This window comes from Rousettus aegyptiacus, unplaced genomic scaffold (assembly GCF_014176215.1).
Source record: "Rousettus aegyptiacus isolate mRouAeg1 unplaced genomic scaffold, mRouAeg1.p scaffold_m13_p_2, whole genome shotgun sequence".
Taxonomy (NCBI): domain Eukaryota; kingdom Metazoa; phylum Chordata; class Mammalia; order Chiroptera; family Pteropodidae; genus Rousettus; species Rousettus aegyptiacus.
In genome coordinates this window covers 35,028,642-35,168,040 of record NW_023416295.1, presented here as the reverse complement: position 1 = coordinate 35,168,040, position 139,399 = coordinate 35,028,642, and the positions used below count along the sequence as shown (strand labels likewise).

Sequence of the window (139,399 nt, the reverse complement as noted above, 5' to 3'; positions counted from 1 at the left end):
TTGAGCTTTGGCAGGGGATTCCTAAATCCTTATTAATGAGAATAGTCAAGATTTGTTGGGCCTCATGAAATAGAAAGGAATTGAAAATGAAAATGGAATAAAAATCCTCAAAGTACATGAAAATGCAAAATGACACTAATCTCCCGGCCTTGACATTCACAATTACAAAGCACCGCTTAAATTACAAGACCCAACTGGCTATTCCTCCTTCCAGGAATAATTGTGACTGAAAATTAAGATTTCTTTCACAGTCTTGTATATTTTTTTCCGCAAGTCAAAAAACACAACTTCCCTGTCAATGTAATCTTATTTAAGAAAGCCGTGCAAGTTTTAAATGAGCTTACAAAAAATAGATGCCCTAAAAACCATTTTCTAGTTCATCTTCAAAGTTTTAAAGTTTATAAATAAGTTATCTAAATTGTTTTTAAAAATCCCAGCCATAATAAAATGTATATTCTAATTTAAAATTGATAAGTATTTATGCTTGGCAAATAAAAGAGGTTTTATTATTTTATTTTTAAGTTTCTTTTTCACTTACCGGTCAGGCATCCTAAATTTCCTCTGTTTTAGCTGATGTGCTCACCAGGACAAACACAGAATAAAAAATGCTCACCACTACACTATTCTAAATAAAAGTAATGGGGTTATCATCAACTGCTACAGGAAGAGGTCCGATCCAGGACAGGCTTCTGCTGGGTGTGAAACTTTTGGCCTAACATAGGAGCTATAAAGCCATGTTGCCATTCAAAAGCCTTTCTCGATGTTACAGGCATATTTCAAGAATTGTGTGACACTTCTATAACCTATGATTGAACTCTTGAGAAATTTAAGTTCAGATACCTAATTTAAATTACAGACATCTAATTGAAAAATAAGTATCCTCCCCAGTTTTCATTTTGTTTGAATAGTTCAAATAGATTTGACCATGCAAATCAAGTAGATTTCTCCTGAATGCTGACTCTGATTTGTCTGTCTCTATGTCTGTCCCCGTCTTTTTCTCTCGTACACACACATACACAAACACAAAGATACACTCAATAGTCTACAGTTTCTAATTGGAAAATTAAATGCAGAATCCAGAAAATTTCAAAAGAAATATACGCCTAAGGCAAACCCATAGAGACAGAAAGCATGCTAGTAGTTTTCAGGGAGTGGAGCGAGGAATGGAAGAATGAGTAGTGACCACTTAATGGGTATAGGGGATACAGGGTCTCCTTTTGGGGATGATGAAAATGTTCTGGAACTAGATAGTGTCAGTAGTTGCACAACACTGTGAGTGTACTAAAAGGAACTGAAATGTACGCTTTAAAATGGTTAAAGTAGTGAATTTTATATTACGTGACATTTACCTCAACTTTAAAATATATTCCTATCTGGAAAGTTTGCCATTTTTGGTAATAGTGTTCACTGGGATAAATGTAGGCCAAATGTGGTTTTAGAGCTCTTAATCAAAAAGAAAGGATTTAGAAAGAAGAAAAGACATCTTGCCCAACACACTCACTGGAAACTAAAAAGGCATGAAACTAAGTTAACTGTTTAGTTTTCTCCATGTACATCCAGAAATACATATATGTTCCATTTGATAAATGTTTCAGCATCTCAACTTTTGCCATAGGTAGTTTCTTTTGCTGTCTAATCTCTCTCATGTTACGACATAAGGTCCATTCTCTTATATATTGTCTTCAGTAACATACAAGACAGATGCATAGCATCACCACAACATTCCCTTCACATTCGCAAGACCTTGCTTGGCCTTGCCCAGGTTATGTAAACAGGAATAGATTTCTCAGGCATTCAGTCATTTTAATTGGTTTTCTTGGAACCCTTTTCAACTACACAGTTTGCTTGCAAACCCCTCACAGAAGACAGCACAGAGAGCCTCACCCACCTAAACAAAAAGCCTGAGTTACACGCTCTTATATCCTCGGTCTTCTGCCTCAGCCATTCCATACTACACACCTGTTTCTAAACAGCACCTTGAAGCTGATTTCCATTAGGCTGGCCATACGTTTATGAATGAAATTTGCATTCTGGGCTCTTGGCAAATATTTCTGAGTTCCTTAATATTCTCTTTGGGACATAGTCCATGCAAGGGTTCCTGTTTTCCAGCTCCCTCCCTCCCAGGCTCATAGTGGTGTAATCATTTTACCTATTCTTCTTTATCGTTTGTTCATTTTTTTTTCTTCCAGTAAATACTATTTCCATACTGCTGATGTGTTCCTTTCAAGTCTCATAAAATCCCTAATTATAATAGCATGTCAATTAGGAGAGCAGCATAGTAAAAGATAATGGTGTCACACAGCCACAAAATTCTGATTAAATGATATCCTTCGCCTTTGATCCTTGAATTTTTGGTCACACAGACCAGAAGTGCAATAAGGAAGACCTTAGTACAATAAAGACCCTTAACAGGTAACCTGGACACAGCCCTCTCTCTAATGCAATTAGAAAATATTGACTAGAGTGATTATTACAACATTTAAGAAAAGTTAAAAAAATAATAAGGCGGCCCCTCCCACGGATATCTGTCAGGAATGCCTTACTGTATTGTTATCTGTATTGAGCCACATATATAACAAAGGCACCATATATTTGGAGCTCTGGACAAGTGGCAGATCTTAAGCAAGGTACTTATTAGGCGTGATCTCATTTCATCTTCACAACACCTCTATGAAGTAATGCTGTTATTATTCCCATTGTACACAAAAAGAAACTGAGACCTGGAGAGGTTAAATAATTCACCCAGTGTCACTCAGCTGGAGAGCGGTAGAGCTATGATTCAAGCCTAGATTTGTCTGACTGCAAAGCCCTTGCTCTTTCTGCTTTGTTATCTGCCTCTCACCACCTCATAAGCTTGGGGCAACACAGGTGCTACAAATATACATAAACGTTTTGGGTTTTTTTTTTTTTTTCCCCTGTTGGCACCCTTAGAGAAGACTTGGGTACCAGCGTGGGGCTTAGAACTAAGTGTCGATGGTGGAGGCCAATGTAAAGCTGGGGAGGTGAGTGTGAAATGGGAGCAACTATTATCACTTTAGGGGGAGGGGGTGGGAACCACCACCTAATACCGGGAACAGTTGGGGCGACTTACATGTTGTGTCTGTTATCGGCCCAATTCCAGCTGATAGGACAGCACACTGTCAGAGCACTGTATGGCTATAATATGGATAAAATAACATCAAATAGGTTGGTAAGAGCTCAATTTAAAATTTTTAGGTATGAAAAGGGGAGACTAGGTCAAAATAAAATATTTGGGTTTTTTTTGTTTTTTATTTTAGACTACCGAATTTTATAATCAGTATTAAAAGTTGGGGCTTTATAAAAAAATTTTGTTATCTTAAAAATATTCTAAAAGAATTTCTTAGTACTGTAAAGGGAAATAAGATCATTTTAAAATGAGGCATAATCAGTGTAGATTTTATATGATTAAGTTTATTTTAAGCTATTTATAAAGCAATATTGATACGGATTTGTTATTAGGTATAGAAGACTGGGGAAATGGTTCCAGAAGAAATGTATTTTTGAGAATAACTTCATATTTAGAAACTGTTCTACCTAGTAGAGTAATAATTAATATTTGCATAGGTCTCTTTAGTCTAAAATGTGCTTTGATGTTTTCTTATTTACTGCTCTAATAACTATGCAAGGTTTTTGATCGTGAACATCATACATCAAATAAATCCCAGAAGTCCACTGCCTTTTCTCACTTTTGAGTAATAGAGTTTGGTGATGAAGAATATTATGGGCTTGGAGAGGGGACTTGGTTAAGGAGAAATTACAGAGCTGAAGACAGAGGCGAATGAAAGATCAGGTAGAGAGTGAGCAGCATGCTACACTGGAAACAAGCTCGGATTAGAAATCAGAAGACACAGTTTCATCTTTGCTAATAGGCAGCTTTGTATCCTCGGGCAACCTCCTTTAACTCTAGCTAAGGTCTATTTCCTCATTTGTAAATGAAGGTTTTAGTTGATCTCTGAGATCAAATTTATCAAAATTATCTGTGATTCAATAACAGTAATAAGCTTTAATGGTTTTTATTTTCCAATCAATAATTTTCTACATGATAAGCATGAATTACTAACATACTTTTATAATGAGCATGTATTACATATCCAGAAACAAACAAAAGAAAAATAATTAAACTTTCTGTAGTTTTAATTTCTTCAACCACAAAGCTTTCTTCTATCAGTTCATGCCACTTCAACCTTTGAACTGATCCATAAAATACTAATTAAAGTGATTAAACTTTTAAAAATCTGAGTTGCAATAGTAGTTTTGAAAGAAATATCAATAAATCTTTCTACCATGTATATGAGTATCATTTTATTTAAGAGAAAAATGGGTAATCATTTTCTATCTTTGCTTTTGCACTTGAATTGATTCCATTATTATACCTCTGTAGAATTTTGAGGTATTCAATAAAGTAACATATCCTTGTTTATTTTCAGACTGCTTTATTTATCTACTGGATCCAAATAGTCATAAACTGGAAAATAATATCAAGTAAGAGACCTTGGTTTTACAACTATTTTGGTTCTTCTGTATTCAAATTACTTTTTGAATTGTTTAGTCCATCTATTATCTAAAATATAATAATGGGTATTTGAAGTTTTGCCTTCTGAAGAAAATTGGAAGGTTGATTTTCAATATATACCTATAGAGATGCCAAAAATATATAAAATATGCTGCTAGAACTGACTGGCAAAAATATTTTCAAGGCTACCAATCATAAAGAGTATGTCCTTGAACTTTTAGGTTTCATTTGATATGTGAAGTCCACTTTAGGCTGGCTTCATCTCAAGGATTGTTTTCTTAGGTTTACCTGACACTCCATCAACACTGCCTGTGGGTGTCCCCTTTCCCATCCCCACCCTTTCCTACTGATAGACAGTAATGGTCAATTACTGTGCTGCGGCAAGCTCAACATCCCATTTTTTGTGGTCACGAAGTGTGTACTTTTTGTATAATCTACTTTGTGTTCTCCTCAGCATTAAGATGACCCATCCTTTGAAAAAACAATAATGCTTCCCTAGGAAGTCACATTAGAAAGCATTAATGTTTTGACTAATTTAAAACTGCAAATGAAAAACACCTAGACTACAATTATCAGTTTATGAAGAAAAGGGGTATCATTAAATGAGTTTAATTGTTTCTTCTTAGTACCAATTACTTTACACATGCCTAATTTGTTTTTCCTTTGCTTGTACAATCTATTGCCCTTTAAGGTAAATGTAGACTTATGTAGAATGATGACTGTGTGTCAGCTCTTTATAAGGTGGGCCATCTAAGCTAAAGTCGAACACTAAGGATAAAATGGTTTAGGAAAAGTTCATTATTGTGTCAGAGGTGTCTCTTTTGTCTACTAAAAAAAAAAAAAAAGTCTCACTTTCTAAGCAGTTGACCAACTCAAATAAACTGTAATCTCAACAAATTATGTGGATTCATCTGCTTATTGTGAGCTTAAACTGAGCTGGTGATTAAATATTTAGGAACTAATTCCTTATTAAATCTCATGAATTACTTTAAATTGGTATTTATCTTTATTTGATTGTGCTATCTGGCCCCAGGGAAAATCTGGCATAGTCTCTCTTCCAAACTGTTAACATGTTTTAGAGTAAAAGTATGTGACAACTCTTCTGATTTCTCCTGTTCACATAGTTCAGAGATTGGCTCATCAATACCATTTGTTCCAGATTGCTTTGCAAACCATAGTAGTGTATAAAAGCCCCATGGTATAATTGTCCCAGAAGTACTCAAATCCTGACTTTTGGTCAAATTAACTAGCAATTGTCTTTATGTGGAAAAAGATCAAAATGATTTCCAGTTGTTTCAACACTTCCAGTTTAAAATACTTTCAGTTATCTGCCAAATATGTCTGTAGAAAGACAATTCAGTTTACCAACTAAATCTAAAAGTCCAGCCCTACATATAAACTGTTGGATCAATCAACAGAGGAATGGGTAACCATTTCTGGGGTGTTTATAAGGATTACTGCTCAAAATATCTCTCAGATAACTTTCCCTTTATATATATCCAGGTTGACTGAGTGTAAATATTGTTGAACTTATCTTTAAATAACTACCACCGCCTCAAGGGAAAGGAAGCCTCTCTACTGGAATTCATTTGTTTTGAAATTAAAAGGGGGAAGAAGATCCTTCAGATATTTAGTCTGGATTCTCTGAACTTAAATTTTATTTGCTGGATTTTCTGTTAAGAAGTTATACACTATTTTTACAAACTAAATGCCAGGTAGAATTAACCCAATGGTCCATAAATCCAAGATTCAGACTCTGACTTAGAGACAAAAGGATAATTTATAAAAGATGACAATGTTTTGCCTTTTTGTCTTTAAGGAAATGGTATAAGGGATGTGCTACTCAACACTAGGCAAACCTGAGTTCAATCAAGACTCTCCTTATTAACTATGTGATGAGGTAACAACTCTGAATCTCAGCTTTCTTTTAGGTAAAATGGAGATAGTAATGTCTCTACGTAGTCAGTGTAGGGCCATAGATATAGTACCTGATACATGGTGAATCTCGAATGTTAGTTACTTCATCAAAATTTAGGGCAGACACCTTAGAAACCAATTAGAGAGCTATCTCTTTACTGATCTTATTTCCTGAATCTGTGTTTAGATTTTGTAATACAAATCCATTATCACTCCATCTGATAAAAGATATTGCATTTATTTACATTCTGTACTTTATTTGCTTTAAAGATTCTTTTTTTTTCAAATTTTCAGAAAAGAACCCTACTTAAAGTGCCCAGAAATTGTTAAGTTGATGCTCACTTGATCTCCATCCATTGTAATTTCATTATGTTCAACCATTCCGCCTTGAAATCTTCATGTTTATAAATTAAAGTCCTAATTTAGGGGTGAGTAATCTTTGAAAAATTATGGGCCAGTCTTCCTTCTGATATTTGAAGGTGGGTAGTACTGAGTGGCCAAACCTTCTGGATAATTTCACAAACAGGAAGTGAGGTGGAAAATACATACAGACCACCTGCTCTAAATGCAGATGTAAAAAGGGAGGGGTTAAACATTAGCCACTGATCTGAATAACTTCGGCTGGTCTACCCAAACTATGGACAGATATGCCTCTCTTGATTAACATTGTGTTTCTGGTGCCTACCATAGTGCTTATCATACAGTAGTTGCTTAAAAAATGTTTGTTGACAGACTACATGAATGAACAAATGGGTGCCACTAAGAATCAACCCATGTGTACTCTTTGGTAATGTACAATATGTTACAGATGCCTAGTTATATCAGTTAGGAATGCTTTAAGTTGAAAGTCAGAATACTTACCCAATAGTGGCTAAAACAAATGAGGTGTATTTCCCTCAACAGTTTGGAAGATGACCACTGCAGGTGTGTTGGCTGAGTGGCCTATGATGCCAGGTTTAAAGTCTCTGAGAGTCTCTTGGACTTTTCTGAATTGCAAGATTGCTGCAGGAGTCCCAGGCATTGCGTCCTTCCATAACCATATTCAAAGACAGAAGTAGCTAGTGGTACAGAGGAGAGGGCGTCTCCTTGTACCTTCTCTCGCTAAGGAGGAAAATATTCCCCAGAAGACTCGTAAGGAACTTCCTATTACACTTCATTAGGCAAAACTGGATCACGCTTGATCCTAGGTCAAAAACTAGAAACAAATTCCCTGAGATCACAGGATCTCCAACTAACATTTAAATAGGGATTCTTTTAGTAAGGAAGAAAGGATAGGATGAAAATGGCTTTTGCTACTTTCTGTTACCTTATTGTGATAACAGAATCACCTGGAGGGCTTGTTCAAATTCAGTGTTTTGTTGATATTTCTCAGCTATGATTAGACATAGAATTGGTGCTTTTAGTAACCACTGTTGGAGTTAAACGTAGAACAAAGGAATGTTGTTAAATTAAAATGAGATGTATAATTCTAGGAAGAGGACTAACAATCTTTCTACTTTTTCTTGCATCGGTACCTGTGATTTCTGAAGAAGTGTATTTGATTGGCTTTTTGTGTTCATAAAGGGAATAAAATCTATTGCAACTAATAGAAATAAATTAAGATATGGACTGATTTTGAAAACTCTTTTATTGTAAACATAAGAATATCTTGAGTTTGTGTTTTTCCTACTAATCGATGTCCACAAGAACAAAATCATGAATCAAAAAATGAAAAATTCGAACATCTTTGTAGTGCCATAGAAACTATATATACTATATCTAGTATATGGTATCACAGAAGCCCTAAAAGTGGAATCCAACCTTTTGGAATTAATTTACTTAAACTACTTGTTTATAATAACACAAGCTTGGTCTCAAAATACTGGTTTCACTTTAAACCAAGAAGTACATGGTTTTAGGAAGTAATAATTCATGCAGTAGCTATGATTTAATAGAGTTTTATTGCTTTGTTTTATTGCATTCTCCATACTGTTATTATTAGTACAAGTGATATTGCATAGTTTCCCAACATACTGTTTTAGGTGATAGACATTAAACATCAACAATACTAAAAATTGTCTAAGATGTCTCCTCCAAAAAAGAAAGCACTTGTTTCCATTAATTTTGAAGTCATATTAAATATTATAATTAAGATAAAAGAATAATTTGTCCATTCCTCACTATAACTGAGCCTCCACGTGTATCTATGTTTACATTTAGAGACAGACATATATCAGAGTAAATGCGGCCATCAAACCAAAACACTCATCTCTACCTTTTAAAAAATAGACAGTACATTAAAATTAAAGGTGATTTACTTTGAAATGTTATGTACTATAAAAGGCAACCACTAAAAATACCTTCGGTTATTTATAAGTAAGTTTTCCATACTTTTTAGAGTATGTGCCAGGCAAAAAGAGGTGGTAATGTAATGTCATCATCAAACAATAACTTGTTTTACCATTCTAGTAAATATTAAAGCATTTATTCAGATATAAAAGTGAAGTTTACAGGATGTAGGATTTTCCTGGTAAGTTGGAACAATTCCACAGAATGCAGGATGGGTGGTGCCCTTACAGTTTCCTAGTTAAGTAGGTTATACACAATTTGAAGATTTTTAAATTTGACTTTTTTTCCCTTTTATCTGTTTACTCTTTCATTTTTTTTAGAACTTATTTTCCACACTACAGTTTATTGAGTGTTAGATCCTTATAAGGATGTAAGAAAACATCATTTCAGAATCTCTGTTTATTTCTATCAACTTGTCAACTGAGCATTAAAATCCCTGGCTGGAAGTGGGTTGTTTAGTTGGCCAGTGGGTTTATTTATTTATTTTTGGTTGCTAATTTTTTCTTTATATATTTTTTTAAGTAAGACACAATCCCAAGGGACAGGCCCCATTGCTCATAAACATTTAAAAATAGAATTTAAGGACTGTAATTGTTATAGGTTGAATCATGTACCCCCTAAATTCATAAGTTGAAACTCCAGTACCTCAGAATGTTACCTGAGTTAGAATAGGGTCATTGCTGATATAATCGGTTAAGATAAGGTCATACTGAAGTAGGGTGGGCCCCGGGTGGGCCCCTAATTCAATATGACTAATATTCTTATTTAAAAAAGGTAAATTTGGACACAGACACAAACACAAGAATGCCTCATGGAGATGAAGGCAGAGATCCACAAGCCAAGGAATGCCAAAGATTGCTAACAAACCACTGGAAGCTAAGAGAGAGGGATGAAACAGAATCTCCCTCGCAGCCCTCAGAAAGAACCAACTCTGTTGACACTTCAATTTTGGACTTCTAGCCTTCAGAACTGAGACAATAAATTTCTGTTTTTCTAAGCTACTCAGTTTGTGGTACTTTGTTACAGTAGGTAGCAAAATAATATAATAGGAAATTGAGTTTCTTTCATCAGAAAAACATATCATACAAATTCTCCCAAGAATCGATATGCTTCAAGAACAAACATAAAGTGATCGTGACTGCGAAGCAAACCACTCATCTAATTTCTACCACTCTCCTTACAGGAAATATTTTATAATAAAAATTCTTTGGAAACTGATTAAATCTTGGTTATTAGTTATGTATGCTTAATACTAATGCCACATATGGCAGAAACAGCATTATGTCACATTGAAATAAGTATATGAAAATAGGAAAAAATTAAGAAAAATCTCCAATAATTGAAATAAATTTTAGTATTTTAACTGGAGAGCGAGCCTTTTCATATGCAAAAACTACATTGAATCCCTTATATATGAGACGAAGAAGGCATGATTTATCTTAAATAATTTTTTTAAATAGGAGTGATTGAAGATTAATTATTCTAAGGATTTTTCTTTCTCTCTTTATAAAGTCAATAAGGGCAAATTTCACAGTTACCTGTCTGCTCTCTGTGTTTGAGATTTGGATATGATATAGAAGAAACGTGTGGTTATTTGGCAGGGACTAGAGGTCCCAAAGCAGTGATATTTTAAAATCTAGAGCCAAAGACAAGTAAGATCTGAGGCTATCTCAAGAAAAGGAAAGGCTCTCTAGGGAAATTAACCCTCCCTGGAAAGGGGTAGTCCTTATCAGGGACAGTGAATGAGAGACAGCAAGACAGAGAGCAAGAGAGCAAGAGCCAGAGCCAGAGTGGATGTCAGCACCATCCGAGGAAAAGAGAACTACAATAAAGGATGTAAGAATTATTTGGTTTTGCCACACTTATTTGAATAATCCTTTAAAGCCATCCAATTCTTTTTTTTTCTTTTCATTTAATTCTCAGCAAGTACTCTGGTATTTATTAACATAGTATCACAGATTACATGTTGCTGGATAGAAAGAGTATTACAGAATATTCTTTTCCCTAGAAAGCAATATGCCTCTCTGAAAATTGAAACAGTGGTATAAACCAATATCCCTTGAGTTCAGCAAATACGATCTAGTTAAAATAATTTTTAAAATAATAGCTAACACAAAGCACTATGTGCTTGACACTCCTCTATGTACTTTACATAGACTAATTTATTTAATTCTTACATTAACCCCATGAAATCAGCATGATTGTTATGCCTGTTTTATAGACAAGGAAATTGAGATTTAGATCTCTGGGTTTCTAGATCTGAGAGCTAAGAAACTAAACCCTTGACCAGTAATAATTCCCTAATGTACTCTACCTTCTTATACCTGGCTTGAAATAGCCTCGCCAATCATATTACTATACAAGGTAATATTTGCACTACCTTGGTGACTCTGTACACAGCTCAGTTTTCTCTTGAAAATGAAGATAGTAGTAAAGAATTGCAAAAAAAAAAAAATCAATCCTCTCAGATCAACTATGGGTGAGTGATTTTCCAAGTTGTCATCTACCTAGCATCCTTAGAATATAGATAGTATGAAATAGCTTTGATATGTAGCACATACAGATTAAGTGAAATCTTGCACTCATACCATCACAATACTGGTTTAGAAGTACAGTTGACCCTTGGACAATGCAGGTTTGAACTGCGTGGGTCCACTTATATATGGATTTTTTTCAATAAATACTGTAAATGTATTTTCTCTTCCTTATGATTTTCTTAACATTTCTCTAGCCTACTTCATTTGTAAGAATATGGCGTATAATACATATAACATACAAAACATGTGTTAAGTGATTGTTTATATTATTGGTAAAGCTTCTAGTCAAAGACAAGCTATTGGTAGTTAAGTCTTTGGGAAGTCAAAAGTTATACATGGATTTTCAACTGTGCCAGGCTTTGACACTTCTAACCTCTACGTTTTCCAAGGGTCAACTGTAGTACTGTATACCCAGGATGTAAGTTTTATAAGGATTGCAAGTAATTAAACCTTACCCCACAGTGCTAGAAGAGACTTTATGCATTCCTTGGAACCACGGTAATTTCTCAAAACGTATGACTAAAAGTTAAATTTGAGGTGTCTGCTTTTCTTTTATAATTTCCAAATCTTTAATAGATAAACTAAAAATAAACAGTAATAAAATATAGGTGCAGAACAATTTCCTACAATCGATTTTTATCTTTGACCAACAAGATTCATTTAAATTTTGTTACTCTGGTCAAAATAAGATCTTTTAAGAGCTAAGACTATGGAATTTGGCTTCAAGTACTGTTATATTATCAATGTTAAAAAAACAAACATAATCGAAATAGAGAGCAATGAAATAAGAGGTAAATTGAGGGAAAACATGAGGCATGACTTACAAATTTCTGTATAAAGAGTAGTTTTTATCCCATAAACCCCGAGGCTACCAAAAGGCCGGGAGAAGAGAGAAGAGCACCTGGGGCTCACCTCGAGGTGAGGAGAAAAGTGGTTGCCTTCAGGGGTTCTGAGCAGACTCATGGTCTGGTGCATCTTTGCCGCCTGCCAACTCTCATTTATGCAGCTCCTTCTACGTGGCAGGCACCCTCCAAAGTGCAGAAATACAGATGTGAGCAGAACAGATAAGATCCCTACCCCATGAGGCTTACATTTACTGTGACACACTCATGGTTGGGGTGTTAACCTCTTACATTACTGGAGAAGACAAGATGTAGAGGAGTGGACCTTCTCTGAGACTCTCTTGCACCTAACAGACAAGAAAGACATTGAAAGCTACTGAAATATCCTGATTTTCTCCCTGCTTTGGACGCTCAGTAGGTAAGACTACAATATGGACCATAATCAGTAGTCTATAAAAATAACAATTATAGAAATAATTGGAATTTTCAAATTGCAACAGTTCGGGCACATGGAAAATTGTTAAAATGAATGTATAATTAATAATAATTTTTAAAACTGTTAAAAATCGGCTTCATTATTTAAGATTTATTGTATGACATAAAGTTATGTGACACTATAAAAAGCATTTATCTTTTCCTCTTAAAAAAAAAATACCTAGATATAGCCTAAAGAAAGAAAACGCTTAGAGAATTTAATGTAGGATGAGGGGCTATTTCAGGCAAGCACCCCATTTCTTATATCCATGCAGATTCTTTATAAACAAACAAAAACATGAAGTCACGAGAGTTCCTTCACCTGAGGAGAACCATTTTATCACACATAGATTCCAGTGGTAGCTGGCTGACCCTTATCTTCAAAATGAATAATGTTGAGAACTGAAGAAATAAACAATGGGGATTGTTCTCCTTTCTGAGCTCAAAGGACACACTCTCTGAGGAGCAAAGGTAAAGAGGAGGAATTTAGTTTGCTTAGTGAAAACAAAAGAAATTGTCCAGTGGATTTTATTTCTAACTAGAATAAGTGAGCTATGTCTAGATAGGCAAAGTATAGACAAAATTTGTTAATTGGATAGATAATTTCATTAGAAGAAATTCGATATTGAGAAAAAGAAATGTGGTTGCATAATTTTCTGTCAAACATGAAAAGTACTCAAATATACTATAAATTTTTGGTTAGAGAATATGAATAAATGTCAACTATTCCTATCATTGGTAGTAGTGCAATTTTTTTTCTTTCCACATCCTCTTAATATTATCTTCCTGCCTAAATGCATCCTCAATCATCTACTTACAGCCTAGCACAAACTGAGGGGAAAAGATTTTCATTACTATTATATAAAGTAAAAATTTTAATTAACCTTCCTAACAAACATAGAAAGGGGAAATCAGTAGTGATTCATCTGAATGGGAGTGAAGGAAATCATCTCTGCTTAGATAGATGTTTCTTTAGACAAAGTGAAGATGCTGTTCATCCCCAAAATGAGGTAGGGAGCAAGGAAGAGATAAGCAAAAGCCCAGGAGATAGAAGAGAGGCAGCTTGTATTTCATCAGGCTGCGCTTCCTGGTACAGCTTCCACTATTTTATTTGAATTATTCTAAATTTTCAACATGACACACCTACATTAAAATATAAGTCCAAAACACATCCCAGAGACATGTTAACCATACAATCATCTCTTAATTATCTCTGCTAACAGGAAATGGTGGTAAAGATAACCCAAATATCTTTGATTTTTTAGACACCACTTTGCTTTGAATTTAATGTATTTTTATTGAGATATAATTAAAATACAACATTATATTAGTTTCAGGTATAAAACAGAATGATTTCATATTGGTATATATTGTGAAATGATTACCACAATAAGTCTAGTAACCATCCATCATTATACATAGTTACAGCATTTTGGTTCTTGTCATGAGAACTATTAAGATCTACTCTCTTAGCAACTTTCAAATAAGCAATACAGTATTATTAACTATAGACACCATGCTGTATATTTCATCCCCATGACTTACTTTATAGTTAGATATTTGTACCTTTTGACCCCCTTCACCCATTTCACCCACCCTGCACCTCATGCCTCTGGCATCCAACAGCCTGTTTCAAATATCTATTTTAAAACCATTTAATTGGGCTATGGATATAATATAGTATTAACATATAATATGAAAAGTTGATGAGCAATAAGATTTACTACCTTGGGACTATTGTTGGTAGCTATTTCTCCCATTCTATCAAGAAGTTTATCTCCAGTGTGGATGGAAACTGAAGGGATATAATTTATCCCTAGGAATAAATTAGGATCCAAAGGAATATGAAAGTTGAAAAGTATCCATTTCTAAGGTCTCTTCAACATTTAGGAATCTGTGTCTGGAAGACAAGGAACTTAACATGCAATCACTGGATTATCTATCACACAGAAAAGGAAAAAGGAGTTTTCTAAGAACCTTTGATCTTCAAAGTCAGAAATAAACCTAAAATAAATTTATGAGAGGAAGTGAACCTGGGGAGCATACCATGTAGCAAGAATCAACTGGCTTAGAACCAACTGGCTCAAGAGCAGAGGAACATTTATTATTTCAATGAAAATAAAAAAAAAATTAAAGAGAGGTGATAGCGTATTTGGTTTGTTAATAATTTAACCTTTGAAAACTTCCAAAAGGGCACTTCTACACATGCACATCAAAAAGTCATAACCCCACCCAAATATCCATGCACACTAGTATTTTTAGTGTATGATATACAAGCAGCCTAAGCAAGTCTAGTTCTAAAACATACTTAGGTATATTTCATGACAAATCCTCAGGCTGGAACCAGGGTAAAACCCAAGAGGCTATTGACCCTTCTGGAAAACCCATGTGGGCAGCTGCAGGATGATTAGGTGAACATAAAATGGTATGGGCTTCAGTAGGCAGAACAAGGTATTATTCATCTCTGGAAACCCAGCACCTATTACAGTGCTTGGTACATAGTTATTGCTTGATAAATGTTGATTAGTTAATAAATGTGCACTTTATAGGTTTATAACCATAGGTCGCTACCTGCATTGGGAATAAGTCACAGATTGAAATTCAAATTATGTTGGTAACTTGTTCTGTGAACTTTTATGATTCAGTTCTTGTCCATTTGGTCATCTGGGAACAAGGATGCCTATTGGGATGTTTAATGTACATAATGTGTGCTGAAGTCCTCATATTAAAGTGCCAAATTACTATTATTTTTAACTAAATAACTCATTCTTTATATTTACCAGAGTGCCTTTCATCTAAATACTTAAAAGCACTTCCAATCATAGCAAACTCCTCATACTTTCTAAACCTTAACATATTTTAAAGACTAAAAATATATTTATAGCTCTCATTTGTAATATTCATTTTTACCTAATCCCAGATGGTTTCACTGAAATAAAAAATATATATATATTTAAAGCCTTTCTCTGGTCTCTTACCTTTTTCAAAATGAATGAAATATTTTCATTAAAAGGGTTACTAGGTAGCCCTTGACTCTTCTGATCCTCAGTTCTTCTAGCAGCTGAGAAACCAGGATGGGGTGGGTCACCCAGAGGACACACTCAAGGACCCCTCCCACCTATGTTGCTCAAACCCAGGCCAGTCTTGGCTACTGGTACTTCAGCCATTCCCAAATATTCTTCTGAGGACCATTTGCTACTACGGTACACAGGACCAGTTTCACAATCAGCACAAACCGACCTGTCTTCACTGCTGAAAAGTAGAAATAGGCTAAGAGAAAACCAAAGAAACCAAGGAGCCAATAATAGATTAAAGAAACGCTTATGTCTAACAAGGCCCTTTACATGGAAAAGTCTTAGTATTGTTTTCCCAGGTCTATATTTAACATAAAACAATGATCATTTGGAAATTGAAACATATTTAAAGCATATAACATGAGAATTTTGGTTGGAAAAGGAAATATCGGAAGGGAGTTTTGTTGAAATTTTAAAAGAACTAAATTTAGATCTTTATTTAATAAGTTGTAAAAAAATAAAAAATTGTATAATTGACAAAATTAAAAATCAACCTCTCTTTTCTTTCTTTCACTCTTACACATCAAAATAAATCTTCCCAAAGTATAAATTATTACAAAATACAGACCATTTGTAAATTTTTATTTACAAATAAAATACGTATTTTGTTATCTTGCACATTATCCTTAAAATGCACTTTGTTGAATTCAAATATTTTTATTTCGTTACACTTTTAGGAAAGAAAAAAAAAGATAGACGCTTCATCCCTTTTAATGACTGCTTCTTTCTTCCTGGCTTTCCGAAGGAGGAAAACATAAAGGATAAAACTTACCAAGATCAAATGTAAAAATGTCCTGCACTTTCTCAAAATCCTCTATGGATACCACACTTTTTTACAGTTCTATTTAAGGCTATGATTTGATTTATATGTCTAATTCTATGAAATATTCATACATTCTTAATAATACCTATTGTCATAAAAAATAACTAATTTCCTTTTTTATCTTTTTTTTGTTTTTTGCTTTTTTGGAGGGAAATTCTCCCCAAAAGAATAAATAATTTAGCATTTTGCAATTTTTAACTCCGCACATAATTATATTTTAAATGCTGCTTGAGTAACTTATATTTATTAAAGTTTATTTTATGTTTGTTCTGTTTTTCTTTATTAATTTTTAACTATGAAAATAAAAACATCCTAATCCTATCTCATAATGATAAATTATTATTTATTAAAAAATAAAACTATCAGTAGCCAATGATTCATTGTGCCCTTCACAAACCTGATTATTATATATATTCTAAAAATAAATACAATAATGAACTCCTTGCTTCTGCATAAGTATGGGAATCATAATTATAGGATTATAAATCTTAAGGTCAAAACAATAGGTCAGAACTCTGATCCTAATTAGACCAAGATGAAGCCTCTATTGAAAAAACAAAACTAAATAACAATAACAAAAATCCTATCCAGTGCAGGAGAATGCATTTAGACCAACTGTTAATTAGATTCAAATATGTTTGCTTAGCTGGGCAAATTCATTAAAAGACGGTAATGAAAGCCAGATTTTCTTGTAAAACTCAGAGTTCTCAAAATTTAATTCAAGGGTGAGGATGATCAATTTAGTGTAAAAACACTGGCTAGTTGGTGTTATAGGAAGACTGATTTTTATCCTCTGAAACAATTTCTTAATAGATAATTTTGAATTTCCCCAATTTGTACAATATCAGAGTTCTAGAATTATGTAAAAGTAATAACTGTGGATACTTTGTGCCAGGGAATCAAGACTAAAAAATCTGTTATATGTCTCGGTTTTCCCAAGCAAATTAAATAGTCTTGATAAATTATTTTTGTGTGGGTTAAATACATAAGAAAAATAAGCTGATGCATAATGGCCTCTAACATAGCTATTAGTTTTAATATTCTGAATAATTCAAAACAGAGGTAACAGATTAAACATATAACCATAAATTCCTTGTGCACAGTACAGCTCCAAAACAATATGTGAAATTATTTTCAAAAAATAAAATTATGTTTCTAAATGGATACTTGCTGGAAAGATGACCAATTTCACTGTGGTAACAGGACTCTAAAACAAATTGAACAAGAAAATAGCAATGCATTTCATCATTTTAATTAGTATTTATTTTAAATACTTAACCCCCAGAAGGCGTGTAGATTTTAAGAAGGGAGAGAGGATGGGAGGGAAGAATGTATTGGTTCTATTGTTCCTTCAGAGCTTTAGGAGCTGCTCTGTTTATGCCTAAAACACATTAGTCTTGGGATCTGTAAGGATTCATGACTCTCAATAGTATCCTAGGGTCAAAACTAATTTATTTTACTTTTAAACCATTTTATTTTTTGAAGATTACCTGTATTTGCCTGTATCTGTTATATACTGAATTTCATTTAGGAAACACTGCACAACCTGAGAGCAACAGTCTGTCCCACACAAACAAACACATTATTCTCCAACCTCCCTGACTCCCAAACTTAACTACCATACACATGCTATTTTTAACAAAACAAGGAATCACAGCTTGTTTCTTTCAAAATTTCTACGCAAACAAAACAAATAGTTCATGTTCTGGAGTGAAGCTGGCAAACCTCTTGACAGAACAGCCAGTGGCAAGGAGAGTCTTCTGCCCTTGTGATAGGAGCAGTGACTCTTCTGTCCATCCCTGGCTGATAGGTATCAGGAGGCCAGGCAGAACCAGTCAAGAGAGTGGGGTCTCAAATGTGTGTGTGTGTGCATGCATGCATCTCTCTCCCTCCACCACATCTCTCTCTCTCTCTCCCTCTCTCTCTCTGTTTCCTGGCTTTAGTAATTTGGTTCATAAAGTAAAACATATTTCCGTATAAATGAGGGAGAACCTACTTATTAATTCCACTTTGATACCTACAAAGTTTAGCCAAATATATCCAAGTCTTAGTCTTTCCTAGTCAATTGCAACCATTACTTTTCTGTTTTATTTCAACTCAATCAGATGCTAATCTTTTATACACTATCACATATTTAGTTAGTTATCTAGTTATCTAGTTAGTTAGTTAGTTAGTTAGTTAGTTAGTTAGTTAGTTTAGTGGGGGGCATTTCCATCATCATTGCCTCCTTTGCAAAAGGCCCACACTTTTAAGTGCAGGCTTCTTTTCTTTTTTTCTTTGTCTTTTTTAAATAGACTTTACTTTTCAGAGCACAATCAGGTTCACAGCACAATCAAGCAGAAGGTACAGAGATTTTCCATATATTATGTTTTTCTATCTGCATAGTGTCCCTCATTATCAACATCTCCTGCCAGCACTGTATATTTGTTACAATAGATGGACCTACATTAGCACGTCATTATCATCTAAGGTCTATAGTTTATATTAGGTTCAGTCTTGGTTTCGTACATTCTATGAGTTTGGACAAATGTATAATGACAATTTAATTCTCATAACTGCACAAGTTATTTTGCACTAGAGGGAAATTTTAAAAAATATATTTTTAAAGAACTAATTCTTAAAGTCAAGCTAATCATAATCAAGTTCCTTCAACTCTTGGTAGATTCATAAAAGTTCACATTGGTGTTGCCAATAATCTGTTTTTTAATACCTCAACTTTTTTGACAAGAGTTAACTGGCAGGCTTAGCATTTGGCAATTTTTTTTTCTGTGTTGGTTAATTTTGTTTATTTTTGTTTTTAAGAAGCAATAGGAACACACGAATTTAAATAATATTTTACTAAATTAATCATTTGTTTGATTGCACTAATTGACCTTTTTGATAATGATGGTGTTATCGAATACAGTTAAAGTGCCCAAATTGAAAATTAAATTTGTCCAGGCATATGGAAATTCCAAAAATGTAAGGTGCATTTATGCGTTTCCTACATATAGCAAAATATGCATATCTCCAGTAATATACCTTCATAAGACAACAAAGTGATACCATGGGACATTATTAAGTAACCTGAAAACAGAGTGTACTATTAAATGCTTTGAATACATGGACCATACAGAATAATATGTTATTAAACAATGTGTAACAAGGTGTAACTCTTGACAATCATAATTCTTTTTTAGGTTTTGGAACTTGTTCTGACATCTACCAGCTCTTATAAGGATCAGGAGAGAAGCCAGGCTAAGACTATGACAGGCTGCTGCCTGGCCAGGCAGATTGTCCAGTGGCTTGAGTTTCATTTACCTTCAGAGCTTCATTTACCTTTGACTGATCTTTTCTAGGTATACCACATATGCCCTCCAGGTACCCCCATATAACTTCCTCCACAACCCACCAGCCTCCCACCCCTCAGCAAAACATACTTCAGGAACTATGGGACAGATTCACTTTCATGTACAAATAGCTGACGAAGCTTCATTCACACACTATCTTTTCTTTGGGGATGGGGAACATTTCCATCATCATTGCCTCCTTTGTGAAAAATCCACATTTAAGTTCAAGCTTCTTTTCTTTCTTTTCTTTCTTTTTTTTTTTAATAGACTTTACTTTTTAGAGCAGTTTTAGGTTGACAGAAAAATTATCATTCCTGAATTGTTTGAATTTTAGTTAAAGAAAAAATAAGCAAAGAATAAAATATTTAATTTTCTAATTTCAGGATCCTGGCAAGTGAAGAAAGCATTTTAGCAGGATGGCAGTACAGGGAGGGATCCTCCAGCAAAAGGGATGGGGAAAGCTTAGTAAACTTGAATCGTTCTCAGAAATGTGATAAGCACAAGTCATATGTACTTAGAGGTCACATGAAACATTTCCACATAAAATGTGACTACAAGTAGGTTTCTTATATCAAGTAGCTGAATAGGAGACCAACCTACAGCTTTATAAATTAAAACATAATTATCTATAAGCCTCACTTCATCTTAAGTCACTCCCAAATTACTGTGATCTATAGAAAAATATTTGGTTGTCCGCTGCACGGAGATGTTGATCTGTTGACTATTTCACCCTATCGGCCCTGATGCAGACTATGCCTTGGCACATAGACAACAGAGAAGAATTCTATTTTTTTCATTCTACTATTAATAGAATGAAAATACAGTCATGTGCTGCATAACAACGTTTTGGTCAACAACAGACCACATATGCAATGACAGTCCCATAATATTATAATGGAGCCGAAAAATTCCTATTTTCTAGATACGTTGCAGCTGTCATAATGTCTTGGTACAATGTGTTACGTGTTTGTGGTGATGCTGGTGTAAACAAACCTACTGTACTGCCAGTCATATAAATGTATAGCACATACAATTATATACAGTACATAATACTTGATAATGATAATAAACAATTACATTACTGGTATACATATTTACCATACCACACTTTTTATCCTTATTTTAAAGTGTACTCTTTCTATTTATAAAAAAAGTTTGCTGTGAAATAGTGTGTTGTGTCATACTGACAGCAGCCTCATACATCTTGTGTTGATTTGCATTTGTTGATTGTATCATTTTCTCTTGTGCTTGATTTAGTGTCATGTTGTTTTATACAATAACATATTGTACAGGTTTGCAGCCCAGGAGCAATAGGCTGTACCGTATAGACTACATACATAGTGGGGTGTAGCACTGAGGTTTGTGTAAGTGTTCTCTACAATGTTTTCACAAAGATGAAACTGCCTAATGACGCATTACTCAGAATGTATTCCCATTATTAAGCAGCACATGACTGCAGTAACTTTATACTAGGCCAAGCAAGGAACATGACATGAGACAAAGGGCAGGAAAATATGTGAGAATAATAATAAAGCAATACTGAGCATCATTTATTTGCCCTGGGTGTCATTTTTTCCTCATATGGAAAAGGACAAAGTTCAACTAGATGACTTCCAAAGTCCTCTCCAATACTAATATTTTTTGAAATCTGTGATTTCCACCAATCTATAAAATTCTATAAAAAGGGGCTGCTGAATTGAGTTTTTGAGCAAAAGTATGCCCAACTAATCACAACATCTATAGAAAAGGGAAATGACCAACAATAATAGTAACAGCAAAGAGATTTCATCTCATTACTCTGAAATATTCACACTACCTTTCCATTAACAGTCCTGACTATTATAGTGCTGACATTTGTCTTTCAGCCTAATCGGGTTATCGCCTGGACAATATACAACTGAGCCAAAGGAATAGTAATTGTTTCAGTTATCCATATCATATTCTAACAGTTCCTTTTATTACACTATAGCTACCTGGTTTGGAGTTCTGGCAGTATAGAGGAAAACTTTCTTTTATTTAATGCACAGAAATAATCTGTTAAGACAGAGAACAGCTCTACCAATTTGGGGCCAACGAACTTCTTGGATGATGTAGACATGGCTTTCTAGAAGGCTTCAGGAATCTTCTAATTTTCTTGTAATAATATATCACCTGTATACCTAGCACTTCAAAGTGATTCCACGTGCCATGTTATCTTTGTTTTTCCTAAAGTTGTACTATTTATGTTCACATGTCATCCATATTAAAACATTGCATGATATTCTAATTAAAGTAATAATAGAAAGCTAATTAAAGTTACTTAATAGGAACTTAAAATAGATAATTTCTGATTTTTTAATGGGTTACTTAATAGGAACTTTAATAGATAATTTCTGATTTTTTAATGGGTTGCCCAGTATCCATGTGAATAAAACAGATGCTCTGCTAAAGAAATTAACTTTCAATTTGCTTATGCTTAATTCACTTGAGGTTAGAACAGTTATAAAACAACCCAGGGTAGTTTCCTCAAAGATAAAACTATCAAATGTGGCTTTCTACTTAAAGATAGCATTGTGGTTTGACAGAAATAATGGACATTAGAAAAACACACAGGAGAAACTGGCAGAAAGACTGACAAAAATCTGGTTGGCAATGCAAAAACAATGCATTGGAAAAACAGAATAAACTTGATTAAAAAAAAAAAAAAAACCTGGAAACCGTTCTAAACTAATGAACAAAAAGGCAGCTAATTTATTTCACAATCTCCTAATATTTCATGACTGTGCCATTGGAGTTGCTGATTCATTCCGATGACTGCCTCTGCCTTTGCCCTCAGTTTGTTAGTTTTAAAAATGTGTGCAGACTATCCAGTTAGGGTTGATACTGAAAACAGGAAGACCACACTTCCCACTGCAAGCTGCTTTAGCCTGCCATTCGCATGCTAATGGGTAAATAAAACATGAACATATGAAGCCTGAAAGAAAAAATTAAGAAAAATTAAAATATAACAGTTTCCTGGATAATTAAGACAACAGAGAAAGAAAAAGAAGGGGACGGACATGGGGGGAGGGAGTAAATACAAACTGGTCAGGTTGAAAAGACGTGTATGTCAGCAGTAAGAAGTGATGTAGGAGAGAGGCATGTTCTAATCAGTATTAGGTGAGTAGAGAATAGCCTCCATCTTCCTGTTCATTTTGCCTGTGTATTCACATACTGGTAACTGAAAATGTGAGACCGATGTTCTCTTCCAGAGCATCACTTACAAATCACGGTTCATTCATTACACTCATAATACTCTAATATAATCTAAAATATCAGGATAGCATAGCCTCATCAAATTAAAATGTCTCAGCTCCCTCAGAAGGGCATCGAGCACTGTCATTATGGCAACAGTGCTGAAGCTGGGGCTGGGGTTTGGCCCCCACTCAGAGGATGTAATTAATTTAAGACTGAAGTAATTCACTGTGATCATGTGCCCAAGGTGTCTGGATGTTAAGATTATTTTGAAAACTCTCAAACTTGCTATTTTAAAACTCCCAATCAATTTCTACCTTCTAGGTTGAAGATCTACAATTTGTTTGCGTCCATTAGGTACCACTCCCAAGAGTTTTATTTAGATGGCAAGAATTTTATTTCAAGTTCTTCCTTACAACTTCAAACCTTCATACGGTATCAATTCTGGGGAAAATATTATCCACATGCCTAAACAAAAAGAAAAGATGACTTGACTTTTTTTTTTTTTTTTTTTTTGTGGAGGGAATCATGATCTGAAAATCTAATTTAAAATCAATTAATCACAAATGTATTAGAAATCAAATGAATTACCTCTATGTCAAATATGGTTCTCTGCTACTGAAAGATATACTTATTATAATAACATATATACCCCCCTTCCTTGCCCCTTCCAAAAAAATTTTTCAGAAGACTAAGAAATTCAAAGAAATAATATATCTCCTACAGTGGGAAATCAGTATGATTAATTTTGTTGCTAAATGAAAAACTGAGAGGATAGTTAAATAAAAGGTGACAAATGTCAGCAGGGCAGGCAAGACTACAAGGAACTCTCAAAAATACCCAGAAGGGAAATGAGTTTCTTGTGAGCAAATGAGGGGTTGCATAATTTTTATTTAAAGATTAATGGAAAGGACAATTGCAGAAGGCTAGAGGATATAAGTCACTTCAGTTATACTTGGATTATCTAGAACATTTTACTTTTAATTATGAGATTCCTTCTCAATGAATCTGAGTTACATTGTGACTAAGAATAACTTTCTAAAAACTTGACATACAGCATCAATTTGTTAAAACCATTTCTACCTTTCTTATTTGAGGAAGGAAAGCCAACTATCTATAATTAGAATCCTTATATTTGTTTTTGTACCTCTGTTTACCCCTGGGGAATGAGGAAAAAGAGCTCAAACTAACATTGATTGAATTGAAAGAGCTCAAACTAACATTGAAAGAACTAACATTGATTGAGCACCTACTAAGACCCAAGTACTTTATAAACACTGTCCCACACGTACCATAGTGACCTTCCGAAGGAAACATTATAAATTCTGTTTCATAGATCAAGAAATTATGGCTCAAGGTTAATTCACTGGCCCACGATTACAGTATTTCTTTCTCATACTTGAGTAAAGAATAGACCCCTTTTATAAGAAACACCAAGAATGTGACATCAAGTCCCTCATTTAAAATACATTGTTCTAAGATATGTCATGAAAGCATCTTTTGGTTATAAATTACCATTGTGTGTGTAGAAAGAAAACTTTTATTCATGTAAAAGTAAACAATAATTTTAAATTTCATCATTTAACTGAACACATACATACACATACACATACACACACAAACATTCCTCAAAAAACAAAAACCTGAGAATAAGGTCTTCAGACCCCCCCAGGTGTCCACAGACTCTTGAGACACATTACTCACTCTTTTACTATACTCTCACCATTTCAGGCGCCAATATAAGGATTGAACAGCGCTCTATATCATAAGTAGAATGTTAAATTGTTGGAACTTATCTTTAAGCTTACAGTCTGCAACCAGATATGAAAATCCATATTCTAATTTGCATAATATTACAACATATAGTTGCATCTTTGTAAAGCTTTGCCAAAATGGGTTAGTTTCAAAAGATCAAAATTATGGCACCCTCATGCTGTATAAGGCCATTATTTTTGGACCTGATTTCCTTCAGGGTGTGTCCTGCTCTCATGAGCATGTTCAACTGGTTTGAACAGCCTGAGACTCTTGCTGGCAAGTCAATCTGTCTTTTCTGTCTCTCCCCATCCCAGGTCTGCCTTGATCTGGGCTCAGTTTAAACAAATCAGTTACAAATGGCTCTATATATCTTACCTTTCAAGAGCAACTCACATATATTCAACTCGTATTATACAATCTTAAGTCTAAGAATAAATGGACTCTTTCAAGCAGGAATTTTATTTATCCTAGAAATTGTGTCAACTACTTCAATAACGATGTGATCTGGCAGTCTTCCAGGACTCCAATATGATCACTCTTTGCACTGCTAGGGATAGATATCACAGCCAAAAGCAAAAGATCTACAAGTACAGATGGAAAATACTTTGTGTAAATCGAGCACCAGATCATAAGCAATGCATTCTTAGGAATTCAAACTTAATCTTGAATTTCTTTTGTAGAAATAATTAATAATTTTTTAAAGATCTAGAATACAGAGAGGTTAAATCCCATTAAACATTACAAAGAGAGAATTATTTTTGATTGGAAATCCAGTCCCTTTTCCATTTGGGATTTCATCTGCTCCTCTTTTAGACAACATAATTAAGTGAAATGGATTCAAGGACCTGATCTATTAGTGGATATTTGAATTAAAGAGAAACTAGATGATCTAACCTAGAGAACTAACATTTTCAATGAGCACTCACTGCCTTGTCAGGGACTATGCTAGACAGATGTTTTACCCATTTGTCTCACTCAATACTCAGTAGCCCTGAGACTTGTCTTAAAACTGTGCATAGCAACCACGTTGTTTTCAGATTAAAGATTTAGTTGTAGTTCAGAGAGCGGCCTAACTACTGTGAAAGGACTCAGTGACCCCACTCCCCCAGTCTTCTAGACTGACCTGCTTCTAGTATTGCTGCTAATAGTCAGGACCAGTGCTGTGGGAGAAAGGATTCAGCATGGATTTTATGTAACTATAAGAGTGAAAATACATGATAAAAATGCATGCGTTAACTAAAGAAAAGAGGCAAGAGGAAGTCTCAATTGCATTTTCCCAGCAGGAAAGAGCTATTCATGCAACTAGAGATGTGAAGTTTTTATAGCAAAATGGTTCACAGTTCCCCAACAGTGTCTTCAGTTGCTTTCTCTGCATAACCGAAGGACTGACCTTCTGATTTAGGAGGGCTTTTCCTTTTAAAATGTCTAAACATACCAGTTCAAACACATGGTGTCAGCAAAAAATGAAATCCAAGCAGAACATTTTTTTCTCTCACTAATGAGAACTAAGCCAGCTATTCTCATGTGCCCAAGTTGGCAGGGAAACTGGAAGCAACCAGAGTGTGGGAGAGAAAGAGAGGTGTCAAGGTTTGCACACTCCTGCAGATGCTGTAGTTGATTTATAAGTTACACTAACTCACATGTTAGTACTGGAACCCTCACTAAACGATTAAAACTGAAAAAAGTTTGGGTTATGCATGATTCTTTGACCTCTATCTAGGGAAAAGAATGAATATTGCATCAGTCCTAGATGACATTTCATCTCTTGTTGTAAACCCTGGAAATTTACCAAAAAACGAACAAAAATGTATGGTTAATAGGTTTCTTTCTCCCCTTTCCTTGTTCCCTCATTTCTTCCTTCCTTCCCTTCTTTCTAACAGCGATTGAAACAATAAATTTGTTTTCTAATATCCATGTGCTGACTATTAAGTTAGTAAAGAAATATCAAACAGACAAAACGTTGTGTTTACCCCCCCCCCCCCCAATACTAAACTCCAGCCAGTAATTGAGTTGTTTTCAGTTCAGGAACTGTTTGTTTTTCACCACTGTGAGTCTACAGCCCTTTAGGACTGAAGCTGATATCTGAGACTCTTCACTGGAGGTGTTAGATAGTGAAAGTCTCAAGCTTGCTGAAGGCTGAAGTACGCAAGGCCTTACATTTCCCCTAGTTGCTTTCTACTAGACAGAGCTCCACTTCCTTCAATTCTTTTCTAATGTGCCACTTTGCTGTTTTGCAAGTGTTGACTAAAAATGTCAAGATTGTTTCCTATCTCTAATCCCAAAATATCCATGACCTTGATCAGAATATACATGATTTCTAAAAGAGAAATGGCAGGATTGATGGCAAATTTTTTTATATATAGTCTTTCCTTCCCAGGGAAGAATAGCTATTTTGAAAGAACAACTCAACAAAAAAATGTTATGCTTTATTGGAAATCGGATAATTAAATTTTGAATGTCTCAGTTAAATCAACCAATTGACAAGTAAGTTCACAACTTCTAGGCAAAATTAGAAATTGGATTCCCACCATCCCTTCCCTCTTTTCACATATGAGCCAACTGTAAAATGAGAAATTTACAAATGCTGATCCCCCGAAGCAAAATCTCAAGTATAGTTTAACTTTTATCAGAAAAGGCAGGCAAATCTGATGTGAGAAAGATGAGGCTGCTCATCTTTCAGTGAGAAACAAAATAAGAATCAAATCAAGAGTTGGGCCTAAAAAAGATTTGGAAGTGTGCATGTTTTGTGGACTTATTTCCCTAGTGTTTCTGTAGCAGAGACACTTGCAGCAGCCCCTCTCTGCTGCCCCGCTCCTGCGGGGTATGCACCAGTTTCCTGCAAACCACTCAGTCCTTTCTGAAGCTACTCTCAAGAAGGCGCCATGTAAGAAGTTTTCGATGTCACTTATTGGGTCAGTTTGAGTAAATTTGTTAATTTCATGAAGTGCGTTTTGAAGATCAGTCTTATCTTTAATTATGGAGTAAAAGGTTTTTCCTTCATTAAAAGAACTTTAGGCCTCATTACATGGGTTTTGGACTGTGGTGGGGGGAATAGGCAGAGAATTCCCTAGACTACTCTCAAGATTGATTTTGATAATTAGGTTTAGATCCAGGATCAGTGATGGCAGTGAGCCTGTGTAAACATGTCCTATACAATCAATGTTTGAGAGACTTTCGCATGTTTGTGACACTTGTACTGTGCATGCTCCATTCCCTGGAAGAGCAAAAACAAACATTGCAAATTGCTTTTTCTTAAACATAATAATAAAAAAGCATTTTGCCAAAATGCTCTCACAGCCATCAGCCTCACAACAGCCTGTGTGGGATGGACAGAGCTGGCCTTATTTCCCTATTCTTCTGATTGGGAAATCAATGCCTAGAGACATTGAGGACTGTGGTCAAGGTCAAAGAACCCAAATAGCCTCAAAATCTTTTCCTTTGCACCAATGGGTCCCAAACATGACACCAGAATTAGATACCTAGATCCCACCGCTAAGAGGTCTAGAGTAGGCCTGGGAACCTGCATTTTTGTAGAGGGTTCCCTAGTGATTCTAGTGCTCATACAGATTCACCCTAATAAAGTAACAATAAGCAGGCAAGTAAGACAGTAAATGCTGACATAGCAGGCCGTCTCCTGTAATAACCCCTTAATCAGCAATATGCTCAATCAGATGGGGTCCTCAATGACACAAAACTAGAAGGCATAGAATGGAGATATAAAGAAAGCAGAGAATGCAGACTTGGGGAAAGAGCAGAAAACTGAAGATTAATTCCAAATTTGGAATCTAAGTGCTGTCTATATAAAACATTGATTTAGATTCCCCCAGCACACGTAATAGAGGAGTCCAGAGTTTCTGCCAACCATGTTGATTCCTCACTAGGGTAGAGCAAGGGTACAACAGCACTCCTTTGCTTTATTTCCAAGCTTTGGGTAATTTTCTTAACAAGGGATATCAGCAAGGAGCAAGGACTCAAGGGAAGAGGCAACAGTGGCAAGGAGTTCCTATGTCAGGTGTTTTTGAAGGAAACACCATAATTAACATTTGCAGTGGTGACAAGTCACGGTGGGTACTTCAGGAATAAAGACACCAAAGGCTTGTGTGGATTACATACTAGAAACACTGCATCTATTAAAAGGTTTTGGTTGATTAAATACCCTCATTGTGTGTCTGATGCCACATAAATTTTACTGCCTATTAATTAGTTAGTTAGGCTTCTGTTCCTTTCTGGAAGTTGAAAGTATTTTTCTTTCACAGCTCTTCAGTTTCTGAAATTCTTAAAAATCAATTTTTTGTCTTTTAAGTCACGTGAATTACATAGACAAAGCAGAATTCCAACAATGTCTGTTTAAAAAGTGACCCTGTAACTTTATTCTCCTAGAACAAAAGTATCTTATTTTTAAAAAGTTGTGTTTTTCAGTAATCGAAATGAAATGAATGTTTATTTTTTAGGATTTTTGTTTTCTTCTGCTACTATCTGACACAGGGAATGGATTAGATGATCTTTATATTAATGTAGTCCCAGAATTCTATATTAACTAGATTTCCCAAATTGTCATATTACACATTTCCGGGACAGATCATTAAAATTATACATTGAGGCAAATTTTAGCAACTCATCTCTTAAATCTCCTGTCAACATATGTAAAATATAAAATACATGCTAAGAATATTAACCATACTCTGCCAACTAAATTATAGGCACCTTAAGAGCTGAGGTCTTGTTATATTATGTAAATATAAATCACAGGGCTTAGCATATAGCAGCTGCTTAACAAATATTTTTTGATTGAATGAATGACTCTTGTTAAATATCCAGAGATACAGATTGAGATTATAAAAATTAGCAAAATGATTGTATTGGTCTTCCAAAAAATTGAAAACCACTCTATGAGACTATTGAGAAAATAGCCATTTAAAAAATTATCTTTTCCAATTTGAGAATAGTTTACATTTTAAAATATGAAAAAAAAAAGACAGAAGAATCTTTTGCTATTAATCGACATATCACAGGTAAAGCAACAACTCATATGTTATTAACATGATTAGAAGTCTACAGTGTTCTTCTCCAAGATGTTTCTTCGGCATCTTTCAGAGCATCTAAATTATTTTTTGCTACAGTCATATCTTATTTCCTTCTGGTCATTATCTGCAACTATCACAAAATGATGAAGCTGTTGATCTGTTTTGTTGGGTTTCTGTTGCCAAAAAAAGGTACTAAATAATTAATTTCTAACCCTTTGGGTCAAGTTTTTAGAAAACACTTAATGCTCCTCTTTCATTTCATTTTTTTATGCTTCTCCTTTTAAAGATATCTAAGTTCTGTTTCAATGTGTGTTCAAATGTTTGTCTTTTGGAGAGCCCTTTCAAGAGTAAAAGTAGATAATGAAAGAGTTCTTTGTCTGAGATAAAACTATAAAACTGTTGGAATTCTAACTGTAGTTAAATAAAATTACAAAATTTCATGTTAAAACTGACTTCCAAAAAAATAATTTCCTTTTGTTTGAAAAAGGACTGTCAGAGTTCATACTGGTGGGCAAATGCAGTGTAATTACAATCTACCCCCTTTTTTTTTTTACTTTTGCATGGGGACTTAGGACAGAAAAGTGAAAAAAAAAATCATTTTGGCATCTACAACAAAGTCCCTTATTCATACAATCAATAAATGCTAATTCCATCTTTTCAGACACTGTTCTGGGTATTGGTGACAATTAGTGAACTAGATACACAAGTTCCTAGCCCTGAAGACTTACAGCCTAATAGCTAAGACAGACAATAAACAAGTAAGCATATAAGACAAGAATATAATTATAAATTGTGGTGAAAAACATGAAAAAAATAAACAGGGATCATAATAATTAGTAGTGGAAGAGGGACTTTAGAGAGGTTCATCAAGAAAATCCTCTCTAAACAACCGTATTGATTAGAACTCTTTATATTATAAATAACAACAAAAAAAAATTGGCTTAAGCAATAAAGAGAATTTATTGACTTATCTGGAAACAGGCCTAATTTCCTGAAGGCTTCGGTCTAGCAGCTCCAACTTGTTTCAGAAGATTTTCTTCGGTCCTCCTCCCATCTCTGCTTTTCTCACGGATGAAGTCATCCACAGGTTCCACACAGTCACTACTCTTCACTCCTCACCACCCCCGCATACACACAAATACACTTCCATTCGTGAACATAACCACTATCCACTAACCACTATGTAGGGAAAGAAAAAGGTCTCTTCTGAAAGTTCTTAATAAGTAAAAAGGGACTTTTCTTTCTCAGAAACCTTGATAAATGTCTCCTCACATCTCCTTGGTTCTGATTGGATTACAGTCTCATCCATGGCCAGAGTAATGGAATATGTTTATTGGCTCATGCCAATCAGAACCACACCTGGAGCTGGGCATGGAGTTCATTCCACCTAAACCACAAGCTGAAAAGGGAGTAAAGAGTAGAACTCCTGAGGAAAAGTGGGTCCTGAGGAAAAGTGGGATGTTTTTACCAAAAGAAGGATGGATAAATGTAAGGTGCACAACAACAGATGCGTCTATAAGGAGATGACATTTAAGCTGAAAGCTGAAGAAGCCAACCATGTGATAAGCCAGTGAGGCAGGGTTCCATGCACCAGAAATAGCAAGTGAAAATATTCAAAGCAGAGAAGAGCTTGGCATTTTCAAGAGACAAAAAAGTATAAGTATTTATAAAACAGATCATTACTAAACTGTGTTAACTTAATCAAGAACTCTTTCTAACCATAAAAGATAAAACTGAGTGAAAACATGTCAGTTCTAGGGTAACCTGTATACCTTGGATCTGCTTTCCCATATTCAAATATTTTTCCTGTTCTTGGTTCATATGAGCTATTTTAGTAACATAAGGTCATAATATGGTATAAAAGGTCACATGTGGTATAAGTAAAAAATCCTATATAATTCCATATTGATAGTTATTCTGGCAAGATTAGGGAATGTCTGAGTGAAATCTAAAATTCTTATTTTAGATGTGTATCATTGTTTCATCAACATTAGAAAGTATTTATATGGCAATCTGAGTTTTAACCATGTTTCCAGTTAGTTGTTTTTGCATGCTGCAGCTACTGCATGATTAAAGAATTTTACTAATGTGCACTGAAATTCCTCTTGTCAGATAGACTTCCTTGTATGTTATGTGAAGGAAATTCATTCTAAATAGACTCCAGGGCTCACTGGAGAGCAAGGCAGACCCATGCCCAGAGCCTTGAAAGCTTACTGAGTGTCAGGCACCAACGCTGTGGAAATCTGACATGGAAAGTGTGTTCCTCGAGTGGTGAAGGACTGGGAGAGGTCTAGAGGGCCTGAGAGCTTTGCCCGAGTGGACTTAGCACCGCCTCCAGGAGATGGCAGATATGGAGTTCAACTGGACTCATTGCTGCTTCCTCTATGTTGTTGTTTTTTTTTTTAAGATGGTATTGTCACAAATCGCAAAGTGAACACAATTTTTTTTTAGTATATGTGCTGCCAAAATAGCACATAATGAACAAAATTTTTAAGGCAGGAGGTCGTTACATAAGAATTCATTATATATTTCCTCTGATGTGTACATTTGAAATGTTACATAATAGAAAATTAAAACAATTAAAAGGTAACGAATGCCTCTTGAAGAGGAGGAGACAGAGTTAATTGGCCATTGTTTTCACTTGGAAATAATATAAAACCTAAAGAAAATATATAGCCATGACCCAGACTTGCCCTCTTTTAACCATCTGTCCCTTGGACTCTCTTGCTCTCTTTCTCTTTATCTATCCAGAAAGATGAATAAATTTTTTTCTCAAACATTTAAGGACAGGTTGCATATTTCAAGGTTCTTTACCTATAAATGCTAGTTTACATATGGTTTAAAAAAGATATTCTTCCATATACATACAGTGCACATAAACTACAATAAATTTAATCTTGCTATAAAAACTTTATTGTCTATTAAAAATCTTATCAATTTACACAATTATATCTATGAAAGTATTTTCTTTGCTATCCAGAACATGATCCAGTAAGATACTTGTACTTGTTTTTCATGTCTCTAGATATTGCCAGATAATTGTCAAAATCATGAGTCAGCCACTGTGCTTGGACCATCTCCATTCCATGAGCCCTTGTGTCCGCAACCAGGCCCTGCCAGCATGGGTGAAGGAGGCAAGTTCCTCAGGCCACCTGCTCCACTGTTCCAGGCTTTGTCCTTAGAGCTGTAGTTCAGGATCCCTAAAGACAGAAAGTACGTCAGCAAGAAAGTCTTTCCTCTAAGAAGGACAATTTCTATCAAAGAAATGTTTCTGCACAGTTAGAGAAAAATTAATTAGTCCACATGCTACTACATCCGTTGAAGAGGATGGCTTCCATTCATAAAATTCCAACTCATAACCAGGCATATTTATTCTTTCCATGTGCATTTGTTCTTCTCATAGCTGAGTGTTCTCTTCTGGTGCTATGTTTGGGTGTTGTTTAGGAAATCTCAAAAGTTAGAGTTTACAGGAAGGAAGGAGTCCTCTTCAGCCCTTACTGAGTGCCTGCTTTAGCTTCTCGGAGGTGACCAGGGGATGGGAAGGAAACAGACCTTGGCTTTGTTCATCTGCTAACTTGGAGTTATGTAGGCAGAGCAGGGGGGCAGAAGGGAGGCTGCTGGGTCTTATTCACTCACCTGGATAAATGAAAAGAGACTAGTTCTCAATGGCCGTGTTCACGGGTTGAAGACCTTCCCTTCCTCTCTCATCCAACAGGAGGTTAAAAGAGCTCAGTGTGTGACGTGCAAGTGTATGAGTATGTACACAGTAACCCTGGCTACCTGACCATAGGATTCTGTGTACTAAAGGTGGAATGAGGGTGGTAAAACAATGTCTTTTGTCTCCTTTCCTGTCTCTCAGCAGGAGGCCAATGAGAAGGAAGAATAGTCTAGGAAGCAAAAGAAGACTTGGACAAGCAGTTTGTATTCATATTCATGTGGTGCTCAGATCCCTTTCTACAACTAGAGTGTGAACTGAATTCCAGGCTTGATATATAAAATTTTCTCCTGACCTGACTCTCCCCACCTTTTCTCCACTCTCTCACCCCAACACCAGGACAGCCCAGCTCTAAAATAGGTCAGGGACAGGACATTTTTCCTGAAAACTGGCTTTTTGCATTTTAGAGGTCTCCAGTATCATTGAACCCAGAGCTGTGTACACACTGGGTGCAGTATGTTGTGTAGGCAATATTGCTGTGTTGGATCCTGGGCTGGCTAAGGACACAGACTAAGATTAGGATAAACTCATTTAAGAATCTGTCATGTCAGTAGTGTTAACCTGTCTGAGAAGCAAACTTTAAACATGACAAATAGGTCTCCCTCTGAAGTGGGAACCCTAGGGAAGGAAAGCCTCTCCTGGGTCTCTTCAAGGCACCCAATTTGATGACACATTGCTAGGCTAAAGTATTGTCCTGCTATCAATGATGGAAATGTTCATGACGCAGACTCTTTGCTTGGGGAAATATGAAGCAGAGAGTGAAAAAATGGTTTGGACTTTAGTAAATATGGCAGAAGAAAGAAGAAGAAAAAGAGAAGCCGATAGAGCTGGTTGGAAGGAATGAGAATGTTCCCATTATCGCCAGCCACGTTCCTCCACACACACAACCTGATCCAGGCCCCACCTCCTTGAGGCATTGTGAACATACTGATGTCATCCTGGAGGAAATGTACAAGACTCTTGTCTTTGAGCACAATGTTTACAGGAATACTGTCATGCATGGCATGGCCCTATCCCCTCTGGGGAAGGCAACTTTAATGAGTTCTTTCCAGTCATGCTTAATGACAACATGCAGGACGTGCACATAATTTCATCATCAGGACTGAGGCACTGCCTTGTGATTTTCAAGCTCTCAGTGAATCCCTGGTAGATCTCTGGAGACACCTGCAGTTCATGCAGGACAGGTGAGTGGTTGCTCCTAGGGTACAATGGTTCTACGGGTTGTTTTGGAACCCAGTTCAATGCTTTGAAGCCAAAGTAGAGATACCGAGCCGGATCTTCATATTTATGCACATCCATGTCATCTGATCAAAGCCATAGACTTCCAAAGGGACTGTCTGCAAGCAAAGATAACAAAGGAATGGAGTGGCAAAGGAGGCAAAGGAGACTTGTCAGGCCCCATGAAAGGTAAAGTAAAAAGGAGCCCCTTGAATCACTGGATGTATTATCATTAAACTACAGTCCTGGGGTGAGAAGGTGGGGCAGTGTGGATTATCTTGTCTCCATCCCAGTCTCATCTCCCTACCCAAGCTCCCAATTCATGGGCCTACAACAGCAACCTTTACCTTTACCTTTTACAGAGAGAGCCAGTCTTAGAGAGGAAGCAAAGCCTACCACAGACTGGCAAGAATTAATTCCAACTCTTAATAACATAGCAAAATATATTGCACATCCCTCATTTTATTTCTCATACTTTGAAGTTTAGAAGGGTTGAGTTACCCCATAAGTGAAAAATTTAGTGCTACAGAAACTCGGCTGTGACTGCCAGTCTGGGGAACTTTGTCATAAACCCATAGACCAAGGACACCTAACCAAGGGCTAAGTGACCAGTCTGGAGACACATACAAAGTCATCCTTGGTCCCCTGATTTTTTCTTATCTTTAGAAACACAAAGGAGATAAAGCAATCAAACAGAACTGAAAAACACAATAAGGAGGAAGCCCCTAACCTTACTCTGCTTCTAGCACTGTTTCTCCTTTGCAGGATTCCTCCCATAAAAGAAAGCTGGAAGGCCAAAACTCCTTAGCTGAATATTGGTGAGAAAGATGAGCTTTTTCTCTTTTAAAGTTTTCAAATACTTTGTACTCACACGTGGAGCTCATAGTGCTCAATTTTAAGGGTTGTTATTCATTTATATAGAGTTGTGTTCCAGGAGGTGATATTGAAATATAATACAATGGGAATGGGGTGCCCTGGAGTTATAAGATCCCAAGCCCTACATCCCACACTTAATACAAGGCCAATCGAAATGCACGAATGGACTGGTAGTTTGGGGGTGGAGTAGCTCTGGTCTACACATTTTTGGTACTTCATGTTTTAATACTATAACTTGTCATAAATGTACTGGGCAGAAAGTAGCATGTTAGTGTTTAAATTTAGCTTTCTCATAAGTTTATCAGCCATTTGTATTTTTTAAAAAACTTTACTGTTCAAAACTAATCAAAAACAGACTCACAAATATAGTGGACAATTTGGTGATGGAAAGAGGAGTGGGGGTTTGGGGGGCTGGAAGAATGGGGTGAAGAGTTAAATAAGTACAAATCAGTAGTTGATAGTTGGTTATGGGGATGGGGAGCACAGCAGAGGGAACGCAGTTAGCAAAAATATGGCTAGGTGGAGGGCCAGGGGAGGGAGGGAGCAATTGGGGGGTTTGTTTTATGAACTATATAAATGTCTAACCAATGTACTGTATACTTGAAACTAATTTAAATAAATAATTTTTTTAATTTCCCGTTCATTACCTTTAGCTTATTTTTCTTCAGGATTCCTTTCCTTCCCTCGAAAACAGAAAGGAAGAAAGGAAAGTAACGAAAAGTTGGAAAGAAAGAAAACAACGGAAAAGAAAAAAGGAAGGAAGAGGAAAGGAAAGAAGTCTTTTTGAAAGGGGAAAGGAATTCCGGAAAGGTAAAGGAAAATTAAATTCCCTTCCCTTGAGCAAGTACCCTTCCCTCCAATCCCCTTCCCCACCGCTCACCCCTCCCCCGCCTCCCCTTCCCTTCCCTCCCCCCTTCCCTCCCCTCCCCTCCCCTCCCCTCCCCTCCCCTCCCCTTCCCTTCCCTTCCTTTCTCTTCCCTTCCCTTCCCTTCCCTCCTTCCTTCCTTCCTTTCACTGTTGATTGGCAGGAATTTTAGAATTTTACTTTGTCTCTTTTATGTTTCGAATATGTTTCCCAGTGTCATTTGCAGTTTGACTTCATTTCTGGAGTCTTTTACCATATAGAAATTTTACATTTTAAGTCTGCCAAACATTATCTTTTTGGCAGTGTTAAAAATTCCAATGCCTTTAAACACCAAATAACACAAATAGGCAAAGTTTAGGAGAAGACTGGGTGAACTAGAAATGATTGTTTTTGTTTTTGTTTTTGTTTATAGCAACCAGGCATTACTTATTTAAACAAAAGAGAAAAAAACCTAGGTTAGCTGGTTTCCATGAGCTCCCAGAGCTCAGGCCACAGTGCCACAGTCCTTGATAGAAGGGTATGCAGAGTCAAGCAGAGAATGGGGAATCTTTGAAAGCCTACTGAAGCTCTGAAAGGAACCTCTCATGGCTGAGTGGAAGATGATGTGACTTGCCTAGGCTGGGACTGGCCATTTCTCCATGTCCACTTTGGTGAAGAAGTACTTTTTGTTCATTCTACTTTGATTCTTGTTATATCAACATGAAGGCAGCATTCAGTATCTGAAAAATTACACTGGTCTGTTTATGGTGATTAAGAGTATATACCTTTATTTTCCCTCTTTTATATACATTCTTTTACCCTTTGCCTAGCTAATTTGTACTCCTTCCAGTCTTGTCTTAAGACTTCCTTTAACTTTTCCCTGACCTCTCCCTGTCCACCCCATCTGATCTGATGTTCCTCATATGTGCGCAAGTGTAGCAAACTACACTTTCCATGCCATAGTATATATCACTTCAGAAGAGAATTGTTTGCCTGTCTGCGTCTCTAACTATATCATATGCTACTTGAGGCAAAGATAGCTGCCTGTCTTGTTCACAATTATATTCCCAGCAACTAACCTAATACAAAGTGGAAGCTAACATTTATATGTGGCACGAATGAATAATGTGCATATGACTCTGCAGGAAGTACTGTATCTGTCTCATATTTTCATTTTGCAAAAGAATTTATAAGGCATGCTGGATTAAATGTGTTCTTCCACACTGGGCCAAAAAATGCTTTCTGTTTGGGCAGTGAGACAGACTGTGTCTCCAACAGAAATATGGAGAACTATAAAAACAAACATGTGGTCACTTGATTTTATTCCCCTGTTAGCTAGGAAGAACTCAAATTTCATTCCAGAGATTTATCCATGTTACTTCAATGTTCATTTTTTCTTTTTTAATTTGAAAGAGAATCAAAATACTAACATGGAACGAACACAAACTGTTAAACAACATCAAGGAGCAGGGTCAGGAAGGAAGAGATGGAAATAGAAAAAAGACAGTGAAAATAAACCAACTCAAAGGGCATTTCAAAACATTCTGATACAACAGGGAGTTAACTGACTCTGGTTCTCATGATGTAAAACATTTGACAAAGTTTGTTGATCTTCAAGAGAAAAAAGTAAAAGCAACTTCTAGATTTGAATGTAGACTTTTTCTTAGATATCAAATAGAAACCTAAATGCTATATTTCTCTTCCCTCAGCAGGGATCTCAGCAGGGGTAGGAGGAGGAAATCCTGAAATTTAGTTGTTATGAATAGGATTACGCCATATAGGCTAAACATAACTACTAGAAAACAGTGGAAAGATTGGATGAACAGATCAACTTCAGAAGAAAAAGAAAAACTTTACATGTTAATTTTAATGATTCTTTAAAATATTTTCAAAACTCTTAGAAAGGAAACACAGTCTTTCTTTATTCAAGTTAAGCAGTTACTACGCACTGCCGGGGTTATCTGTATATCAAACCCCTTTCCATGCACACACACCAGCTACAACCATAGCCCTCCCACAGGAAAAATGCATCTCAGGGACCATCTGACGCCCCTTTCCTGAAACAGTTAACTGAATCAGGGCCAACTACTTCCCCCACTATACCAATCTAATATATTCTTTCAATTTGAAGCAACAGACACTGAGTTAATTTGGCTTTAATTCGTCCCTCTTTATACCTAGAATTTATGTTGCTTTAACCAGTAACTTAAACATGATTCCATTGCAATATAGCAAAGAGAAAAAGAGAGGGGAGAGAAAAGGAGAAAGGTGAGGGAAGAGAAATATACAGAGGATTTCCACAGAGTTAAGATAAATATATACGTTAATCCTGGATAAGTTCTCAAACAAAATGATTCAATATATTTTGACCTATTGAAAGTCAAGTATTATTACTGGGGTCAAATACTTATAGATTCTGAAAATACACACTGCAAAGCATTACTGGTTTTGAAATTTCCAAAATGGTTTCACAGCTTCAATTAAAAAAATTTGTAACAAATCAATCAGTTATTATAAAATTACCCATGAATTTTGAATTTAAGTATGACTCTGGATATAAATAAATAAATAAATGACTTCCTTTGGAAAATATGGACTAAAACTGAAGGCAACAAAGCCATTTACAAGAGTATTTAGCCTTTTTAGAAAAATAAAACTCCATCAATAGGTAATAATATGGTAGACAAATGAATTTTAGGTACGCCAACATAATTAATTACAAAAATTATACTCATTTACTCAACAGACAGTTTTTTTTGAAATGTATGATATGCCAGGCTCTCTACTAGGCAGTGGGAATATCACAGGGAACAAAATAGACATAAATCCCTGCCACATGGAGCTTACATTCCAGGGATGAAAGATAAACAAAATTAATAAAATATGCAGCATAATCTGTTATATGGTGATAAAAGTAACGTAAAAAAGTGAAATAAAGAAGGAGATGGTCAGGAATTTCCTCGATGAAAAATTTGCCTTTAAGTAAAGGTCTGAATGCGCCCTTAAATTTATCCATGTAGTCTAAACTTTTAAATTGAAGTGATAAATTGAATTGATACTTATTTCATGAAAACAAAACAAGAAGGGGAACTCTTCCTCGGTAAGAGTACATTTTCGATCCCCAGAGTGAGCAGCCCTTCAAGGTGGTGCCACTGAGCCTTTGTCCACCTGGCAAATGCCATTCAAGTTCTCTAATGTCTTCTCGGACTCCTGAACCCTCTCAGAATTAATTGTCCCTCCTTGTCTAATGTCTCCTCACTATGTACAGACTGCTGTGATATACTCCCAGGCTTCCTTCGCTAATAAATTATAGTCACCTTGAGGTCTTTTTGGCTCTATTTCCCCCACATGCAACACAAGAATTTATTCATTACAGGCACTCATTAATTTCTTTTTAACTGAACAGGTTTGTGCACATGCCCAATACTTAACAGTAAATACAATATTAAAACACATATTTCAATATCGACTAGATTATTGCTGAACCAGAAAATAAGGTATTCCTGCCTATAAATCCTTCAAGGGACTCTCATGGCCAACAGGAAAAAAAAAAATGTTCAGAGATCGTAAGCAGGCCTTCAAAGCCTGCAGCGGCTGGGCCTTGCCCACTTTCTCATCCTCCTCTCCACCACCACTGCTTACCTCTCCTATTCCAGTTATGCAAACATGCTTATCATGCTTTAAAGCCATATCTCTGGGCTACTGCAGAGGCTGTTTTCTTTGCCTGAAGTTTTTGTTCTCCTCCTCTGTTCGGTAGTTCCTACTCATATTAAGAATCTGTTCGGCTTTGTTTCCTCTAAAAAGCCTTCCCTGGTTTCCTCAGGTAGAGTTAGTCTCTCTTTTCTCTGAGCTCCTATACTGCCTTTTCTATTCCTCAGCTACAATATTTATATCACATTATGGTATAACTGTTTCCACGTCTGGTTTCTCCACTTGACTGAGACTTCTTTGAGATCAGAGACAATTTTATTCTTCTTTGTACCCTCAGTGGATAGCAACAGAATATGAGGCAAGTCTCCAGCGTATTTGTTCTTATATGCCATTCTGTATATTGACTGGTGGCTCATGTTCTTGAAGCATACGAATTTAAACCAAGCACATCATTTTTCCAAGGAGTCAGGATCGCTGAAATCCTTGGTGGTAGAACACATATGTAGCATGTGCGATTTCATATGGCATTAAAGATTTAAAATACATTCAACATTAGCAATATGAATAATTAAATGGACGACCTTAAGCAAGTGGTTTTAACTGGGGACATTCAGCAATGTCTGGACCATTTTTTGTTGTCATAATTTTAGGGGTGGAACTTCTACTGACACTTAGTGAGCAGAGGCCAGGGATGCTGTTAAACATCCTGCAAAGCGCAGAACCAACCCCTAAAACTGAGAATGATCCAGCCCCAAATATCAACAGTGCCGAGGTTGAGAAACTCTGACCTAACTCTTCTACCTCAAAAAACTATATATATTTTTTACAAGTTACTCTAAGTAAAAGTTATGATGGGCTCTTATGTAGATATGACTACTTTCCTGGTCAGCTTCTAAGAATGCACAACTTCTAAAAATAATCATAAAACATTGTACTCTGAACTGAGGGAACTTTTGTCCCAGAGAAAAGGGAAGGGCTAGGTTTTCGTGTTCTACATTTGATCAGTAGCAATTTGAACTCTGCTAAAACAATTAAATGATAATAATCATCATATTCAATCTCAGAAACATTTGGATGAATTATTAATAACATTAATTAAAGCATTATTGCTGATAAATGGATGATAGTTTTGGAAAGAATCTTTTTACTTACGAACAAGATTACCGACCTTTGTAACATTTTAGCAATGCTTACTAGAGCCATTTGAAAATAAGGAAATACATCAAAGTAGAACCAGGAATGTGAAAGTACTCTAAGTGATGACACCTAAGATTAACTAGTCACCCAGACCCTAGAAATATGTCAAGAATCTGATAAAAGTAGCAATAGTCCTATCTTAGCTACCTTAGTCCAATGACACACCAGCAATGTAATACAAAAGCAAATTTCTACCTCTATCCCCAGCTTATTACTGACCATATTTTGATTGTCCAGAGGTGATTTTCCCTTAGATTTCCCTTTGGCATATAAAATCTAACATTTCAAAAATTAAGCTCGTCCTTTTTCTCCATAATAAAATAGGTACTTTTAAAAAATTATTTCCAATGGTATCGCCCAATTTCTAAGCACCTGGGGCTCACAATCCTGTTATCTTATATTTCAATGTCTGTATTGAGCCTCAACATCCCACTACCCCCTTGATTTGTATCACGCAATGTCTTATGGATTTGGTCCTTTGCCCAATTTACTCCCTTTTGTCTCTGCTTGTCAAGCCACTACCTTAATGCGGGTCCTTGTCATTTATGCTTACATTTCTGTAACAAGCTTGGATGGCCTCCTATCTGTAGTGCCTCCCTGATCTACTTTGTTTCATATATTGTAATAACGACAACTACAGCAATACTGACAATTCTGGACTACTATATCTTGGGGGTTTATGGCTCAAGATTTGGGGTCAGACTGCCTGGGTTTCAAGCTCTTAAGTATATTAAGTCATTTAAACTTTATAACAAATTGATGAATTAGCTACTATAATTATTCCCATTTTACAAATGAGAAAACTGAAGTATGGAGAATGAAAATCACTTGCCCAAGGTCAAACATCTCATAAGCACTGAGCCAGGATTTGGTCCCAGTGTCAATGACTCCGCAGTCTGAGCCCTAACCACTGGCCACCCTCCAGCCTGCTACTACCCAGGACTTGGTGGGTCCTATTTCCATACCATAAGCATCCTCTCCGTGAACCTGGATCCTATCAACCCAACTCATTTTTTCTTTATCACTCTTGCATATAAGGGGCTAGTCAACTTCATTTTACTTTGTATTTGGCAGTGGATCGTTTTAGAATTGTCCTTAAGTAGCTCCATTGGTTTATATTTTGTCTCTTCACATAAATTTAAGGGTTTTTTAAAAAGAATGTTGCTATTTTTCTACATTTTCCCAAAGTATCTAGTATAATACCCTTGAGCATTAAGTGCTTTAAGACTAATCTAACTACTTACATGAAAACTCTTTAAAAATAAAAAAATAAAAAAACCATAATGAATTTAAGTGAATACCTAATTCTAAGTATTTTTATCAATATAAAAATCAAGTTGGAGATTTCCTAACAGGTCATCAAAGCAAACTAGATTTGAAAATCTTGAAAATAATAAAATCTTAAAGATTCACTTGTTAATGACAAATACAAGGACTGAAAAACCAAAGACTTTATTTTTCCAGTTAGTATAACTGGCCTAGTAATTCCAGAATACTGCCTACCTTGAGGCATAAAATCTTCCAAAGAGTCCTAGGGAGAACAGAGATCAATATCTTGTTCTACCCAGTACCACTATCGCCACTATGGCTCCCACTCAGAAATTGTTCATTGGAATAATACCTGCAACAAGTCATTATTACAGGTCTTTGGCTTGGCTTTTCCATATTCAGAAAAAGGAAAGAGACAACAGGCTTAATTTACCAATTCACGTAAGCTCAGAATTGTTCATTGCAGTTCACTGTCTGTCTTGTGTACCCAGAACAGATTTGGCTCATGGGCACTCAATTTGTTGAATTAATAAATAGGTTCAGGAATGTTCATTCTACGTAACAGTAATAACAACGATAATATCTATCATATATTGGATTGACAATATATAGCATAGTAGTTAAGACCCACCTTCTAGAGTCAGGCTGCCTGAATCCCCGTACCAGTTGTTTGTCCTTGGGAAAGTTACTTACCTTTTCAGACTCTCGGTTTCTTCACCTGTAAAGTAGGCCTAATAAGGATACTTACCTTTCACAGGACTTTTGAAAGGATTCAAGTAGAAAATGAATGTTTACAATTAGTATTCACTTATGTATATTAAATAGTATAAACACTGTGGCTATTTTTGAGTGCCTACTCTATGTTAGGCATTACACCAGGGTTTCTCAATCTTGGCCCAATTGACATTTGGGTCAGATAATTTTTTGTTTGGGGGGGGCTGACCTGTGCATTGTAGGATATTTAACTCAGCCCTGCCCTCTACCCACCAATACCAGAAGCACCTCCCCAGTGGTGGCAACCATGATCAGCTCTGGTTGAGAGCCACTTTTTCACGGTTTTTTTTTTTTTTTTTTTTGATTCCTCAAAATACTCTGACAAGGTAGGATGCCAATAGTATTATCTACATTTTACAGGTAAGGAAATGGAAGCTCAGCGATGTTACCAACTTGCCTGGGGTGACTCAGGCTGCCCAGGTTCAGCTGACTCCATGGTCTTAATTATTCATTACATCTCCCTAATGTAGGTGAAGCTTGTCTTCATGCTCCATTCTTGGCTTTTCACTCACAAAGGCGCTACCTATAGGTAGAGGTCACAGGAGAACCTTCAGAGGATAACAGTAAAACCAAACCTCACTAATACAGAGTCATGAGATGATCTCAGGAATCCTCATCTCATGCTCATAACCCTTGAGCCACAGTATTTCTATGCAGAGTAACAGAGCTTTGGTAGAGTGGATAAATAAGCAGAAATGGCATTATTCTAAAAATACACTCAAGAATATGAACCGAAAACATATAAGACCCCATCTTTAATTTCTCCCTCTCCCTCAGTTTATGTGTCAGGGAGTAACAGAGTATACTATTACTTTCTGAGAAATAGAGATGCTTTTCCACTTAGCCTCTTTTTGGGTCCACAAACTCCACCTTATCCCTTGGCCCTCACTAGAGACCATGCCCAAAATGCTTTAAGGACCTCCCTGTACTACTCTTTGGTTCAATTAGCATCCTGCTGCCAGATGACTCTTCAGCAGTAATTAACTCCATAGTTACTACCCCACTGGAAAAGTACTAATCTTCATATTTTGAAGAATCGAGTTAAAATTTCACTAACTGACATTCAAGACACTTGAAATGCTCCCTCTACCCACTGTTGTACTGTCTCTCTACTTCTCCCTGTCCCCCTACCACACTCCTCACTATCCTACCAATTGGCTGAGGGGAAACCTTGCTTCCCTCTGCTCATTTTGTGGCTTCTATATTTGGCAATGTTTTCCCTTCTCTGTGCCTCCCTCTCAAAATCCTAACCACTCTTCCAGGTCCAGCTCTAGCTGAAGCCCTGCCACAAAGCATCCTCTGACTTAATGCAGCTTCATCAAGACCTTTCTATTTACAGATTTTCACAGCCCTGACAGTCTATCTTATATCACTTAACACCTTAATTTAACTCTCTGGTATCCGCTGAAATTTAGTGTTTGCCTAAACGGATTACAATTCTGTTGCATGCTGGTACCACATCTCACATTAATGGGCTGTGCTCAAAGAAGGTCCTCAAAGAGTCCTTAAAAATTGACTCTATGGAAGTCTCCTGCTGCTGTGGAGGCAATACTTCACAGAAATGGGCTCCCTGATCTTATCTTTACATCTGGGGCTCCACCCTATATGAAGTCACCTCATATGGTTCACTGTTACTTGGAGACACCATCGCAAGTATACCTGCTTTTTGCCAACTCATTTTGATCCTGAGCCCTCTGTTAGCCCTTAGCTCTCGACTCCTAGTCTCCTTTTCTTATCAGCACACCTTGATTTACTTCTGCATCATGGTCTTTGATACTAACTTCCTTGGGAGTAAACTCAAATCACTAGGCTGGAGTTAGCTCTTTATGGCCTCTTTACTGGTGTCTCTGGAAATGGAAATTATGACATCATCTAAGCCAATGGTGTTCAAACATGACTGAGGATAAGATCACTTGAGTGCTTATAAAACATTCTGATTCCTGGGCCCTGCTCCAGACCTGCTGCATATCCAGCATATGGGCCTAGCAAGCATCCCAGGTGATTTTTATGATCAGATGAGTCAAAGAAACACAGATCTAAGCTACTGGGTAATAGTTTGACAGCTGATCTAATGAGGTATTCAGGCTCTATTGCTAACCAGAAATTAGGCACCCTGGAAAAAGAAATAACTGATTTCAGGGGCTTAGCAGGGACTTATTAATTATTCCACTTTTCTAACTACTAACATAAGGAAGTATGTTCTACTAAATAGAACACTAACATAGAAATTATGTGACCTTGAATAAGTCATTGAAGAATGCTGAGCTTCAATCTCTCTTTTATAGAAAAAGGGAGGGTTGTGCCAAATCAGCAGCAGTTCTCGTGCATGGAAACACATTAGAATCATTTCAGGAGTTTTTAGAATATACCATCCCAAGGATATTAATTTAATTCATCCTATTAAATTATGTTGCATATCTGAGGTTAAAATAAAGTGAACTGGGTGATTTTTAAGATGCTTCCAGCTCTGAAATAACTGACTTAATAACTCTACCATTATTTAACTCTTGTGACATCTCCCAACATATATGGCATATGTAAATCATATATACTCTTTTATATTCCACTTTTTAAGTAACATCTTTGTTAGGTATTTGATGTTCATGTATGAAAGAGACTTAATAACTTAAAAATGTTCTTATGAGTTATTATGTAAAAATATTCAGAAGTATAATAAAATCTTCTAAAATCTGTAGGATCAGATATGAATAGCAATAATTCAGTTGCTAACTATATCAAAGATAGGAATATACCTATCCATTTCTTCAGTATTTCAAGTAATATTTATTGTTGAGTGTTTGCTAAATAACATCCCTTGTATTAGTTATTGATGATACCACAATACATGAGAAACAGTCCAAGCCCATGTGGAAAGATATGCATTGTGTATTACAAATGTAGTTAGGATCACAATGGCATACAGAGAGCTACAAAAATGCATAAAGGGGATTTAACCTACTCTGTGCAAAAAAGCTTATAGGGTGAAGAGACAGTTAAGTTGAAACCTGATCAATTAATTGGAATTAAGTGTATGTATGGGGGCAGGGTGAATAGCATATAGAAAGGAACTGAAGTGGAAAGAGCTTGGAGTATATTAGGAACAGATAGAAGACCAGAGGCTGGAACAGGTAAGTGAAAGGAAAGTGGCGTAAGTGGAAGGCCATGTAAGAGAGTTTAGAGTTTATCATAAATAAAATTTATTCTAAAATACCCAAGTGTCCAAGTTTGGAATTTATTCTAAGAACACTGAATATTTTAAGCAGGGTGCCGAAATAATCTGATTTATATATTTTGAAGTCCCCACGGTGCTTGGGGTGCAGAGATGCCTGGGTGGGTTCAGAGAAAACAGGCTATCACAGAATTTGGGGGAAATATGGACTAAAGTGGTATGAGCAGAGGTGGAGAAACATAAATAGATTCAAAATATCCATCTGAAGAGACTCAAATGGGCTTGATTAATGGGATGTGGGAAGATGGGCTGTGGGAGGTCAGGGAACTTAATGAGTCAAGGTTTCAGTAAGACCTGAGTAACCAGGTGGATGGCCATACCATTTACTGATAAGACACCCTGAAGGGGGAGGAGCAGCTTCAGTGGGAAACATGAGTTCAGCCTGGGACACAGTGAGTGTGAAACACCTGTGAGTCAATCAAGTGGAGGTCATGATTAAAATGCGTCTGGAACTCAAGAGACAGAACTGGACTAAAGTTACAAGTTGAGAGCTGTCAGCATATATATGGTAATGGAAGTCACCAGAGGTGGGTGAAATCATCTACTATGCATCAGGGTCTTGTGGCAGGTGCTAGGGCAATACATTCACTGTGCTCAAGTGGCTCACAGTCCAACAAATGCAGCTGGGTCTGACCAAAGCCTGTCATGAAAACTACCCTGAATATCCCCATTACTAATCATAGTAGTATATCCTTCTCTGTTCTACTCTCTGGACTCCCAATTCAACCTAAAACTAGAAATTCATCTAAAAGTAGATTAGCCTATACTTTAAGAAAGTAGGTTTCAACAGAGACTATCTCTAAAGCCATGAAGAGGTTTCACTTAAATCTTAAAAATAAAATTTACAAGTTGAAATATATTTATGTTAATATCACATCTTTTAAAAATCATTGAACATGAAAACCAGTGCGCAAAGTGAAAATTCTGTGCTTGGTCATTCTCACGGTAATGTGAACTTTACAGTTTACAGAGCTATGATCACAAAGCCCAAGGTCTGTTAGGCCCATGCCACATGTAAATAAGTCCACAGTCTAAGGGGTTCTTGGACATGGTCTGCTTTTAAAATGTACTTTGTATTTTAAAAGAGCACTGCACCCAATGGCTAAGCTTTCTGTTTGAAAGTTCACTGATACCAGAAATAATTACCAATAAACCTTTCTGAGACATTTCTGAGATTTGACCCTTCTCCAATTGTCCTTTTTCCTTCCTCCTTTCCTTTCTCTTTCTTCCCCTTTTTCTCTCCCTCTCTTCATTCCCTTAAACCTCCCTCTCTCCATTCCTTTTGTTTTTTCTTTTTTCATTTTTTTCTTCTTTCTACAGATAGTTTCTGCCTCATCGCTTTTATGGAATGAGAGCAGGCATACATATGACATCTACACACCACATGCAGCAACAATGTTAATGGCTTCTCTATGCAAGGCACTGTGACAGAACCACAGCATTAATATCAGAAAAGAAAGAGACTCATCGACCACCATATCCAATTCACCCATTCTAGAAATCAAGAAAAGGAAACTTTCCTGATGTTCCACTGATGTTCTTGAGAATCATCTTAAGTTATTTTGGCCATCATGTTGGACTCTACATAGTAATAAGAGACACTCTTTTGCATTATTCTATTAAGACAGTAGGTCTAGAACTGCATAACCAATACAGTCAGCCACTAGGCACATGTGCCAATTGAACTCTTGAAATGTGCCAAGTCTTAATTGAGATGTCCCTACATAATGGATTTTGAAGAAAGTTTTAAAAAGTAATGTAAAATATCTCATTTATGTTGATTATATGATAAAATTATGTTTCAATATATTGAGTTAAATAAAATATATTATTAAAATTAATTTTACCTTGTTTCTGTTTACTTTTTTAACGTGGCTACTAGAAAATTTTATATTGCATTTTTTATCACATTTGCTACTTATGTTTAACTCTATTGAACAGAGAGTTGTTCCAGTATAATAGTGCCTACCTCATATAAAGTTGTTTGTTGGTTGTCTAACATTTCAGGCCTTTCTAATTTAAGTTCCTAAGTTCACTCAACATTAATAAATAAAAACATTCTTTCACATATTAAAAAAAAAAAAGTGAATTACATGTCCTAGAGAGTCCACGTAGAAAATTTACTGGTCACAGTTCAGTAAGGCCAAGGAATTTAATGATTTATCCAAGGTCACATAGCTTATTAGTACAGAGATGATACCAGGACCAAGTACTATTTGCTCACTGACCTTTTAATCATTGAACAGTTCAATGAGCAAAACTGTGAAATGGTTTTCAATGGCTGCAAAATGAATTTCAGTTGAATTCAACAAATATTTGAATGCCTCATAGGTGCTCGTCAAAGTGCTAAGAAGTAGTGATTAGAGGGCTTAAGTTTTCACTTTAATGTCCAAGGAACTTCCATTCAATTCTAATGAAAAACAAAATTACTTTCGTCATGTTTTTCTTACATTCATAACTTAAATATGACTATATATGGGGTAGTTTTCTTAATTTTCAAATTCTAAATTTAAAATATTTGATCAATGTAAAAAAAGTTGTTAAAAATTCCCTAAAATGCAAATATATGTTAATAAAAGAAACAGTAATTTTGACTTTAAGGAATATACATTAAAACGATTACCAATTTTTCCCCAAAATAATCATATTTTTTGGTTATAATTAAGTCAAAGCTGAAAATTAATGATTTTATATTCTCTGCTGAAAGAGACAGACTTTAACCCCTATTGATATCATTTTATATGGCTTATTAAGACTCATCTGTTACTAAATAGTAAATTTTAGTTTTTTCACTATAGGCAACTCTTATAAATATCTTTGGTGAATTTAGAGTAATAGCACTTTATCCAGAATAATTCTTGGATATATACACTTATAAGTGTATTAAAGGAATTACTTCAATTACTTGCTTTAAACCTCTGGACACTGTTGCTTAATTCCCTTTTTCTATTAACATCTTGGCTTTATCTACTTGTCATTTAGGTCACCAACAAGGAAACCTAACCTTGTAACCTTGGAATAAATTCTACTTTGCTATGATCTTCCAGTTTGGTGATGGGTTCAATCTGTCAAAATTTTAGCTAAATATTTGCATCTATATTCATAAGTTTTAGGGGGCTACTTTTATCAGGTTTTGTTATTTAAACCATGATATCTTCATAAATTAAGAGTTTTCCATAATTTTTTTAACGACTCTATCTCATTCAAATGCAGAAATTGTCCATTCTTTGTAGGTTAGAAAGAAATCAGTAATAAAAATCATGCAGGCCCGGTGCCTTTTTAAATAGTATTTCTTCAACAGTCTTTTCTATTTCTTTTATATTTACTAGTCTTTTTCTGTTTATTTCCTTTTATTGGGACACTTTCGTTCTTTTATACTTTGCCAGAAGTAGTTTTCTCCAGATTTTTAAATTTATTGCCACTGAACTACAAATATTTTCTTAAAAGCTTTTCTTTTGATATCTTTCACATCTATGTTCATGTATCCTTTCTCAGTCCTAAATTTGTATCTTTTGATTTTTTCCCTTTCTTTAATCAAGCTTACTATCTTTTCCAAGAATCCAGTTTTTTAATTTTATTTACTTTTTTATTAATCTTTAAAAATCTGTTTCAGAATTTCAAATTTTATCTTCATTAAATCTCTGTTCCTACTCACTTTTAGTTTGTTTTGCTTCTCTCATTGTTAGTCTCTTAATACCATTTCAGTGTTCTTATTTTAAAAATAAATAATGTTTTAAATACCTAGGTGGGAGATGGAAAACAGGACAGATTTTTCCTTTGTAGTCTTCCATATCATTTCACTTCTTGCCAAAATATAATCTTGCCTCTGTAGTTTGACAGGAAAGGAAAAAACAGTAAGGTATATATGTTATTTGTGATTTATTATGTGAAGTCTCACAGAAATTGTGTTGTGAAGGAAGAGAAAAATCTTTACATCCCACAACAATTCAACAATGACCTGACCATTATAAAATTTGTGTCCACTCAAACATCTCTCTCTTCTTGCCCCCATGAACACTAGCATTTATACTCAGTCAGTTTATCCTCAGCCATGAAGGGCTAGTCTCGGGCTAATGGGATGTTGGAAACATCCCTGCAAATATATGAAATGAAAATGAATTGCAAAGTAATATTAATAATGTTGCAAAGCTGCAAAGTGATGTTTCATGGATCACTGGAGAAGCCTTTGACTAAAGACAAAAGACTCATTTACAATAGGTGATTCAAGAGAGAATGCTTTAAATGCCAAAATAGTAAACTTGGCCTTTTTTGATCATTTAAAATTGGCCTTTTTTGATCATTTCAAGTAAATCAAAAATGAAATGAAAGATATCAAATCAGGTTCTCATATTGTTTTTTTCCTCATGCCTCAAAACCAACACTATTCATTCTTTCTTCATCCTAACAATTGTGGCATGGTTATCATATAACCTAAATTTTGTTAAATATAATGTAAATTTTTTCACAACTGTTAGTTTCATTTTTTAAAAATAATATGATTCAAAGCTATGTTCTTTACATATTTACTATAAATTGCTTTTGAGTAGTTTCTCTGGAGTAGATAAGTTAGAGCTCATTATAATAGTTCCCTAAGTGTTTTATCGTATTTTAAGTAGAAAAATTAACACTACACATTACCTTTTCAATTAGTTCATTTGGTAATAAGAATAGATTATAACAACTGATCTTAAAAGTAAAGATTACAAATAAATCTTTTTCTTTTCCAACATCATACCTAAGACCTTTCAATGTGTTGTAACTTAATTTTATAAGAAAACAATAATTCTAAAGAATAATAGAAATATACGGCAAAATTATCTTTCTCTCTGCACTAAGAAAAAGCCCTGAAATCTTGATACATTCACATGACCCCTTTGCTACTGGGTACAGAAACACGCGAATTCAACTGCATTTCAGTTGTACAACAAAAATGACAAATACATTTGCACATATGTGGACTATTCAATTCCATCTGTCTTTTTTCAACTTATTGTTTCATTCAACTACATTAATTATAGCAACACTAAATTTTTAAAAGAAAGCTGTGAATTCCTCTTAAAATGTAGTTTACATTTTTCTAGAAGTCATATTGCTATTCCAAATCTATTTGACTGTACCTAAAAACATTTTGGTTGATTATTTAAAAACACATCCTAACAATATGTTTTAGAGGATCCAGGTTCTTGCTGGATTTTTTTTTTTTTTTTTAATATGTGCCTTCTTTCCCCCATCAACCTTTTTTCCAAATCCCCAGAGATGAGAGTTTAACATTCTGGTTGGTTAGAAAGTAAAGCCATTCACCTGCACATTTGGCAAATACTTAATAGTGACCCATGTGCTTGACCAAGCAGTCACAGTCTCTGCCCTCTGGAGGTAAGCTAACCAAGTAATCATACAAATAAATGCATAGTTACCAACTGTTATGAATGAGGAAAAAAAGGGAGATTTTAAATCAGAAGATCAGGAAAACTTCCCTGTATCTAACACTAAACCAAAACCTAAAGAAAGAATGGGAATTAAGCTGAAAAGAATGAAAGTATCCTGGGCTAGAATGTGTGAAGGCCTTGAGGTACTATGCAGCTTGGTTTGTTATAGGAAATAGACCAGCTAAACAAGAATATAAAGAAGGAAATGAGTGGTGAAAATAAGTCTACAACCATAGGGACGACTTTGTAGGTCATTTAAATGATGTGTTTTGAGCAAACAACAACAATAATGTTAGTTAGCAACAGCAACCATTTTCCAGTTATCATGTTAAATGCTTTAAAGGAACTATTTCCTTCTACCCTCACACAACTCTGAGATAGGACTTAACCTTCATTTCGCAGTTGAGAAAACTGAAGTTCCAAATGGTTTGGTGGTTTGGCCAAATTCACTCAGCTAGTAAGAGGCATAGGATATAATTTCAGAGCCCATTATCATATTTATATATAAATTAACAATAATTTATATAATAAATTAATAATTATATAATAAATTAATATATAAACATATAGAATATGTTAACTAGGATGCATGTAAGACATTTATGTCAAGATATAAAATGAGCATTTAGATATATAGGTCTGAATCTCAGAGGAGAGGTGAGGTCAGGATCAATTTGAGCTTTTGGTATTTAGACGGATTAAAAGTCACGAGAGTAAATTAGGTTGCCCAAAACCTGCGTGAAGCTTGAGAAAAGAAGAAGGCCTGTACTAAGCCCTGATTAATTCTAACATTTAGAGATTGGACATGGATAGTCAAACTGTCTAATTTGGATAAAAAATCATATAAGGATTAACCTAATCTGTCAGATGATGGCTCTATTAAGTAATTCTGAAAATGTTCTCAATTATCCAGATTTTACCTTTGACAAACCTTGGTCTGACTACCCAGCCCATTTACTCTGGATTAGACCTGGCTAGGAGACATAATCCTCATGGAGGCATGTAAGGTGCACAGCAGGAGCAAACAAGACTTTACTACCCCAAGGCAGGAACCTAATGGAGAGAACAGAGACAGCTGGATGACATAACCCCTGGTGAGTGTCCCACAAGTGTAGTGGAACACCTCAAGCCAGCCTAGGCCTTACCGAACTCCCAGAACCCAGAAACCACAGCCAGTAGCAACACTCAAGAGACTTTGCTTTATTAGCACGGGGCAGAGATATATGGTAGTGTCTGGGCCTTAAACAATTTATTATTCTGTTTCTCTTCCCTCTAAATTTCAGTCTCAGAGCCTGAACTATGTTGCACTGTTCCCTGCTTGGCAGTTCAACTTTTCCACTCAATGCTCAAGCTTCACTCTCTTAGTATGTTTTTTTTCTCTTTAACACTTAGCATCCCATCAGCAGGGGTCTAGAACTTTATTGAGACTGAATTAGATGCTATTATTCACGTTTTATATAAGAAGAAACTGATTCTAGAGAAATTAATAAATTGTCCAAGATTCCAAAGCCAGTAAATAACTGGGCTGGAATTCAGGCCCAAGTCTAAAATGTCTCATAGGATATATTGCTACAGCATGTACTTTATGTGGGTGCACGGTAGTCAATAATCCCGTAAATGATAAAGCGGTATTGTTCATAAGAGCAAAACATGCCAAAAATGTAATATGTCAATCTGGTAGTAGGCATAAAAGCAAAAATAATAATAATAATCATATGAACTACAAATGATAACATTAAACCAGCAATAAGTACAGCTTTAATCATCCAGAATTTAATCTCAATCTTGCACACTCAACTTCTACTATAAAATCAATGGGAATTATAGACATATATCCATCCATTGTTTTGTTTGTTTTGTTTTGTTTTACTAGGATAAGCTCATACTCACAGCATAGCAATTCTTTTAATACCAAAACAACAGAAGCTACAGGCAAACACAGGTAAACTAAACTAACTTGATTGTTTATGCTGTGATAGTACAAGTAGTATTTTTCCTGTGAAGCTAGTAGCTTCACAAAGAAAAAGAAATTTTTTTTAAGATACCAAAGTGGTTATATTGTTGCCATATACAGATTCTGATTACCAGCTTTGTAAATCTTTATTATTGCTAATAATCAGAATTGGTGTAAAAATATCCAGCTATGAAAAGTATTGCATTATGAGAACATTCTATAAAGAAAAACATTATCTGAATATATAATAGCTAATATATACACCTATAAAATATATAATCAGTAATATACCATTTAGACTTTATCTTTGTTGATTCACTCTGGTGAACATATTTCTGCATGCTTTAAAATCATCTAAAAGCAAATTGAGTAAAATTAAGTGCCTAGTTATTATTTGCAAGTCTTCGGATATTACACATTTCATAACTATTTTATTTAACCGATTCTGCCATTCACTGCAGATCTAACTCACAGAGATGGTTATTTTTAATTTTGCTTCTATAATAATGTAGACCAAAACTTCTTAAGCATGTCTTTAGTCTTTGGTAAAGTAGGAGAACTATAGCACTCCCACGGAAAAAATCAAGAAGTGGCTAATTTTCTTTTTTTTGCTAATATTACTTTTTCAACCTTCTTCACAGCTGTCAGACATATAAAGATACACTAGGAATGGACAGCATATAAAACATCTTTCACTGGTGTCATTCACAAGCCACACTGACCATCAGAACCACCAACAATGAAGTTTTCAAATCCAGTTGGTACACGAGCAGGGCTGAGACTAGGGAGAAGTGTATGAGGTACCTAGGATGAAAATTTTAAACAGGCACTCACTCGTAGGACCTTGAGAGTGAGTGCATCCTTAAATTTTTCACCCTGGGCCTCTCATTTGCCTTACCCTAGTCCCTGCCTTACACAAGACCCCCAAACTAATATGGCCGCAGGAGCCAGGGGTGCCTGATTTCTTCCAAAGCTAACCTTTGAAAGCAGTCTTACTTCGGGTAGAAAGGGTTTACTCCCCTGCAGCCCAGGGCTTGTAGATTTAGCCACTTCCTTTGAGGGACCAAGACCAGCCTGGTGTGCTTCTTTACTAGGGCTAAGTCCCTGCCTCCTTACACCAATGCCTGTGCAAAAGACTTGGTAGTCTCCCTTTCAGATACTAGAGCTCTGCTTAAAAACACCAGTCCAGTATCTCAGGCCCTTTCAACTTCTAATAGTATTCCTAATATAAATCACCTATTTAGATTGTGATATGACCTCTCTTTTGATATCACCTCGTCATTTGGTCCTAGAACCCTTCCCAACTCCTGCCCCATGAGAGTCAGTGTTATCTGCTGCTGAGACTGCCCTTTGACCTGTGAGTCTAGACTTCTTAAAAGCGATTTTGGCTCATTATATCTCCTTCCAATTAGCTCCCTGTTAGTTCTACCCCATAAAAATGGACAGAACTATCCAATCATTGTAACAGCCAAACACGGCTCAACATATTTTCAAAAACGTCATCTAGGAACAGCCCTAGCCCATTGAGAATCATTAGAAGTAGAAGAGAAGACATAGCTTCAATGTTAACTGGGCCAAACATTTCAGAGCCTGGTTTTGTCTATTCCATTGATTCATAAGCCTTGTGTATGTCAAAATCATCTGGGGGAACTCCTGATGTATCCATTTAACACACACTTATATACTGCTTACTACTATGTGCCTGAAGCTGCTATAAAACACTCTACAAATATTAACTCATTTAATCTTCATTACAACCCTCTGAAGTAGGCATAATTTTTACTCCCATTTTACATATTAGGAAACTGGGGCCCAAGAAGTTAATGACTTACCCAAAGTCATACATCCAATAAATGTAGAAGTCAAAATTCAAACCCAGCCATTTTGGTCATAGGGTAAATGGTCACTACCATGTTATACAGCAGACAATCATATCCTTTCCACAAAGATTTGGTTTAGTAAATCTGGGAAGAAGACTGAGAAAGCTATTCATATTTGAATAAGACTTTCAGGTGACTTTAGATAGTGAAAAGGGTGCTTGCCCTTCTAACTGGCATTTGGGAATCACAGCACTATTACATTTAGAAGAGACAGGAAAGAGACTTATGTGGCTAGAAACAAATTTGTGTCAGCATATCCTGAGAAAGCAAGAAATTCATCTAAACCTTGGAAGTCATGATAATAATACACATCACTTTTATAAAATGGTCAATGGTGAACAATGTATTATTAAACAGAATGAAATATATTAAGAATGTAGTATCAGAGAAAGAGACAGACATGTATATGTGCACATATATATATACATATATATGTCATTAACGAACATGAAATTATCCTATTAAGTAGAATAAACAACAGCAATGGATTTAAATGAAAGAAAGAAGAATAGCCTAGCTAGGTCTATGGTGGGCTGCTGACTGGGCAGTCTGGAACCAGTTAAACAAGACAAATGATACTAAGTGTGACTTCAAGCAATGCAGGAGTTATAGCAGCTGGACGGGGTGGGGGGGTGGCGGGGGGGGGACTGGAAAACCACGAAAAAAAAAAAAAAGATAAAACATGAAAGGACTTTGAAAGCAGTTTAGCACCATACTAATAAGATTATCACCACTTTGTTTAGTATTGTCATCTTGGGTGACCTCTCTAAATAAATGAAAATATATCAGAACCAGGCAAAGCCATAAGCAACAAACCACTCTCCAAAAAAGGTGAACAACTATAGAAAAACTAGCAGTGTTTCTGGCCACTCAGTATGGAAACAACTGTGGGTCAAAGAGTCAGTTCAAACATTAACCAGAGTTCCCATTCTGGCAGACAATACCAAAGAGGGAGGGGTACAAAGTAGACCCATATGCCAGTAAGCTCTGTCTCTTCGGCCCTACAGATAAGCCTCACCATTATCTCCAAACAATAATTAAAATGTCATCCTATGTGTCAGGGGAGGCATGTTCCTAGGTTCCTTTCAGCTCGATTGTGGTGAACCCTAAATGTTTGGGGGAATGGAGCCAGTAGGTAGGTTAAGAAAATACCAAATTTTAATTTTTATTTAGTATATTTGGCAGTAAAGTTTTTAAACAATATATCTTGTGATAAGCCTTCCAAACTGAATGTACTTTGCCAAAATTTAAACATATTTCATAGTTTCTTTTCAGGGCTAGGTATTATTATAAACCAAGGCAAATAAAATCCACTTTTGTCAAATCATCTTCAACTTGATATAATTCTTCGAGTGTTTTTTCTTTCATTGTGCTCTTTTATATTTTGAAACAGTGACACTTTACTTTAGAACTCTTTTTCCATTACTTTGCATTCTCTATTACTCTTGCCTTTAATGTGACCTTAGCCACCCAGATTAATTATAACTTTTAACCAATTTAATAACCTCTATTTCATAGAGAGACCTGGAGGTAGATAATTGAGAGCTGTCATATGCACACATTTTAGCAGACAAACAAAGTTCCTTAATACACATAACACAACTGTCTGCAGCTGCACACATTCCCTTTATACCTTCTGAAAGTGGCAAAAATGAACATGTCCCATAACATCACCCAAAAGTACAGCCATTCTATGACATATAAAAACAAGAAGAAAAAGCATGGAAACTTAAAATTATGCTTTCATTAGTCATTGTTTCACTATTCAACTTTTAAAATAAATCATCTAGTTATCTAATGATTAATCATTAATTCACTCAATTTGATATTATCTCAGGGTTTTAAGTTACTAAAAACTTTGGAATTGTATTTTAACTTACAAGGTACAAAACATAATTACTGTTGATACAAAAAGTTTGCCTGAATAATTACTTTAGTGAACACAAATTTACATTTGTCATAAACGTAAATATTCTATAGCAGCAGTGCCATCTTATTTAATCAGTAAACCAATATAATTAGGAAATTCAGATTAAATCTTCATGAGAAAACAAATCTAAATATCATAAAAATAAAATACATACTTGTTTTTTATTTTGCATTGATAAACACATTTTCATTAACCCAAATTATTAATCCAATCTGACTTCTCCAAAAACTCACCTTAATTATATAAACTTGGATTCTGAAAATGTTTCTAAGTAAGAAGTTTTTGTAAGAAGGACTTTTTTTTCCCTTACTAGTATAGCACATCTAAACTATTAGAAATTGTGGGCTTTTTTTAAATTTCAGGATTTATACAAGTGCATATTTATATCTATAGACTATCCTTTAATTTAAGAGACATTATGAAATTTATTAAAACCCTCCAGAAATATGAAAAATTTTACACTCTCATAGCAAGGTATGAGCTGCTCTAAATTACAGACACAGACACACAAAGAGTTTATAGCTTCACTTTTACGACCACATTCCCAGGTTGAAAGTAAACACAGAAACATAAAAACTCACCAGGCCAGATCTCAAAAAGCTGTTCTCCTTCCCAGTGGACACAAAATTCTTAATTAATTTGAGCCTGTAAAAGACCAACCAAAAGACTAAACCCCTGGATTCTCTGCTCTCTCTCTTTTCAGAGACTAGATCTCCGTCATCCAACCATTATCACCAAATGATTAGACCACAAAAACAAATTCCCAATCACTGCTGCTACCAATGTGGAATAACTTAGCTGTGTACAAATCAAAAACAAAAAACAAAAATTTTCAAATCATTACAAAAGAGAAATAGTAAACTTAATTCTATAACCACTTAGAATTTACTCAAAGACCCAATAAAAGATAAGCCTGAGCTTAAACAACTCACAAGGTAGACTTAGCATAAGGTTTGACTCCATCATGTCAGTCCGCTTGGGCAGCTCCATGGAAACTTGAGATTTCCAGTGTTAAAGTATAATTTTCAAAAAATAAAATCACGTCTCTCATGTAAAAAAAAAATGTCAAAATTTTATTCAACTCATTAACTGATGAGGGAATGCGTAAGATATTCAAACGAATTTAAAGGGTCTATGAAAAACCAGGCCTATATTAGTAAAGAAATGTTAGCCTAGAATTGCAGAATTAAATACTGATTAATAACTTTGTGGGGCTCTCTGGTCCACCAAATAGAGATTATTTGCATCTCCGTAGAACAAAAATCTACAGATTAACCTCAGACCCTACAGAATTGTAAAATAGCCCAGTCAATAGAAAGAATACCCAGTAATCTCTTACCTGTTCCCAAGTTTTGGATAATTTTCCCCACAGGAGTGAGACACTGCAAATATTGTGCGAGATGTACTTATACCAAAAATGAATTATTCCTTTATCCAAAATTCTTATTTAACTGGGCATCCTGAATTTTTCTTTTCACTCCAATAACTCACTTTACCAAGTCTTTACAGTTCCGTTGCCATCTCTCTCTTAAATCTGGGCCTAGTTTCATATCCTTGCCTAGATAATAAATATTAAGTAGTATTTCTACTGCGCTTCCATTCTCATATTCACCATCGGGGGGCGCGCACAACTCACAGTCCAGTGGTATAAAGGTCACAAAAGTCTTTCTGCATCGGATCCGCTAGGGCACTGTTCCGGGACCTCTCTGACTTCACTACGCGGCTCTACCCACGCGCTCGCTAATCATCTGTGCGCAAGCGCAGAACTGCGCCCGGGCCAGACCCGGACTGCGCAGGCGTTCCAGTGAGCGCGCAGACGCTGTTGGTAGGACTTACCCAAAAGGCAAAGGGAGTGGGTGGTGCCCCCGGAGCGTGCGCGTGTTGAGGCTGGGGGCTGGAGGCAGCTGGGGCGTGAGCTGGACTCTGCGTCCTGCGTGTTTTGCTTTCGATGGAGATGCCCTTCTGTGAGACACGCCCGGAAAACGGCGCCGAGCTAGTCCCTACCGACAACTCGGCACCTCATAAAGTGGATCTTAGCAGCAAGGTGAGTATAGGACGAGGCGAGAAGGCCCGCAGTTCTGGATGGGGCGCCGCTGAGCCCAGAACAGGTCCGCCGCGGCAGCACGGCCCAGTCTCGGCTTCACCAGCTGCTTTGCTCTTTTTATTCTTATCTCTGAACGGCTACAGTTGAAGGACACACGGAAACTTTCCCCCAAATTAGACTCATTTGGCAGTGGGGCGGAAATTTGATTGGGATTAAACTTTAGAAATACTGCCCACCCCAGTGCGCTGACCATGCTCTCCACCCCAGAAAATGTCACCACCTTCACTCCAGTTGTCCATGCCAGTTAACTTAGGAGCCATCCTTGATGGCCATCACGAAGTCCTATTCATTGTACTTCTGAAACTCATTTCACATATGTCCCTTTATCACTATGTACACTCTTACCATCCTAAACCAGCCACCTTCATCTGTCTACCATTGGGAACGCTGCAAAGGCTTCCAAACTGACCTCTCATCCATCTTTACCTTCTTCCAATCTGTTTATTCTCCGCGTTAGCCAGAGCAATGATCCTGAAACATGTATCTGGTTATCATTTCTCTACCTCCCCCCCCACCCCCCAAAAAGGGGTAGGGAAGCCAATATAATATAAATCTTTTAACTGCCATGAACATTCAGAACCTTTAAAAATATAGTAGAGATGGAGATGGTTATAGCCTTTCAAGTTTCTAATCCCCCACTATCACACTTTCTTGTGTGAAATAAATAGGAATGTGTGTAGGCTTGCCATTCATAAAATGAATGGGAAAGCATTGTTCAAACATAGGTTTCAGGAAGGTTGTACAAATTGGGTCTTGGAGTTCAACTCAGTCTAGTCAGTTAACTACACTCACTGTTAAGTTAACTGGAGACAGAAATGTATACATCCATGGGAGGCGGGGTGAATTTTCAAACCACAGACAGCCCATTCTGATTACTATCATAGCAAGCCATTTAAACTAGTGTATGACAGATCCCTGAGGTGTGTGAAGTAGGACAAAGATTATAAAAACTGGCTGTAGAGGCACTAGTGATACTATGTAACCAGTCATGTTCACAAAATTACCAGCATTACTGAAAAGAATTCGACAGTAACTTAGTTTACACTAAGTTGAGGCCTCTCCTAGTAAAAAAAAAAAAGTGAGGTCCCCTGCTCTGCTAGTCTTTGACATACAAAGATGAATAAGGAAAGATGGAAGGTGATAGGTCTTACTACCCCTGGTAGAGTATTTAGTGCTACTTGCTTGTTCTGAATGCCTGGCTGCACCATTTAATACAGAAATTATGAAAAGCATTGGTATTTGGAGGTGAGGTGAGAGTAGTCTACCCCTTATCCCATTTGCAATTTTTTATTTTAAAAAGCTAAAACATAACTTAAAAGATATTGAAAAACTGGTGCATATTTTTTATTTTAAGTAAAAGGTATAAACTTTGTTTAATAATGATGGCCCTTGCATGAATGTCAGTTACCAACACCAAACCCTCTCTCTGGGCTCAATGGGCTACCATTTTGTAAGTCTAATCACTGTTTCCTCCTTCAACTTTTCCACACCTGCACCCTCTCATAGTCTGTTGTTGAAAATCTGTAATCACTCCCTGCCCATTTGGACAATCAGTACATTATAGCCCCTTCTCCCATCTCTTCTTTAATGAGCCCTCCTTGAGCATACACTGAGAACCTCTGATTTAAGATGTTTTTCTTTATTTCAGTAGATTAAAGAACAAAAAGTTGTTGTGGATGAACTTTCTAACCTGAAGAAAAACAGGGTGAGTTATTAGAGTGATTCTGAATAGTATACAGGAGGGTTTGATTAGATCTTATCAACTATATACTAAAGTTACAAGAATTTTATGTAATTTATAAGATTTCCCCATCTATTTAAATTGCAAAAGTGAGAAGTGTCCAAGATTTCATATACTTATGTTACATATAGATATATATCTATATACTAATCATAGTTGATGATATCTTTTTCCCATATATGTCATTCACATTACTTTTGAACCAAATGATACTAATTGTATTATACTATCTTGGAGCTGTAATCACTATTGATATTTATTTTGTACTTGAATTTGGTGTTTTCTTAAGAAACAAATGAACTTTAAAGATATTGAGAAGAGAGGAAACTATCCCTTTAAGAGAAAGTGGATAATTGTTGAAAAACAAAAAGATAAATTACTTTCCTTCCCACCTCCCAAATTTTTTTACACAAATTTTCCAAATATTTAACCTGGTTATTTAATGTCATTCCATTAATATATTCATAGATAAGCTACTGCTTCATTTGTAGCTATACTGTAAAAAATTACTTTTATAGTTCATGAAAAAATGATTTTGAGCCCTTTAAAGCATTTAAAAATTTTTTGATAACTGACAGATTAGACCTTCCTGATGTTATCACTTGTCTAATATTAGAGGTTAATGCACATTTAATTGATACAGACTTTCTAGAGAGCAAACTGGCAGAACGTATCAAAACTTTAAAGGTATGTAACAGTTTGACCCAGCAGTTCCATTTATAGGAATTGATATTTAGGAAAGAATCATGGGAGTGCACAGAGATTTAGTTATAAAGACGTTCATCACAACATTGAATTATAATAGTGAAAAGTTGGTAACACCTTAAATATCTAAAACTTGAGAATCGACCAAATAAACTGTAATATGTTAGACCCATACAGTAATGTTGTAAAATAAAAGGAAAAATAGTATTCTTAATATATTGTTCATTGATAAAAGCAAATTATAAATTCGTGGTTATAGTAGAAGCCCTTTTCGTTGAAGAAAAGTGGTATTATGGTACATTCAGATTTAAAAAGAGTTTTACCTGTGGTAATGGTAGCAATTACTAGATGGCAGGATAATGGGTAACTTTCGTTTGTTTATCTATATGCTAAGGTATTGATCTGAACATGTTACCGAAGTTCAAAAATAAGTGATAATAGGGTTCAGAGTTTTGAGATCTGTTGTTTTTTATATCAAACCATAATATTAGCCTAAATTATGTTTTGCAGAAAGTATATAGGCAGCAACAGAACAGCAACATATTCTTTCTTGCAGACCGAACAGAAATGCTTTCTGAAAGCAAAAGTAAGTTTTCTTGGAGTATTATATGGAAATGCACAGGAAGTATTTTGTAGACTTTCTGTAAACATTCATGGTAGTACCTGAATTATACTATCTATCTAAATGTTTAATATATAGCTAAAGATTGGATGGTGGTATGTTGGATGGTTAATAAAATTAATGTAAGAGTTTGGTTTTCTTCAAGTTAGCTTTCCAAAGATGAAACTATGGTAAAAATAAAATCAAATAAAAATGTAGAAAATGTATTAGAAAGCAATAATTATTAATGTGTGCTATAGAGTTTTAGACAGATCTAGGTATAAAAAACTTTATCATTTTCAGTCTTTGTGACTTGCATGAATTACTTTGAGCCTCCAAAGTCATGTGGGATTTAAATAAGATAGTATATATAAAGTGCCTGGGCCAAAATAAGCATTTAACAAACAGAAACTATTTTCCTAAAAAATAAAAACATTCATCATTAGAAGCCTGTTGTAAATTATTACTTGTGCTAAAGTGCATTCTACTCAAATGGTTTGATCTTGGTAAATGGCCTATGTTGCCCTATGAATTACTGGGTAAAAGTCTAAGAATATTTATTTTACTTAATATTTCTTCTCCCCTTCCACACAGATTTATTGGATGAGCTGAAAAAAGAATACCAAGAAATAGAAAACTTAGAGAAAACCAAAATCAAGAAATAGTCAACTTGATTTTACATAACAATGTGTGGCATCTGTTGTACTGTAAGCTTTTCTGTTGAACATTTCAGCAAAGATTTGAAAGAGGATTTACTATATAATCTTCAACGACGGGGACCCAATAGTAGCAAACAGTTGTTAAAGTCTGATGTTAACTACCAGTGTTTATTTTCTGGTCATGTCCTTCACTTAAGAGGTGTTTTGACTGCCCAGCCTGTGGAAGATGAAAGAGGCAATGTGTTCCTGTGGAATGGGGAAGTCTTCAGTGGAGTAAAGGTTGAAGCCAAAGAGAATGATGCTCAAATAATGTTTAATTATCTTTCCTCTTGTAAGAATGAATCCGATATTTTGTCACTCTTCTCAGAAGTCCAAGGTCCTTGGTCTTTTATATATTATCAAGCATCTAGTCATCATTTGTGGTTTGGTAGGGATTTTTTTGGTCGTCGTAGCTTGCTTTGGCATTTTAGTAATTTGGGCAAGAGTTTCTGCCTCTCTTCAGTTGGTGCCCAAATGTCCGAATTGGCCAATCAGTGGCAAGAAGTTCCAGCATCTGGAATTTTCAGAATCAATCTCAAATCTGCTTCCATTTCCAAATCTGTGGTTTTAAAATTGTATCCTTGGAAATATATTTCTAAGGAGAATGTTATCAAAGGATGTGTTAGTAGCCTAACTCAAATTTCAGCAAACTTGCCAACATTTGTATCAGTGGTAGCAAATGAAGCCGAACTATATCTGAAAGAACCTGTTGTTCCTTTAAATATGATGTTGCCACAAGCTTCACTTGATATTCATCGCAGTAACATTTCCAGCATCCCACCTACAAAAGAGACACTTCAGGTCTTTCTAACTGATGGAAACATGAAGGGAATAGTTCAGCAGTTCATCGATGTCCTGAGTATCGCAGTCAAGAGACGAGTCTTATGTTTACCTAGGGATGAAAACTTGACACCAGGTAAAGTTTTGAAAGCTTGCAATAGGAAAGCAAATGTTGCAATCCTATTTTCAGGAGGTATTGATTCCATGGTTATTGCAACCCTTGCTGATCGTCATATTCCTTTAGATGAACCAATTGATCTTCTTAATGTGGCTTTCATAACTAAAGAAAAGCCTATACTTACTGGTCTTAACAAAAAAAGGATAAAACAGAAAAATTATGAAATGTTTTCTGAAGAATCCTCTAAAAATGCTGCTGCTGCTGCTGCTGCTGCTGCTGCTAGTCCTGATAAACAATTCAATGTACCAGATCGAATCACAGGAAGAGCAGGACTAAAGGAACTGCAAGCTGCTAACCCTTCCCGGATTTGGAATTTTGTTGAAATTAATGTTTCTCTTGAAGAACTGCAAAAATTAAGAAGAACTCGAATATGTCAGTTAGTGCAGCCCTTGGATACAGTGTTGGATGATAGCATTGGCTGTGCAGTCTGGTTTGCTTCTAGAGGAATTGGTTGGTTAGTAATCCAGGATGAAGTGAAATCATATCAGAGCAATGCAAAGGTATGTCACAGTATATCTGCTCAGAAGAATTTCTGAGACCTAATTTTGACCCTTAAAATGTTTAGCATTTAGGTTGCAAGAATATAGCATATTTTAGTTGCACTTAAACTACAGTACAATGTTTATGACTTTTTAAAAATTGGGCATATTTTACTATTTTATGACTTTGTGGTTTGCTTTTATTTTAGTTTTTTCCATACTGTATAGTAGGTAACTTTTTTTATGTGGATTTATTTAAACCTTTATAGGTAGTTCTTACAGGAATTGGTGCAGATGAGCAACTTGCAGGTTACTCTCGTCATCGTGCCCGCTTCCAGGCACATGGGCTGGAAGGACTGAATAAAGAAATCGAAATGGAACTGGGTCGAATTTCTTCTAGAAATCTTGGTCGTGATGACAGAGTTATTGGTGACCATGGAAAAGAAGCAAGGTAACTAATTCTCTGTTGGGTACTTTTGTAAAAATAATAAACTGTAAACAGATTTTTAGGTTACTTTTTTCTTTAAAGATTGTTCAAATGAATAATAGTAGCAACAGTAATACCTTGGCTTTACATAACAAACACAGACAGCAGCAAATCTGGGGAGGAGTTAGAGGAGCAGTTATTTTCCAGAACTCATTCTCCATTCAGTGATTTTCAAAGATAGTACAGTAACATGATTGCTTTTAAGATGCCAAAGAAAAAGACCGTAAAGCTGAGATAGTGAAATACTGAGAGAAGGTATTTATGTTTTGTTTTAAATGTTTGCTTTCCTCCCAATAAGGTCATAGGTCCTACTCCCAAGTTTTCTCCTCCAGTGTCATATCATATAAATGTCTAGACATTTCTGTATGTGTAGATTCATACTGATTTAAATGGTGGTTCTAGTACTGGATTTCCCTCTGTTATATTTTGAACATAATTTAATTGTATGTTGCAAGTTACCTAAAACCTTCAAAGAGATCAAGGCACTTTCATATGTATATTCTTTTTTAATATGGGGGTTTATTTTTACCTACAACATGTTTCTTATGGTAGTAAACAAGTACTTGAATGCATCTTTTTAAAGCATTGAAGGTAAAGGAAGATATATCATTTAGTTATAAAAAGCAGAAATTTGTTCAAGTAGGTTAATTTATTAAGTGGTAGTTAATTACAAAAAAATACAAGCGTGCAAGGACAGGGAGTCCAAATAAGCTTTATGGGAATTGGAACATAATACACCTTTTCTGAGACTTCATCGTTTCTTGTTTCTGCTTTAGTGTTCCCTCTTTCCACTAAACCATAGTTGCCTTTACATGATTGTCATAGTTATGTTGCCAGTTCTGACTACAGAGTCATTATTCTAGCATAATTTTCAATAGTTATAAAGAGATAAATAATGCCACAATACAAAGTCATTAAAATGTTTTCCTTTTGAAGGATGTGTGTGTGAGAGAGAGAGAAACAGAGATTCAATCCATTATTTCCGCTAGATCAGAGAAAAGGAATGTATTTTATTTAGTAAAAGCAATTCTAAAGGTCCCATATGATACCCTCAAGTAAAAATGTATATGAAGAATGGTTAAAACCACTCATACAATTATTATAGTGACTAAATCTAAATAATCAATTTATTATGTATTTTTGCATACATATTACCAGTTATCGATCAAATTTTTATATTTAAATATGCTTTTACAATTAATTATTTTTATAAAATGTTACATATAACAAATACCTTTACTTTTTCCAGTCTCTCTGAGCTTGAATAAAATTATAGCGAAATAGAAACACTAGTGTAACTATTGTATTTTGAAGAATGGAAGAAGGGAAAATGATAAAGTATTTTAAACAGAAAAAGAACAGAATTTTGTAGGAAATCTGGGAAGCCAAAAAGGCAGAGTTATTTTTAAACTCTAATACCTCGTTCTATTGCACCAGATCGTCACCATTTAAACAGTTTAAATGTAATTAAGTAATTTTGATACATGAAATTTTAGCATAAGTATCCCCAAGTTCAGGATTATAGAGCCCTTCTTTATTGGTTTCATATCCCTAAAGTTTCTTTAAACATAATAAAGAGCAGATAGAGACTACATAACTGACTTATGAACATGCTTGTTTCCAAGGCATCCCCAAAGATAACTTGTGAAACAATTTGAAGTATTTTCTTGACACCATAGGGCTAATTTATTTATTTAGACAAAATTAATTTATTTTGTAGTGTAAGTATTAAAATTACAAGTTGTGAAATACTTAATGCAATTAAATTTTAGCTATAAAATTGTGTAAATAACTAGAATATTTTTTAATTGAGAAAAATAGCACCCTCAAAAATAATTTTAACATTGTGTAAAATGCAAAAGAAATGATCGTAACAGATTGATTTCATTTTGTATAGTGGTTATATTTATCTTTTTATTTCAGATTTCCTTTCTTGGATGAAAATGTTGTCTCCTTTCTAAATTCCCTACCTATTTGGGAAAAGGCCAACTTGACTTTACCCCGTGGAATTGGTGAAAAACTAATTTTACGCCTTGCAGCAATAGAACTTGGTCTTACATCCTCTGCTCTTCTGCCGAAACGGGCCATGCAATTTGGATCCAGAATTGTAAAAATGGAAAAGAATAATGAAAAGGGATCTGATAAATGTGGAAGGCTCCAAGTCATTTCCTCAGAAAACCTTTCTATTGAAAAGGAGATTACAGTGTAATATTTCACAATGTAATAACATTTATTGAATAATGATTATATAAAAATAAAATACTTTGCTTCTTTATTGTATAATGTAGTGGTCTCGAAGTTCTTTATGTGAATTTTTATTTACTATGCAGCTTAATTAACCAATTTAGTCAAATTGACCATCTACAGAAAGATTATACTTGAAACAACAACTCGGGTATTTTAAACTGTGATATTAACATTATTTTGAACTCTTACGTGGTAATGTCCCACCAGCAACGCTAAAAGAAGACAGCTTTTACTGACTCTTTTTACTGTAGCTGCATTAAAAAATAACTCCATTTGTTGTCATCAGGGTCATGGCTTAGATGGTCTTATTTGACAGATGAGAGAACTAAGGTTTAGAGAAGCTAAACAATTTGCTTGAGGTTCACACTCCTGAGCAATACTTGGTACTTATACTACATCTCTTTAGGCAACTCATTATCTCACTCTAACATTCTAAGACTATTTTAAACAGTCTCCTGTCCCACAAATCTCTAAGCTTCCTCTCTGCCCTTTTCTCAGCGTATGACCTCGGCTTTTCACAGAGATCAAATTCATGAGGCCATGAACTGCCTCCACTTTCCAACACCAGAACTTCTAACTTAACCTGCAGCTACACCCATCCTTCTTTCTTGCCACTAGAAAGGGAAGTGTGTCTACGCATCAAAAGGCTGTGTCTCTACCTGTAATCTGTATCCCAATTGTTCCCGCCTATTAGGAACCTTATACTCCTCTCTCTTTTATCTTCAATCTCTTCTTTTCTGTTGATTCTTCCTATCATTTAAAATGTTTTAGTCTGTATTAATCCTACAACTTCCTCTACTTAACCATCTTTTGCTTCTCAAGTATGTTTGTCTTTGCCTTCTCATCTATTCACTCAGCTCCACTCAACCTGACATCCACCCACATGATTAAGTTACAGCCACCATACCTACAGTGCCTGGCTCATAATAAGTGTTCCATGAAGGTTTGTTGATTGAAAGAATGATGATGGACGTGGGATTCCAACTCGGGACTACCTCAGGGCCTGGTGCTTTTACCTCTGTCTCTGTTTTCACAGAAACAAGTAGTGGAAGCAGAAAGTAATAGAGGCAAGGTGACCAGAGGGGCAGGATGTGAGCCTTCTAAAGAGGAGGTGGGGCATGTGTATGGGAAAAATCAAAGCAGCTTCAAGTGACTGACAACTGGTGGAGGGGGGAGGCACAGTCCGCGAGAGCACAGCGGAGGTTGGGGGGACCCTTGGGGCTCAGTCTGGCACCCTTGGACTCTGAAGACCAACGGCTCAAACCCGTGAACTGCAGGTGAGGTGGAGGGCTCCCAGAGGGCCGGGTGTCCACGCTGGGTGAAGCAGGCCTACCCAGGCCTCAGGAAGTTCCCTTCAGATCCTCCAGGCTGTGACTTGCCCACGGGGGGCTCCTGGCTGTGAATATCCGCCCCGCATGGATGCAGCTTCCTTCTCCAGGACAAGCAAATAATCATTTCAAAGTAGGTTTCTTCCTTTTTCTTGTCCTTTCCCCTTTCCCATGTCCATGGGGGTATAGGTCTTGGACTTGGGTATGGACAGACTTAAATTGATTCTGATTCTGAAGGTGTGAAACCTTAGGCGTATTCTACAACCTTCCTAGTCTCCATTTCTATGTCTATAAAGTGGGAATACTGACACCTATCTCCCTTAGTCAGGTTCTCAGTGTCCTGTCAGGGCTACCAGCATGAGCCTCACTTCTTAACTTGTTAGGAAATCAAATTCTGTGGCCCTACTCCAACCAACTGAATCAGATTCTAGGGAAGGCCGAGCAACCTGTTTTAACAAACCCCAGGTGATTTCAATGCAGGCACAATTTTGAGATCTGCTGTGAAAAGGGAGCCAATTAAATGAAATAAAATAGTGTGTATAAAGAGTTGGGCAAATAGATGCTCAATAAACAGTGGTTATGGTTATTATTATTCCAGAAACAGGGAGGTGGTTAGTTACACAGAAATAAAAGTAAACAGGCACTTCTTACCTTTTCTTTTAAGCAGGTCTTTATTTTCTTACTTAAAAAAAAAAAACTAAACACAAAATATGCCAAAAATCTTCTCCAACGAAGGTCATGCAACAGAAGCGTCTCATATATAAACTTATATTTCTTTTTGACATACTTGTTCATTTGATTACTCTAGAAAAGCAGAAAATGATTAATGTTAATGGTTGCACAGTTTTAATTGTTTTAATTCAAATTTCAACTTACTCTGCAGCTAGTTTAAGATTGAAAACTGTATTAGAACTACCATGTGACCAAGCAATTCCAGTCTGTACCCCCATGTTTATTATTCACTATAGACAAGATATGGAAACAACCTAACCGTCTAACAACAAATGAATGGTTAAAAAAAGACTTTGTTCTTTTTTATTAATGAATAATATTAAATCTATCTTACCACTTGTGACAACATGGATGAACCTAGAGGGTATTATGCTAAATGAGATAATAGAGAAAGACAAAATGTTGTATGATTTTACTTACATGTGGAATCTAAAAACAAAAAAAAAAAATGAACAAACAAAACAAAAACAGGTTCAGATATAGAGAACAAATGAATGGTTACCAGAGGAGAGGGGAATGGGAGAATAGGTGAAGAAGGTGGAGGGGGAATAAGAGGTACAAACTTCCAGTCATAAAATAAGTAAGTCACATGGATGTAAAGTAGAGCACAGGGAATATAGTCGATAATATAATAACATTGTATGGTGACAGGAAGTTACTAGACATATAGCAGTGATCACTGTAAGGTATATCAATGTAGAATCACTATGTTGTACATTGAGGTGAAACTAATGTAATATATGTCAACAATAATTTTTAAACAATTTTATAAAAAGATTGAAAAATGTGATGGTTGACCATTGAATGATTAACCTAAAAAAGATGCAAAGAGCAGATACAGTTTTTGAGCAATCCAGCTTCATTACCATGACAAATTTTATTGCTTGTCTTTTTCTTTTTATTCATTGCAGAAACTTCAAAAACAACACACTAGAATTAGAAATGTTGAGATTGCCTAAAAAAGGATTACCTAGACTCGATCAAATTCAAGATGAAGAAACCTACCTGGAAAATTTAGCAGTACAGAGAAATGCTTCTGCTTTTTTTGAAAAATATGATCGCAGTGAAGTACAGGAGTTGCTAACTACTGCACTAGTTAGCTGGTTGTTTGGCAAAGAAGATGTCCGCTCTCAATTAGATAATCCTTGTGGAATCATGAGTCAAATGAATAATGTGGGCTTCAGCACTGTAATCCTACTGACTCCTGTGGACCCTACTGCCCTCTTAGACTATAGAGAAGTCCATCAGATAATAAGGGAGTTGGCTGTTGGAATCTATTGCTTAAATCAAATACCTTCAATCAGTTTAGAAGCTAATTATGACCAGAGTTCTTCATGTCAATTACCTCCAGCTTATTATGATACCAGGATTGGGCAAATTCTGATCAACATTGACTACATGCTGAAAGCACTATGGCATGGAATATACATGCCCAAAGAAAAACGAGCCAGATTCTCTGAATTGTGGCGTACCATCATGGACATTGATCCAGATGGGAAGCCTCAAACAAATAAAAATATTTTTGCAGAGTTCAGTTCAGCAGGTAGGAGAATTTAACAAACTTAATTTTGTTAGAAGCCATTTTTAAATTCAAAGGTAATTTATCTGTGGCTCAGTTTTAGGTATTTAGCCATATTTCTTTAAAAAGATTTTTAAACTCCAAAAAGTCTTTTCGATAAAACTTAATTTTTTTTCAATGTTACCAAAAATTATGTTTTAAGTCAAACATCTTGCCTTTCATCTTAATCTCCAATTTATACAGAGGAGATCAGATTTCAAATACCTGGTGGAGGGTTTTCAGTTTACACTTTTTGTCTTATATGACCTCAGTAAGAAAATCCATAATAAAGCTAAGGGTAGATGGAGTTGAGTGAGAAAAATCTTCAAACTTGAAAACAAAAAATAGCCATCTACACTGCCATTTTATAAACCTCAAAAATAAATAAAATTTAAAGTTAAGGATAAATAATGTGCATCAGCAATCTAAGCTTTGGTGTTTTAGTAGAATTTGGTTTCATGAGCGTTCTTGATTCACCTAACTTTTAAATTCCTCTCTTCTCAGGGCCATACTTCTCTAATGCCTATGTATAAACAGTAGATGCCACTCAATCCTGGTTTATCCCCTTCACTATATTTAAATTTTTTATCGAAGCTTAAAAAAACAAAACAAAACAAAACAAAACCCTCCTTGGTTCCTTGGCAGCAGGCCCAGTGGAATGGAAAGCGAAATGGGAAATGTGTACCCCAACACTGATTCCAACTGCTTTCAGTGATCAAATATATATAATCATTTTCTAAATATATTCCAAGTTGGGGAGCACATGCTTAAAACAAGTCTCAATTCTGGTTAAAATGTATTAGAATTTCACTTGACTGGAGGAGAGACTCTGGCAATAGATCTTATATAGATTTCATCATATCTGAAACAGAAAAAAGGAGACAGCTCATCCTTCAGATATAAAATGTCACCCAGATGGTTTCTTTCTTGGCTATTGGGAGAATAAATCTGTCCTTTTCACTGATAGCTTAATCAAAAATTATATGCACACATACACTGTATATTTATATGTGTACGTGTTTGTAAAAGACTCTAGTTTGATTTATTCACTTTATAAAATATTCATTGAGCTTTCATTTCTCATTGAGACACAAAAATAAGTCTGATGTCAAGAACAAGTAAACAGTAAGCTTAAGGGTAAGCTCCATGAAAAAGGGTCCTTACCTGCATGTTCAGTGCTAGGTCAGTGATGTTACACGTCTTGAGAGATTAAGCCTAGCATGGGAGGGATTTAATAATTGTGAACCGAGGGGCAGCCCCTCAGCAAGGGTGTCATCCTTCTGCTTCTGTCTGAACCATTGATTCTTCTCTAGGCTCTTTCTTCACTGCTCTCCAAAATCCATTGTCCCATTCTTAGTTCTCCCTTTCCGCTCTCCCTTCCCCATATTCTTCCTCCTTCCCTCTCTTTCCCCTCCCCCTCCCTTCCCTCTCTTCCTCTCCCCTTCTCTCTTTTCCCCTCCTTCCTTCCACCTCTTAGTGAGGAAGGGAATGGGCCGTGCTACCTAGAAAGGCAATTTGGGGGGTCCCATTGCACCTTAATCAGATACCATGACCTGTCCTTCAGTGCTTCCAATTGCTGAAACTTTCTGTCATAAAAATTGACTTGCTTTCACCCACTCCAATCCAGAAAGTTTTAGAGGTACCAACCATGTTCTGACTCATGTTTAGATTTTTGAAAACTGTCAGGAACACTTTAATTTCTTTATAATCTCTTCATTTATTGTACTCTTTAACAAAAGAGGAGTGAATCATAGTGGCCGTTTTAAAAATCCAAGAGTATTGTGGAGATTATAGCTATAGATATAGATATATAGATGGGTGGATGGGAGGAAGAGGAAGAAGAGGAAGGCAGGGAGGGAAGGAGGGAAGGAGGAAGGAAGGAACGAAGGAAGGAAGGAAGGGAGGGAGGGAGGGAGGGAGGAAGGGAGGAAGGAAGGAAGGAAGAGTTTGAAGGGAAAATGAAATAGGAACACATTAATATATCATTTACACTTTAAGACACACATTACAAACTGCACATTTTCCTCAAAGTCATATTTTATGTTTTCTCAAGCTTAGATTAAGGGTAACATTATAAATGCAATTATTTTTAAAAAGACAACAACAAGAAAGTTCTTAATTTCATCATAAAAGGGAAGGGAGTGTAACAGAGGAAATTTGTCATAACAGTAAAATCAAGTTTTAATTCTTATTTGGTATATCACAGTTAGCAGGCAAATTCTTTATTGATTTTACATATATAGCTTCTGTTATCAGCAAAAACCAAGTAATATGTAATATAATGCTTGAAAACCAAATTATACTCTTAGCTCTACTGAAAAGATGATTTTCTGCTTAAGGGAGATCACGTTTTCTTGGTCTTTGATTTAAAGATGGAACTTGCATTATTTTTTCTATGGTATTGTGTTTCTTTTATTTTGAAGAGAAAGGGAATCTATTCTTTCTAATTGTACAAGCTTCCATCTTTCTTTGCTTATTTACCACTCAACCATCTTCTTTTCAATTTTATTGAATAAAATCTAATAATTTCATTGGCATTTCTTTATCCCTTTACTGTCATGTTAGTAGGATTTGAAGATGAAACCTTTTGTTCAATGTGCTAAATTTATCAGGAAGCCAAATTGAAGTTTTTGCTATCTAAAATTTTTGTTTTTCATTGTGAAGGTTTGATAGATATTACAAAGGATCCAGACTTTAGTGGAATCTATGATGAAGACATGAATGAAGATCCAACATATAATCCCAACTGGCCTGAAGAAAAAGCTATATTTATGAAATATGCTGAAAATATTATGCTAAAGTTGACATTCAGCACCACACAAGTTCAACAGTGTGAAAATGTTTTTATATTTGAAACAGCCTATTGGCTTACTAATGCAATAAAATATAATCAGGATTATCTTGATATTTGTACCTACCAGAAACTACAGCAAAGATTATATCTTCAAAAAAAAGTTATCCAAAAACACTTTGAGAAGAAAAAAGAAATCAGAATTGGAATAGGATACTTAAAGTTAATATGTTTTCTGACTCCATTTCTACTTAGTTTAAAAAAGAAGATGAAAGTTCCATATTTAAATAGTCTGCTTCAGCCTTTTTCAGGTAAGAATGTTTCCAAAAATCAAATATAAATATATACATAAATATTAAAATATAGATATATATTAAATTTTTATTTTAATTTTGTATTAGTGTGTGATTCCAGACACATAACCTAGCTGTCACCTATTAGAAAGAAAAAAAAAATTTAATGTCTCCAAAGTAATTAAATATACTTTGTATTTGAACATAGTACTTGGTATATATTCATACTAATTATAATGGCTATTGAAAGACTTAAAACACGTTCTGAGAAATTGGGAAATTAGTCATGTTCGTGATGGGACAACAACACTGCGAGTATATCATGTCTTATCCAAAGTACAAATTCAAATCACTTCTACTCCAAATCCCTATCATGTTTTTCATGAAAGCTTATAAATTTATTCTGAAATTAATATGGAGCACTAAAGGAAATTTCTGAAAAAGAAACAATAAAATATTTTAAAAGTTTAGTAATATATCGGCACTGTAATTAACAAATAGAAAATATAGGAAAATAGAGAGCCAAAATAGGACTATGTTTATATGGAATTTGATAGGAATGCAGTGCAAACTATTCCTCCCACCCAAATTAGCCCATGATTTATATATTTTCACTGGAGCCTAATCCTGTAGGCTTGTTATAGTGGGCTTTCTATTCAGATGAAAGTTTCAGTAGAAATTTTGCAAATCACTTAGTGAAAATTTGCATCATGAGCATTTAAATGGTGAAGATAATTATCCATATCTGTGAATTATTTAAAAATAAACTCATGAAAATGCTTGTCCTGGTGTAGGATAATGGAATTAAGAAGGCATTGCTTAAAAAGACATTAGCTATATCTGTAATGTTTTATTACTTAGATTGTTGGAAGCAAATATGACTAGATGTTAATAGTCAATTCCAGGTGCTTCAATTAGGATGTTATATTATTCTTTGTATTTTCCTGTACTTTTTGCTTTTCTCAAAATATATTATATGCTTTATATTGATGAAACCATATTCTGCTAACAAATCAAAATATTGAATAAACCTTACTGAAATTTTAGAAAAAAAAATTTTTTAATAAATGGTTTACATGTAGTTTCATTACTTTCTGAAAATGTGGGCTGGTTATTTTTGCAATGTGAAAGATACCCACTTATTTCTTTTTTATGTCTCTTTTCATCTAAACTAGCTCAGGTAAGTTTTTGTCTACTTAACGAAAGATTCTTTAAGGAACACAATTTCAAATCTTTTTTAATAATTAAAAGATATTAGTCTTGAGCTCACATATAGAAATCAATAAGTAGAATGCTGTTTTGACTATTCTTTTAGAGTTTCTGCAAAATGAAACTACAGAAAATACTCAAAATGTATGGCATAAATGTATTTTTAATGTTTAAAATATACACTAAAGCATAAATAATTTATATTCTGTAATTGTCAAAATTTTCTTTTCCTGTGGATTTTTTTACTTTGTGTGAATGAGAATCTAGATCTCCAAAATATGATTTTTATGTGTCGTTTTTCACTTTTTAAATAAAACTTTTTTTCCTTTTCCGAGATGACAAAGTTAAGACAGAGCGGGAATTGCCTCCCTTTATCTATGGACGAGATTTTAAATGCCAGAATTTTCACTACAAAGAGGATCAGTATTTTCATGTTCATGGAGGAATTGAATTTGATATTACCACCTCTTCAATCGAGAATGCTTTGGAAGAATTTAAGGTTTAAATTATTGTTTCTCAAATAGTTTGTCATTCAACAGCTCTTTTATCCTATATACCATTCAACAAAGACTCTGTTGGTACAGGTAGTAGGCAGCTCTCCAAATGAGTATCTTCCCAAATCACTAATTTTTTTGTACATTATGTAACAAATATAACAAGGGAAAACTATATCTAAGGTACTATGTTAGATGTTAGAGATAAAATGATAAATAAGCTAGGTGCGACTATCATCCTCGCAGAATTTACAGACTCTAAAGGACCATATTGGCACTCGAATACTTAACCAAACAGTGAAGTAGAAATCCCTGAACGAACACTACATAGTCTTTCATTTTTCTCAAAGATTAGTGTTAGAACACAGATCCTATAGAGTGTGGGAGCAATAATTCTTCATCTGGAATTTAGTATAAACATATGTTTCAATTGTCATTGCTTTTCTATTTTATATTATCTTTCCTTTTGTATTTTTTCCTCCCATTGTACGGGTCAAATATATGTAGTTATTATTAAAGTCTGGTGGGATATTATATTTAAAATTTATCATTTACATCTATAAAATTTTATCTGAAAGAAGTCATAATTGTTTAGATTTGTTTAAAGATATTTTTTTAGTAATGCAACTCATGTTTTAGAACAATTTAGAAAAAATACGGGATTGTGCTGCTAAAACATTTGTAGAAGATGCAGGATACAAAGAATATTACCCAATACCAGTCATGGAATTTAATGGAAAAAGGTAAGGAACTTTCAGTAATTATTTACTGGCCACAGCTTGTTGAAAGCAGAAAAACAAAGAAAGTGTCAAAATGCAAAGCCTAATTTAAAACCTCAGGTTGGAGATCCTGGAACAAAAATACCGCCCCCCCCCCCCCCAGGAATGATATATGGACTCAGCGAAGTATTAACTGTTACATTTATTACTTTGTGCACTTTGATACATTCTATGTAGTAATCCTTAGAGATGGTAATTAGTTTTTAATTAACACAATAGTTAAATAGAGGTGATGGTGGGGATCAAATCTGTGGGCCCACTGAAAAACAGAATATAGAAATTGTTAAAAGCATCAAATTCAGCAAAGAAAAAGGTCAAGTCAATTCAAGATTGGATAGAGCCCTCTAAATTTGGCAATGACTTGGTAAAAAATTTGAGTTATGGTTACAGAAGACTATGTGTATTACATTGAAGGGTAAAGTTGGGGAGAGTTCATGAAATGTGAAGAAGTAAAGGCATATTATAAATTTATTTCAAGATGCATGGCAGTGAGGAAATAAATGAAATAAGGCAGAGAGAGAAAAAAGATAAAGGATGAAAGGTGGATCTTTCCATTGAATACTACCTGGATGCACACATGGTACTAGAGCTGAAGTCAAAGACCATGTGGCTAATCACCACCACGATTTCAAAAGTAATTAAGTAGCAGATCTCAAGTTTCTGGAATGGACAGTTAATGTGCGTCTCCCTGGAGGAGGAATCTCTCGCTCAGTGGCTTAACACTTCTTGACATACTCCATGTACGATCCTTGCCAAGCTAAGAGATACCTCTGAATAGAACTTTATTCTCTCAGATTCTCCCAAGTTCTAGGGTTTGGCTGGGCACTAATGATACTGGGAATGCAGGGAAGACGCTGGATGAAAGCTATGAGAAATTGTATGGGTGAAGGAATATGACTGGCATAAGCATACTGCCATTGGGCTGTAAAAGATCTAGTCAGAGTGTTGCAACAGGATGTCATAGTGGAATTCTTTTCTAGTTTCTGACTAATGAACAGCAAGCCGTGAATTGTAGATAAACTGATTTCAGTTTTCAGGCTTTCAAAACCAGCATAAGTTTGTTTCCCAGACTCAAGGCAGCATGGAGTAAAAATGTAAATCACGAGTGGAGTAATGATCAGTATTTTCCTGGCTCCTGTATCAATTACTAGAGAATCTTCAATTCCTTATAAAATCTACCCACACACAATTATTTCTCGGAATCCCATATGCCCATGAATCAGCAGTCTCAGGTACTATGAGATACCTTCAGTTATCTCTCTTCCTGCCTGAGTTGCCTATAATGACCCACTGATGGGCCCCTGAAGTGCAATAGGCCTTTCAACACTAATGCCTTTGTCGTTTCTGGCACTGCTGCTCCTGGTTGTGGAGCTGGTGTCACCTCTGGGGCTGGCTCCTTCTGACGCCTGCTAAATAGTATGTATCAACTGTGGAGACATATTGAAGCCAATCCAATGAAGTAAGGAAGATTTCTATTCCAGTTTTACTGATTTCAAAGAAGTGTTGCCATGAACCTCTAATACTTTCGTGCAAAATAGCTATTTCAGTCATTTTTCTTACAATCATTTCTTTCTATGATGTAGAGATCATTCTATGTTGCTGCTGGACCAGAGAATAATCTGAATGATTGAAGACAAACAATCTCAAAAATCTCCCATTTTCTTTGATTTTGTTATTGGACCAAGTTCATGTATCTTGATGTTCTCTTTGCTCAGAATGACTTATTCCATAGGAGACTCAAGCTCTCTTATGAAAATTGAATCAGCTTCACTGGCCCTTTAGTCATGCCTGGAAACATCTAAATCCTAGATTCATTTTTGGCCCAGGTTAGGTTCTCCCAGAGTCAAAAACTAGGCATCACAGTCAGATACCCAGGATTTGGCAGTCCATGAAAGTAGAACTCATGAATTATTAAGGTGATAGTGTCTGGAGCAAGTAGATGAATTGATACTGGTACTAAAATGTTTAATTTTGGGGAGAGCATGCCAGCATCTCGATACCGTTGTGGACATCAGAAGACAGGTCAGAAATCAATGTAGCGTGATCGTGATGTGTCCAGGAAGTATGGTGTTAGAAGCTCCTAACCACAATCCCTAAGCTGGGTGCAGATTCTCAGGCCAAAGAGTAAAGGAATTATTTTTAAAGTAGGGCTCCCTTATTGTTCCTGCTGATGAGTAGACTTAAGGTATTGAGTAAAAATAGTGGTATATCACCATGCAATACTTTGATGAGGGTTCCCTCATGGTGCTGGCCATCTGGGCTTTCTGTGCTTCCGATAATCATCTTTGCGCAGGCTAGTGTTGGCCTCATGTAGGTTGTGTATCCATCCTTGGGAGTCACAAAATTATGTAGTCAGGCTCTCTCTGGATAGACCTTCACCACCTCTTGCTTCTCCACTTTCTAGGGTAAGACAGCCCCCTGCTGGCTGTGGATACTTGATTTGTATTGGATGACTGAACTGAATCTCTAGGAGAAACCAGCCCACCCTCCCTTGGTATTTGTTAAATCTATAAAGTTCGTTTTATTACTTGAGCAGTGATCTAAGAGTACCTCGCTGAGTACCAGGCCCACAAAAGTAGTCAGCATCTTCTGATCCCATAGCAATTTACCACAGGCAGAGTCCACTCCCTGGAGAAGTTCATGAAGAGACAGAGGTTGCTAGCACTGGGATTCTCTTGGAGCAGAATGACGTAGAGCTGGGCCACTCAAGACCAAAAGACATCCTCAGAGTGTCCCCCATGCCTAGATTTATGAGGGTATTCTCGTGGGACTTGGGGTATCTGTTTGTAGTATCCACCCTTATAATACCAAAGGAAGGTGGCTGTTTTCTTCTAGAAATTTAGTTTAATCATCCAATACAAATTAAACATCCAGGTCTGACCCCTATAGCTCCTCAAGGCTCTAGAGCCTATCACCACTGTGATTTAAAAGGCTGCAAATCTGATTAAGATTCAAAACCTTTGGTTTTGGAGGCCGGAGTCTAGTAAGTTAGGCAAGTCCCCATTGATGAAGGTGGCACCTCCAAAAGTCAGGGCCCATAGACAAAGTGACAAGTCCTACCACCTGGCCTGGTATTGTACCAACAGTGTCGGTAAAGGCAGCCTTTCGTTTATCTTCTCATGGTCTAGTTTCCTTTTTAGTTAGAGAGGATGTTGGGTAAGAAAAATGACAACCTCGAATAGGCGTGAACAGATCCTCAGATATGCCTCCATCCATGAAGAGGTCTATTATTTCAGAAAACTTAGTTTTAAGTAAAGGTCAAGGGGGAGAGGACTAACTCATAACAGAGTGTTTCCCTAAGACCTTCCTTTAACTGACCCATGAACCCCACTGATTCCTCCTCAGCTTCTGGTAAAGGAGTTTCCTTAGCATAGAGAGTCACTGACTCATTTTCCTGAAAATTAGTACCACACCATTAACTTCTCAGCACCCTTAGGGGAACTGATGGTCCCTGAGTGGCAGAGTGAAGAGCCATAGAAGGGGGTGACCACTGTCAAGAATGCTATATCTATAGCAATAAACAGTTGCATTTAGAGCAGAGATCCAGGTAACATTAACAGGCTTCTTGCTGGCAGAGGTAGAGTAAGCAGCTGAGGTGCTTAATGCTGAAATCGGAGGGTATGAAAAAGTATCTCATGGGCAAAAGTGAAGGAAGGCCACCATTTTCTTTTATCTGTGATGATAAGAACCTCAGGGAACAGAGTCTCTCAAAATGTTCTCACTTTTCCATTCTAGCATATAGGAGACTGGGTCTGCTACCTACCTACAGCTCAAGGACCTAATGGGTTGGGGGTTTCTCTATTCCACTACTGCAGTGAGTTAAAGTCAGGGAGCCATTACACAAAGCATCATTCCAGGTCAGATTCAAGGTAAACCTTGAGAAAACAAATGTAGACATAACTCAATTGAAAGAGTTAATATATAAACTTGTAGGAGGAGGATAAGCAGATGGCTAAAAGGTAAACCTAGAATTCCTTCAAGCCAGAGTTAGAGCTTTGAGTAACTTTTGGGCTATACCCCTGGTCACCGGCATCGGAGGGCCAATGTTGATTAGAAAGGCCAATATGCAGAAGACAGTTGTTATAGAAAGAATTAGTTAATAACGGTTGATAATCACATTATTAAAATATTTACAACCAAATACAATTTAAACTATATTTTTACATTTGTTATTTAAAAAAAATAAAGTTTTGCCCACACAGAAAAAAAGTAGCAAATCACTTCAAAGTCAAAAAAATTTATCCTAAAAATTTTTTTTTTATAGATATTATGTGATCTATTTTGAACTTGAAACTTTCTATCAGCAACTATATAAGACACAGTGGTGGGGAGCCATAAACGAAATAGTGAACAATCTGAGACTGAAAAGACTTCCACTGACGGATGCTCAATTACATGAGCAATTTAAGAAAAAATTTGGTTTCAAAAAAGCTATGAAATGCAAGGTATTTAGGTGATTACTACATAATTTAGTATAAGAAGTTATATATAGTAGATAAGTTAATGTCTCAAATTTTTATCTTAGGGATAAATAAGAGGTTAAATAAAGTCTTTAATATGAAACAAAAATTTCTCATTTTAGCAGTTGAGAAGCTATACAATTCTAGATTATATATTTCTGAAAGGGTTACAAAACCACCTGTTAATGAATTAGATTGTGATTAATTCAATAATTGCTATTATTTATTGAATGATTATTTTGTATGCCAGGCACTGTTAAAATCCTTTCAACAAACTCTTTCAAGGTACTAGTACTATTGTTATCATCTCTATTTTACAAATAAGGAATTTGAGGTAAAGCACATTAAGGATCTTTTCCAAATCATATAGCTCATAAAAAGCAGAGCCAGGCACAAACCCAACATCCTGAATCGAATCTCTACATCTGCTTCAACAGCTTTGACTTAGAGCATTTGAACCAGATAAATTAAGTGGTGAGCTTACCAATTTCAAAGAATACACTATCACTGATTTACCATTTACTTTTTAAAATGTCCACAAATTTTATAATTTAATAACATGTTCATTTACTATTAAAATATTAAAGTAGTCAGAATGTCTCAAAGAAGTGTGTGATATTTTTACCTCTCCATTTTGAGACCTAGAGCAAAGAATGCAAACTGTATTTCTATAGCTGTATATACAAGTCTCTAGACTTCTAAATTAGAGCTGTCTTCTTAAATTGGAGAAGGAACTCTTTGCTTTTAAAATATTTCAGAAAGATACTTTACCCTGTTTCAACTGTCTCCAAAGAAGAAGAATCTGTAACTTCTTTCTGAAAAAAAGGAAGAATAAAAACTTCCCCAAATATATATTTTTAAGTTCTTGGTGTTTCTTTATAACTCAAACAACTTTCACCATTGCCCAGTGAGACACTTTCCACGTGGATCATGTGAAAATTCTACTGAAAACGAGCACCTAATCATATTATATTAATATATTTCATTGTCATTTTTCCCTTAAACCAAACTTTAGGTGTAGTCTGAAGAAACTAATTCTGACCTTCTTAATAATTTAGAGTATCCCATTTGGTATGAAGTCCGCTGTTGAAAGAGGATTATCCGCTGTTTTCCATACATTCAGCCGTAAAACCTCAAGCTCAACAATCAACGTTTCAGATGAGGCGGGTTATGCTATTTTCCATCATGCCGCTCTGCACAACAGAGTTTCTATTGTATGTCAACTGTGCAACGCTAACTTCAATGTCAACCAGAGACGCTTTATTATGTTTAGCCAAGGTATCATGTTTTTAACTCTGAAATGTTTTTCCTTTCCTTACCCCTATTCAGCATTAAGAATGCATGTCGATTTGAGAACAAGGTTAAAATCGGGTAGTGGGCCCTAGAGCAAAGTTGAGATTTTTGTTTCACGTATCTCAGAGGGACTCCTTTTAGTTTTCTAAGTATCACTTATTGCTCCCTTATCTCATGTTATTTATTTGTTGTGTCTCCCTCAACTGAATATAAGCTGCATAAAGGGCAAGGATTTGGGTTACTTTGTTTGCTATGATAATCTAGTGCCCAGAAGAAAGCCTGGCATTAGTAGGTGCTCAAGAAATAACTGTTGAATGATTTCATGGATGGCTGAATGCAGGGCAGCATTTGATAATCACTGGCATAATTAATATACAGTGATTTACTATTGAAATTCAGAGAAAAGGAAGATAGAGATTATAGCAGAACATCTATTTCCTACCCCAGGGTTCTCAACCAGGGGATAGTTTCTTTACACTACATAAACTTAAATTACATTTAATAACAAAAATTTTTTCTATAATAATTTTTATAATTGATGACCTCTTTAAGGCTACCCATATTTAAACTTTAAAAAGTAATTTTTCCTGATATTTATGTATTCTTTGGAATGTATTTAACTAGTATAAAAATAATAAAGTCGTAGGTGAAAGTGAAGGGCCTCCATAACTGAAGAGAGAACTAGACATGAAATTCAGGAGTGGCTGATGAACAAGACTGGCAATAAAAAATGATGATTTATATTTTCACACATCAAAACAAAATGTTCTGCTTTAATCCTATTGACCACTAATAAATTCTGTGTTCTATCACTATAATTAAAATGTTTTAATATTAAAATGTTTCTATTGCCTGATTGAAATATTCAAAAATAATGAACTTAAAGTAGAACACAAATTCAGTCAAATTTAAGTGCAATGGATAGCTATTATTTAAAAGTGCCTTCTTTGGTGGGAAAAAAATCTTTGGTAAAAAAAGTCATCCTGTGACTTACTTATATTTCCATTGACTGAGAATTGGGTAGATTTTCAATTATGGAAAATGTATAACTCTAGTGGCAATGTCCATCTATTATTACTTAAGAAACACAAAACCACTTCAACTAAGTTTTGACCAGCCACTGGAGAGGCAGCATTTCCAGGTCCTCTGTGACATGATGCCAGGTTCATGCAACATGCCCAGAAGGCTTGACCAAAAGTTACAACCGATCCTGTTTATGTAATCCTGCCATCTGTATCTAAACATAGTCCTTTTGTTCTTATTAATATGAGACTATTTTGACTAATTTAGGAAACTGCTATGTATTAATAATCATACTTCTATGTGCATTCCTTTTTAAAACAGAGTCATCAAAAACGGATGCGAAAAAAGAAAGAAATGGTAAGACACAAATAAAATATATAAGACTATACTTCCTACACTATAAAATAATTCAAGGAGGGTTTATTTTTAAAGAAACCATTTATAAAGACCTGAATTTTGTAAGTGGAGGGTGATAGTTATTCAAACTAGTCACCTTGCATTGATGGAGGAACACAACTAATCTGAGGTGACTTCAGAGAGGGAATCTCTTAGAACAAGTATCCTGACCTCCTTCTCCTCCCTCCTCCAAGGTTCCCCATTGGCAGATGCTGATAAGAAGCCAAGGACAGGGGTTGCTAAATCTGCAGGAACAGGAAGAACACAGGGCCTGCGGGGGAAAATGGGCACCTATCTAGTCTACCTACCCTGTGGGAATTTACAGTTGTTACAATAGTATACTTCCTGCATTATTGCTCTCTCTTTTTTTCTTTTTCTTTTCGAAGTATTGCTTATGGCTACCTTGTATAATATTATTTGTGTTTATTGTGTCTCCCTCACTTTAATATAACATTGCCATGGTATCCTAGTGCCCAGAAGAAAGCCTGACATTAGTGTCAGGAAACAGTTGTTGAATGAATTCATGGATGGATGAATACAGGGTAGCATTTGACAATCGCTGGCATAATTAACATACAGTGATGTACTATAGAAATTCAGAGAAAAGGGAGATAAGTACACCTTTCAGGCCCCAAAAAGCATTTATTCCCTAGACCATGGTTCTCAACCAAAGAATAGTTTCTTCAGACTACATAAACCCCTCCAGAACTTGCCTGATTCTATTACGTCCTTGGACAGTGTTTCTCATCCTCAGCAATATTGATATTATGGGCTGCATAATCCTTTATTGGCAGGGGATAGGGGGAGCTATCTTGTTCACTGTAGACTATTCAGCAGTATCCCTGGCCTTTACCTACTAAAGACCAGTAACAACATGCACCCCAGTTGTGACATCAAAAACGTCATCAACATTGCAGATGTGTGTTGGGGAGGGCGCACTTAATCCTACTGTCCTGGGATAAATTTTCAAGTACATAGGAATCAGCCTGGGAGCTTGTTAAAATGCAGAATCTGATTTCGGAGGGTCTGGGTGGGAGCCAAGAGTCTGTATTTCTGTTAAGCACACTTTAAAGCAGTAAGAGGCACATATAAGAATAGTACTCCTGCCATGAGATTGTGCTGAAACACTTTTTGGAGGGAGGTAGAGAGCAGAGGATGTGAGTCAGTGGGAATGCTGGTGTGGTTTTTCAAAAAGAAACTCCTCATGTCATTTTGATATGATTCTCCTGCTGAGCGCAGCCTACTGCCTCCTCTTCAGTTGAAATGAGCTAACATGTTCTAAAGTCCTATGACTAGGTCTCAGTCTTTGAGGGAGCCTATGGTCCTATACTATGAAATTCACACGTACTTGTCAGTTCTCTCCCCCACCTTAGGTGGGTCAGGATGGCTGGAGGGGGCTGGAGTTGGATATTTCCTTCCCCAAAATCAGTTAGGCTCTGGATTATACCCCAACAGTTTACGCTCTGGTAAAATAGTTTCTCCTGAAGGCAGGCCGTGTTAAGAAAAACAGAATGCTCTGTTGTGTTTCAAAGTGGTTCTTTTCCCCCTCTCTTGCCAGAAGTTTAAAAGGATTTTTCTGTGATATTAGTATGAGGACCTGCTAGAGCTCCTGCAGATAAAACTCACTGAAGTGTGGGGCCCCCTATGACTGGGTTCCCCTGGCGTTTTTAATTCTCAGACTTGTCCACACTGAGCTGCCAGCAATCTGTCAATTAAAGTTCAGGTTTTCCTACCTCTGGTACTGGTTCCTGTGGGGGTTTCTGCTTCATTAAGTTGTCATTCTCTGAATCTGCCGATCTCTCCAATTTGAGGGGCAGCATTTTTTTCCTGTGATCTCATTTCTCTAACAGATCTAAGAAGAATTGTTGAATTTTCAGTTTGTTTAGCTTTTTACTTGCCATTAGAATGAAGTGGTGACTTTTAAACTCCTTACGTGCTGGACAAGAAACAGGAAAAACTAAGCAGTAGCTTTAAATGAATAGATCTGGCTCAGATGTTATAGATTATCAAGGCTATGACATAAAGCTTAGGTAGGCAGGAGGCCATTGGAAGTTTCTGACTTGGGAGCAAAGCAGTGCTTGTTTTCTGAGATGAATAGAAGTTAGCTAGACCCTGGTCAGGGAAGTGTTACTTGGGAGAGGGAAGCTTTCAGACAGCAGGAACAGTTCGGGGTGACTGGATAATTCATCATCCAAATGAAGGAGACTTGAGAATAAAATGGACACTATTAATCAATCATTGTGCTGGGGCAGCAGGCACAGACCAATACTTTCCTGGGTAACCTGGCGTGTGTGGTCAGTCATCTTATATCTGAGAAGCTATAAGAAGACCCAAATGAAGAAAACAAGGTGTGCATGTTTTATGTATGTGTGTATGGTGTGTATGTGTATGTTTTGGAGGAGGGGAATAAGCTGGTGGTTCAGGTTAAGTCAGAGCCAGTGGATCCTTTTCCTGTATTTGTGATCAGATGGCCTTGAGAAAACACTGAAATGTTTTAAGCAAGAAGGTTAAAAAGATCAGATTTACATTTTGAAAAAATGGATTGGGGAAGGGCAAGAACAAGATGGGGATATCAGTTGGGAGGTGATTATGGCTTGGAGTAGGGTGGCGGTGGCAGTGAAGACAGGTTCTAGAGAGATATTTAAAACTTATGATGGACTGGTTATGGAGGTAAAATGAGAGGGAGGTGCCAAGGGGTCATTCAGGTTTCTAGTTTGTAGACCTGGCTGGACTGATTTAAGGGGCAGTGAAAGAGGACCAGGTTTGGAGGGGACGGTAGGAGTTCAATTTTGAATATGTTAAGTCCGAGGTGGTATGTGGAGATGCATAGTGCAATGTCAGAGATACAGATCCGAAGCTTGGAGAAGAAGCAGATCTAGAGAATTTTCCTGGGAGCCATCAACTTATAGGTAGTAAGTGAAGCCATTAAAAAGATAAAAAGGACCAAGAGGGTATGCTATTATAAAAGCCAAGGAAAGAAACTATTTTAAGGAAGAAGTGGTCAATTTGCTGTTGATGAAAATTGAAAAACACCTACTGGACTTAGTGACATAGAGGCCTTTTAAGTGAATTTCTTTTTCATTTCGAAGGATATTATCTCTTACCACAAAACATTTGAGTCAAATGGAAAATAATTTAAACAAGAAATAGCTTATGTTATCACCAAATTAACAAATAGACTAAATTTTTTGAATATTTTTAGTTATTTTTTCTGAACTTATTAAGAACTGATTTTTAATGTTCAGACATTGAGTTAAATAAAGAAATAAAGAATTGCCTAAATTAAGTCCTTAAGTGCTTATCTTAGAGCTACTATATCACACAATACTGAGCTCTGGTTGGATATCTGTTTTTGTTTTTTTTTTAGGAATGTTAGATTTTGACCACTGAAGTAATTGCCCATTTTTTCTAGGTCCAACGCCTCTACACCTGGCCGCACAGGCTTGCTCATTAGAAACAACCATCTGTCTACTCTCTTTCAAAGCTGATTACATGCTTTCTGAAAAAAGAGGCTGGATGCCAATCCACTTTGCTGCTTTCTATGACAATATCTGCATCATCATTGTTCTCTGTAGGAAGGATCCTAGTTTGCTAGAAGCTGAGGCAACAGCTGAGTAAGTTATTAAGCATATGTAAAAATATACATTTCTGCTTCATGGCTTGCTTCAAACACTGACACTAAAAGAAATGGTTGGTGTGATTAATTTGAAAAGCTGTGCAAGGCTTAGTCTGCTGTCATTTCTGGTCACTATCTTCTACCACTTATCTTTAAAATTTTGAAGATAGAACTTCTATTAACCTATGCATGTTGTCTGGAAGAATGAGAAGTAGGCTTTAGGAAGTTTTTCCTATCCTAGCCTTTTCCAATGATATGTTTCTACAGCCGAGTTTATAAGGTTAACTACTGAGTGTCCTGGAAGAAGCCTGGCACTAGAAAGGAGAAAGTTGCTCTAAATGGGAAACTACACAACTGGGAAGCAGCCCAAGGACTCCAGGCCAAAGTGGATAGGCCTTGGATTCAACAGGAATATCTAGTGGTATCCTGAAGAAAAACACATTGAAAAGAGGAAAATAACTTTGAAATAGTGAACATCTCAAACAATCTTCTGTTTCACTATTTCGCTGAGGACCAACATTTAGGGGGGAGGTTTAACTTCTCCTGAGGGTACATTCTTGGCTGGTCATAGAAAAAACAGGTTATTGTTATGAATCTCTGAACATGATTTAGACATAGCTTCCTTCAGATATCTCTGAGTCTTCAAATAACCTGTCTATTATTATTCAGTGAATTAATCAATCCTCCCTCTAGGTTGAGGCAGAGATGAGTATGGAGAAAGCTTTCAGGATACCAGGGTCTCTGGCTAGTAGATTTTTTGATAGATTCCAGAAAGAGCTGTGGACTGTGGAGACCTGAGTTCAGCTCCTTGTTCTGTCATGTTTTGACAATGTGTCTTTGGGCACAAGGGGGCTAAAAAACCGGGTGGATTACAAAAGGTCAAACAATTGGTTATTGAAGGTAGTAGTAAGAAGCTCTCTGTGAACATAAGCGAGAAGCAAAGGATTAGCAGAGAGGACAGTTACCAAGGCTGTGCTCTCCTATGTGGAGCTGAGGAAGAATGTGACCATGCTGGTGCATATGACTATGGAGCACAAATGAAGATATGACAAGGAACTGAAAGATCAGATCACGGATGGTAATCAGAATGGATGTTGAAGCCTCTGACAATAGGAGGGGGCAGTTGGTGAGGCAATGCACAATATAGGGTGTGGAGAGGACCCCCCTTGGGCAGCAGGCAATGGCAATGTGGAATTGGACAGGGTAATATAATCTGATAGTATATTCTTCAAATGAGGAAAATCAGAGTGATGGTGTTAGAAGTAAACGTAGTCTTTATTCCTACCATTGAGTAGGAGAAGGAAAGCAACAAGAGAACAGACATGTTAAGGTAGAAAAGGGAGAAAATGAAGAGGTGTTTACTCCTAAAGGGCAAGAGTTTCCCTGGAGCCCAGGAAAAAGGGAACTGAGGAGAGGCTTGGGGCCAATTGGATAGAGGTGAAAAATTCAAGAACAGGCAGCAAGAGAAAGGGATTTCACTAAGAGAAAGAGGTATGGGTAAAAGGATGAAAAAAAAAAAAAAGTAATGTTTGAGGCAATGTGATGTGGTGAAAAAAGGAGGGGGTAACTATGTATCCAGGCTGTGCTAAGCACCTTATCTGTCCCTTACACCAACACTGTCCGATGATTGTTGTTAACCTTCATTCTTTTACAGACTAAGAAAGTAACCCAATTTGCTTAAGGTCACATTGTTAGTCAGCAAATCTGTTAAGATACACTTGTAGCTGCTACAACAAAGATACCAAAAAATATGTGTAGTTTAAATGAGATAACCAAGTAGTTCTTTTTCACGAAATCTGGGTTCATGGTCGAGGGCCGGCATAATGGCCTGACAGTGTGAGAGACCAGACCTCCTCTTCTTACTTCCTCTTGTGTGGTTTCCATATCCTGCTAAAAGTGGCAATTCCTATTTTCATTATTAGACCCGTATTGTAGCCATGAGAAGAAAGAGAGGAGAAGAGTCATGGCACACTCCTTTTCTCTTTAAAGAGTTGTCTAGGTAACTTTCATGAACATCGCATTGGCCAATCTTAGTCTGGTGACCATACCTATCCATAAGGGAATTTAGGCATGTATTATATGGCTGGATAGCCATGTACCCAGTCAAAAGATCTTTACCTTCTAAAAAGTAGATAAGGGGGTTTTTGAGAAATTCTGTTAGTTTCTGCCACAATGATGAAGCTTAGATTTGTGAATTGGAGATGAATATAAAGAAATGTGTTGGAATGCTACCTGAGCCTTGGTTTCATCATTTGTAGAATGAACTAAAATACTTGCTTTGCTTTTTCCTTCACTCAGAGAGTGGTTGTAAGGATTCAATGAGGTAGTGTTTTCTAAGAACTTTGTGTATTATCAACTTCTGAACAAATTATAGGACCTGATAATTAATATGGGAGGGAGAGTAGGGGCAAATACTAAGGACAGCAAAGTCAGGGGAAGCAAATCTATGTACTTATGGAACATACAGAACAATAACATGTAAGAGAGAGAAGGTGATGGTATAAATCAAACGTCCTCCAATAGCAATTTGGATAATTTTTAATAAGTAAATTTGATGCTCTATGTGCTCAATTATCATAATATGTTTCTTGATTTTTAGGAATCAGTGTACTCCATTGTTACTTGCTGCCACTTCAGGAGCACTGGACACTATTAAGTACTTATTTTCTCTCGGTGCTAACTGGAGAAAAACAGATATTAGAGGAAATAACATAATTCATTTATCAGTCCTAACCTTTCATACAGAGGTTCTTAAGCATATAATAGAGTTGAATATTCCCGAACTCCCAGTTTGGAAAACTTTGGTAGGTAAGTATAGACCACTTACTCTTTTTATAAATAAATGTTCTATTATGCAGTTTAATTATTGATATTTACTCTTAAGTAGAGCAAATAAAGTACAGTAAAACATGCATCATATTTTAAACTTTTAAAAATCATGAAATAAACATTTTTGAGTTAAAACCAGAAATACAAATAACACTGAACTATATTTTTATGTGTGAAAAAGTAGTTTTATTTCTAAATTAAAATCAAAGATAAATAACCCAAAAGACTACATTTTACCTAATTACATTTATTTTTATTTTCCAACTTCTCCAAAAGTCCAACCATCATCTTCTCCATCAAAGAAGCAAATAAGAAAGAAAGAAAGAAAGAAAGAAAGAAAGAAAGAAAGAAAGAAAGAAAGAAAGAAAGAAAGAGGAAGGAAATTAAAGTTTGAGTTGGAAAGATTCCTTCTAATTTATTTCTCACTTCCTAATTTTAGAGACAGATTTAGTAACATTTCATACCACATGTTGATAAATGTTTTGGGAAACATTTTGTTCAAGATTTTTGTCCAAATTTATATTCAGTCTAGCCAGAAATATTTTAAGATTTAGAGTTGCCAGACCAATTGAATGTACACATCTAATTTTACTCCTTCTCAAGACTCAACTAAAATTGTATGGTGATTAAACAAAAATAACACCACAAGAAACAACAGCAAATAAACATTCAATAGAAAACAGAAAAGGATACAGCAGAAATAAAATAAAATATTGGAAACAGATAGGCAAGCCAACAGTGGGAAAATTGGACTCACACTATAAATCCTCAGTAGGCCGAATAACTAACACTGGCAGTCAGGAACGCGCTCTGCAGAGGCTAAGCAAGAAATACCAAAAGATACTACAGTGAGAATTCTCCCCAATAAACAGGAAACTGTGAGTCTAACCCAAGAGAAAAGCAAAGGGAATTTCAAAGGGACAGCAAAGGGACATTCCAGAATGGAAACTGTGTACCCAGGGACAAAGGGAAAATATGGGAGGAATTACTGATGGGTACAAAGAAAACTAAGCAGATAAAATAAAATAAGAAAATTATTACCTTCAGGAAAAACAAAAGTAAGAAAGGAGACACAGCTGTAGTATACTACAGTGCTTAGCTATGAATATCTGCATCATAATGTAAATGTTGAATATTTATTTAACTAAAAAGTATAAATGTGAGGAAGGGGAAGCAGAGGAAATGGCAGAGCAGTGTTGAAAGAGCTAGTTTCTCATTTACCATAATAAGAAGTCAATTAATGATGTCTAAAATGCATACAGTAAAAGGTAATAGTGTATATAATATTTAGAAATATAAGATATGTAAATCATAGAAAGTATAGGGAAAGAGTCTAAAGTTATATCTGGAAAGAGAAACTCAAAAGAATGGAGAGGATGGAGTAAGGAACTACTGTATTTTGCTATACACTTTTTAGTAATATTTAACTCAATCATGAACATGTATTACTTCAATAAAATAAAAACTAAAGCAAAAAAAAATGAAACAAATTGGAGCTGAGAACTGATATTTCCCCAACAACTCATTCAGGATAGGAAAAGATACATTTATGATTTTCAACCCCATTCTACAGATTCAAAAAGTCTGAATGATTGGTTTCAAAACTGGCTCAATATCTGAATTTACTGGGTACTGAGAACACATTTCAATTATGTCAACCCCCAAGAGATATTGGAAAGTATTTTCAATGTTTAGATATGTGTACATATGTATCATTAAATCTTAATCTTTCTAGGAGGAACTAAGACCGTGTTGTTACTTTTAATAGACTAAGACATTTGAAATACTCACCTCAAAAGTAGAATAGTATTTCTAATAAGAGTAGCCTAGTAGCACAAAAAATTCCCAGCAGCCACTTCTTAGAACCATTGTTGAGAAGTCCTGCCAATAATAACACAAACACAATAACTAGTGAATATCTGGCCACCGTTTCTTTGCTTTGAGCCCTGGAATAGCTCTCTGTCATTGCACTGCCCATTTCTACTATGAGTAAAAGAAGACTAATCAGAGTTTATTATAAGTCTCCCGGATTAGCTCTTAGAGTAGAAGCTAAATTTTACAAGAGAGAGCCATGGAGTGATCTAAGCAAGGCAGGAGCCAGATTTATTATTATAGAAGCTAAGTGTAAAGAGAGGAGGCAAGGATGCTTCTATGTGGTTTTTCTTGCACTGTAGACATTTTCTGAAAGCATGTACGTTTGTATTATCTCCTGTATGGAGTATAACTGCATTCTTCTTCATACTAAGGAGATATATAAAACCTGACATATGATTTAATAGATATTAAAATTTTGACAGTAATGTAGTTTACCTTGTCATCCTTTATAACCCATACTCAAATTTTATTCAACAACTGATTTCAGGCCACCGAGGTGTACTATTTTCCACGTGAACTTGAACCATGTGATGAACCAATCCAAGTCATTCAGACCACAGATAAAGAATTTTTGGTTCCTGTGATAATTACATAGCTTATAAACCTCAAAGATCATGAGTATGTGCAATATGTTCAGCATCTCACAGAAGGCCACACACAGAGGAAATTTAGTGAATGCAGTTGATGCTTATAATGGTGCTCTCAACTCATGGCTTCACTTGCCCTGGACAGAAACAGAGTTAAAAATTTCATTTCTTCTTGTAAAATTCTAACGTGTTTTTCTGTTGAATATTTACCAGAAATGTTGCAGTGTGAAAGCTATAAACGAAGGATGATGGCTGTCATGTCCTTAGAAGTAATTTGCTTAGCAAAGGATGAATACTGGCAATATATTTTGGATGCAGGTAATGTAAAATTCATTAACTATCTTTTGCTTATGCTGCTTTATGCAAAGCTATACTACATTCAGTTAGTCACTGTAAAATCTATTTTTAATTGTGGAGGAAACATTTTAGTTGATTTTAAATTTCTATTTTTCTTTTTTCTAAGATTATTTCCTTTACCTGACAATATTACATTTTATTTTCCACAGGATCAAAAAGTAATATCAATTCCATTTCTCTAAAAATTTGCAAACTTAAAAATGATAATAAATTACTTTACCCCAAACTACTTCTTATGTTTACTACTTTCATTTATAAATTATCCCTATTCTGTGTTAACACAATTTATTTTTAAAATTAAAAATAGTTTTCGTGGTTTATAGCAGCAGGCCTGAGTTTGTAAGTAGCTCTGCATTTAGAAATTAGGCTAATTGCTTACCCTCTCTAAGCCTGGTTTCCTCACTAATGAAATGGTTCCTACCACATAGGGTTGTTTGGAGAAGAGCATTGTCCAATAAAACTTTCTGAAATGATGGACATAGTCTATCTGCACTGGTAGCCACTACTCTAATGCGAATATTGAAAACACATGAGATGCTCTATAAATATTTGTTGAATGGATGTGAGTAAAAAAATTATTATAGGTACACCTTACTATGTTCTTAAAAATGTATACAAAGCTCTATGTCCAAAAAAGTGAACCACAGATTAATAAGTCATGAGGTAGATTACATTTCAGACAGATAAATAAATAAAGCCCTAATTAATACCCATTATGTTTTCTGGCATTTTGTGTGTGCCCTATAATTTGCTCTTTTCCTTCACAGTGTACTGATATAACAAGCATCCAACTGAAGCCAAATTTTCTATTTTTACCATGCCCAATAATTGTCATCTTTGAACCAATGGTAATTAAGGAGGCCAAGGTTGCTTTTTATTAGATTCAGCACTTTATTTTTGCTTTTCGGTTGCTTGTATAAAATATGGGTAAAATATAATAAAATATTCAAATAACTACACAAACAGTGCCACACAAATTTGACGCCCGAACCACATGGTAGCTCAAAGAATTTATTTGTCAATAATCTTAAACCAAAATTCAGTGTTTCAAAGGTGGCTTAGAGTTACAATATGCTGTGTGAAAATCAAATGTATAAACAATGAGAGCTCTCTATACTGTAGACAGACATAAAAGTGCATTCATATAGTTTCAAGTGGTAATTTAGAAATATTTTATAGAATTACTTGTTAATTGTTTATATGGCAATACCCGAAAACATTATTTAAATCTTATAATGATAAATTCACTACAAATGGTTATAAATAATTCATGCTTTTTCTTGATCTCTACATTGCAGGCACCATTCCTGCCTTAATCAATCTATTAAAAATTTCCAAAATAAAACTACAGTGCAAAACAGTTGGGTTATTGAGTAATATCTCAACCCATGCAAGTGTAGTGCGTGCTGTGGTGGAGGCGGGAGGCATTCCAGCTCTGATCAACCTCCTGGTTTCTGATGAACCAGAACTACACTCTCGCTGTGCTGTCATTCTGTACGATATTGCTCAACTTGAAAATAAAGATGTTATTGCCAAATACGTAAGTTCTTTTCATAGGACATCACTTTTACTGCAGTAATTGCCTTATATAGAAACTAAAAAGATACACGCCCATGTTATTATGCAGTGGCAAAACTCTCGGGGAAGAATTCCAGTGACAATGAGGACAGCGAAGAGCAAAACTGCCACAATCCCATGAGTGCCAAAAGTAAACAAGAGCAAGATAGTACCAGAGCAAGCAAAGCAAAGGGCATGAGCTTCAGCAGAGCTGCCCAGCTCCCCTGTCACCAAGTCTCACAAAGTGACTGTGGGCCCAGATGGATACTACCTACACATTGGGTTTGTGTCACATCTGAGGAACCTCGAGCTTAAGAAACCTATCACTTTGTTAGTGATCAGTAAGAAAACCTATCTTTTGTTTGGAGGGAAATGATGACTAGTTACCTAAAAATCCGGAAGAATGGCTCAGGTGAAAGAGGTGTTACAATCTTGATACACTCATAACACAGAGGGAGGGCAAGAGGCCCACGGAGGACTGTTTCTCAACAAAAATATCTAGTAGAAATATCACCTGGGAAAACATGGAAGGAGGCCAAGTGCCTACTTAGCTCTAGGGCTATGGTTGCTTCTTGCCGTTTATGAGAAGATATTACAAGAAACACCGTCATTTTAGCTATTTCCATTCTACCTGAACAATGTAGTCCAACTGTGTACCAGAATTAGAAAATTTGTTTTTGTGAACACCAAGCAATCTTTGTCATGCTGTATTTCCTTAAACAAAACCCACCTATTATGTCTGCTAATGTATTATTTAAGGTCTGTAACAGATATTTATAAGTAATATTATTATTTTAGTTCTCTTCAGGTGATGCTTCATTATAGATTGAGTCATTTAGAGTTTTAAAATGAACTCTTTTTTCACATGTAGTACTTTGGCCCTGAATTCTGTAGTGTCCAAAAATCTGTTTATGATCTGTTTTCTTTGTGTTTGCATATTTAATCTGGCTTTGCTCATCCTTCTCTTTTTATGTTATTTCTTGTTGGTTTATTATCATTCATTTGGAAATTATATTAGAAATAAAGAAAACCCCTGACGCACCTTCAGAGTTGGTCAATCAGTCTTATATATTTAGACCTTATAATCTTCAGTGATTCTGAGAATTGCCCAGAGTTAGAATAAATGGGTCCCTTGTATGCAGTATATTTAGTTTTTGCTTTGTCATTCACTTTTATTGAGTGTAACTCATTTATTGATGTGACATGTTTAATCTTAGTTCCATCATATTATTTTTAAAAATCTTCTACTATACAGTCAATGTTTTCTTTCTTTTTTCCCTTTATCTTTAAAATCTAGGACTTACACATCAACGTTAGCTAGCTATTTTTCCTGGGATGTGGCATAACTTTTCAACATGTACATTCATCTTCTTTTATTTTCAGAATGTTTTCTTGAATTTATATCTTTAAATACTACATCTCTGTGATATTCTTTCAGTTCATTCATATAACAAGTACTTTTGGAGAGTTTCTTATATAGCAAATACTATTGTAGATGCTGGAGATATAGCAGTGAACAGAACAGACAATATCCCAGCCTTCATGGAGCCTTTATTCTAGTTGCGGGTAACAAGACAATAAACAAAGCAAGTAAACCAATTACATAGTATGTTATATTTGATGAGAATAGGTGTTGAGAAGGAAAGTAATGCAGGGAAATGGGAGTGGGGAACTTGTTGAAAAATAATTCACTAATAATTTGGCATTTGAGTACAGACCTAAAATAGGTGAAGGAGTGTGTCATATTTTTCTGTTGGGAAAACCATTCTCATCGGTGGAAACAAGTGCAAAGTAAATGAAGTGGGAGTGTGTCTGGCATGTTCAAGAAGTAGCAAGAAAGCAAAAATAGCTGAGATCTAGGAGACACTCTTCACTGGGCCATAGTGGACCACTTCCTGTAAGGCCATGTGGGCAATTGTTAGACACCTTGGTTTTTACTCTAGTATGTTTAGCTCTTGAGTGATTTTGTTCTGGGAAGTTCCATGAAGAAATTTATATCACTCTACCTCTGTGTTGAAATAGGTGGGCAAAGGTAGATGCAGCAAGACTAGGAAGTTATTGTAGTAATCTAAGTGACAGATGATTGTGTCTTGATCCAAGGTGTTAACAGTGGAAATGGTGAGAAGTAATCATATTCTGTATTATTCTTTGAAAGTTAAGTCACCAGGATCTGTGGTAAAGTTGAAAGATCTGGAAGAATCAAAAAAGAGTCTAAGAAGGAATAGTGAGGAAGGGGGAAACCTAAAGAATCAGTTGTCTTATCAGCCAAACGAAGAAAGTGATTCAAAGAGGAGAGAATGATTAATAGTGTCAAAAGCCATTGTAAGATGAAAGTCAAAAAATGATCATTGAATTTATTGATCACTTAATTAGCTGACTACTTCTCTTTGGGAATACCAATTATTTATGTATTGTACCACCTTTTCTGGAGACAAAATAGCTATTATTTTCTCTCTAGTCCTTTTCCACTCATCGCTTCATTTTATTTCATTTTTCTTTTATTCTCAATCCTGCCTTCCTTGTCCCTTGCTATGCTTTTTTAGAATTATTTTTGTGTGCATTGCAATTTGGCTTTTATATCTCTTCATATCTTTCCTGAGCTTTTCCAGCTCTTGTTTTATTTCGCTGTCTCAAAAAATCTTCCTTGAGCTCTGGGATCTCTCCTGTGTACTTTTGTTTTATAGAGGTGATTAACTGCCTCATTTTTTTCATTGATAATAATATACCACTCTTGGTTACAATTTTCTTCTGCTTTGTGACAATATTTTTCTGATGAGCATCCCTTATCTGTCGTAAGTTTTCCCTGCTATTTTCTTAGAACCCGTTCTAGTTCTTTTTTGATCATTACTCATCTTTGAATTAGATTCTTTCTGGTCCAACTATTCGGAGGAAGCATATGTGGGAAAGGGCCTAGACTCATGTTCTAAGCCAGCAAGAATATGACTTACGCCAAAGGGTTGTGTGCATGGTGCTTTTAGTTCTGCTTTCCCCTAACAAAGACTCGTGGATTGCACCTCACAATGTAGATTCTATTTTCTCCACAATGTGAAGCCTACCTCTTCCTTTTCGCCTCAGCAATGGGCTTCTTCCAAACATACCCTGTTGGTATAATTCCTTGTTCATCCTTGTCTTCCTTGATTTCAAAACTTTATGCCACATTGGTCCAGAAAAGAATCTGCTGCCATCCTGCATACCCATGCCTATCGTTCCAGACAGTGAGTTGTGTTTCTTTTTCTGCCCCTCCAGGTAGTGCCACTCATTTTGAAAAACTGGGTTCTGTCAGCATTTCCTGTGGCCAGTGGCCATGGGAGATCTCCTCATCCCTGTTGACAATTCCTACATATTTATTATGGTTCAACATTACAGATGTCTTCTAGCTTTATTGAAAATGAGGTTATATTTCTTTTTTCTTATATTCCTTAATACTCCTGTTTTATTTCTGTTAATAGGGAGAAATGCGATATTTACTCCATTTAAAATTAGGAAATTATATTCACACTTAAAAAAACATTTTATGTTGCACAAATCTAATTATAAATTATGAGTGCAATGTCTACAGTGGCAAATATTGCCATATGGGCACTGTATTCAGTTGATCTTACTCAGTTGCTTACTTTTTAGATATTTCTTAACTGTTACAGTGAGCTTGTAGCCTCAATTTATTTTGGTATAGAGGAGGCTATTTAAAAATGTATTTATAGAATACTTACCTTAATATAAAGCATATGATATTCTTGAAATTGGATTAGTTGTCACTTACTGTGCCATATCAGTAGAAACATTTGTTTACGAGTAATTGTTCTCTCTTGAGTAACCAGGTATTTACAGCAAGATTATAGAGTTTTATTTTTAAATAAATATTGTGTAGATCTCAGATATATTTAATTGTAATTAAATTTTTTGTTTATTTTTAGAATGGGATCCCGGCTCTGATAAATCTCTTACAGTTAGACATAGAAAATGTGCTAATAAATGTAATGCACTGTTTACGGGTATTATGCATGAGAAATGAATACAACCAAAGAGCAGTTAGAGACCATAAAGGCATCCAATACCTTATCACATTTCTGAGTTCTGATTCAGGTGAGCCTCTATTTATGTATTATTTTAAAGTGGCCAGATATATTAAGTGAAACAAACACAGGTTTGGACATGTCCTATATGAACAGATGTCCTGGATTTATCTTAGAATGGATCTAGACATATGCCATATAACCTAAATATCTGGAACACTTAAATTTAAACTGCCTAGTTAATAATAGGAATTGACTCTCAAAGGCATAGTTTTTAAAAATATTCAATTAAACATTTTCCTAAATGGAAATATTGGAATAAATAATGAAAATAATGCAAGTAATAGGCCCAGACTCAAGCGAATGTCTCCTTGTGTGTATAACACACATTTGGACAAGAAGCTATTTTTCAAGTTACATTGAGTCTTCAGATTTGCTATTAGATATCGATATCAAAATTCAAGATCATTTAGTTATTAGGCTAATTAGAAGACTCTGAAGTGCCTGTCAGCATCAAGAACACCGGAACCTAGGAGGGAGTTTCTGTAGCTGCTGCAAATGATCTTTTTAGGTTCTGTAACAATTATCTCATTCCAGTGAACATACACATAACAGTATAATCTTCAAACCTGAGGGGATAAAAAATCGGGGGAAAGTTTGTTCATGTTTCTTCCTGTTCAGTTTGTCAATTTTTTGTTCTCATTCTCTAGTAATAAATACAAAGTATATATATTGGTTACAATGTTAGACAAGGTAATTGATAATGGGATTATTGCAGAGGGCTTTCTTTTACTTTAAAACTTCAAATTTAGCAATTATCATTTTTGCAGAATCTCTATCATGTAGTGAAATCATTTGAAAGTCCTTGCTCTTCATTACAAATTTCTAAAGTCATCTACTCTGTTTTTCTCCATCACTAACTATGCTCTACTTTATTATTTAAGAATAGCATTAGAGAGAGCCAGCTTTTATGAATATTTTAACCATAGAATTTTTACTTATTTATCATTGTTCTTTATTTTTCTTTGTGTTTTATCTTCTGACAGTTTAAAGACAGGAACTAGGCTTTCCCTATTCTTTTTCATCCTCCAACCTAAGATGCTTGAACAAAGCACAAGTTGTAGAGGCATTTTGAATAAACAATAAATGAATTTGTGAAAGAAATCAAAAGAAATAAAATATTTAAATTATTTCTTTTGGGGGCTCTTGCCTTACCCAAAACCTAAATAAATGTAATTTATCCAATAATGTAATTTATATTATCTCCTTACACCAAGGAAGAACTTAATTTTGAAAAAAAGTTTTTAATTTTTTTCTTTCCACTTTTATAATTTATAAATGCTACATTTCTAATTTTAGTGCTTTAACAAATAATTATGTAAAATGTTAACTGAGTTGTTAAGTTATAGCAGATCACGAAGAAATTTTATTAATTCCAATATCATCTTAACTGTTCAGAACCACTCTAAAATTTTATACATTAAGGTAAAATGACCCCAAAGTAGATTCACATGCAGTTCTCTGAGACTGTGGATTTGTTAACATCTCCTTTGTCTTAACCTCTATTTCCAGAAGTTCCTCAAACTTTGCGGAGTTTGCTTTATTTTAGGCCTTTGCTTCACTCATCTTTAGCTGCTTGTTCCACATACGTATGTGCATGCATGTATGTTTTCTGATTTCATCTTTTCTGTGGCATTTACTTGTCCTGCTCTGTGGTATTAATAAAGGTTTACATGATACCACCATGGAAATTCAAATATGTAACAACAAGCATACAAAAGGCTTTCAATTCCAAACTATCTGAGCAAAATTTAAAGAGCAAGTTATCCTTCTTACAATGACTATTACATTTTCACTGCTAAAATACGTTCATATGTACTCATTACCTTCTAAAATCTGAAAACTTTGGAAATCTGGTTCCCAAGAGTTTTAGATAAACACTGCTTCCACCATTAGGTTTATTCCACCCAACTCTTAAAGTTGGCGTTCCTCAAGCTTCTATTCTTGGTCTGCTGCTTTTTTCACAAAAACTCTCTTTAAGCAATCTTGCTTACTCTTAAGAACTTCGTTATGGTTATCATCTATTCTTCCCAGTTCTCTAGCCAAATTTCTAATTTATCCTCTGAGTGTTAAAGCTCATATTATTGGGGTTATTGAGGTGCTAAAACAGCCCTCTCCCTTTAGAATTTCTATCTAATGGATAGACACAGGAATCAAACAGAAGTCAAAATTTCAGCCTTATTGTTGGAAAGCTCGTTTTGAGAAAACAGCAAAAAGATATCGCTAAAAAGAACCTAAGCCATGCATTTGAATGTTTCATTCTTCAATCTGAGAAATAATGTTACTCACTATCACTTTCATGGGAGGAATGAGTAACATTCCTGAATGGGAGGTGAGAAGAGGAATTGCTACATTTTGGAATGATACGGGAATATGGAGCAAGAGAAAAAACAGTTCCCCCACACTCTATTAATTTTATTAACCTACTTAACAACATTCAAGTGTTATTAGTGGTTTATCTAAAATGCAAAGTTTATCGTGTCTTTCCTGTTCTTTAAGTTATTCTGTTTTTTTCTTTTTTTTTTTTGGTCACATAGGATAAAGTCCAAATTTCTAACATTGCCTATAAGTCCTGCTCACCTTTCTATTTCAAAAGGAAATGACCTTCCTATCACTCCCTCCCTCCCTTACTTTACTCTCAAATAATATTGAACTTATTGCTATTTCATACTTCTGGCCTTTGAGCTTGCTCCACAAGGTCAAGGATTTTCTTTGTTGGTTCATCACTGCTTCCCAGTGTCTAGGAGAGTGCCTGGCATATAGTAGCTACTCAATAAAATATTTGCTGAGTTAATAATGATTAAATGATAGAAAATATTCATGACAAAAAGTTAACATATTTTATTAACGTGGGTATATAAATTGACATGAGCAATAAGGCATTAATTAAATAATTAACCTGAATAGATAATCTATGAAAGAACAAGTGCTAGATTTAGAAAGTTTGGCTTCTTGAATCCAAAAACACTTTTTTGTAGTTTTGACTTTTGGAAACATATTGAAGTTTTATATATTTAAAAAAAACACATTAAGCCTACAAGGCTACAAAAGTAAAATTGAATATAAACAGAAACAAACGAACCCAATTATATCTTAAATGAATTACATAACTAGATTTAAAAAGAAAAGAAATGTATACAAGTATCTTTGGAATATATTGCTTTACTACATAACCTGTCTAAGAAAGAGGGAAAAAAAAGCAAACTGTAAATATATCTTGAATTCTTCTTAGTGGATTTGTATTCATAATGATATGAGTAAAACAGCTCTGAATCTCTGTTATTAGTGTTGTAGGACTGAACATATGAATAAATATCTTGATATTATTGGGCTCTCACTGTGAAAAAATTATGTGTAGAATCTGGGAAGGTATTGAAAAATACTGTGGGTTTAAACTGGACTTGGAAAATTGGAAATATATAATTTTCCTAATTTTATCTGTTAAGAGAGTCTAGAAGAAATGGTACTGCAGAAGCAATAAGCTCAGTTAGTACCCAAAGCTTGATATCTGAACACCATTCCTCAATAAAAGAAACCAAGAGCTTCTTTTGTTGGAGAAATGGTTGATCTCAGGGCTAGGGTAGAAAAAGTATGCAATAAGTCTGAAACATCACATTGTGATAAAAAATGAAAAAAATGCCAAAAAGAAAATGATGATGGAGGTATATCTAAAAGATAGATACAGAGGCCAACTGAAAGGGGCTCCCACTGGCTCTTCAAGTTGAACAGTCATGGACAATTGCCAAATCTTGGACAATTTGAGTATCAATACAAATAAAGAAATTAATGGATATAAATCATTGACTAAAATAGAAATCCCAGAGCTCATCTTGATGACGATTGGATAAACAAGGAAATAAAGAAGTAGGGAGAGTTCTTCTTTATAGTTCAACTGATAAATGTGAAGAGAGTTGTAGATTTGTATATTTTTCCGAACATTGTAATAAAGGTTAGTGTGTGAAAACATCATCAATTGTTGCTAAATCTCAGGAAATTTTTTGACTTAATCTTGCAATTTTCTGTAAGTTTTAAAGAATGCAACTGGTTAATAAGCATATATGAAAATGTTTAGACTCACCAGTAAGCAAAAACACATATAAATAAATTGAGACACCATTTTTGCCTACCAAATTTCAAAATTTATGTATTTATTCTTAATGATAATATTTATATTTTAAAAGCTACAGTTGATACTGTCATACTCTGATTTTTGAAAAAAATTACTGGGATATGTTAAAAGTTATTTCAGTAATTCCTGGGACTCTCCACTAAGGGGACAAAAATACAGACAGTAAGGAAATACTTTGTGTGCCAACATTTCTCCATAGCATTGTTTAAAACAGTGAAAAGTTGGAAACAGCATATATTTTTAAAAATGTAATTAAGGAAATGTGATACAGCCATTAATGGAATATTTAGAAGACACTGATGTTCATAAAAAATGGGAAAATGTTATACTGGTAAATTAAAATGCAAGGCATTGTGTTTATAGTACTATATTAAATGTCTATAACACTATCTAAATTTGTCTATATTCATAAATATAGTGGACAAGATTAAATGAAATGTTTGTGTTTGGGTGATAAGAATCTGGACAATTTTATTTTTCCAATTCTTCTTAACTTTCTAAATTTTCTATAAAGTATAAATTTGATTTTATAATATGGGAAATTGATGATGTTATACACTCATATTCTTACTTTTTAAAAGAGTTAATAACTGGTTCTTGAATTCATTTGAAGATGTGTTGAAGGCTGTATCTTCTGCTACAATAGCTGAGGTTGCACGTGACAATAAGGATGTTCAGAATGCTGTGGCTATGGAAGGAGCCATTCCCCCTCTGGTGGCCCTTTTTAAAGGGAATCACCTTAGTGTCCAAGTGAAGGGTGCAATGGCTGTGGAATCACTAGCAAGTTACAACCCTTCTATACAGAGAGCATTTCTGGAAAGATCATTAAGTAAATACCTTTTAAAACTCCTCAAGGTAAGAATTTTATGATTATTTGTCTTTTTTTTTTTTTTGTATTCAGTAGTGAATTTCATGCAATGAAAACCAAAATCAGTTCTGGAATAGACATTTTATAAGACAGACATTCCTACAGTGTTAAATAATTACTCATTGAATGAATGAATGCTTTTTTGAATAGGCATTTCAAATAGATGTTAAGGAACAAGGCGCCGTAGCACTTTGGGCCTTGGCAGGACAAACACTGAAACAACAGAAGTATATGGCAGAACAGATTGGATACAACTTTATAATAAATATGCTTCTGTCACCATCAGCTAAAATGCAATATGTTGGTAAGTCGTTTTCTATGTATAAATTTGGACAATGTCGAACAGGAACATTGGAGATCACACTCGTTTCTTGTTTTTCTTTACTAGGAGGTGAAGCAGTCATAGCTCTAAGTAAGGACAGCAGGATGCATCAAAATCAAATATGCGAAGGGAACGGAATTGCACCATTGGTTCGCTTGCTAAGGATTAGTAAACTAGCTGAAGGCACACTTCTGAGTGTCATTAGAGCAGTGGGATCCATTTGTATTGGTTTGTAAATTTATTCTCAATTTTTAAAATATCAAGATACTTATCATTCTCTTTGTCCTCACTGTTAGAGCTCTAAACCATATGTAATTAAAATTTTTATATTGGTCTTGCTTCTGAGCTCTGTTTAGAAAGGACAATGAGCCCTGGCTATTTTGACTTCAAAGACTCTCAAATTTTAGGTTTAAGAGAAAAATATTTCTTCCTTTGAATCTTAAGCACTCTGTTTTTGAAGGTATAGAAGTGTTTCTAATGATAGAGCGCATCCTTCAATTCTAGTCTCTTTCCTTAATGATTATTTTTGTTTGTAAATTGACCACTAGGCTCTAATTGTTCCTTTCATTATAGAGGAATTAACATTTTGGAATAACTGGAAAATGTGGAATTGTCAGTAATTGACTTACCAAAGTAAAAATTTGGGTGCTTTAAGCATTTTTACTTATTTTAGATTTAAGTCCTTTGTTGAAATAAATATGTTTTGCATACATTTTCTACCAGTATATGGTGTGTCTTTCCATACTTGTAACATTAAAATTAACCTGTCAGTTTCTGAAAAATATCTTCCGTTACTTTGATTGGAAGTACATGGAATCTATAAATAAATTTGGAGAGAACAGACATCCCAATAATACCAAGTCCTCCATAAATCTCTCCATTTACTTAGATCTTTAATATCTCTCAGCAGTGTTTTATATATTTCCAGTATACAATTCTTGCATATATTTTGTCAGTTTTATCTTAAGTAGTTCATATTTTAAAATCGCACATAATAACTTTTGATAGAATGCTGGATATTGTGAGTTTTAAATTGATCTTATTATTTTCCTTTAAAGAGTTGGGCTCTGTTCTGTCATGCAGTTGAGGTACTTGGGATCAGTTTGAGCCTTTCACAGCTAGCTTTTAAGTTTTGTTAGGACAAGTCTAGAGCAGCCTTTACACTTGAACTAAATTAACCCCAATACTAAGATGATACTCTTCCTTGGGCTGGATCCCTAGTATAGCCTCTTATATTTCTGCTCATAGTGGTTCTTTTCCCAACTTAATGGAATTTGATCCCATTATTACCATGTGAAGATTCAGTCAAAGACTTGAGGGTATTCTTCTTATAACATCACCATTATCACTATCATAATCATTATTAAAAGTACGCATTTTTTGAGATCTCCCTCTAGCATCTTCACCTATTGAAATCTCCTCCCCTACCCCTTTTCTACCTACTATGAAGTGAGCAATCCCTCTTCTGTGCTTCAAATATCCTTTTTCTATACCTTTATTAAAACATTTGTTGCACAGTATTAAAATCATGTTTGTAAATAGTTGCTTCCCCTATAGAATATAAGCTTGTTAAAGGCAGATATTTTAATTCCTCATTTTAGCCCTACTTCCTACCTCAGTGCCTCGTGTATTAGGCATTCCATACTTGTCAGCCGAATGAAGAATATTATGTAATCTGTGTTTGTGTACATCCCTGGATGGCCAGTGGGGGAAGAGTGGACAAGAAAACAAAAGTGTTCTTTGCTCCTTTTATTTCCTCCAGTTCCTTCAAACTTCCTCAGATCACAATAAGTAGGTGGCTGGCTTCTCTTAATTTTCAGAGGCCCAATGTTGTATTTATATTTAAATATAAACCCACTGTATATGTGTTGTGATATTTATGGCAAAGGAAGAGAATTAAAAATGTTTATGCATGTCACTAGAAAGATGGCTTAAGTTTCTTCATTTAGATTAAGCCTGCAATTTAAAATAGTAGGTTATAAAAGAAGACAGTAAGATTATCTTTTAATGTGTGAACTTAAGAAATCCAGAAATTCTAACCAGATGATTTATGCTACTCTTTAAAAAAAAAAACCAACTTATTATGGAAAACAGTATTATAAGCTAAAGTATCTTGTGTATAATTCTTCAATAAATGATAGTTATATTATTTGTTGATATTCTAGCATTTCTGATTGTTTTGTGACTATTAAAAACTACCTCCACCTCTAACAGTAAGTGTCCATGTTTACTCATTTTGCCTTTTAAAATCTTAATCCAGGTAAATTAGTGTTGATATAGTGTTTCCTTTTGTAATTTACTAATCGTATTATACTAGGACAGTTTATCTATCAAACATATCAAACTACGTTTGACTTCACCATTTTCAAGATGGAAAAAGTATCTCACTGACATGTGAATTCTTACAGGTGTTGCCCATACAAGCAATCCCATTAGTCAAAAATTTGTTGTAGAGGAAAACGCCTTCCCCGTACTTATTCAACTACTGAGAAATCATCCATCTCCTACCATTAAGGTATATATATAAGGTTTCAAGGTTTTTTTTCTAATACAGTAAAAAGTAACAGAAATATGACTTCATAAGAATAATTTGTATCTTTATGCAAGTTTACAAGTATAATAAAAATATTTCTTTTAAACAAAATCCTGGAAGTTTTAAACAAAAAAAGTTGCTATAAAAATAGTAGTAAATTTTATTAAAATATTATTTCTTCATATTTAATATGAAAGTCATATTATTACTCATCAAAGAAGTTTTATTCCTCAGACATTTGATTATTTATAGAATTTCTTCCCTACTTCCTCAGATACTGGTTGCTAAGATTGGATAGGGATAATAGAGATGTGTGATTTATATAACAAAATTTCCTAAATATAAGTGAATCCTGTCAGTGCTTCACTATCGAAACAGCCCTACCTTCTACCAAGTAGTTTGCTTGGGCTGGCAGCTGCAGTTTTCACAAGAGTGGACATTATGACGAACAGACACTATGCATTGTTGAAGAGCCATTCACTCTTCCATTTACTTCTAGTTAAATGCCTTTAATTAAATGACACTCAAATCCTTTGACTAAGGCTTTTGAAATTCAGGATATCTATACTTGGCCAGGCAAGAAATAATAATAAAAAATATATTTTCTCTTCAAAATTTGATAAGGGCTCTGTTGGAAATAAGAAAAGAGAAAAAAACTTAGAAGGAAAATATATAAGTAAACATAGCATTATTTCTTTTAAGGAATGTGTTTGTTATCAGAAAAGATGTAAGTTATGTGACTTTTCTTGCTATGGAAAAGATTATTTTATTACAAGAGTTGATTAGGGAAACAAAGGAAGGAAGGAGCATATGCTAGCAATTTTTTGGTTTGAATAATAGTAAAATGTATACTGACTTTCAAAGTACAAATAAATTTCATGAGACTATGAAAAATGTCACATAAAAATACATTTTTATTTTCAAACATTCATTCTAATGGCAAAAGTTTACTTCAATTGCATCTAACTATATTTCAGTATATATTTTCAATGAGTTCTTACACTTGTTAAAACAGAACATTTCAATACTTTTCCTCAAATAAGATTCTATAGTAAAATTATTTTTGAAATAATGTTTTTCAAATTCATAACATTTTTCATAGGCATGTATAGTGTAGTACTTTAAAAAGTTACCTGTTGAATCCTAATAATAAACAAGGTTCATTTACATCCTCCTAAAGGGCTTCAGAATGTGCAATAAATAACTCCAGAACTAGAGAAATGTTTCTCAGTACTACTCCTCAGTGCTTTGCTTAAATTGATAGACATTCCACTAAAGCTTTACAACTCAAAGGTCAATAGCTGACAAGCAGTTCAAAAAAGCATTAAAAAAAAAAAAGAAGAAGAAAGAAAGAAATTTGTTAGATATGGAAGGGATACAACTATGCCTTCGGATGGAGTCTTGTGGTTGTAGCAGCACACAAAGGATATCGTCTCAGCTGTTCAAAATTATAGGGGACAGCTCTTCCAGAAGTTGTAAATGCCACTCTCTACTAGTGAGAAGGTCGGAATCAATGGATTTCATAGTATCTTTGAATTAGTATATCCCATGTAAATGCTTGCATAATGAAAAATGTCATTTGATAAACCACGAGTGAATAATAAATTTCTAAAAACCATATATTTAGGTTGAAGTGGCATTTTCCTTGGCGTGCATTGTCCTGAGGAATAATCTGTTACATAAGGAATTACAAGAAAATGAAGGATTTGAGTATGATGATGTCCTTTATCTTATTCACTCACGAGATAAGGTAATACCTTTACAAAATGTTAGAGCTCATTTAGAAGAAAATGTTTTTTAGACCACATCCTTATATTATCATCAAGTCCTTTTCATGGAAATATTTAAATGTTATCACTTAAGAAATGTAAAATCTCTTTGGTAGGTTGTTAGTTTGTACTGATGAAATAATATTGTTCTATATTTTTCATAGTTGTTCATCTTTGAAATGTAGCAATTTTAATACTTGCTAAAACAAATCTCTTCTGTCCTGCATGCATCAAATCTCTAACCTAATTTTGTGACTTTTCAACCCTCAGTCATCTGCTTCTTGCCCAATATTCCAGAATGGTGTTTGTGAAAGTCTTTGTGATGAAGGAATAGCTTTTTCCTAGCAGTGTTAATTTTTTTAAAGAATGCAAACTTTAAATTTTGAAATAATTTAAGACTTTCCAAAAATTTGCAAAAATAATACAGAGTATTCATCTATATCCTTCATCTATCTTTCCTGGTTGTCAATCAGGAAATTAACATTGATACAATACTATGAACTAATCTGTAGGCCTTATTTAAATTTTGGCAATTTTCTCACCAGTGTCCTTCTGTTCCAGAATCCAATTCAGCATTCCACATTGAATCCAGTTGTCTTATCTCTTTAGTCTCCTTTAATCTGTGTAGCTCCACCCTTGGTCTTTCAGGATTTCACATCTTTCATGATTTTGATATTGTTGATGAATCCAGGCCAGTTACTTTGTAGAATGCCTCTTAATTTGAGTTAGCTGTTGTTTTCTCGTGATTAAATCGAGGTGATGCATTTTGGCAAGAATATTGTAGAAGTGACAGGGTCTTTTTCACTAATTTTCCAGTGCATCCTTTCTCTAGGTACATGATACTGATATGTCTTATAACTGGCAATGTTAACTTTGGGTACTTGGTTAAAGAGGTACTTGCCATGATTTTCCACTGTGAAGTTATCGTTCTTCCTTTTGTAGTTAATAAGTATCTTGATGTGAGACACTTTTAGACTATGCAAATATTCTGTTTGGCATTGTACTTTTCCTCACCAATTTTAGTATCCACTGATACAACAGTGACTACTATGGCAATTGCCTAATGGTGATTTTTTTTTTTATGGTGACATTAGTTAACAAAATCCAATGTTTCAGCTGTACACTCTAACGGTAAGACATATATATATATACATATATATGTATGTATGTGTATATATATATATATATATATATATATATATATTTACACTGCATAGTCACCTCCCATAGTTAGATTTCTTCCTGTCACCACATATTTGACCCCCTTTACTTTGTCTACCTCCCCTGTCCCTCCACGCCTCTACCCTCTGGTAACCATTAGTCTATAATCCATGTCTATGAGTTTCTGTTTGTTTGTCCTGTTCATTTGTTGCTTTTAGGTTTCTATCCCACATCTCAGTGATATCATGTGATTTTCAGTTTTCTCTGTCTGACTTATTTCACTTAGCAATATTATCTCCATCAATGTTGTCCTAAAGGGCAATATTTCATCTTTTCTGATGGCTGAGTAGTATCCCATTGTATATATGTATCACATTTTCTTTACCCAATCATCTACTGAAGGATACTTTTTGGTTGTTCCATGTCTTGATCACTGTGAATAATGCTGCAATGAACATAGATAGGGATACATATATCTTTACAAATAAATATTTTCAAATTTTTTGGGAAGATACCCAGAAGAGTGATTGCTGGGTCATATGGTAACTCTATTCTTAACTTTTTAAGGAATCACTATACTATTTTCTATAGTGGCTGCACAAATTTACATTCCTACCAGCAGTGTATGGAGGGTTCCTTTTTCTCCACAACCTCTCCAACACTTATTACTTGTCCTGTTGATAAAGAGCCATTCTAACAAGTGTGAGGTGGTATCTCATTGTGGTTTTGATTTGCATTTCTCTAACAGCTAGTGAAGTTGAGCATCTTTTCATATATTTGTTGGCCATATTTATGTCTTCTTGGGAAAAGTGTCTGTTCAGGTCTTCTGCCATTTTTTAATTGGATTGTTTTTGTTGTTGTTGAGTAATGAGCTCTTTATCTATTTTGGATATTAACTATCACTGAGGTGTTGTTTGCAAATATTTTCTCCCATTTGGTTGGTCGCCTTTTTGTTTTGTTGGTTTATTTTGCTGTGTAGAAGCTTTTCAGTTTGCTGTAGCCCCATTCATTTTTGCTTTTACTTCCCTTGTCTTTGAGGTCAAATTCATAACACCAAGGTCCATAAGTTTAGTATCCATGTTTTCCTCCATGTATTTTTTTGTTTGTTTTATGTCTTTGATTCATTTCAAGTTAATTTTTGTGAATGGTAACACATCGCAGTCTACTTTCATTCTTTTGTATGTGGCTTTCCGGTTTTCCCAGCACCATCTATTGAAGAGGCTTTCTTTTCTCCATTGTATGTTACTGGATCCTTCATTGAAGATTATTTGTCAGGCATCACATAATTTTATCTTTAAATATTTCAGTATGTACATACAGCATTTTTATATAATGATTCATAGTAGAAGAACTCTCTCTCTCTCTCTCTCTCTCTCTCTCTCTTTCTCTCTCTCTCTGTAGTATGTGTGTGTGGTATACTGTTCAAATATTAAAAATAAGATTTAGTGATAAGATTCTATCTTTTGGGTCATTCTGGAAGATCTACCATATTGTTCATCTTTGGTAAGCAGACTGAGTCTAAAGGAAAATTGGCTTTTGCTCTGTTTGCCCAGTCCCAAAATGTTAAAATGTGATTTTTAAAAGTAAGACTTTTTTTTTTAATACTCCCTTAAAATATAGCACAAAAGAATTTTACGAATGAACTTCTTTTAAAGATAATCATCATCCCACAATGCATGAAATACAATATACAGCCTGTGGTACAAGGGAAGTTTTGATTTATCAGCTCTATTTTGAAATGTAGACATGAAAATAAAAATACATTAAAACAAAAATGTTGAGGACTAATGAAATTATGGAGTTTCCTGTTACCATTTAGGTATTCATTTGCATAATCAGTAATCTAACATTCTCTTTAAAAATTAAAATTTTTTCGCTTTCTTATCTCTGATACACTTAATTCTCTATTTTATAGGTTCAATAACATTCTGAGGTAACTCTATTATCTATCCGTTTTCCCCAATACAGTAATGTCTCATTTTACTCCCAGAGATTAGAATGCAACATATTTTAATGGGCAAGAATTCAAAACCTGTTACCTTGATAACATGATAAATGAAGTAAGTTAAAGATAATGCATGTTTCTCCTATTTCTAGGACATCTGTTTAAGAGCAAGCTATGCATTAACACTTTTTGCCTTCAATGATTGCTTTCAACAATATTTAATATTGGAAAGTGGAATAATAACCATATCAATTTTTGAACCTTTTCTTGAATCAGCAATTGAAACTGAGAAGGCAATGGCAGCATTTCAGGTACAAAATTGGAGGTTAAAACTTCAATAAATACATCTCTTTAGTGAAAACTTGAAAATTAGAAAAAAATTTAGTTCTAGAAAAATGTTTACTGATTTTAAAATTCACAGTATTTTTCACACCAACCCCTTCCACATTATAAAAGCTCCATTATCTATGAAGATTTCTTCATTTATTTAGAATATTACAAGTTAAAATGGAATGTTTGCCTTTATGCATAATCTGATGCTTCTAACAACCCTGTCAGGCTGATAGAGAGGTAGCAGTATTTTTATCACCCTCATATTACAAGGAAATAAGTAGAGAAATATGGTAGCGTTCAAGACAAATTTTCTAACTGCAAATTTTTAGCTGATCACACCAATTCTTCAACCTGTGACAACTATAGTTATCCGGGTTCTTAGTATTACTCTGTCCTATGATCTTTAGGAGAAGTATTTTCTACAAACCCACATTTCAAGGATACAAAAGTTACAAATATTATAGAAAGAATAATATGGCCTACCACGGTTACTGAAATAATCAGATTGGGACAAGTACCCTTACTTCTTCCCCTGCCACTTGCTTCTCTTCTATTGAATCATACCAAATTACTCCTCTTGCCTTCCTGAGAAGTACCAATAAACATAAAAATAAATAAATAAAAGCTTAATTAAAGAAGCCAAATAAAAAATGTTCAATGATTCTATACTTCTTTTTTTGTTTTTAGATTATTATATTAGCTAAAGTCATTATAGATGTGGACCATATTACTTTGTCTGCAAGAGGCGTTACTATTTTAGTTGATAGTCTGTATTCAGTTCATTCTGCTACTATTGTCTTGACAGGTAAGAAATACCGAGAAGATAATTGTTGTATACATAAAAAACTATTTTCAAAAAAATTGTTTTGTAATCTGAGCAATAGTAAAATAATAAGCCTGATGGATACTCATCACACAGTCTTAAAAATGAGTCTACATGGAACAATGTAAGTCTACTCTGCATCCCAAATAGAAGCAGAGTAACTCTGAACATGGCCTTTTTGATTTCTTAGTTACTTTTCAAACCTCTAATTATTTTTTCCAGAATATAAAATGAGAATTCAACTATGAGCGACCAAAAAAAATTTATACATCAATTTATAATAGTAGCAGATTTACATCGATATACCTCTGCCTGGTTCCCTTTTGACCAGCTGTGCATATTTTGTTCACATTTAAGAGTTCTCTACACACATATGCAATATAGTAAGGCAAAATGGCCCAATAGAGTTCTTGCCACACTTAATGCTAATTGTGTAACTGTACCCACTCCAGACTTAACTCTCCAGATGATCAATAAGTTAATTTACTTGATGTCGCTCTCAACAACATAAAACTATCAGAACAACAGCCATATGGAGTAACTACCAGAAAGTAAATAAATAAGGTACTTGCTTTTTAACTGAAATGTACAGAGTAAACTCCACTTGCTGCTAGAATATTTTTATGTAGTGTATTTACTTGGCATGCAAGGAAAATTCAAGCAAACGAAAACTTTCTGATGGAAACTAGTTAGGAAAAAAATGTATAAAAAAAGTTATAAAATATATTTTTCTCTAAATAACACTTGTAATTAAATGTCACAGTAACTCTATGACTCTGAGAAACAATTATAATGGGTTTTACTCCATAAACTGTGTGCAAGAAATGCCATCTAATACTAGCTTTCATATATTTCCCCAGGCTGGTAGGAATTGAATCCCAAAATTACTAGGCTTTCTCTGCACTCCACAATCAGAGTCATACGTATCTCCAGATTCTTATACATGTCCAGGGTATCCCAAGCAAAACAGGCCTCAAGTATGATGTAAGAGAAATGATGCGCTCAATGTCCAAATCGACACAGCTCCCAGAAGAGGCTCCAAAGGCACAGGTTTTGCAGAGGTTGGGATTTCTGTTGCCAAGCATCCAGTCTTCCTATGTGAATCACATGGCCATTCTCCTTTCAAAGCTCCTGTTCCTAATATGTCCTTTTTAGTCTTAGACTCTTTGCCGTCCTCCATTTCTTACTCCACAAATTTAAAGACACCTCTCCCCCTTATCCCTAGCATAATGCCTCCTATAAACCCATCAGAAATGTTATCTTTAGACAATTTTTGCTCTAGGCCATAAAACCCAGCAGACTCCATCCTGAGGGATTTATTGCAATAAATACAAAGGTTGTGTTGGCTTATAATGGAGACTGGAAAAAAATAAAAGGAGAACAAAAACCCAGTTAATATCTCGATAAAGTATCCAGCTACGAATATAAAAATACATTTATTTATATCTTAAAATTTGTGTTATACTTATTCCAGCACAGCAACAATATTGTGAAAGAATAGCATACAAAGTCTAAAAATAAAACAAGAATTTGAATAAAAGTTTTAAGTTGGTATTTGTACATTTATTTAATTATTAGTTAACTTTTCAATCCAAAACATTTCTATTCATGTAAGAACATCAACGAGTTTAAACTTCAATAAGCAACATATTGCTTGATTTTAAATATCATTTAGCTCTTCTTAACTCAAAGCCATTTTCTTAAAGCAGTTCAATCATTATGTTGTTAGCCATTAAATAAATAAATAAATAAATAAATAAATAAATAAATAAATGCACGCACAAATCCTGAAACCTCAAAACAAAATATATTCTGAAGCCGTGGGGAATAAAACCTCTGGTTTTCAAAATTCCCCTCTCTTAAATAAACCTCTTTAACTTTTACTACTTGTGACAGAAAACTAAACCATAATTTTGGAGAAAGTTTGTTCTACATTTAATATATAAACACTTTTTCTCAGCACTTCTTCATTATCAGAGATGTGTTGTGACTCAAACCTTTTTAATATTATGTGTAAATAAACAAAAGCACAGTATATCAGTTTATGTCAAATAACACAAACATTTTTCTTGTTTAATTTATAGGGAATTTAATAGCCAGCCTGGCTCATTCTAGAGCTGGTATTCCAGAAGCATTTGCCACACTGGGTACAATCCAACGGCTCTGCTATCATTTGTACTCAGGAAAAGAAGAGGTAAAAACAAAATTCTAAAAATTGAATATTCTAAAAATATAATTTGTTTCTCTCTCATGTCTGGGGGCTCATTTCTCCACAGGTTGACTGTGTTACAATAATAGTTCATGTTACTAACTCAAAATGAGATGATTTTTGTAGGACTACATCTGCCATCCACAATTCTGGTTCCCACAAAATGTGTACGTTTGTTTTAACTTTGATATTTAAGATTCAATCTATAAATAAGTACATTGATGATATAAAAATTTATAGTTAAAATGTTTGATTAGTTTTAGGTTAGTTTTTGTGATCTCACTAAGTCATTTCTATGATTATTTGAAATGAATGAAAGTAAAATTCCTGGCAATTCTAAAATGCAGTCAGGATTGAGAACAACTGCTAGAAATGAACGGCAATTGGCGTGTCTCTCTAAAAATATGGCTGTGATTGCCCTTGGTTGACATACATATTTCCTATAAAGTATCTAATGAGAGAACTGGGTTAGATATTTTAAGAACAAAGCTCAGTGGTTAAGGAGGAATTGTTTCTTCACTAAGGAACTGTTTCTTCATTTAGGTTCGCGCAGCTTGCTCCTGTGCTCTTGGCTACTTAACTTACAATGCAAATGCTTTCCGCATCCTATTAAAGGAATGCAGGAATAAGCCTAATCAGTTCCTTCGTATAACAAATAATATCAGCAGAGATGCAAGTATTAACCCAGCATTTTTAAAGGAATTTCAAATACAACGAAAAGTGGGACTTCCTTCCTTAAGGTAGGGTGCTCATATTTGAAGTTGAAGTAGTGAAACTGTTGATACAGGAACTTTTAAAGAAGTTTAAGGAAGATCAAACAAGGGGAACTACCCGTGCTATGAATATATGCCATTTACACTTAAGTATAAACTTCATTTTAAATGTTCATTGCCAAAGCCTGTTTTAATTCCAACTTAGCAACAGAACTGTGAGAGTAGACAAGATACAATCAGATCTTGGGGATCTTGTCTGGCCAGGATTATTCACATTTCTGAAAAGAACCAGTGGCTGGAGTTATGCCAAAGTTTGCCAGGAATTTATTCAAAAGATTTTGCATCAATGTTGCAGTTTCATCATGAACTTATGTTTCTGAAAAAAAGAGAGGAGCATCTCTTTACAATGGGCATATTTCCTTCCGTACATGTAGCTGAATTACAAGTCTCTGCAAAAAGTACTATTTATATATAGGAAACAGAACTACTCAAGCTATATTATTAACTTTACAACAGTAGAAGAGAATAGGATCCAACAGTGTACCATGGTTCTAGAAATCAATTTTAAGTATAGAAAAAATAAGTACATCTTTAAGTTGAATTCTTTGAAAAACTGAAAACCTAAACCTTATTACCCAATTTTATATAAAAAGCCAGGGAAATCTAAACTGTAATTACCATATTTAAAAATGTTAAAAAATAATATTTATTGTTTAAAAAAATAACTTAGGATAAATAATTTAAGTATTTTATAGTCACTCCACAGCTAGCCCATTTGGCAACTTTTTGGGAAACAGAAAAGGGTGCCCTTCTTCGGGACACTTTACTGCCATCTGCTGGAAAATGGCTGGAATAACTATGCAAATCTAAATGACTGAGGTGAACGGTATCCCTTAGAGTTGAGAACATTCAAGATTACAAATAAGCAGTGACCAGTGGTCAGTAAACTTACAAGAATGGTTAACAAGTGAGGTAGAATTTGTAAGGAAATAATTAATCCCACAACAAAGAGTGCTATACACACCTCTTTGGGCATTTATATGAACTATTCCCTTTAATTTTCATACCAATCCTGAGACAGAGTTTGGTTTTAAATAAACCATGGGAAATGCATTAAAACATTACTAAAACAAGTGTGGAAACTTTGGGATGGATAAACATATCCTTCCACAAACTGTTCCTTGACACCACTACTGGAAACAAAATAGATTGATTGTGGTTGGGATCATAAGAGCACTTTTTTGGAGTATATACACCACTTCTCTATCCCCATGTCCCTATCTAGCATCCTGTATAGGAAAGTAGAAGTATGTAGAGAGACATATTTTACTGGTCTTAACTGACCCTCCATGAAAATAATCTGAGACTAACACTAGCTAGTTTCACGTTATCCTAAAGGCATGAAGTTGGCATGTGAACTGATAGAGGCCTGTGCCTCATTAAGGTTCACAACAGCAAATGTTCCTCATCAGATTAACCAGGAATATATCTGTGATAACTAACTTTAATATATTAACTTTAATCAAGATTTTTATCACCAGGGAATTTTTGCAATACCATATTTACATGTTACATGTACAGGATGATAATTAAAACTTATTTTGAAGCCACTCATATACGCACGCACGCACGCACATGAACTTGGGAACTCCTTGTTATTCTTTGGCTTGAAACACTTCACTGGTACCTCATTATTTTGAAAATAAAATTTAAATTTTCTTGTATTCTTGATACATAAAATGACCTGATCTTTATCTGTCATATCTCTAGATACCTTTAATTCCAACCACACCAGACTCCTTAATGTACTCTGAACATACTATTATAAAGAACTATAATCTTTCATATCTTATTCCCTCTGTCTAGAATACCCTCCCCCTCCTTATCCATTTGAAGACCTATTTTCTTCAAAACCCAGATGAAGTGCTTTTATTCCCATGAAGCTTTCCTTGATCACTTCAAGTAGATTTAATGTTCCAAATATTTTGAATGATAAGTAAGTAAATGAGTGACTAAAAATGAGTATCTACAGGTAACATGTATAGTTAGTATAGGTAACATGTATAAATTAGACCATTAGGCACTGAACATGGTACCTGGATATAATAAGTCTCCATATATTTCTAGTTTCTTTTTCTTTTTTTTTTTGATAAAAATGTTTTCCTTTTAGCCTGGAGAAAAATGGAGGACCATCTATAATTCCTGTCTTTAAAAAAGGTAATTGATTTTTCTTTTTCCTCTGAGATAACTTCTAGCCTTGACACTTTATAATTGAGTCCCATTCTAAAAATTCAAAATGTAGAGGCTACCAAAAAAATTTACCTGTAAACTTTTGTTCTTGTAATTCTGTATGCCTAAAATAACTTCCCATTTACAAGCCAGTATTAATCATTTCTTTTAAGGCCTTCTCTACTAACACCAACTGAGAGAAATCCCTCTCTTAACTTTGCTTTTTCTCATAAGCCATGCACAAAAATAAGTCATTACTGAAACAACATGTAAGTATAACTTAAATTATGACCTTGCTATTGTTCTGTTCCATGTGCAACTTATCTAATAAATTCTTAGGGTAGAGACCACATTTTTTGCATTGATATTCTGTACACTTTTATACATAGTTGGTAGATGATGGCCTAGACCTGCAAGATCAGAATCCAGATCTTATAATGATACTCATCAATTCCTACTCAGACACATGGTAGGAAAATAAGTTACTTACTGGTTTCACATATATGCTTAGTGCTTGTTCATGTTTGCTTAGTGTAGGACCAAAATAAGTCTTATTTGACATACTGTCCTATGACTGAATTTACATTAAATGAAATTAACTTTATTGTAAACTTACTACATTGTCCCTATTTTTTCTTATGTTAGCACAAACTTGTGAAAACATCGTACGATTATTGGCACACAGATTATTGTTTAGAAGAAAGAATGAGACTGACTTTCTTCTTGTGTGTAAATACTCCTACACTAAAAAAGCTATATGAAAAAAATATTCTTCCACCCATTATGTTCAGAAATACAGCCTCCCATATATACACCTAGCTTCCCTCAAATACTTGCTAAATAAATAAAGTTCTTTCCTCTTTTTATTCTCTCTCCCTATTCTCTCCCTTTCCATTTGTGACTGCAACAAACTGATCTTGACTTCTAAATGGTTCTAACTTTGCTTTTGACTATTAGTGTCAAAATATCTCTTCTTTTACAAAATGATATTTAAAATAGTTGGCATTTATTCTTTTATTAATGCCAATTTCACATAATAAAAAGTTGGCAATCATATATTGGTCCACAAAGATTTCTGCACTCTTACATCTAAAAGTCTGGAAGCTACTAATCTCTTAGTATGTTTCAGTGATGTACAGAAAATAGAACTATATAGAATTGAAGGCATTGGGACTATACCTAGGGTTCTTAGGGTAAATAGAGACATTTAATTGTGGCTTTCTTATTTGTAGGGAAAGAACACCGAAGAAAATTAAAACCTAAAATTCAACCAAGAGATTCTTTGACTTTAATGCCTCCTGTAACTAACTTCATGGGACTCTTCAAAACAACCCAAAAGACAGCTGCTTCTCATAATGTTTTTTCCTTTTCATCTGCAATTTCATCAGATATCTTAAAAGTATCAAGACCAAGAATAGTGTTTTTGAATGAACTTGGAAAACATGAACAGAAAGTTAATTCGGAGCCTGCAGAAGGCTAATATAAGATTTTAGTATGAAAAGATTCCTGAGCAATTGTTTTAAATTTTTTATTTTTAATTGTGGTAAAATAACTGAGTAATCTTTTTTTAATAGAGGTTATTGATATTTATACTTAACAGATTTCCCTTAGCATGTCTACTAAAATTAAAACCAGGTCAGTTATGTTGTCGAAAAATAAGTAGAATTTTCTGAAATAGAATTCCTATACTTAAAACTTCTAAAATATAGCAACTGACATAAGTACCATAATTAGTATATATATCAAGTGTTAGAAATATTTTTCAATTCGTATACTGGGCTAAAGAAGCCTGATTCAAAGTAGCCCACATGTTAATACTCTGTAATGCCTTGATATATTTAATGATAAATAGCACAAAATGCATGAACTTTTTAAAACCTTAAAGGTATACTTTAAAAACTTTCATTTAAAAAAAAATCTGAACTCATTGCCCATCAAGCGCAAAAGTATGGCTGAAGAATGTGGCAACCAGTATTGACCATTCTCCACACTTATTGATTTGCAGCTGGAAAGAATGATACTCTTTTGTAGCTTAGAATCACATGAGTACTGTTTCCAGTAGGTTGGTCTTGGTATATGTCTACTTTTCCTATTTTACAGCAACAGATAGATTTGATACAAAAGCAGCTAGGCTTCCCTATGTCCTTTAAAGCCCTCCTCCCTCTTTTTTCTCTATCCACTTTGCTCAGTGTCTTCATATGGTCTACCTGGGCTGCACTGAACATATATATTAATTAGCAATCATTTACCCCAACATGTCTTAACACAACAATAAAGACTGTGATGATGGTAGCTACATGTATTTAGGACTTTCTATGTGTTAGAGTCCAAACCTTCTTCTCTTAACCACTGTACAATAGAGGCCTCCTTAATCTTCAAATTGAATTCTAAATTTGCTTAATTGCTCAGTCACATTTTCTGGTGGGTGGACTAAAATATAGGAATTGTATGTGGGAAGGGGCAGATTGGCATATTTTATATGAGAAAGGGAGAAATAATTCAAACGATAAAAAAACTGTGTCATTTATTCAGTATTATTAAGGGATAAGAATTCATATTAATGGAAATATTAAGCCTCTGTACACTTAAAAAAAACCTTTAGATGATAAACTGAGCTTTACAACTAGGTTTGGGTGGGCTAAAGACTGTATTTTGAGTATTTTCAAGGTTGAGGATCAAGGTCTTTGCATTCAATAACATAGACATTTCCTGAGTATCTTGGCCTATCCATAACATCCTACTACTCCTAATGCTTATAGTAGTTCTCCTAAAGCACAGCACTGCCCTCATAAGGATTATTTTTATTACCTCACATTTTCTTATTTTTTAAATCATGTATAAGGTAATATATAAAATATATAAAAGGTTTCAGCAAATTACTTGCCTCTTACTTGTACTGTAAGCTAACTTTGGCACATGTGCTTACCAATATAGACTTCAGTATACCTCCTTCCTTTTCCTTTCCATCTTTCTCTTCTTTCCCTTCCTTCTTTCCTTTTTTCTGTACCTGTAGTTTCCCTTATTTATATCATGAACCCAATTTTGTCATGTGTGCTTGTAGTACCTGGAACAATTTTGATACTTAGAAATTTGAAGAATTACATTATAAATATCCCTATTTTATAATATTTGTTATAGTGGGAAGAAATTTTGGTCGCTTTTTCCCCCATAGTTTATATGTACTCTGATTGTAATAGTCACAAAAAATAATTGCACCACTTCTCTTTGAATTCAGATCCACATAATACGGAACACAAATCCAAATGTAAAATGTGAATTCACAAACTTATTGTTTCTTTTAAATTATATTTACAAACAAGTTCCATCACACTAATTCCTCAATATTAAAGAATGTAAAGCTTTATAAATATTGGCTGTTCCTATATGTTCCCTCATATAAATTATATTTCTATTTGAGGATAAAAATGGATGATCATAAAGCAAAACTCTATGATCTCCTCCAAAGGGAGGTCACTTTAAAGCAAGATTAAAATAAGAAATCTTTTCATTCTAGATTTTTATCCTTACCTCCTACTTTCTCAATAAAACAAGTCACTGACTAAAAAGTTAACAACTTGCTCCTGTATGGATGACATATAATATAAATCTCTATTGTTAAAATCTCTCAAAGGACATTAGTCAGTAGCATTGTCCTTATACTCAGTTACTTTAGGCAGAAAAAAAACAACTATTATAAAATCTGTAGTACAAAGTTTCAGATACCAAGGAAATTATCCAAAACCAAAACAAAACCTTTTTCATCTCACATACTTTAATCTTTAAGTACAATTTCTAAAATAATAGATGTAAATATATATGGTCAACTAAAAAATACAATACACAATGAGAGATTACCTATATGTCATATTTCTTAAAATATCAGATGGGTTTTAAGAAATGTATATATATTCCATTTGCTCCAGAGACGATACCTATAAATTTTTATAATTAATAATATACATTCTGTTAGAGAAAGTCTTCCTGTGTCTTGATTTAGAATTTTATGATTCGACGTGACTTTGACCTGGTTCCCTTTCTAAAATTGTTCTTTCATTAGAAAAGTCAGGCTAATGTTTCAGCAAAAGCAAAAACAAAACAAAACAAAACAAACAAACAAACAAAAACAAACAAACAAACAAACAAAAAAAACCTTCTACTACCCTGATATGAGAAAGGGGGAAAAAGATAATCAATGCTTGTATAACATGAGACCAGTATATAGCAGACTTGCTCTATTTCTTTCTGCAGGTTTGTTTTTCTACCTGCCAGTATCAGTATATTCTTTACCCCATTAAATGTTTTACTTTTTTTTTTATTAAAAAAAAAATCTTATAATACTATAACCTTTTATTACAGCCTTTCAGAAGAAAAGGTTAAACATTAACCATGAGAAAGAATAACAAAAGAAAGCTTTGATAAACAATTAATAGTGTGTATCCCTTACAATTTGATATACAAAAAATCAAAATTGAATGTTGAAATACTACCTTTAGGGATTTTTTGAAAAGCAAAAATCAAATCTTCATTTTTAATCGTGGTACTTTTATGGCGGCGTCTCCAACTTCTTTTGATATATCTACTCCAAGAGGACATCTGCATCATAATCAAACAAATCCCATTATTTCAAATATTTGCAGACTGTTTAGAACTCTAACAATTTATGTATCTAATGTATTAATGTATTAAATATATGTAGTCATAGTTCTTGAATACATACAAATACAGTAGGAACCCCAACTGAGAATAATGGGTGAAGAAAGGCCAGTTCCATTAATAAGAAACCTAAACTTGGAGGTTTTTTTTAAACCACTTTGAGGTATATTTGACACGTAAAATGCTACACATATTTAATATATACAATTCAATGACTTTGGAGATTCAAATGTTTTAAAAGAAATAATCCTACTGCTCTCAAATACTATAAATAAATAAAATCTTGAAATAGAAAAATAGCAAAAAATGCCTTATGATTCTCTACAAAGCTAAAAGGGTGAAAATAGTTTACCATATAGTTAAAGTTAAACATGCATCCATTCCTACTTTAGAAATTCCTCAGGTTTCTACTGATTCTTCTCTGAGGTTTCAGAATCTGGCTTGCTCCTTTGCTATATTCCTTTGTCTCTACTGGCAGAAGAGATCTTAAATTCTACCTTCTTTCTTTGTTCTTCAGTAAATAATTTTGGCCTAAGATTTCTGCTTTTTGCTATGTTTCCCAATATAATGCTTCAATGATATCCCAACCTGGAAAAGCCACCATCTCCAGCCTCAACACTGCCAAAAGAAGTCAACACTGGATCAGACAATATATACTACCAAAGGTTAGGCCATCAACATAGGGGTTTTTTTTTTTTTTTTTTTTTTTTTGCCACTACTAACTAAATTCTGTTCATTTATAATCCCATAAGAATCTGTAGTTCATTTAGCTACAGTTATGGACTACAATACTGAAAAATTTTAAAACATCAGATAAAACAATGTTTAAAACAGAATTATGTTAGATTATGAAACATAATCATCCTTGACTATTTATACTATTCCAGAATTAACTTAGACCAGAACTTGATAACAAATTGAAAAATTGAGCTATTCTTTGGAACTTTGATTTGGGAGATGAAACAGGCTTACAGAAAAAACATCTATCTTTTGGTCATTTTTCAGCTGCATGTAGAGCATATTCACAACCCTGTCTCACACCCAAATGCTTTTTGCACATTTTTCGTAAGCATACTAGTTGGTCCTGAGATGGTCTCCGCACTGCAAAAAGTCCAGGCCATGAACATAGTTTCCATTCTGGTCCCAGTGAAGGAATTTATCACCCTTACCCACTATCTGTTTCTAATCTATGATTTGTCAAATGTTTTTAGAATTTGATACTATAGCAAAAATATTTCTTATAAGGGATCTGCCTCCTAGGTTCATGAAAGAAAATGTAACCTTTCTTCAAGTACCACCAGAATGTCAATGAAGACCTCATATATAGAAGTAAAATCCAGGCTTTGACATCTATAATGCAACTTGCATACAGATTATGAATGGTACTACGTACTTTGGTTCATAGCGGATGCCTTCTGTGTCATATAAAATGCCCAAGCCAGCACGCAATCTTTCAACACCATTCCTAAATAAGAATCATTAAAATAAAATAAGTAGCCTAAGATTTAAAGATTTAGTATGACGAAATGACAATTAATATTTACATAATTATAAACGAAGCATATACATCCCATGGCTTACCATGCAATCATAACGCCGTTGTCAGTGCACAGTCTAGGAGGAGGACACAATAAAGTGCATTGTGTTGCATCTGTTATAATTTCCAGAGCTTTTCGGATATATAAGTTACTTGCAACTCCTCCAGATACAACCTGAAGGAATTGAGAAGACCAAAATTAACAAATATCACATATGGATTATGAGCCAAGCTGTTAGTTAAACTTGAGGAAAACAGCAGCATTAAAAGTAAGAAAATATCACATTTTGATAAATGGATAATGGGCAAGTGATATGCCTGTGTAATAAAAAAACTGCAGAAGAAAAAAATTAAAAATTTCAATATCAGCATACATAATTACTACTATTTTTGTATATTTTCTTCTAACTTGTTAAAAATGACAAATATAGCATATTTTAGACTGCAGTTTTCACTTATAAGCATTTTTTCCTAAAAAACTACATAATTCTTAAAAACCTATTATCTTTTATATTCATTTAATATTCCATTTTGTGACTCTACCATCATTTAAATATTTTCTCACTTTATAATTTTCAAAAGAATTAAATTAAATTAGAAGTTTATCAAGACTTTTAAACACATTAAAGGGATTTCATCAGAGGAATATAAATTTGAATGAAATCCATGTTTTTCTAAAAATAATACCAGTTAACTGCATTTCATTTCTTATTGTAAACCTTCTTTTAAATTCAATTAGAAGATGCAGCCTTAGACTTTTTTGAAACATGGACTGTATAGATGTTCCATTAAGCTGCCATACTTGTACAAGAAATGGCTGTTAGCTTTTATTCTGCATATTTCATATTGTCAGGGCTGGCATAGGGCATAAAGACCTTTTTACCCTATGTGCAGGATCAAGAAAGGTCTTGGAACTAACATACTGTAAAGTGTTACTACCATTTCAAGATGAGATGAGAAAACTTACCAGTACTGCATTACTTTGAGATAATAAGTTTCTTTGCTTACAGAACAGAATAGCACGATGTGTTCTTTTTGCAATGTGGCATGCTATTGTGTGTTGTACTGCAGCAGCAATGTCGGCAGCAGAAGACAGGATTTGTCCCTTCTCAATACCTGCAGAAATGAGCAGGTATTTTTAGGCACAATCCAACATTATTTATTTGTCCAACTTTACTAATTAGAAATATACCTTCCTCTATTTCCTTTTGCATTATTGTCTTATCAATAACGTGTTGAAGTCCAGAAAAAGAAAAATCACAATTTTTAGCACGTTGCATGGGAGGTTTGAAATCAAAATGCAATTTATTTCCTTGTTTAGCCAAATGTTCTATAGCCTTCCCACCACTCATGGTAGAACACTCTGGATGTTTTATTAAGGACAGTCTTCTTGCTACCTACAAAAACAAAAATTTGTATAATAGTCATAAAATTGCACATTCTGAAACCAAGATACTAAGGAAATGAATTTTACTTAAAAACAAACAAAAACCTGATGAATAAGGCATGCTATACTTGTACAAATATGGACTATAGCTGATGGTTAATAAAGAAAATCTTGCCCCTTCTGACAATCTGATCAACAGTGTCTAATCACTGCCTCCCTATGCACTTTTGCTCTTCTATAGGGATGGAAAATAGGTTTGAAATTAACAATGAACGATTGCTTAATGATGAATTTCAAACATAAGAACCTGCTCTATTTCTTTCAATCATTTCAGCTATTGGCAGCAGGATTTTTGTATATGGCAGTGGGCTCTTAGGACTCTCGATCGAGGGAAAAAGAAATCTGCATGTTGGTGGTATCTGCAATTGTGACATCTTTACTATCCTTGTTACTTTTATACATCCTCTTATTTAACATTTTTATAGTGCTTTATACTTTATGAAACACTTTCTTTCACAGATATTACCCTATTTGATTAAAAACATAACTGCATCTGCAAACCATTTAAGTCTTTATGTGCTGATGTAAACCTCTTATTTTATTTGGAACAGGTAAGAAAAAAATCTTTTACAAACTAGGTACTACTCTTTTTGTCTTACTGTACGTACGTTTTTCAATCTAATATATCACTCAGTAATATTTAGATGAATGATAGTAGTGCATTTATTACTATTTAATTGAATGAAATTGATACCTTAACAAAAAAGAATGGAGAAATTAATTCTTAAATAATTACCTTGTCAAGCATGTCACCCGGTGCTATGTCCAAAGACTTTCCGAGAAGCAGAAAATCTGAAACTCCTCTAACTAATGCCAATAGACAATGACCTCCAGAAATCAAAAGAACTAAAAAAGGAAATTCTACTTTATTTGTCAATCTAATAGTAAGTGCATGAGCCTCCATATGATGAATGGGAATGAAGGGCTTTTTAAACTGGTCAACCAGCTGTAAGCTAAATGATAAGCCTACTCCCAAGCTTAATGCAAGTCCTGGTTTAATGGTAGTTGCAATTGCTGACAGTTCACTTGGAGAGACTTTACTGAGAGAGAGAGCTTCTTGCACTATTCGTTGAATATTTTCTCTGTGAAGCTGTTGAGCTACTGGAGGAATAATTCCACCTGTTCTGAAAGAAATATGTAAAAAAAAAAAAAAAAGCTTTTAATAATTTTAAGACTGTAAAAAGAGGAAATTATATAATTTTATAGCTAAAGGTATGCTTTAAAATTAATCATTATATAGCTAAAATGTTAGTAAAAAGGTCAAGTATTTCCAAATATGTATGTCTTATAATGTGGCATACTATACAAATTCAATATGCAGTGATTAAGGGTGTAATATCTCTGTTCAAAATTGTGCGCAATAAATTCCTATGGGTTTGTTTGTTGATGAAGGAAGTTACCAAAATAATCTTAAGAAGCATTCTAAGGAAGAAATCTTGAATAAGGAAAGGATAGGATCAAACTGGATTTTAAGAAAATTAATCTCTCTGCAGATAGGAAGCTTTTCTTTTAAAGAGGATATTGCAAAAGTATTTGTGTAAAATGATTCCTCTTAAACTAGGTGATTGTGGGAATGAAAAGAAAGGGACAGAGAGCCTGGAAAATTTTAATAACTACTTGGAAAAGAGACCAAGGCATCAAAGATGATTCTGATACTGAGCTGGAATGACTGGGAGAAAAGAAATACTAACAGAAACATGAAGACAGTTTTGTGAAGATGAGTTTATTTTTAAACACACTGCACTTGAGGTCACAGCAGGACAGCAGACAGCTTGCAATCCTGAAATAAAGTTTGGGAATCCAGTGCTCTGAGTTAGTAATTTTGGTTTTTGTTCCATGTAGGACAAATAGAGGATGATCACCCTGAATGTCAAGAGTAAAGAATTAGGAGAAAAGTTACTAGCAAAAAATTTGCCAGGACGTGACTGATTTACAATAAAAAAAAGCAGAGCAATAAAATATAGGTCTGCAAGATGCACCTCTAAGCTCAAAAACAAAAACCTTCAAGTATTTGATGTTATAAAATACACTAGTTCTATACACAGAAATGAAAATCTTCAGTAGGAGCATTCAATAAGTATTTAATACAGTTGACCCTTAAACAACACGGGGGTTAGGGATGCCGACCCCCCGACACACTGCCAAAAATCCATGTATACTTTGACACCTCTAAAACTTAGCTACTAATAGCCTCCTCTTGACTAGAAGCCTTACCAATAACATAAAGTCAATTAACACACATTTTGTATATGTATTTATATTCTGTATTCTTACAATAAAGTATGCTAGAGAAAGTTATTAAGAAAATCATAATGAAGAGAAAGTAGTACTGCACTGTATTTATTGATACCTTAAGTTTGTCATCTGTTTACAAGATGAATCATCTATCAATATCTGTATCAATATTGTCTTATATAATACAACATACTGTAGATTTACATGTATTACTAACACTAGACATCAAAAATGAAAAGATAACCTGAAAAAGAAATCCATATTTATTTTGTGCATTGAAAACAAAGGAGCAATATGATTGCTTTATGGTCTAGAGTAATCAATATGATTACTCCATGGTAGCCTAGCCTATACAATAATAAGTGAATTGTTATAAAATATTTCTGATACACAGTATTATGGTCATATTCATAATACTGTATTGGAAACATTGTCACATAAAAAAAGCCACTCACCTGTGATGTTAGGCTGATATACAGTTTCTCCTACTGGGGAAGAGAGAGAAAGAGAGAAAGAGAAAGAGAGAGAGGTACACTCTGTACAGTAATGTAATTATTTGAAAACAAATTTATAAAACAGTATGAAAAGACATTATTAATTTTATATTAAATATCACTCACCTTATGCCTATGTTAGGAAAGGCTATCCACTTCAATACAAGTCTTGTACATGATGTTCCACACAGTGAATACTTAGGTGATGATGATGACATATAAAAAGTCTCATACAGTTCTCACTGTAATTAATAGATTTTCACAGGAAGACACTCAAACACACACACACACACACCAGATGACTTTATGGCATATGATTATTTACTACTCATTAAGTGGATCATTGTAAAGGTCTTCATGCTTGTCTTCATTGAATGTTGAGAAGGTACAGGAGGGATTGGTCTTGCTATCTCAGGGGTGGCAGAGGCAGAAGAGTGGGGAGAGGGGAAGGGGAGGCAGGAGAGGCAGGGACAGTCAGTGTAACTTTATGGAAATACATCTCATTTGTCTGACTTCTTTGCTTTTTCATTTCTCTAAAGATGTTTCCACATTGTACCAATCCTCCTTCCACCATTTGCCTTAGTTTCAGTGCCCATGTCATAGAAAGGTCCATGTCATAAAAGAAGTCGAAAGCAGTCTTGAATAAGCAAAACCCTTCTATCAGATTGTATGTCGATTTGTTTTCTGGCACTGCTGCCTCTACATCCTGCTGTTTCTATGTCCTGCTGCTTCTGTCTTCCTCACTGTCTGGCACTGGTTTGGAAGCACTCATCTCCATCAAGTCATCTTCTGTTAATTCCCCTGCTGTGGTGTCTATTAGCGCTTAACTCTCTCCAAGATCTGTGTTTTGAAACCCTTCACCCCCTTACACACACCATTTATTTATTGCCATATCCATAATCTCTTTCATGACTTCCTTGATTGACTCTGTTATAAATCCTATACAGTCATGCACAACATCTAGACAGTTTTCTCCAGCAGAAATGTATTATTTTGGGCTTGATAACTTTCATGGCTTTTTCTATAGCAACAATGGCACCTTCAGTGGTGCAATCCTTTCATGATGTTCTCTTTATCTGGGTTGACATCCTTTCCATAGGGTACAGTGGTACGTGTTATGATCCTTAAAGGTCCTGATGACCCACTGATTTAGAGGCTGAATTAGAAATGTTGTTTTGGAGGCAAGTAGACCACTTCGATGCCATCGTTGTTGAACTCATGGGTTTTTGGGTGGCTGGAGACATTGTCCAATATCAAAAAAACTTTAAAAGGCAGTCTAATACTAGGAAGGTACTTTCTGACTTCAGGGACAAAGGTGATGGAACCAATCCAGAAAAAAGGTTCTACATGTCCAGGCCTTCTAACTGTGGTACAATCAAAAGACTGACAGCTAGTGTTTATCTTTTCTCTTCAATTAGCAGCTTTATAGATAAAGGCAGTTTTGATCATTATCATTTGCATAAAATAGAGTCAGTCTATCCCTTCCTGCCCGAAATCCTGGTGCTTGCTTCTCTTCCTTACTAATAAATGTCATTCGTGGCATTCCCCCAGATTAGGACACTTTTGTTTGCATTAAAAACCTGTTCAGGCAGATATCCTTTCTCTTCAGTGATTTTCTTAATATCTGGGAACTCATCTGCTGCTTCCTGTTATCTTGACATCTTTAAAGCAAATCCTATTCTAATATAATCAAACCATCCTTTGTTGGTGTTAATTCTCCAGCTTTAGATCCTTCACCTTCCTTTTTCTTTTAAGTTGTCATATAATGGCTTTGCTTTTCCTCAAATCATATTAGTCTCTAGGTATACCTTTCTTATAGCAATCCTGCACCTATACAAAAGCTATATTTTCAAAATGAGATAAAAAGGTATTTCTTAAAAAGTGCAAGGCTTTCATGCCTGCTTGTGTAGCTGCAGCAAAGCTCAAGAATTCTCTTTTCTTTTAATATAATAGTCCTTACGCTGGATTCATTTACTGTGAAATGGTGGGCATATCTAGATACATATCAAGCAATTCAATTTCTCTTGTAATGTCATAACTTTGCTTCTTGGGAGCACTTTCAGCATCACTAGTAGCACTTAAATGGATCCCATGGTCTTATCCAAGGTTTATAGGTTTCTGGTATTGCACTAAACATGATGAAAAATACACAAGAACCACAAGAGATCACTTTTTACTGTGATACGCAATTTACTGGAGAGATGAACTGCTTATATGAAGATGATTAGCATCACAAGCCATTTTAAGTAGATACCCCCAACACTTGGGCTCGCAACAGCAACAGGAGGCAGCTATGAAATTATTATAGTAGTGCAGTATGTACAACAGTTAATTTTATGCAGTTATGACTTACAATTGCATTTTATGTTGATTTACATTTCTCTTGACTGCAAGAGGTGCCATGTATAGTCTTAAGTATATAAGTTCTGATAAAGTTAAACATTTTATAATAGATTCGTGTATATTTTATGGTAGTAAATTACACAATTGACTAGTATCTACATATATTTTATACATTCATGGCATATCTTTTTCTTAATTTTTTCTATATTTCTAGGCTACATAGTTCATCTGATACTTTTTTGAAATTGTTGCAGATCTCCAAAAATTTTTCCAATATATTAAAAAAATCCACCCATAAGTGGACCTGCATTGTTCACACTCGTGTTGTTCAAGGGTCAACTGTATATCATGTTTCAGAAATGAGATTAAGCTTCTTTAAGGCAAATACTTTTTAATACTTCTCTGTGCTTTACTGACGTCCACCACAGTCCCTTCCACAAACCCTTGGAGGCCTACTCTGCCTCTTTGCATATATTATTAATCATAACATTCTATATTATTTCTATTATACTCCTCACACCCATTTTATAAATGTAAAAACAGAATCAGAGAGGATATGGAACTTGCCTAAAGTCCAAGCCAATACCAAGTGCCCAATTTATGATTCAAATACAGGTCTGTTATCTCAAAATATCAACCTTTCTTACTAGTCAGTTATTGTAAATTGATAACTTTAAAGCATATTTGATCTGTATAGTATTTTGACATATTTTGAATTTTCTATTAATTTTAAGAATCTGGAGATATTACAGTAATATTCTGGTTTCTGCTTCTCTTGAAAACTCTGATGATCAAATAAGATAGGGCTTATATTCCTGCATAGCAATAACTGGCGAGAGCTGACTAGTGACCTCCAGATATTTTCCATTTTATATCTAGTCCACTTACTTATGCAACCCACCTGATGATCCTCTGAAAATATCTTAATTTATAAACCTTGCACCATTCTGTGCTTTATTACAACAGGATATTATTATTGAAGTACCAACATGAGTTATGTGTGTAAATGTGAATCAGATGGTTTTTTTTCAGTGCTTTAACACAGGCTAAAAGTCAAGTCAGGCTTTCTTTCCTAGGACTTCAGTTGAGAATATGAAACACTCAAGTGGACAAAAGAGGAAAAGGTATTACTGAGGGAAAATCATGGATAAATATTGGACTTGAGAATGAGCTCAGTTTCTTTCTGGCGACCAGATTAGTTAAGGTTGGAACCTAATTCTGGAGAGCCTTAAAAAAAAAATGAGGACCTTAAAAGTCAGATTAATGTTTTTTACAGTAGTTAGAAGCTTTTGCACATACAAAGAAAGAAATTAGCTCCTAAAATTTAACTTCTATGCATGATAAATACAAAAAAATTATTTTTTACTTTTTCCAAAAAAAAAAAAAAAAAAAAAGTGGAAACTACCAAGGTAATGTCTACTTACTTTAAATGAACTTCAGTTTGGGAATGTATTGCTTCTCCCAGAACATTTCCAGTTTCATCCACCACAGCAGCTGCTGTATCATCACAACTGGTTTCAATTCCCAATACTAGTTTATGAAGAAATACTTTTCCAGGATGAAAATTAAAACTTCTTAAAAAGTCATACAACTTCCTTTTTGATGGTTTAAAAAAAACTCCTGCTGTCTTATTCAATATCAGCATACTTACTCTATAGATAATTCCTGGAAAAGAATTAGAAAAAACACACTTATTTGGAACCGACATCAGCCACTCACCTATTCGGTTTAGCAAATTCTTAGTTTGGTTTATTTTTCAATACACGGTTTTATAAAATTACAGGAATATTTCGTTAAAGTTCGCAAAAATTTCTAAAGGCAGTAGCAAACTGTTATACAATTATATAACTTACACAATATAAATAACAGTATGAATGAATATAATGCTCTTTAAAGGGGAAAACAGGGAAATCAGATATAAAAATATTTAGTATTACAATTACTTTAACGCTGTTCTTACCAAACCATTATTCTTTATAAAACAGCTAAAATCACAGTACAATAGTTACTTGAAAGTGCTACTTATTTTTTGACAGCTAAAATTAAGACAAAATGTGGTTTTAAAAATCAAACGACAATGGGAATACAGAACATAAAAATAAGTGCCGTCCATTTCCTGGAAACACCTTTCAAAACAAAATTTAATCATTTGGTTGGAAAACAAGAGTTCATATAAAACATACACAAAACAAGATTTAGTAGTCTAGAAACAAGTGTTCACATAAAGCTCTTTTTTAAAGAACCACATCTCAAAACGACTGCAACTTAATACCTATTTTACCCATGAATTACAATTTTTCGAATTTAATCCACCCTTTTGCCACAGGTTTATAACAGGAATCTCCGAAAAACCTGTTTTCTACAAATAACAGAAGTCTACCCATAAAACACCTTTATATTTCCACACTTCCAAGTATCTAGTTTCAGCTTCCAGATCAACCGTTATAAAACTTTCTGGATGTTTAAGTAGGCCCTTTCTCTACCATACTAATAGACAAAATGGAAAAAGAGCAAATAAATTTTTATTGTTCCACTAGGGCGAAGGACATCCAGGGATTAGACATCATCGCCCTATTCACACAGAACAGCTGTGAGAAGTGCAGCCCAGACGCGATCGGTGGGGAGGGGTGGGCGATTCACCCACCTGCCTCGTGAACACTAGTAGCTAGTACTCGTCTCCTCCCTTGCAAAAACCGTGGACGACCTTTTCTCAGGCTCAACAAACCCTGAACCGGGCGCCCCGGAAGTGATGTCATCAACACAGTGCCAGCGTCCCGTCGTCAGGGTCAGTTGCTATTGCCCTAGAGGGCGTCACTCTTTAACTCAGGAATAAATATTAGCATAAAGGGAGTTTTTTTCCCCAAGAAGCTGTGTGCGCGCTCAGACATTTTTTAGGTAACGAAACTTCTGGAAGGTTACAGGGCTAGTGACTGATCTCGAGGATACCGAACACAGATTTGTCTGACTACACACCAATGAATTCTAAACACTATGCTACATTAAAAATATGTAGCTATAGCTATAGATATCTAGTTATATAACTATGTATGTGTACATGTATATATGTATATATTATGTATATGTGTATACATATGTGTATATATATATACTAGTGTGCGTGTGTGTGTGTGTATCAGAAACCACTGTGAGAAAAGGATTGGGTAGATTGTCATTCCATTTTCGAAGAACTAAAACCAAATCTAAATACGTGCCCTGCGATATCTAAACTGGAAACTAGGGACGCACGCAAGGACTTGTACGGGGGTTCCCAGAGAACGGAAGCATTTCTGGTCGGACAGTTTTAACCGTTACTCCTACTTCTTCACTTGTAAAAGGTATGGGTCTGGTTCGTTTTTGTGATGATTAAGAAGTGTGTGGTAAATATTAACTTACATTCAAAATTATAATATCCTATTTTCGTAATACATGTGATCTTTTGCCTACTATATACGCAACTTCAGCATTGTATGTCCTCATATTGTTGCGCTTCCACTTTTTTTTGTTTGTTTTTATTGGTATGTGAACTTATTATCATTTGTTTAATAGATTTATCTCAAGAGGCTTTCTTCTTCCTTGCTAGGCTTTAAGGTTTTACTAAGCAAGGACCTTATAAATGAATTTGGACAGGGCTGGCACATATACCTGTGCCTTGTATGGCGTGAAACTCATGGTATAAAAGATGAATAAATCACAGTTGAAAAGTCAGCAGCTATAGTCTAGGGGTAGATAGAGATATATAAATTAAGAATTACCAGGATATTTTGGAATTTTTTAGGTGGAACTTATATTTTTCAAAAATTTCATTTATGTGTGATGATAATCATAATGAATAAAGTGGCACTTGTTATGCGCCTGTGCCAGGCACTGTTGCAGATTAATTTATTTAATCCTCCCTACAATTCCATGATGTAGTTTATTGTCCTCATGTTACAGAAGAAGCAACTAGTCCATAGAGCTTGGGTGACTCGCAGATCAAACACTAGTAAGTGTAGAGCTAGAAATCAGGCCATTTGGCTCTGGAGTGTTTTCTTGACTGCCAGAAGATAAAATAACTTATATTTTCCCTGGGCTTCATTGTTGACCTACAAGAAGAAAAAAGAAAAATTAAGTCCTAACGGTTAAGAAAAGTTAGTCATCCTGTCTGATTGGATATGATAGGTCAAAGGATATTTTCTACTATGCACTGGAATCTAGCCTGAACATAAAACCTTTCACATATGGAACTGTTTTCTTGCAATTTGGGTTATGTTTGACAGATGTGTCTCAATGCTTTCCTGTGCTTTCAAGTTATCCCTGTTGTGTGTGCTAGTTATCACTGGTAAAAGTCTTCATCTAGGCACCATTGGCTAGTGTCTGAATGCTACATTATGTGAAACAGCAGAATTCTAGTAGGACACATTAGGAAAGAACTTTATTCCTCTTTTGATTGAGTGTACGTGAGTAGTAGAAAGAAATGGCACTATACCAGTCCCACATATTTAACAAGTGAAGGTATACATTTTCCATGTTATTTATTGTACTAGAGAAATTTTGGGGGGAAATGCATGTGTACTCTCTGGGGCTTGACTGGACTTTCATCAGCTCACATCAAATGGTTTATGTGCCACTCATGGGCATTCTCAATGAAATGTGACCTATCCACTGTAACTTCAACTTGAATTGAATTCAGAATGAATCTAAATATGCTTATTTTGTTTCTGCTTTTGTTTTTCCACTTGTAAGCATTATAGAAAAATCATATATAAAAGATTCTTCACAGTATTCATTTCCTAATTATGTCTTACTAAACTGGATTTTATTTCATTACATATTTATTGGGTTCCCTTTGTGCTAGGAACTTTATTGGTTAGAGATAAAAGATTCATTCCGTATCTTCAAGAAACCGAGTTTAATAACAAGGAACTGCAACACAGCGTTATGAAAAGTGTGCACTGAGAAAAGGAAGTTGCTTGGAGAAGGTGGTGTAGCTTGCCACAGATGTATCCATAGCCTAGCAGGACCTTGGTGTGATTGCTGGGTTTCAATATCTGTTATCTAGCCTCGAAATTGCTTTATCAGATTTGGAAGAGACTGGACTCTGGGGTGGTTAGTCACACATTCAATTCGCTAATAAACTGCTGTGTAAAAACCATAATGCTAATTTATTAATGAGAAATGCTACAATCAAGGAGCTAGGATAGTTGAACTTGCTGGTCCTCACCTTTTCTGTGTTGACCAACTTACAATGAAAGCCAGATCCAAATTATGGTCAGAAGATTGTTTGGGAAATATAAAATAAAAGCAATAGAAATGAGTTTGGTGCTCTTAATGGCTAATATCTCAAGCCTGATGCACCCCTTCCCACCTGAGTCACATACTTCTCTTAACATTCTTCACAGGTTGGATTGTGCTAAAGATAAAACCATTTGCCTTTCTCCTCTTTAAGTTTCTTTGCTGACAAATACCTCTTTTGATGTGAAACATTCTTTCATTAATGGTAATACTGGCAATCAGTTCTCATCTTTGGAAGATATTTTGCTTTTTGTTTGCTGAGCCACTGTTTGTTTTCAAATTTATCCTAATTTTTTTCATTGTGGTAAAGTATATGTAACAAAATTTACTATTTACATCATTTATAGGTATACAGTTCAGTGGCATTAAGTACATTTGTGTTGTGTGACCATCACTACCATCCATCTCCAAACTTTTTAATCTTCCCTAACTGAAATTCTGTATCCATTAGACACTAATTCCCTATTTCACCTTCTCCTCAGCCCCTGGCAACCACCATTCTTTGTCTTTATGACTTTGACTACTTCTTGGTACTTCATATATGTGGGATTATACAGTATCTGTCCTTTTGTGACTAGCTTATTTCACTTAGCATTAACATCAAGATTCACCCAATGTTGTAGCAGGTGTCAGAATTTCCTTCCTTTTAAAGCTAAGTAATATTCCATTGTATGTATATGCCTCATTTTGTTTAGCTATTCATCCTTCAATGGACACTTGCTTCCACCTTCTTCTATTGTGCATAATGCTGCTATAAACATGCGTTGTGTAAACCTCTTTTCGAGTTTCTGCTTTCATTTCTTTTGGGTATATGCCCAGAAATGAAATTGCTGGATCATATGGTAATTCTGTTTGAGAAATTGCCATACTCAGATGATCTAATTTTTCAAGTATGTGAGGTTATGTGTTTTGGGCATGGAACAGAGAGAGTGAATCTCTTTGTTGCTCCTGTACACTCCCTATGACTGTTAAGTGTCATGATAAAAATTCATAGGAGGGCCAAGTGTTTCAAAGCAGGATCACTGTTTCAGGTTTTTATGTAGTGGTGGTATAATGGGCAAAAGCTAATAAATCATCTAGCTTTTCTGTTCCCATTAGAAAAAATTATAAAATGAATAATGCATGCTTATCTTCTTGATAATATGGTCAACATAATTTTTGCAAAATTTGAAAGGTTTTCAAAAAGTGTCAATAAAAATTTATGACTACATAATTGGAAAGTCAGAAAAGTTATATACTATAAAATTCCTTAGTTTATATTTTCAAGAGTTCATTCTACAGTGTTAATGATGTAGTTTCTTTACTATAATTCTTGTATTTGAGAAGAATTATTTATATAATTATGTAGTTAGTGAAAGGACATAGTGATAAACTTGGCTTATCTGCTAAACTTAAAATCTCTTTGTTGCTCCTGTATAACCATTAGTTATCAGGGCTTGAATTAATCAAAAAATGGAATTACACCGCTATGCCAAACATAAAATTCAAATATATTTTTTCTAAACTACTTTTAAATTATAAAATATTTCAGATAATGAAAAAGTGTCAATGATACATTTCTTTGAACCCAACACCCAATTTAAGAGATAAAGCATCACCAAATACAGTTGAATTGTGTGCTGTATATCTAAAATAGTCAATATTCTAAACTGGATATTTGTATTTCTCATGCCTTCATTTGTAGTTAAGTGAAAAAAATTTAAACTTCATATAACTACTTGATGAATTTTTTTTAACTGGAACTAAAATCAGTGAAAAATATCTCACTACTTTTCTTTTTGACATCAAGCAAAATGGAGTTTATCTTTGCTCTTTGCCCATTTCTTTCCCTGCACAATGCTACTTTAAACTTCTTTTTAGAGTATTTTACCTAGACCTGTCTTCCCAGTACAGAACCTGCTTACATTTCCCACATCAACACGTAATATCCATGTAACTGTTTGGGGAATTACTCTTGTCTATGTCCTGTAGAAAAGATTATCAAATTGTTCTGGTCTTTACCAGGCTCCTGCATTTGTCTTCTTCAGGATCAGCATGATGGTATTTTGGGGTCATATTTACTGGCGATATATATTTATAGGAGACCTAAGGTAGGAGAAATATATTGCATGACAATCGAAACTTAACTTGAGCTAGACAGGATGAATCAATAGGCTAAAATCTAACAAGATGAAGTCCTATAGGAAAAATAGAAATCTTAAACTTTGGTTTAATAAACCCATTAAATAAGTACACGAAGGGAAAATTATCAGTTAACAGCATTACATGTTGAAGACTTGAGATTTTAGTGATCATAAAATGAACTAGTAAAATAGCTAAAAGGAGGATATTAGGCTGTATTTAAAAAAGTATTCAGAACAAGGAAAGTGGAGCTATTGTAGTGACATCACATCTTTTCACCTCTTGTAGTAAGCTCTGGTGCTATATTATAAACTGGGAGCAGAATTACCAGGATAGTGGGAGAAATTTGAAACCATATCATATGGAAAATGGTGATGGCTCTGGTAATGTTTATTCAGTGCTGTTGGTAAGAGTTTAAAAGTTATAGTTGTTATACAGAATGAAGATTAGATTATGGCTCAGAGTAAAACAAGTTATAAATTCCATTATAAAAATGCAGCCTTGTTAGTTTTAAGCCCTCCTTTATTAGCACTATCACAGATCTGAATGGAGGAATGGTGGTTAATGAAAATTCAAGATATGGTAGGGGATTGAATTATATAGGGGGTTGATGTCTTTTCCAATTTTTAGCATTGTGTAACTCTATAAAGCTAATTCACACAGGTATTAGGTAAGGAGATGTTATTATGCCCCTCAAGAATTTATAGTTTAAAAGACAATAGTGCTGTAAACCTAAAAAAATATAGTTCTATGTTTAAAAAAATAAAATAGGAAAGTCAAAAGGACACATAAGCTAACTTGGAAAGTTTCATTGGGAATTTTGGCTCCCAATGGCCAAAGCTGGAAGACAATGTGAACAATAAATAATGATAATAATGGATTATAAACCAAAGAATAAAATATCCATGAGTCTATAATAATATGAATGATCGAATAAATGGAAAAGGGAAAAATCATCCTTTTACAGAAGGATTCCAATAAATAAATGTAGAAGGAATGAGAGAAATAGAAACCTACTATTGGAACTCCACAGTAATAACTGCTGCAGGAAAGATTCACCAATAAATGGCATTTCTGAGCTCATGCCTAATTAGAAATTGCCATTAAATCTCCAGACTTGAAGTTAGGAGCTATTATTACATAACAATTTATTTTGTTGCAAATAACAGTCATTATAGATT

At 34.9% G+C, this 139,399-nt stretch overlaps 4 protein-coding genes across 13 annotated transcripts; 3 read left to right on the top strand and 1 right to left on the bottom strand.

Annotated features, from left to right (window-relative positions):
- Positions 1 to 59,718: 59,718 nt before the first annotated feature.
- ASDURF (ASNSD1 upstream reading frame) lies at positions 59,719 to 63,697 on the top strand. The gene is made up of 4 exons (XM_016148200.2): positions 59,719 to 59,857; positions 61,569 to 61,622; positions 62,874 to 62,949; positions 63,559 to 63,697. The coding sequence occupies exons 1-4, from the start codon at positions 59,762 to 59,764 to the stop codon at positions 63,627 to 63,629; spliced, it is 297 nt and encodes a 98-aa protein (XP_016003686.2). The 5' UTR covers positions 59,719 to 59,761; the 3' UTR covers positions 63,630 to 63,697.
- ASNSD1 (asparagine synthetase domain containing 1) lies at positions 59,774 to 67,866 on the top strand. The gene is made up of 6 exons (XM_016148112.2): positions 59,774 to 59,857; positions 61,566 to 61,622; positions 62,874 to 62,949; positions 63,559 to 65,120; positions 65,369 to 65,550; positions 67,510 to 67,866. Exons 4-6 carry the CDS (start codon positions 63,651 to 63,653, stop codon positions 67,793 to 67,795), a joined length of 1,938 nt encoding a protein of 645 aa, XP_016003598.2. The 5' UTR covers positions 59,774 to 59,857; positions 61,566 to 61,622; positions 62,874 to 62,949; positions 63,559 to 63,650; the 3' UTR covers positions 67,796 to 67,866.
- A 1,390-nt stretch (positions 67,867 to 69,256) lies between these two features.
- Positions 69,257 to 119,617, top strand: ANKAR (ankyrin and armadillo repeat containing). Its single transcript, XM_016147792.2, has 23 exons — positions 69,257 to 69,294; positions 70,805 to 71,436; positions 74,116 to 74,553; positions 76,080 to 76,243; positions 76,878 to 76,981; positions 81,282 to 81,462; positions 82,536 to 82,755; positions 87,602 to 87,803; positions 90,405 to 90,613; positions 93,310 to 93,414; positions 94,752 to 94,993; positions 98,925 to 99,093; positions 103,826 to 104,067; positions 104,231 to 104,384; positions 104,469 to 104,630; positions 106,811 to 106,917; positions 108,563 to 108,685; positions 111,963 to 112,121; positions 112,831 to 112,948; positions 115,051 to 115,160; positions 115,719 to 115,915; positions 118,059 to 118,105; positions 119,350 to 119,617. The coding sequence occupies exons 2-23, from the start codon at positions 70,836 to 70,838 to the stop codon at positions 119,595 to 119,597; spliced, it is 4,302 nt and encodes a 1,433-aa protein (XP_016003278.2). The 5' UTR covers positions 69,257 to 69,294; positions 70,805 to 70,835; the 3' UTR covers positions 119,598 to 119,617.
- Positions 112,013 to 133,592, bottom strand: OSGEPL1 (O-sialoglycoprotein endopeptidase like 1). 10 transcript variants are annotated; one of them, XM_036236096.1, is made up of 10 exons: positions 132,251 to 132,353; positions 128,445 to 128,477; positions 127,446 to 127,617; positions 126,491 to 126,878; positions 125,500 to 125,704; positions 125,275 to 125,423; positions 124,352 to 124,482; positions 124,164 to 124,235; positions 122,605 to 122,710; positions 112,013 to 114,325 (listed from the first exon to the last, which is right to left on the bottom strand). In XM_036236096.1, the coding sequence occupies exons 3-9, from the start codon at positions 127,451 to 127,453 to the stop codon at positions 122,632 to 122,634; spliced, it is 1,032 nt and encodes a 343-aa protein (XP_036091989.1). In that variant the 5' UTR covers positions 127,454 to 127,617; positions 128,445 to 128,477; positions 132,251 to 132,353; the 3' UTR covers positions 112,013 to 114,325; positions 122,605 to 122,631. The 10 variants fall into 10 exon arrangements, with proteins under 10 accessions (XP_036091989.1, XP_036091987.1, XP_036091988.1 ...); XM_036236094.1 differs by lacking the exons at positions 127,446 to 127,617; positions 128,445 to 128,477 and adding an exon at positions 133,471 to 133,592 and having other exon boundaries at positions 132,251 to 132,491; XM_036236095.1 differs by lacking the exons at positions 127,446 to 127,617; positions 128,445 to 128,477 and adding an exon at positions 128,610 to 130,612 and having other exon boundaries at positions 132,251 to 132,363.
- Between the last annotated feature and the right edge of the window lie 5,807 nt (positions 133,593 to 139,399).

What these genes read in the sequence shown, in the direction of transcription:
- ASDURF (XM_016148200.2), top strand. Translation starts at nt 59,762, where the DNA reads ATGGAGATGCCCTTCTGTGAGACACGCCCGGAAAACGGCGCCGAGCTA. An exon ending in AAGTGGATCTTAGCAGCAAG is followed by an intron (nt 59,858 to 61,568) that starts GTGAGTATAGGA and finishes TTATTTCAGTAG; the next exon opens with ATTAAAGAACAAAAAGTTGT. An exon ending in AATGCTTTCTGAAAGCAAAA is followed by an intron (nt 62,950 to 63,558) that starts GTAAGTTTTCTT and finishes CCTTCCACACAG; the next exon opens with ATTTATTGGATGAGCTGAAA.
- ASNSD1 (XM_016148112.2), top strand. Translation starts at nt 63,651, where the DNA reads ATGTGTGGCATCTGTTGTACTGTAAGCTTTTCTGTTGAACATTTCAGC. An exon ending in CATATCAGAGCAATGCAAAG is followed by an intron (nt 65,121 to 65,368) that starts GTATGTCACAGT and finishes AAACCTTTATAG; the next exon opens with GTAGTTCTTACAGGAATTGG. An exon ending in GACCATGGAAAAGAAGCAAG is followed by an intron (nt 65,551 to 67,509) that starts GTAACTAATTCT and finishes TTTTTATTTCAG; the next exon opens with ATTTCCTTTCTTGGATGAAA.
- ANKAR (XM_016147792.2), top strand. Translation starts at nt 70,836, where the DNA reads ATGTTGAGATTGCCTAAAAAAGGATTACCTAGACTCGATCAAATTCAA. An exon ending in AGTTTGGAAAACTTTGGTAG is followed by an intron (nt 90,614 to 93,309) that starts GTAAGTATAGAC and finishes AATATTTACCAG; the next exon opens with AAATGTTGCAGTGTGAAAGC. An exon ending in ATCCATCTCCTACCATTAAG is followed by an intron (nt 106,918 to 108,562) that starts GTATATATATAA and finishes CCATATATTTAG; the next exon opens with GTTGAAGTGGCATTTTCCTT.
- OSGEPL1 (XM_036236094.1), bottom strand. Translation starts at nt 133,582, where the DNA reads ATGACATCACTTCCGGGGCGCCCGGTTCAGGGTTTGTTGAGCCTGAGA. An exon ending in CGGGTGACATGCTTGACAAG is followed by an intron (nt 125,705 to 126,490) that starts GTAATTATTTAA and finishes TTGTTTTTGTAG; the next exon opens with GTAGCAAGAAGACTGTCCTT. An exon ending in CTCAAAGTAATGCAGTACTG is followed by an intron (nt 124,483 to 125,274) that starts GTAAGTTTTCTC and finishes CAATTCCTTCAG; the next exon opens with GTTGTATCTGGAGGAGTTGC.